General features: G+C 42.3%; 6 protein-coding genes and 1 long non-coding RNA gene across 15 annotated transcripts; 4 read left to right on the top strand and 3 right to left on the bottom strand.

Moving 5' to 3' along the window:
* The first annotated feature begins 2,442 nt into the window (after positions 1–2,442).
* Positions 2,443–5,511, top strand: LOC123764456 (uncharacterized). Its single transcript, XM_045752322.2, has 3 exons — positions 2,443–2,634; positions 2,764–3,002; positions 4,251–5,511. Exons 1-3 carry the CDS (start codon positions 2,548–2,550, stop codon positions 4,375–4,377), a joined length of 453 nt encoding a protein of 150 aa, XP_045608278.1. The 5' UTR covers positions 2,443–2,547; the 3' UTR covers positions 4,378–5,511.
* Positions 5,512–8,869: 3,358 nt separating this feature from the next.
* On the bottom strand, positions 8,870–10,711 carry LOC123764222 (uncharacterized transmembrane protein DDB_G0289901-like). Its single transcript, XM_045751760.2, has one exon. It carries the CDS (start codon positions 10,709–10,711, stop codon positions 8,870–8,872), a length of 1,842 nt encoding a protein of 613 aa, XP_045607716.2.
* A 3,212-nt stretch (positions 10,712–13,923) lies between these two features.
* gkt (tyrosyl-DNA phosphodiesterase glaikit) lies at positions 13,924–56,360 on the top strand. Of its 3 annotated transcripts, XR_011225280.1 has the most exons (17): positions 13,924–14,280; positions 15,507–15,750; positions 18,457–18,570; positions 18,912–19,064; positions 20,510–20,594; positions 23,230–23,389; positions 24,397–24,531; positions 26,634–26,793; positions 27,895–28,036; positions 28,810–28,955; positions 29,861–29,952; positions 32,371–32,495; positions 33,813–34,023; positions 35,171–35,363; positions 45,560–45,723; positions 46,971–47,069; positions 56,262–56,360. XR_011225280.1 is itself a non-coding variant. In XM_045752103.2 (14 exons), the coding sequence occupies exons 1-14, from the start codon at positions 14,239–14,241 to the stop codon at positions 35,327–35,329; spliced, it is 1,968 nt and encodes a 655-aa protein (XP_045608059.1). In that variant the 5' UTR covers positions 13,925–14,238; the 3' UTR covers positions 35,330–38,301. The 3 variants fall into 3 exon arrangements, 1 of the variants encoding a protein (XP_045608059.1); XR_006773550.2 differs by lacking the exons at positions 45,560–45,723; positions 46,971–47,069; positions 56,262–56,360 and adding an exon at positions 36,098–38,301 and having other exon boundaries at positions 13,925–14,280; positions 35,171–36,053; XM_045752103.2 differs by lacking the exons at positions 45,560–45,723; positions 46,971–47,069; positions 56,262–56,360 and having other exon boundaries at positions 13,925–14,280; positions 35,171–38,301.
* LOC138358245 (uncharacterized) lies at positions 56,186–60,645 on the bottom strand. Of its 2 annotated transcripts, XR_011225282.1 has the most exons (5): positions 60,487–60,645; positions 58,940–59,080; positions 57,307–57,370; positions 56,889–56,964; positions 56,186–56,329 (listed from the first exon to the last, which is right to left on the bottom strand). It is a non-coding gene; the product is annotated as an uncharacterized lncRNA (long non-coding RNA). The 2 variants fall into 2 exon arrangements; XR_011225281.1 differs by lacking the exon at positions 57,307–57,370 and having other exon boundaries at positions 60,487–60,633.
* Positions 60,646–64,092: 3,447 nt separating this feature from the next.
* On the top strand, positions 64,093–71,423 carry LOC123764386 (protein D2). The gene is made up of 6 exons (XM_045752110.2): positions 64,093–64,208; positions 65,751–65,817; positions 66,478–66,601; positions 67,748–67,885; positions 70,743–70,823; positions 70,978–71,423. Exons 2-6 carry the CDS (start codon positions 65,758–65,760, stop codon positions 71,106–71,108), a joined length of 534 nt encoding a protein of 177 aa, XP_045608066.1. The 5' UTR covers positions 64,093–64,208; positions 65,751–65,757; the 3' UTR covers positions 71,109–71,423.
* An 8,217-nt stretch (positions 71,424–79,640) lies between these two features.
* Positions 79,641–116,685, bottom strand: LOC123764383 (uncharacterized). Of its 6 annotated transcripts, XM_045752105.2 has the most exons (12): positions 116,410–116,685; positions 114,135–114,383; positions 113,901–113,973; positions 111,474–111,577; positions 108,761–108,950; positions 106,643–106,795; positions 103,649–103,753; positions 100,926–101,138; positions 97,490–97,858; positions 93,322–93,489; positions 85,608–85,733; positions 79,641–82,815 (listed from the first exon to the last, which is right to left on the bottom strand). In XM_045752105.2, the coding sequence occupies exons 3-12, from the start codon at positions 113,949–113,951 to the stop codon at positions 82,540–82,542; spliced, it is 1,755 nt and encodes a 584-aa protein (XP_045608061.2). In that variant the 5' UTR covers positions 113,952–113,973; positions 114,135–114,383; positions 116,410–116,685; the 3' UTR covers positions 79,641–82,539. The 6 variants fall into 6 exon arrangements, with proteins under 6 accessions (XP_045608061.2, XP_045608062.2, XP_045608060.2 ...); XM_045752106.2 differs by lacking the exon at positions 114,135–114,383; XM_045752104.2 differs by lacking the exons at positions 114,135–114,383; positions 116,410–116,685 and adding an exon at positions 115,535–115,816.
* On the top strand, positions 116,681–119,203 carry LOC123764385 (uncharacterized). Its single transcript, XM_045752109.2, has 2 exons — positions 116,681–117,509; positions 118,276–119,203. Exons 1-2 carry the CDS (start codon positions 116,716–116,718, stop codon positions 118,469–118,471), a joined length of 990 nt encoding a protein of 329 aa, XP_045608065.2. The 5' UTR covers positions 116,681–116,715; the 3' UTR covers positions 118,472–119,203.
* Positions 119,204–125,250: the final 6,047 nt, after the last annotated feature.

Raw genomic sequence — 125,250 nt, 5'->3', positions numbered from 1 at the left:
GTGCCGTTCGGGTCTTGTGGGGTTGCGTATTTGCTCATTTGGGTACAAGTTCAAGAGGAGACGTCGCGACTTTGGCCATCCAGTGTTTTCCTGTGTGGGGTTAAGGTTAAGGGCCGGTGCTTGCCTCCCTAGCCACTCCAGGGGCTTCCCAGCATGTGGCTACTTGTGTGTTTTTCACCGACAGACGACATGTACACCAACAGCAGCAGGGGACGTAACTCAGGTCCTAGAGCCGTGGCCTCTGGCAGCAGGGGACGTCAGCAATTGGGTCACACTGACGGAACTGGCTTGTAATAGCGGCGTGTCATTATGACGGTGTCTGGGAGCGACCCGCTGTTACACTAACCTCCGCCAACACCACACCTTCCAGCGCCGCCTCAAGCTTTCTACTTCACCGCGCGCTTCCGGTTCCTTCACACTGATGTAATCCATACGTCTCTACCCGCCTCCACGTCTTATAACATCTCAAGCTCCTACAGCCATTGTTTACTCGTTCCTTGGCCCCGAGCATCCCAAGGGCACACATCACTTCAACCCTTGACTTGAGATAGCTTGGTCTAAAAAGACTGTTGGTTAGAGCGACCCGCAGGACCACATACCCACAACAACCCGGTTATGGGCTGCACTTTTTGCAGGAATGTGTCTACTGTTATCTTGAACACGTCCTTTTGTGCTGTCAATATTTCTAATATTTGCTGGGAGGACACTGAATTGCCGTGGACCTCTGAAGTTCGTACAGTGAATGTGAATGTTCACAATCACATTCCTGCAACTGAATGTGAAATATAAATCAAAAGTTTAGAGAGGTCTTATCACAGATGGTCAAGAAGCGTCCATGCATTTGACCCCGGATGATATTACCCACACTCGCAGCCAGGTACTCCAAGTTTGCCTATTGTAGACTATAAGTTTGTACTGCCGTTAAGTGTCTTATACTTGCTTATCTCATGACCGTGTTCCGTAACCTTAGCTACAGTACTGTACTTAGCTCACTACCCTTATAGTGTATTACAAGACAGTGAGCCACAACAACGTGGGCTCAACATTACACACCCGACCCACACATCTGAAAATAAAGAATTGAAGACGTTTCGATTCCTCAAATAATTTTCCATTGCACTTTGTGCAATGAACGGACTGAAACGTCGTCACGATGATGGTCCAGGACGGACCTAAATGTCATTTCTTTTATTCCAGATTTGTGGTACAGTTTCTTTTGTTAATTAAAATGAACTATCTAAAAGTGGCAATAAATTAATAGCGTTAAGAAACTTTGTAATTAGTTCATCAATGCTGTAACTTGCTTAACTAAACGAATATTGGGGTTCAGTTCCTGAACTAATTATATACCTCTATAGCCATTTTCACTAACACTCACAGGCGGGGTATGAGGTCTACTACTTAGTCAAACATAAAACGAAGTTAGAAAAGGTTCAGAGGTATGCCACTAGGCTAGTCACCGAGCTGAAAAGAATGAGCTACGTGGAAAGATTATTGAACTGAACCTCACGACACTGGAAGTCAGAGGAGTTAGGGGGAGACATGATCACTACGTGATCAGTACGTAGTACGCGAACAAGGGGACATAGGTGGAAACTGAGTACCTAAATGAGCCACAGGGACGTTAGAAAGAACTTTTTCAGTGTCAGAATAGTTAACAGGTGGAATGCATTAGGCAGTGATGTGGTGGAGTCAGACTCCATACACAGTTTCAAATGTAGATATGATAGAGCCTATAAGACCTTCGTCATTAGGCTTAGGCTCAAGAATCTGTACACCAGTTGAGAGGCAGGACCACAGAACCAAAGCTCAACCCCCGCAAGCACAACTAGGTGAGTCCAGGAGGTGGGTATGGAGTCCACTACCACTCACAGCTCATACCCATCTTGAGGATGGTATAGTGGACCCCATACCCATCCTGTGGGTAGTAGTGGACTCATAATCATCCCTGTTGTTGGTTGTGGATCCCATACCCATCCTGTGAATCCCTTTACACATCCTGTGGATGTGTAAAGGAAGAAATGTATATGTTTATGACTCAGAATGTTCGGTAATATGTTTATTGTTTGATGTGTCTATATGTATGAACACGATGTACTGGACGGGGTGAGAATAGCTTGAGCTACCTCATTCCTTTGTATGTATTTTACCTCAATAAACTTATTTCAGTTTCCCTTTCAATCCTGTGGATAGAAGTGAACCCTATACCCACCCTTATGAAAAAAATGTTATAAAGGCACATAATAGTCTCAGGAACTGAACCCCAAAATAAATTTGGTTTTAATTGATGTGTATATTTTAATTGACGTGTTTTCTTTCTTCCCGCAGATGCCAAAGATGACGAGAATTGTGACGCTGGTGGGCGTAGCTCTGATGTGTGTGTCGGGGAGGGCGTGGGCGGGAGAAGATGTAGAGTTGGCGAGGGAGGGTGGAGAGTGGGCGGGAGAGCGCAGAGAGTGGGCGGGGGAAGGGAGAAAGTGGACCGGAGAGGGCGGAGAGTGGGCGGTGACATGGGCTGAAGAAGAGGTGTACTCCCCAGGAGCGGCCATGTTTGAGGGCCTGATGGAGCTGGGTAGACAGTCGACCGTGTACAGCTTCAGTCTCAGTAACCTCTTTATCATCCTCGGCCTCAAGGTGAGCACCTTCACCCTGGTCATCCTCGGCCTCAGTTATCATCTACATATTACAGTTATATGAGAAAATACAACTTTAACCAAAGAAAAATCATGTAAAGATTAATCCGGTTCTATGACCCCGCGACAGATGCTGGTGCTGCTGGTGCTGGGCGGCGGGTTGGGCGTGGGCGTGGGCCGGTCCATGGGCGGCGAGGAGGCGCCCTGGGTGGACGGCACCGACGCCCTCTTCCTCACTACCTACCTGGTCAGTGAGAACCAGGACCGCTACGACTGTCTCAACCGCCTGGCTTGTCTCGACCACTACAGAGCCCACGACCTCCTCACAGCTGCCAGGATGATGATCAAGGCCGCCAAGTATCTCAAGCCGTGAGTGACACGTGTTATTGAGTGGAGGGCGTGGGAGAGTAAGGGAAGGGAGTGGGAGAGTAAGGGAAGGGAGTGGGAGAGTAAGGGAAGGGAGTGGGAGAATAAGGGAAGGGAGTGGGAGAGTAAGGGAAGGGAGTGGGACAGTAAGTACAAGGCGTGGATGAGTGAAGGGGAGGGTGTGGTAGCGGGCATGAGAGAGTGATGTGAAGGGCGTGGACAATTGGGGGAGGACGTATATGAGTGAGAGAATGTCTGGGGACATAAGAACAAGAATATATTAAACTGCAAAAGACCTGTTGGGCTATGGGAGGCAACATCTATCAATATAAAACCAACCTGCATATGTCTAACTTACGCTTGAAACAATTCAGTGATCCCACTACTCTTGTTACCAGGTAATTTATTACAAAATCCTCACTCTTTCCAAACCAATATTTACCCGGGTCTTTCTGAATCTAAACTTATCTAATTCACGCTTTAATAAATATGGAATTGTGTTTTCATACTTCAGTACTTAGTTTAGTCAGATTTTAGTGTCCTTAATATTTTATTACCAAGACATTTAAGGTTTCTCCTGATTTTTGAAGGAATCGGTTCATATATCGGACTACATATTCAATTTCTTTCTAAACTTGAAATAGTGGTTGGGTAGTAAGCCTCGCATCGACCAATAGGTCTCCTACAGTTTCATTCATTATGTTCTTTTAGCTGTCCCGCGGTTGATAGGCCTAATGCCCAACACCACACCAAAACAAATAATTCCCATTAGAATGCATGGAATTAGAATTTAATCACCTAACCTACCCAAGGCCTGTACACAAAATTATAATTAATAATATTAATTTATATTTGACAAATTCTGTTTCTGATTATACCGTATGCAAAAACTTAAGATTCTCATCAGACTGGGATTACAACATGCGGAGGGATTTCAAGAAATTTATCTGATTTATCTCAAGAAATGATACTGAGGATTTGATGAGTCTTGAGTACTTACGATATTTCCTCAACGTTAATTGGTACCACATTATGCTCATGTCCTCCACCAGCTACTTGACACACTTCCAGGGTCAGTATAGATAAGTTGGAGATTCTACTAGACAACTGTCCTAGTTAAATGGATTCTGAAAGTGAAGGGCCCTGTGGAAGTATGCAGTGGTAGCAGACGCAACTCCACTGACTAAACAATCTCCCTCTACCTTCAGGTACCACGGTACTGTGACTTACCCCCTCCCCCTCTTCCTACAGGTACTTTGACTTCTCACTGGACAAATACGAGCGAGTATCGTGGAGCGTGGAGGACGCTATCTACTACAAGTATGGTGGAGGGTCTTGTCACACCCGCTATCCTTGCCACGCCATGCCTAGCCTCTAGTCACATCATGCATTGCATAGCCTCTAGCCTCACCATGCCTGGCATCTACCATCAGCTGCTACGCCTGCCACGCCATGCCTAGCCTCTAGCCACGTCTGATCAACACCACCTCGGCTAGTCACCACTACCACGGCTGATCACCACCACCACTGCTGGTCACCAATAATTTAGTCCACAAGTGGAAAATGTTGATGATGTTGAATGTTACCAGAAGCCAAAAGTACAAACCATTCACGAGATTATCGCTGCATCAGTGAGGTGTGTCAGAGCTGGCGCTGCCGGTAAACAATTATCAAAAGAAGGCGCCAAAGCCGGGAAGCCCAAGTAGCACCGTCAGTGTCGCTAGAAAATCAAAAGGCGCTGAATATTACCGAGGATGCCAATACCAGAACAAAACACATAAGGCAAGCGATATTAGACTCACCATTGATTCTGTCGAGGGACAGAATCCGGTCGGAATCAGAATCGGCCGATCGACACATGATCCTCCCGAAAATCTGAACATTCCACAAGGATGTGCACGACAGTAAGTTGGACAATAAAGATCAGGGCGGCGTTCCATTAAATGCGCGAGTTAAACATTATAACATACGTAGAGACGTCCCCCATTGCTTGTTAAGATGTTAAGGAGGAGGCCACTGGGATTGGCTACCTTTAAAAGTGCGCAGTTTATTAACTGTAATGCCTGACCATCGACCTTGCCAACGGGTACAGATTGCAGACTGGGTAGAAATCTTGATATAGAATCTCTTAGCGGGTAAAGGGATAGGCATGAATGGCCGCAAAGTTCCTGCCAGATAATATTTGTATGGCTGAGCACCCACCAGTATGCATACATGTGTGTTCGAGATACGCATATGTCTGTGTGTGTGTATGTATGCGTTTTATTAGGCTTAAACGTAGTATACACTGAAAGGCATTTTATTTAATATTTAGGTTATTTTTTGCAATATTTTGCACAAAACATTGTCTGGCTCTCTTTCGTTGCCATGATATCCAAATTTAATATAGCCTATACTTTTATAGTATTTAGACTATATATCGCTAGTGTATATACGCTGCATTCCTGGTGCATATGTAATATATATATCCCTGGTATATGTATATGTATATGTATATATAGGCTATATTCTATATATTTGCTCTAGGAGACTATATATATAGTCTCCTAGAGCAAATAGACTATATATATATATATATATATATATATATATATATATATATATATATATATATATATATATATATATATATATATATATATATATATCCCTATTGTATATAGTCTATATTCATAGAGTATAGCGGCTATACCTTTTCTATATAGAAAATGATGTACAAAACGTTTATAGTTCTTTACTGCAGGTCGACTATTGTGTCTGATAGTTTGTTTCGTTTGTAAATAATTATATATAAGTTATTGTTGTTATAGTTGGAAACGTGAATTACACCAATTCTGTTATTATTATTAGTGTCGTATTTTTATTATTTGTTTTTGTTTTGTTTTTAGATTACTGTATATATTTGTTCCTTTTTATGAGTATTAATTATTGAGATTGAATATTATTTTTTTTATTTTAAGCATTAAAGTAATTATCCTGAGCATTATAATAATTACCTTGAGCATTAGAATATCCCTAGCATTATAATAATATCACGAGCCTTATATTTATATTATGAGCATTATATTATATCCTTAGCATTATATTCATATTCTGAGCATTATAATAATACCAGCACTAAAGCAATCACCCTCATAATTAAAATAATCACCCTGCACAATCACTTGCCACATGAAACTTCAAAGGAAATATTATCTTTATGAACTTGTCCTGTTTCAACATCTGTCTGCCCCTGCATATATTTGCCTCTGACTTAGTATACATATATCTGCCTGTGACTACCTCTGTCTGTCAGTCTATCGCCAGATGTGTCTTGGATGACTTAGCTCTCTTCTGAGAGTCGTCATGAAAGCACATTTATTTTGTAAATAGAAATCTATTAATATTTTTCTTATATTAAATGATGACAATAAAATATGATGTGTTAATAACTTCCTCGGACACTTTGAAGACCGTTATCAGTTATTCTGCTAAATAAAATATAATAACTGGACAAATCTGAAAAATTCAAATGTATATAGATGTATATAAATATAAATGTATGTATTATGTCATAATATATATATGTTTATATATCATATAAATGTATTATTATGTCTTATGTGGCGGTCCTCAACGCTCAGAGAGAGGACACTTCATCACCTGACACAAGAAAGATCATCACACGTCTAAGTGATTCTTAGATTAATAGGTTAAGAACAACCAATTCCGATAAAGAATAATGCTGATTTTGTTAACAAACTTTGTAATTTACAAAATTCTACGTAAAGCATGTGATACATACTATATAGGAGAGAATATAAATGTGATACTATATAGGAGAGAAATTTTTAATTTCTGTCCTATAATATAGGACTCCTATAGGACAGAAATTTAACAGTTATCAGCATACATATTTTGGTAGAAATCGCTAATATTTTATTCAAGAATTTATTTGAAAATACTCGTCAAAATGATGAGAAGGTTCTTTGATAACCAATTATAAGAACATGAAACTCGAAATATTACTGAATCTGTTTACATTTTTTTAAATTATGTAATATGTATATTAGTAATGTACGTTCTTGATCATATTTAATTCACAAAAAAATTGAATAAGAAGATTACTAGGCAAACGTTTCCATTGAGAAGATTTATTGCATAATATTGAGGACTTGGCTTGATTCTATATAGTCTCCTAGACTGTCTTCACTCCTGACAAACGTATCTTTGTATGTGTGGTATCGTATCCCACCACTGCCACCATTGTCGCATGTTATGAATGTGTTCCTAACTGCGCGACTCACTTATTTAGAAAACAAACATCCCAATAGTGTGAACTCAACCTCTATGAATTATCATAAAGATCTTATTTCATTCAAATATTCATTAATATCCAACAGCATTAATATAAATCCTAACTCAATCATTCAACCAAAATCAATTTAATTGTATTGCTACACTCCGTAAATATACAAAAATATACAGATAAGTGATACACTACGTATCACTTATTTTGTCTTGATATTCGCCTAATACTTAACCCTTAATTCGTACAATACTTATTGTACACCAGTTATATCTGAATCTGAATCATGTAACATTCACTTTTTGTCGTAATTATCATTAGATACCTGGTTGATGGGGTTCTGGGAGTTCTTCTACTCCCCAAGCCCGGCCTGAGGCCAGGCTTGACTTGTGAGAGTTTGGTCCACCAGGCTGTTGCTTGGAGCGGCCCGCAGGCCCACATACCCACCACAGCCCGGTTGGTCCGGCACTCCTTGGAGGAATAAATCTAGTTTCCTAGATTTATTTCCTAGGCTTTAAGATTTATTTCCTAGGCTTTAAGGGTCACGTTGACCAGTGAGATGTCCATAAGATTCCTCCTTTCAGTTTGATTCATAGACAAATTAATTAGATTCATTGAATTAATTTTTTATATTAATGGAAGTGTTATTCGCTGCGATTTGTTTGACATACTGTTGAAAGCCTAAGATACTGAACTCATATACTTCAACTGAAGTTCCGGGAGGCAAGTAGGTGAGTGAGAGTGACGGCTGCTGTCTCTAACCTACTTGTTGTCACTCGGTCACAACTGGTAATTATTGTGGTAATAAAGCGTTTGGTTACGTTGCAAGTCATCCAAACATTCTTGAGACGAAGATATGACACACAAGTAGGTCACGGGTCGAGAAACATGCGTCCGGTCGACAGTGTTTTCATGCTGAATTACTGGGTGTGGTGCTGGAGTACCGCATGGGTGTACGGTGGTAGTTTACCTTACAATGTTGACCAGATCACACACTACACGGTGAAGGGACGACGACGTTTCGGTCCGTCCTGGACCATTCTCAAGTCGATTGTGTCGACTTACCTTACAATACATCGATCTCAATGAGTGACAGCGCGAGCAGAACCCATGGCGTGGGTCATCACTGAGTCATTAATCCTGCTGCCGAAAACACAGAGAAACTCCCAGATTCATTCACTAGGCACAATCGTCCATACAAGGCACCTCGCCTCATTAGGCTGTAAGTTGTCGCGGAACACAGTTGTTGAAGGGTCTTATCTCGGTGGTTGTTGAAACCATATGACAAAGTGAATTGTTAAGTTATTGGCACAATGAAACATTGGGAACATAGTAAGCAAGAAAACAAAAAGAACCTTATGATTGGAAATATTTATTTCTCAACAATATACAGATTATCATAAAAAAAAGCATGGGTCCATTCGTCTCCGAGAGCCCGGCCAGTTAACGTACCAAAATGTACAGAATACTACAATGTTTGTTTTAGTATAAATATCAATTACTGAATAAATATTAATGTGAACAAGTACTAATGTACATACGCTTATACAGCAGTAAGTGGAACCAGTTACGGTGCACAAAGTTAGTGTGGAGCCGAGGTGTGTGGAGCACGCAAGTAGGTCATGTCAGTGTGGTGCGGCAAGTAACACTCAAGACACAGCGGCACATTACAAGCTTTACACATCATCTTTGTCCTCTTCTTGCCCAGCTTTAGCAGAGTGTGTCTGCTGCAGCTTCTGTAGCTCAGGTGTCCCAGCCAGTCGATGGCGGGAAGAGGCATGTGCTTAAGGTAACATGTGGGCAAGCCACGGCTGGACCCGCCACTTCCGCCACGGCTGAAGTAGCCACTCTCGCCACGGCTGAAGTAGCCACTCTCGCCACGGCTGAAGTGGCCACTCTCGCCACGGCTGAAGTGGCCACTCTCGCCACGGCTGAAGTGGCCACTCTCGCCACGGCTGGACAAGCCACTCTCGCCACGGCTGAAGTGGCCACTCTCGCCACGGCTGGACAAGCCACTCTCGCTACGGCTGAAGTGGCCACTCTCGCCACGGCTGGACAAGCCACTCTCGCCACGGCTGGACAAGCCACTCTCGCCACGGCTGGACAAGCCACTCTCGCTACGGCTGAAGTTGCCACTCTCGCCACGGCTGAAGTTGCCACTCTCGCCACGGCTGAAGTTGCCACTCTCGCCACGGCTGGAGTGGCCACTCTCGCCACGGCTGGAGTGGCCACTCTCGCCACGGCTGGAGTGGCCACTCTCGCCACGACTAAAGTGGCCACTCTGGACACGGCTGGGCAAGTCACTCTTGGCACGCGGAGTCATGTGGCGAGAGTGGCCACTCTCGCCACGGCTGGACAAGCCACTCTCGCCACGGCTGGAGTGGCCACTCTCGCCACGGCTGGAGTGGCCACTCTCGCCACGGCTGGAGTGGCCACTCTCGCCACGGCTGGACAAGCCACTCTCGCCACGGCTGAAGTTGCCACTCTCGCCACGGCTGGACAAGCCACTCTCGCCACGGCTGGACAAGCCACTCTCGCCACGGCTGGAGTGGCCACTCTCGCCACGGCTGGAGTGGCCACTCTCGCCACGGCTGAAGTGGCCACTCTCGCCACGGCTGAAGTTGCCACTCTCGCCACGGCTGAAGTTGCCACTCTCGCCACGGCTGAAGTTGCCACTCTCGCCACGGCTGGAAAAGCCACTCTCGCCACGGCTGAAGTTGCCACTCTCGCCACGGCTGAAGTTGCCACTCTCGCCACGGCTGAAGTTGCCACTCTCGCCACGACTAAAGTGGCCACTCTCGCCACGACTAAAGTGGCCACTCTCGCCACGGCTGGAGTGGTCACTCTCGCCACGGCTGGAGTGGCCACTCTCGCCACGGCTGGAGTGTCCACTCTCGCCACGGCTGGAGTGGCCACTCTCGCCACGACTAAAGTGGCCACTCTGGACACGGCTGGGCAAGTCACTCTTGGCACGCGGAGTCATAATGGGTGACGAAGACTGATCTCGACTGGATGGTGAATAATAATAAGGTGCAAAGTTATAAGACCTCCTGGCTGGCTCCTGAATTTGAGAGCCATGCTGGTGAGACCTTCCAAGGTGTCGACGGTCAAAGGAGCGAGGGCTGGCGTAGTGGACCAAGGGATTTAACATCTCAGGATAAACTGGTGGCATCTCTTGCTGCGACTCTGGTAGACTCTCATCCCACTCGGATGAAAAGTATTCGTCCTCCCTCTGTAGCACGGAAAAATCATGAAGTTCGTCTGGGCTGTCGGGTAAGGGCGTCCATACTGGTGGGTGCTGATATAAGTAAGCACGAGGCTGCATGTGGTGAGACCTTGTGGCTGAGCGAGCATACGACGAGCTGCCCCAGCATGGAGCACTCAGGTCATTGAGTGCTCCAGGAGCATAAGCAGAATAAGACATCCTGCTTCAGATGAATGGCAAGCATATGGTGATATGGACCTTCACTAAGAACACTTTATTTCAAGTGACTTGCCGATTGATTGATTGATTGATAAAGCCACCTAAAAGGTGGCACGGGCATGAATAGCCCGTAAGTGGCGGCCCTTTTGAGCCATTACCAGTATCAAGAGCTGATACTGGAGATCTGTGGAGGTGCGACTGCACCCTGCGTGACGGGAGATGTCTCCCGTGGTGACTTGCCATCTACGCTCTCGACTTATATAAGGCCGTGCCAGCAACTGACCTGTTGGCACGGCCAACACGGCCATTTGGGGCGATAAATAAGCAGGGAAAAGGAGAAGTCCTCTCCTCCATTTTAAACTTAGACCCAAATATCACAGGAAAAAGGTTATCATGTATAACCAAACTCAATTACGGGCTCACCATACCCCGTGCTACATGGACACATCGTCCTGAGTAGCTAAATCTTTAACAACAACAACAACAACTGACCTGTGTGTCTCACACAAGTTACAGCCCCGCTCCTGGGCCAGGTAACTTCAGCTATATCTACTACGAGCTCACCATAGCCCGTGCTACGTGGAACTTTTCGTTGAGTGGTTAAATTTTAAACAACAACTGACCTGTCCTGTCAGTTTAGAATGACCAGCGGCACGCGTTACAGATGATATTGTCGATGACAGCTAGGCAGGTAGGTCAGCGGCACGGCTCAGAACTTAAGAATAAAGGTAACTGCACAAGGCCTATTGGCCCATACGAGGCTGTTCCTATTTATAACCACCCAATCCCACTCATATATATGTCCAACCCACGCTTGAAACAATTAAGGGACCCCACCTCCACCACGTTACGCGGTAATTGGTTCCACAAATTAACAACCCTGTTACCGAACCATTATTTACCTAGGTCTTTCCTAAATCTAAACTTATCCATTTTATACCCTCCTATCGTTTCGTGTTCTATTATATGTTGATGCTTTTAATACCCTATTAATATCCCTTTGTTATACCCATTCATCCACTTATTCACCTCTTATGTCACCCCATAATTCTTCGCCTTTCTAAGAACATAAAAATGAAGGTAACTGCAGAAGGCCTATTGGCCCATACGAGACAGCTATTTATATCCACCCAATCCTATCATATATATGTCTAACCTACGCTTGAAACAATCAAGGGATCCTACTTCTATTATGTTACGCGGTAATTGGTTCCTCAAATCAACCCTGTTACCGAACCAAAATTTACCCAGGACTTTCCTAAATAGCGTAGGTTGGATATGTATATGAGTGGGATTGGGTGGTCATAAATAGGAACTGCCTCGTATGGGCCAATAGGCCTTTTGCAGTTTTTTTTTTTTTTTTTTTGAGATATATACAAGAGTTGTTACATTCTTGTACAGCCACTAGTACGCGTAGCGTTTCGGGCAAGTCCTTAATCCTATGGTCCTTGGAATACGATCCCCTGCCGCGAAGAATCGTTTTTTCATCCAAGTACACATTTTACTGTTGCGTTAAACAGAGGCTACAGTTAAGGAATTGCGCCCAGTAAATCCTCCCCGGCCAGGATACGAACCCATGACATAGCGCTCGCGGAACGCCAGGCGAGTGTCTTACCACTACACCACGGAGACTGCAATCTCCTAGCAGTTACCTTTGTTCTTATGTTCTTAAATCTAAACTTATTCAAATTATACCCATTGTTTCGTGTTCTGTCTTGTATTGATACTTTTAATGCCCTATTAATTTTAAAACCAAAGGATCACTGCATGAATGTTCGTAATAAGGCAAATAGGACACTGGGATTTATTAATCGAAGCGTTAGTAACAAGACACCTGGTGTAGTTCTTCAGCTATATCTTGCTCTGGTTTGGCCCCATTTAGATTATGCACTTCAGTTTTGGTCGCCGTACTATAGAATGGATATAAATTCACTTGAACGTGTCCAGCGTAGGATGACTAAGTTTAATTCCCAAAATTAAAAATCTTTCATATGAAGATTAACAAAGCTTAAATTGCATTCACTGGAAAGGCGAAGAGTTAGGGGTGACATGATAGAGGTTTACAAGTGGATGAATGGGCATAACAAAGGGGATATTAATAGGGTATTAAAAGTATCAACACAAAACAATGGGTATAAATTGGATAAGTTTAGATTTAGAAAAGACTTGGGTAAATACTGGTTCAGTAACAGGGTTCTCATGTTCTTATTACCTAGCCTCAAAACCTTACATTTGTCAGCATTAAACTGCGTCTTCCAATCTTTTACCTGCTGGCAGTGTACAGTATAGTTTTTTTAATTTAGTTCATTTATTATGCACCCCATACCCATCTTGTGGGCGGTAGTGGAAAGGGTTACAGAGGCACATAATGGGCTCAGGGACTGAACCCCACAATTCATTTAGCTAAGCAAGTTACAATCTTGATGAGCTAGTTACAAAATTCAATATAAGTCGTCATATCATCAATGGGGTCGAGATCGTCCACAAGTACAGTTTCTAAATTAAGCAACTGACATATGTGGAGAGCTAGTGTCACAATTGATATGTTTGTCCTGCACACCGCCCCCCCATCCAGTGGGCAGCGGTGGATAGGTTAACAATCACTTAGTTACTACCTACAGTTAGCAAACTGGGGATATTCAGCTAAAATTTCTTGTAGCAGATAATTTTGAATAAAATATTTACACGTCTTTGGAACATTTGTTATAGAATTGTCTCTGAATTCACGTATCTTTTCGCATTCCATCCTTACATTTGTCAACATTAAACTGCGTCTTCCAATCTTTTACCTGCTGTAGGGCACAGCAGTTATTTTTTTCACCGTCTGGCAGTGTACAGTATAGTTTTTTTTTAGTTTAGTTCATTTATTATGCACCCCATACTCACTTCATGCAGGCCGGCGTTCAATCCTCGACCGTCCAAGTGGTTGGGCACCATTCCTTCCCCTGTCCCATCCCAAATTCTTATCCTGACCCCTTCCCAGTGTTATATGGGCATAATGGCTTGGCGCTTTCCCCTAATAATTCTCTCTCTCTCGCATTCCATCACATAGTGAAGGAGGGTGTGCGAATAATTTTGTTGACACAGTTTACATTTGGTCAGGTCTACATCAGCAGATAATGAGAATTCCCAGAGATATTTGTAACCGAGTCTAAGCCGAGAAGTAGTAACCTCTAGAAGTCTGCTAATTTTATTGGATGAACCATAGATGTACCTCCGGGCTTCAGTTTTTCCTCACGGCCCACGGGAACGTTGGGGAGCATACAGCCCTGTGCTGTAGCTACCCCTAACAATACAATAACAACAACTGGTCGACTTACAGGAAGAGGACATCAGTCTTTATCATCCTCAACATAAACGCCTCTCCCAACATCTGTACTGGTGCAGTCATCGGGAGGACAAACCCTTCATGCAAACTGCACCTACTATCAAGAAGAAGAAGAAGAAGGCATCAGTCTACTGAGCACAGTTATCTCAGTCCATTCACATTTTACAGTTATCTCAGCTTTGACTTCAGCATCACCATCATGAACTCTGACGAAGAACTTGCAAGACGGCTACAAGCTGAGGTATGACACTGGAATCATGGAATGACCTCCCTAGTCACATTTCAAAACTGTTCCTCTCTCAACCACTTTAAAAGAGAAACTATGTACTACCTTAACTCTTGCGTAACCAACCTTACTTCCTAAATATCAACCTGTGTTTTTTCTGTTATTGAACATGACTTACTGAACCTGTACTACTACTGATAGCTGCCGTGTAAAGTTTTATCAAATTGTATGCAATGTTCATTCTCTTCTTAAACTTTTAATTGCATACCGTAACAATTATTATTAACTTTTTCTCTGTTGCAATACTTGCAGTTCTAATTATATACAAATTTTCAATTTTATTCCTCTTCATTCATAATTGTTTTTTATTTCATTTAGTTTTAAAAGTTATCTAATTAAGCATATTATTGTTCACCAAATTTTTTTTCTGCATTATGCCCAAAATGCTCTTTGCATTAGTGGTTTTAGGCATTCTATTTATCTTTCCTAGGAATCCTCCACTGTTCTTGTATCTTTTGTATGTGAGGAGCAACGGTTTCAAGCTCAACAAAACATTGATGAGGGATGAAGATTAAGCCAGCAAAGAGGTGACACAGGCATGAATAGTCCATAAGTGGTAGATTTTTTGGAGTGAATGTGATCTTTGGTCATGAAAGAATATACTGTGTGCTGAGCTTGCATATAAATTGTCAGTCCTTACTATGTGGCTGCTATTGTGGGGAAGGATACTGCTTGACAGCATTTATGAGGGTGTCAAGCTGCTGGACACCTTTCTTGACCAGAAAGGTCAAGAAAGGTATATATATATATTTATATATATATATAAATAAAAGACTAGGGGGAAAAGACTGATCCTTTGACAAAGGAGTTAGATCAAGCGATTAATAATTGACCTGATTTTACCTGAGAACTATTATCTCTAGTGGCCTCAAAAGGGACACGAAGCTGGCAAGTTGTCACAAGATCAAGAAACATCAATACAGAAAGAATATTTAAAAATATTTTTTCAGTAATAGAATGCTGTAGTTGGGATGAAACAATTTAGGAAGAAGTTGTGTCAAAACTAGTGCTAGTTTTAAGACTGCAGTTGATCAATTTTATGAAGAATACTAGTTGAACTAATTCTGCAAATAATTTTTTTTCACACACACACACACACACATAGTAGGAGAGCTAGAATTTTCTGAATATTTAGCTGCAATTATCCATATATGTAATGCATCACCAACAATTACTTCTAGTTTGACGAAGAAGCTAGAGCTGCAGAAGAACAGGTGCGTCATGATGCATCATTTGCCCAAGATGTGGCCTCTCAGTCCCATGATGTGTCAGAGAGTGATGAAGAAATTGAAGAAATCAGCCAAGGAGCAAGGCACCATGTGATGCCACATGTTAGTACAAGGAAGTTACAGGTGCTGGATGTGGACACTGAAGATGGAAACAAAGCAGTTTTACCTAAGATTAACAACTCGCCACACAAGAAAGGTTAGCTCTGTTATTTGCTAAATATTTAATGACAGAGAAGTGTTATATTTGTTCCATCTGCGCTCTGTTTGATAAAGATAACTGTTAGAATATAGTGAAGTTGTATAAGATTTTGAATAATATTAAATATGATTCTGAAATTTAAAAGCAATATAGTAATTATAAACATCATTTGTTAATTTACAAGTACAGTACTATATTATACTGTACGGGTTTATCTGAATCTTTAAGAGAGAATGTCTGTCTTTCTGTTTGTATAAGATAGAAGAACAGACATTTGGGGCTAGCCACACCCAGCTTTGAGATGACTGGTGAGGGGGAGGTGACCAAAATAGGTGGATCAGGGTTGGTTCCATTGCTCCCACTACAAGGAGGTTGGCTTCCCAAGAAATTCCCTCTCTCCCCATGAAATTAGTGGACATGAAAGACAGTTAGCTGAGTCCCTAGAATTTCATAATTTAGAGCCACCTTAGAATATACTGTTTAAAAAAAACTTAAAAACTAGTGCAAAGGCTGTCAAATGTGGATTGTATTTGGCTCCCATGGCACAACCTTTTGAGGCACAGGTCCATCCAGGCCTTCAACACTTAAATGGCAGAACCTTTTGGGATGACTTGGGCTGTGTACTTATAAATAAAATTAGCTAATTTAGAGTTCTTGTTGATCCTTAACCATTAATGTGCAGTCTTCATCATTTGTTGATCTCCTAAGCTACCACAGTTATGATTATTTGATGATTATCTGAATTTTACTTGAGGGAAACCATCTCTCTAGTGGCCTCGAAAAGGACAGGAAGCAGGCAGCTTGTGTAGGTCTCCTTATTTATCCTGATGGTTTTATCCAGCTTTATTTTTAATTGTTTGGTATTTGGAGCTTTGGCAGACAGGAAGTTCCATGGATTTATAACCCTATGGGTTAAAAAGCATCTCCTGTTTTCCATCCAACACTGTGACTTGTTAAGATTGAAGCCGTTGCTCCTTGCATGTGTTACATCTGACATTTTAAAGAAGTGGCAGACTGTATTTCAATTACCCCCAAACTGTTCAGGATTTTTTTAGTTTTAATGAGATCAGCACTGTTATGTCTGGTGTTGTTAGTCCTGGAACTCTCAACTATTCCTAGTGTGAGTCAACTTAGTCGACTTAATTGACTTAGTTGCCAAGTTTGTATATCAGTGATGTTAAAATGGTTATAATACATTCTGTATGAATTTAATGTAGTTAACCAAGATAACAAAAAAAACTGGATCATTTTATGATGGCTTACAGTACAAATAAGATCATTGTATACTAGGGGCTGCAGCTAATGTTTGAATCCATGCCTGGAGTCCTGGATGATATTCCCAGACAGAATCACACCAAAGAAGTGAGTTGCAAGACGCTTCCTTTGAGCTGTGCCAGGAACAGTTTTACTTGCAGTAGATGTCTTGTTTTTATCAAGTATGTGTAAATTATTCAAGTATTCAACACAAACACAACATTAAGTGAAACAATGAAGATAAAAGTTGAAGGCAAACATGTGCATCTTCTCCCAGTACTGTACCACTGTGTCTGGCATTAAAATAGACAATGAAGCCGGCATCTAGCTTCCTTTTACAGCTGACTAAATTAGAAAAATATGGATTTTTTCCATTTTCCTTGCTTATGGCATTCAAATGTATCATTATATAAAAATAAATTATTTTTGATGGGATCTTCCCCTCTGTATCTTCCTGAGCTGTCCACCTGGAATCCTCCAAATCCAGTTATTGTACCATGCCAGGCTCTAATAACCCACATGTGCCTACCAGAAACCTGTACCAGAATCTGGCTCCCTCAATAGAGACGTTGTTGACTCCCTCACCATAGGGAAATGTGGAGAAATATCACCCTAGTACCAATGGATCACCCATGAGAAAGGTAGTGTGCACCAAAATAAGAAACTGCCTGGACAATATTTGCAACCCTGATTTGGATTATGTACACACTGGTTGTCTAGGTCAAACCGCAAGTTGGCACCACTTCGAGGGGTCTCGAGCAGCCACTAGTTCCTCTAGGCTCTTCACTGCTCTGTGGGCATTGGAAACTTAGCTAAGTATTTGCTATCCTTTGGACTATGTGCAGTACAAGAGCCTGTGCTTTTTTTTCTCCCCATAAAAAATGTGCTTTCATGCCAATCCAATTCATGCCAATGAGCAAGTGATCATGTGGCATGATCACTTGTTCTCCTTGGCTGCTTGTGGCTAGAGTTGCCTTTCTGGCTGCTGCTGGGATTGCCTCTGCAATCCCAAAGTTTCCTACGCAGTCAGGGTTCTCTTGCCTGAGGGGAGAGGGGGGGGGGGTTCAGGTGTGTTCCCCCCTGGGGTTGTGCCCTGGATGATGCATGTACGTATCCTCCTCAGTAGGACCCGGTGGTTGGTGTTGGTTGTATTGTGCTTCTTTTTCATGGGGATCTGCTGTATGCAAGTGTTTTCAGTTTTTATGCTCTGATGACATTTTGTGTGCCTCCAACCATATTTTCCTAGGTCAGGAGTTGGCTTGCATTTAACATTCTCTTCCTCCAGCTTCTCTGCCAGTCTGCTCTAGGTTGGTACCAGAGGTGTCCTAGTAAAGCTTGTTGTAGTGGAGGTTATGACACTTCCCTCCAAGTTTGCTGCTATGAAACCATAGTAGCAAACTCGAATATTAATACATAATTACTAATGAAAGCAAATTTATTTGTCACTAGTGTCAAGTCGGAATGTCAAGGAACACAACTTGTCTGATGAAGATGAGCCAAGTACTTCACAAACCAGTAAAGAACAAAATGTTTCTGTTGACTCCCAGAAACTTCCAAACAATGGTAATTTATTTTTTTGTAGTACTGTATTTGTATTTTGTTTATTTTAATAATGTACTTGGTTTAGAAAGTTAATTATAAATATATATTTTTAAATAAAATGCAATTTAATTGGATTATTCAGATACTTCCTTGTATAAAAGCTTTGCACATCTATAGCAGGGATGATCAAAGAACACAGCATAACATGTCATTAAAAATATATATATACTGTACTGACAATGGAATAAACTTAAGACTGCACTGTACAGAGCAATGTGTTCAACCTTGCAAAGAATACCATGAATAAACTTGCCCCTATAGTATTAATAATAGTGCATTTATTATATGAATCTCCAACTCAGATATTACCAAGTCACAAGAAGAGAAAGTGAAAAAAAGGCCACTTTGCAAGTTTGGTTCTGCCTGTTATCGAAAGAACCCCTGGCATCTGGAAGAATTCTACCATCCGCACTTGGATTATAAAGGTGGAGGAACTACAGGAAATAGTAATAGAGGTAATATTTAAATAATAACTGTGCAAAGGATACTCATCACAATCTTAGTGTTCTCAAACTCAGATTTTGCCAAGCATATGTTACACTCAGTTGTTTTAAGATAAGTGGCATTTATGTTGAATCCATGAGGGATCACTCATGAGAAAATAGACAACCATTTCTGGGATATAAAAAAAAAATCCATATATAAATACTTTCACTTAGTAGTGTATGTTGGTCCTGGCAAGAAGATGGTGTGGTTGTAGAAGTAGAAAGAAGTGTTACTGGTAAGCTGCAGAAGTGCTAGGTTCACTGGAACCTGAGGGTAAATATTCAGTGTGAGGTCTTGTTTCATTTCCATATTTCATCTCTGCCATGAGGATCCTTTGTTGTGCAATCTGTATTCCTGTGATTAAAATCTCCAAGTTCTAGAATCTTTGCCCTGACTTTCCTTGCCACCGTGGTCACCTTTTCTATTATCTTCAGGCATGTTTCGTTGCATTTATCATATTCCTTCCTTGACCTTCCTGAATTTAATGGAGGGTTGTAAAAACACCTGCCACTATTATCTTCATGCTCCCAGCTGTTATCATATCTAGTATGAAGCACAGATGTCATCATCACAGTGAAACCACATATCCAGCTCACATTTATTGCTGCCTGTTCTGTTCACATAGCCAAAAAGTTCTTCTCCTGTATCTCTCTCATCTCTACCTTTTTCAAACTCTGAAGTCATCAACATACCAACATCACTGACATTATCATTAGACCTACCAGTTATAATAGCAGTTGAGGAAATATTGCTGTGGGCCAAAGTGTTTTATAAGTATTCTTCACACTTGAACTTTATATGCCATACAGTTTCTATCCTCACTGTGAATGTGAGGGGGAGGGGCTATTATCAGAATTTGTGATTACATTACGCACTGTGCAATAAAGCCTATGGATACTAAATATATGTGGATATGACATCTGTAAAGTAGGTAAAATAACTATGAATATTGGTGTCACTTGGGAGGTATTCAATGAATGGGAAAAATGCCTAGCAAGAAAGAAGTGACAAGAGAAATTGATAGCTAGAAAAATCTAGGGTTTCTGTGAATACAAATTAAAGGGAAATTATGAAATTATCCCACGGCTTCTCCGAAGCACAAACTGGGGTTTCACACAATTCCCCCCATGCAACATACCAACAGAGAGACAGAGCATGTTGCAAACGGACAGAGCATCACAATTCCCCCATGTGCATGGGGGAATTGTGTGAAACCCTGGTTTGTGCTTCGGAGAAGCTGTGGGATCCTTGTGAGGGCAGTAGCACTCCAGATTGCAATTTTTTTTACCATGTGGCACAGTTAACTAAGGTGTGTCTGGGATCATCCCGGACGTAGGTTCGAACTCTCATCACGGCCCTTGTGGATTTGTTTATGCGTTTCATGTTTGATGACAATAATTTTGTTTGTTTATAGAAAACTCAAGAGATGAAGGATCTGAGCCACCAAAAAAGAAGCCCAAAGATTCTGCACCAGATGAGGCTACTAAAAAGAGCATAAGGTAAAGTAATTTTTTCCTTATTCTAGTTAAAATATGCATACATTTTGTTTTTAAGGTAATTTGCCATACTATGCAATTAGCTGTAATATACATTATCCTCTTTAAATTTTAAGAATTTGTTGATATTTTCCATTATTTGAAACTGAGATCTTACAAGGAAGAAGGAATGTCATTGAAACTCTTAGTTTCAATTGTTTTGTTAGCCAATTATGTTCAGAGTTAGGCAGTGGGTTGCTAAGAGGAACCAGTTAAACTATTCAGTTACATGTTGAGTTTATTTTCTAGAAGGGCTTCTTCAGTAGCTTCTCAGGCTAAGCACTGGTGTAGCTAAGCATTAGGGAAGATGCACCAAACCTTTGTGGATCCACTCTTGCATACCAGGTAACAAGACCAGTCCGGCTGCCTCTCCAGGGTGAGGGTGGGAGCCTGAGGATTGTAGATCAATCCAAAAACCTGGAAGAAAAAAACGCCACAAATTTCATGCAGCAAAACAAGCCACAGCTTGAAGAAAATTAGGTGGCCTCAGGTAACAAGACAAACAATCATTGCCATGGTGTAAACACCCTAACCATGATGTGCCTGACTGCCACAAGGTGGTAGTCTTATGTACTGGTACCCGAGGGTCAAACTCAACACTCACCAAGCATCTGTGACATTCTCATGACCTATTGAAAGCAGGTACCAGATTCCTGCCCCCTCAAGGAGGCTAGGGAACTGAGAGAGAGTCATAAGACTTCACACACACTAAAGAAAGTGGGAAAGTCAATGGGTGGTCCTTCCCTTTTCTCATGGTTAGCCCTCCTGTTTGTTCTCCTTGGGGGAGTTAGCCTGGGGATCCACCAAGTAGTGCTCCAGAACTCTAACATTGATTGTTGGATTTCTGCCCCCCCCCCCCCACCCCCCCCCCCCACCCCCCCCACCCCCCCACCCCCCCCACCCCCCCACCCCCCCACCCCCACCCCCCCCACCCCCCCCACCCTCCCACACTCCTCAGTAAAGGTACAGTACAGGGAAATCTGGGAATACAAGATCATGGAGCTGAAGGAGAGACCATCAGGAAAGTAGAGTGCACCAAAGCAAACAGGTACTTGAACAAAATTTACAATGCTGATACAAACGATGAGGTCATGGGTGTTTCGCTGGATGCTATGCCGCTTTGCCCCAGTCTGCTTCTTAGAAAAGCCAATCTTCTCTGCTTAGGCATCATTGGAAATTAGTACTGGGAAGCTACTGAAATCAAGAAATCGAATTATAAATGTAAAGAACTGCCCCTTTCTGGTAAGCCACCAAGCAGCCCACCATTCCTTGCCCTGCTCCCTACTTTCCTATGGAAATCAGGGTACTGTATTTCCTTTTGAGTGGTTCAGTGATGAGGTGGACGGCTGGTAGCAGGGCTGATCCTAGGGTTAGTGGTGCCATAGGGCAAGCTATGCTTTGGTGCCCATGTAACCTGTTTGCAACATATTATACTGTCTTGATTGTCAGTGCAAAATGAAGATAACTGAATAATGATTAATAATAATGTAAATGAAAATTACCATGACTGAATTTATTAATGTGTGTACAAAAATATTATGAAAGGTCAAACATTTAATAATTATTTAGTTGGAAATATAATCTATAAGACAACTTAGTGGGATATTTAACGAGTGCTCGCCAATATTCTATTATATTTTTTTATGAATTTTCACATTTTGTTTTGTATATGGAAGATTTTAGACGTGTTACGAGGTACCCCTCTAGCATTTGGCACCCCTGGACAATTGCCCGAATTTGCTGTACCTCAAGGAGTTTGTTTTTACCTGCTCACCTTGAAGAGCACCTCGTTCTGGTGCTGGCTCCTGACAGGCTTTAGTGAGTCTGAGGCCTGGTGTGTTCTCCTAAGGCTCAATAACTCCAGAGCTGTAGTATCAAGGAGCTATTAGGTTATCCAATGGAACCGGAATTTTCATTGCACTTGGTGCTAATATTTGTTTTATGAATATCATACACAGTATATGTTTTACTGAATAAGGTTAATTCCATATGACTTTTTTATTTGTATCCTTATAAACCTTTTCTGATAGTCTATAAGGATAAAAATTCATATATTATGTTGCAATAATTACTTATTAAGTAAATGGTGGTACAGGTATTAAATATGAAGGTTCCGGTAGTACAGTCGGGTTCATTCTTGATGCACAATCCAGAATTCTGGGTTCGAATCCTAGGCGGGACAGAAATGGTTGGGCATATTTCCTTTCACCTAATGCCGCTTTTCACCTAGCAGTAAATAGGTACTCAAGAGTCAGCTTGTTGTGGGGTTATATCTTGGACGGAGTCAGTAATTTAACCTTGGGGGGAACCTCAATATAAGCCAAACATGTATGAATACATTCTGTTTATTATTATATAAAAAAAAATTTGACAGTTCAAAGCATTCATGTGAAAAGCTTAGGAGGTAGTGAGAAGAGAGAGAGGAAGATAGATTATAATTATTGTTTGCAGCATTTTTAGGAATATTTTTAAATATAGTTTTATCTTGTGAGTTGTGATGACATTGGTGACTTGAGATGCCAGTCTTGATTACCCTCATGTAATTGAGTACAGTTTATGATGCAGTATGACACTGATAGATGGAAATTAATCATTGCAGCTCCAAGATGTCCTTCCCGTCTCGTCTTGCTGCCAGTAAACCTTTTAATCTGTTTCTCAACAAAAGCTTCAGCATAAAGGAAACTCATGAAGATCCATTGACTCTAGTTTTTCCAGATCTTCTCAATTCTCAATTGGGAGAGGTTGTGGAGTCTGTCCAGGTATGTTCTTTGGTTAGTGTTTATGGCTTGATTCCATCCATCCTAATATTTTAATGAATTTGCTTAGCTATTCCTGTCTACCTATACTATGTATGAATGTATAGTATGTACTCACCTATTTTTGCATGCTGGGGTTTAAGCTTTGGCTCTTTGACCCCACCTCTCAACCATCATTCAACTGGTGTACAGGTTTCTGAGCCTACTGGGTTCTATCATATCTACGTTTGAAACTCTATGGAGTCTGCCTCCACTATATGTATGTATGTTTAACATGTCACTGAAGGACACATTTTATTGAAGCTCTCTCAAACGTCTAAGGAGGCAATGAATACCTAGTGGCTGGGAGTACAGTAATATATAAACCATGTAGGATGAGGTGCACTGTAGTGAGGGTCTGTTTGTCCTAGGCAAGCTGACACCCATGGAAGGTTCAGATCTGACTCCTTTATAACATGTTTGAAATGCATATGGGTTTTACAGTTCATAACAAGAAAATAAAAAAATACCCTGTAAATTGTTAAGTGAGGTGATAATTAAATTTTAGGTACAGTAATTGTGTTTGGTGTTGAGTTTGGAGGTTTCCAGACATGTCAGGGTGCTCTCTAGCATTTAGTCACTGTGTATATGCCATTGTTGTTGTTGACTTGTGCTGGTCCTGGCTGGAATAGTGCTACCACCTGCTCCTCCTCAGGTGGCGAAGGGGGGAAGGGTTGCTTCTACATTCAGCCAGGTGGGTATGATTTTCATCCCAGGCTTGCACAGTGCTCCAGGATTGTTATCCAGGCAGAATCCTTATACCACAATCATGAAACTACAGAGGACCCAAATTTAAGAGGAGGCAGAGTTTAGGTTAGCCTTGCTTAAAAACTGTCTTTGTCTTTTGTTTACATTTGAAAATTAAAACCATAATACACGTAATACTGTTGTGATGTTATTACACGCAAGATATAATCTGCCAACATGTAAATTCATTATTGGGTTGTATTGATTCTTCCAATGATTTTCAGCTGAACTTCATGGTTGACCTTGACTTTCTCATGAGCAACTATAAGGCTGGTGGAGTAGACAGAAAGCCTCTGCTTGTAATGTACGGGGAAATGGAAGGTGACCCCAAAGATTATTCTTCCCTGACATGTGTTAAGGTTAGTTCTTCATACTAGACTCTCAATTGTATAATAATATCTGTATTAATTGTTATTGATTAATTCATGTCAACAATGAATGAAAAAAGTCCGCTCATGGATGTCAACCAACAAACTTACACTAAACATAGAAAAGATCTACTTTTTTTATTTGGTAGTAAATCATCAAATTAGATTCAACTTCAGATAGACAATGTTAACATTACCAGTAAAAATGAGGGAAAGTTCCTTGGCCTATACATAGACAAGAGACTAAACTTCAGCACCCACATAGCCAAAAAAATTTAAAAAAAAGTCGGTATACTTTCTAAAATCAGATATTATGTTCCCCACTCTGCTCTTGTCTCATTATTCTATGCACTAATCTATTCCTATCTTAAATATGGTATCTGTGCATGGGGGTTCAACCCCTGCAAATTTCCTCAAGCCTATCATCACTCGGCAAAAATCTTCAATCACAACTATATCAAACTCTGTCTTCAGACAACACACAGCCTCTCTGTTTAAGTCCCTTAACATGCTAAACATACACTCACTCCACACATTCTCATGTACTATCTACATGTACAAAACCTTGTTCCTAAATGCTAATCTTGAACTGAAATTTTTCCTTGATTGGTGTAATAGAACCCATGAGTACCACACCAGAAATAAATATCTTTGATATCCCCAGAGTCAGACTAAATCTGTGCAAACACTCAATGCAAATAAAAGAGCCCAGTCTTTGGAACTCACGCCCTGATGAATTAAAAGATTGTCCAACCTCTATGATCAAAAGTAAAAGCAAAAAGTACCTAATTTCATCCTCATAGTTTCCTACCTGGTACATCAAACACACACTGTATCTTGTACTACCCACTTCCCCCCAATATTAGTACAGTACATACGACATATATCCTTGCCAGTGTAATCACCTTTGTCAACTTATATTGTAGTTATTTGTTGATATATTAAACTTTACTGCAATGTACCTTTTCATCTTACCTGATAGATTAAGGACCTGCCCGAAATGCTATGCCTGTTAGTGGCTTTGCATGAATGTAAAAATACAAATCTTGTGTAATCTCACCAACTCATTGTACCTTCTTGCAAATAAATTATTATTATTATTCATATATTAATAAAAGACAAATGCAAATCAAATTAGCAATATTAGGAACTTTTATTTAAATGTCTCGTTGCTGTAATCAAGATATAAATAGTTAACAAATCAAAAATTAAGATTTTATCATAAGACCTGCATTATGATAATGGAAGCATGTTCTAAATCTTACCAGAAAATAAATTATATCATAATGTAATTACAACTTTCACATTAACTAGCCATCCATAACTATTCATCCTGTTCACAATTTTAATATACTAAGAGCTTCTCTTCTCCAGTTACCTAGTGTCTAATTATTCACTCATCATCTCTGTACTCTTTCTATTCAAACTGCTATAAATTCTCTTTCCTGGGTAGGGCTCCTCAGTAGTTTCCCTTAGCATATGGCACTGGCACCTTGGGGGCCATGTTAGACACATCAAGCTTCCAAGACAATCTCAGCCCACTGGGTAAACCTGCATGTTGGGGGACTCCAAGGTATCATTCTGATGGCATGCGGTCATATTACTGTGTGGGGGAATTTCCTTGCTGCAAAATTAGTTTTCTCTAGTTATCCTTAGGGTTACAAATAGCTTTCAAGCAGATCCTTGTTTTGATGCACATTTAATTTTTCATGTTTTTTCTAGGTTTTAGGTGATCTCTTGATTTTCAAGCTCCCTTGTCATGTAGAATGTGGGTCTCAGAGTGATTGTTTAAGGCTTGGTAACCCTAATGCATTGCCTCATGTAGTTACTGAGTGGCTTGTCAGAAAGAGCCATTTCATTACATTCAGTGTGTCATTTATTGCACCCCTTCATACTCATTACACTAGTAATAATTACTTTCTATATTCATTAAACAATCCTGTTTGTCTCGTGACTTATGCTGGCCCATAGATATCCTTCACAATTGCTCTCATGCAATTAAACCCATTTTTGTTTGAAATTGTCAGGATGCTGCAAAATATATTATTATCTTCCCTTGAAATATAGAATGGTTATGTTGGTATTACCCACAGGTCAATCTTCCATTTCTTTATGGGACTCACCACACTAAGATGATGATATTCCAGTATCAAGATGGCCTTCGGGTTGTTGTACACACTGCAAACCTTGTCCCAGATGACTGGTATGAAAAGACCCAGGGATTCTGGGTGTCTCCTGTGTTTCCAGTACTAGGTGAGGCTTATTCCTTCATCTGCTTTGTATAATCTGTCATTCATATTTCATGCATAATAATCTAATTAAAATTTGTTTAGTGCATATATTTAGATCTTCTTGATTGATGAAAATGATACACTATCATTTCACACCTCCACCAATCAACTGAGTAGTGTTTTCATAGGGCCATTGTTTTCAGTGATGACCTGGCCACAATTTCTGGTCACACTTTATTAGTACCTTGTGGCCCCTTATAACATAAACAACTTGAGTCTAAGGTATGATCTGCTGTATCCTTAAGACAGGTTCATTCACAGTAAGGCTGGATGACATACTGTACCGGTGTAATAGGGAACTTTTCAAAAGTGTTCTTGCAGGGGCATTAAGGTGCCAGAGTGACCAGCAGCAATTAATAACCGTCTAAGCTCTATTGATGTCTTTCTCCTAGACATAACAAATGACTGTCAGAGTGCTCTGATTAACTACTAGTTGACCTTGAATACCTATGATGATTTCCAGCAGGTGGCAACACCGTACACATCAGATTCACCCAGGTTATTCTCGGGAAGCTCTGTCTTGGCAGATCCAAGTAGTGGCCTACCTCGACAGTTGGTTGATTTGTGCTCCTAGGCATGGCACTTACCTGCTAGTCAGGGATTTTGTGCTATCTATGCTGGTACTTCAGCTTCTTTGTCAACTGGTGGAAGACCCAGCTGTGGCTGACCTAGTCTTTGGCTTAGTTATTGGTCTGGGACACAAAGATTGCCTTTCTCTCTATTAATGTCAGCTTTGCTGCATTTGTGAGATCATCTGCAGTTGATATTGGCCAGGTCTCAATTATTCCATTTGCAGCACTTCTTGTGACTGCAGTAAGTTTTGCCTCACCTTGTAGAGAGAGCCAGATTCTTGTCCTGACTCCCAGTAGAGTCAGGTTGGTCTGTCAGTTATTCTCTTAAGACTTGATAGTTCCAGTGCTTTAGCTTAGGACGCTACTGGTGGTTCACCAGAAAAGAACATTCGCTGTTTGAATTGTTAATTAAAAAGAGAAAGTAATTTCACTATTACCACTCATCATTTATATTTTTCTTGTTTATTTAGTTTTTCTTTTGCCTGTTTCAGAAAATGGGAAATCTGGCCTTCTAGATGGAGAGTCACCCACACGCTTCAAACGTGACCTAATAGAGTACTTATTGTCATACAAAGCTCCTGACCTCACACGCTGGTCAAATATCATTAAGAAATATGACTTTAGTAGCTGCAAGTGAGTCATACTTATATTTTATAGAAGAAAGATTTAACTAGAGTTTAGTACATTTTGTATTAGTGTATTGAGTAAACTTTTGCATATTCAGTATTGTGCCATTGATGAGTTTGCATTTTTGCTGACAAAATGTGTACGAGTGATGAAGTGAGTCAACCAATCACAAATTAGCCAAAAATGCCATCCATGCCTAACAGGATACTAAGTCCTTATTGTTTATTATAGTCACATTACTTTGACCTTGGATTACTCTTGGATTTAGGAACATTTTATTATTTTTGTGAACTCTACCACTTTGCTGGACAGTGTCATGCTCTCTCAATGACATGACCAAACAACACCCAGGCTAGACTAACACTACTTGATGCAGTGCGGATCTTTTCAGTATTCCTGTTGTTTTCAATATAATCAGTCCATTAATAAGGAAAGGGAGAAACTAGATTTCCCTGTATAGCCCAGAATGATATCTAGAAGATTTAAACACCGGTATATAAAATTTTGTATATTACTGTTCATGTATTTTGATATACAACACATGTATATCAAAAACTTTCAAGGCCTAGGCCTTGAAAGTTTTTTTACATACATGTGTTGTTGAATTGTGAAAATACTGCTGGAAAATTATAGGTTATGAAGAAAAGATTGGTGTTAAAATTAATGTTCATATTTCTTCTTATTCTTGTTATACTTTTGGCATGGATATTGGGGCCATAATAAATTAATTGAACCTGAAAGGGGATTGTTGTAAGCCTTTAAGTGTTTATTTCTTCCAGTGTGGTGTTTGTGGGCAGCACTCCTGGGTATCATATAGGAGAGTACAAAGACCGCTGGGGACACATGAAGGTTCGCAGGATAATACGACAACATGCAAGTACTTGGAAGTCATCTTCACCAATAATTGTTCAGTGCTCCTCCATAGGTGACTTTATTTTGATGTTGGTACTGTACTGTATTAAGTGAAAAAGTCAGGCTGTGCCATATTGGCACAGTATTATTAACATGACCTACTATGTCTTCATTGTTTAATAATATAATATCATACATTGCAGTTGCAGTGGAGGAAGTTGCAGTTACTAGTGCTAATTATATTTAAATCTAAAGTGTGCAGATAAATTGTAAAAAGCTAATGTCAAACATCTACTGAGGTTTGATTAAGCCCTTTTGTGCACTCTGTAATCCTTTTGTGCTTCATCTCGCAGAATGAGCACAATAAGGTAGCTGCTGCTGGTAGCAAGGAAGTATAATACACCTGCTTCTGGGCAGCACCTAGGTAGCATCTTGCTCTTTCCCCTATGTTTTCCACATTTATCATTATCACCATAGATAGCTTGGGCTTGAGAGTGACTGAAAAGTTTTAGCAGGCGATTCATCTTGGTAGTGGGTTGGTTTCTGATCTCCATGTTCTTCCCACCTTCTTGAGGGGACAAGATGGATTAAAAAGGCCCTTCTCCCTGGTGGTCTGAAATAGTCATCTGTCCAAATTGTGCTAGTGACATAAACAAAGGGGAGCTTCAGAAGTGCTGCTCAAAAAGGAGTATGTCATTACACTTGGCACTTCATTTTTAATACATTATTTTGTTATTTTTTATTAGAATAATTTGTAGTACCCTTTTGATGTCCAATTAGTATAGTTTTCCTGATGGAATTTATGCAATTTGTCCCGTTTGCTAAAGACATAAGCAGACAGCTTCAGGTCTTTCATTTAGAGACTAATGTTGGAAGGGGGGGTTCCTTTGAGTGGAGCCAGCCCTGTATATACATGGCACTGTTCTTATAAATTTTGTCAGATTCTCATTTTCTAAGAAATGACTTTAATGTTTACAGGTAGCTTAGGAAAGGATGCCAAATCTTGGTTAAGTGGAGAACTTGGCATTAGCTTCACTGGGGCAGCTGCACTGTGTCCCAGTCCTCCACTGGTAAGAAACATGTAATACTTAACAATTTACCCACATGTTGACCAGACCACACACTAGAAGGTGAAGGGACGACGACGTTTCGACGATGTTTTGGTCCATCCTGGACCATTCTCAAGTCCAGTTCTCAAGGACTTGAGAATAGTCCAGGACGGACCGAAACGTCGTCGTCCCTTCACCTTCTAGTGTGTGGTCTGGTCAACATACTTTAGCCACGTTATTGTGACTCATTGCCTGCATATGAATTTACCCACATCTCTTTTTCTTTCAAAGCTACATATACCTCTGATGTGTGGCATATGCAACCACACATCAGTGGCACACTATTCCTTCTACTTTTTTGTCTGTATTTAATAAAGTTTCCATATCCAAGGGTGTAGTCTGTTCATAAAGTATACCTTTAATATTTTGTTTGCTCTTTTCTTTCTATTGATATTTATTATTGTGACATCTTTGTGTTAATGGATATATCTGAACATTTATCAATTGTTAGTCATTGCAGATGTTGCATTTACACTAATTCTCAGAGTATGTTGTGGAGGTATAAAAGGTTAAGTATTGCCATATGTGTAAAACATTTTAATTTATTTTGAGTTACAGATGGTGTCGGACCCTATTTAGTTCAGAAGGGAGTTAGGTCCTATTTAGTTAAGAAGTGGGTAAGGCCCCTATTTAAATGATCAGCAGAATGGGAATTCACATGTGTTCAGTAAGCACTCTCTGGCACCGACTTCAGTAGCTCAAATCTCTGGGGAAATTCAGCCCAAATCAAGGCCTAGTTTATGCATCACTTGATTCAAACAAAAATTTGAATTACAGGGCTTTGCCTTCAGGTTACTGAACAACATGTAGTGGCCTTTATTCATAATACAGTATTCAGTTACATTTAAAATAATGTATTAATAAAAGAATAATTTAAATTAATATAAAATATTATATGAATAATTTATTTAATTGTTAGAACTGCATCTTTGGGCTCTATGATATACTTCCTTGCTAAAATGAGGTCATTTTGCAGGAGATGAGTCACAATAACGTGGCTTGAAGATATGGGAACTAAACCACACACCTGAAGATGAGGAGACGGCGACGTCTCAGTCCGTCCTGGACCATTATCAAGTCGATTGTCAACGTTGTCGTCGAAACGTCGTTGTCTCCTCATCTTCTGGTGTGTGGTTTAGTTATCATGAGGTAATTTTATATGTTTGGTGGCTTACGAATCATGCCAGCCCCACTTGTATCTGTCCCTACCTTATGAATCTCCTCACCCACATGTTTTTTTCCTTGTGTGATACAGCAGAGTGGCATTCTGTATTTGAAGATTTTCTTTCCTAACTTTTTTACTTTAATACAAACTTAAAAGATAATTTTTAGTGACCACAATGTATAAGAGCAGCAGCAATCGGTCTGAAAGTGCTAATGATCCAAGTTATGCTATAACAACTAAAGATGAGATTGTTCAGAATATTAATGGTTGCCAGTAGGAAGGCAAGGAGGAGGAAGCTACAGCACAAATGGAACAATACAATTTCCTTATTGCTAGCATTGAGCATTTGATTAATTATGTTCCCAACAGCGAATATTCAGGTTTTTGCAGTTTATGTCAACACCTTAGATGGGGGGCAAACAACTGATCCTCTAGGATGCCAATGAAAAAATTTGATGGGTCAAATTGGATATTAATTTGGTAAGATTTGAAAAACCAAACACCTTCATCCAGTGAAGCCTCAGCCAAAGCTGAGTCAGTCAAACACTTGTACAGTAATTTTACAGTAAGGTTATTGTACAGAATTAACCCTTAAAGTGTGGTTATCATCATAAATAAATTCATGGAGTAATGTAGTTATCGTCATACTTTGATTTAAACTATTATTGTATGGGTTTTACACCAATGATCTTAATATGGAAAGAATAGCTCTATATGGATGTAGTACAGTTTACCTTGACCCATAAAAAAGTCCTGCTAACAATTTAAATGCAGTTATTGTCACAAGTGTTCCTAATTCCTTTCCCCCATCTCATTCCAAATCCTTATCCTGACCCCTTCCAAATGCTATATAGGTGTAATGGGTTGGAACTTTCTCCTGATAGTCCCCTCCCTTCCCTCACAAGTGTTACTATGGCAATACAGTAATTGTCATGGTATAAAATTCTATTATAATTACATATGTTTACAGGTACTGTTTATCTTTATGTGATTTTCACAACTCTATATGGTTGTAATAAAGTGGACTTGCTCAATTAGTCATCATTTGAACTTAATAAAGAAACCACAGAAGACCTATTGGCCCATTTGAGATGGTTATGAGTAATATGAGACACCATATTATCTGCATTTGTGAGCCAAGACCATAATTATATGTTGTCAAAAAAAATAAAAAATTGCTCCTGTTATTTTCCAAGTGGATGATTTTCTCTAAGGTCAATGTTGTGTATCCGAGTGAAGATGATGTTCGTAACAGCAGCCAAGGATGGATGGGTGGCTCCTGCCTACCATATAATTCAGCTACACATGAGAAGCAGACTTGGTTACTACAGCATTTTCAGTTAGTATTTTACTGTACTTTGTTGCTCATTATTTATTCTGAAATAGCTTCAAAGCCTTTGACAATAAATTAAATTTGTTGTTTCTAGTAGAGCCCCTTCAGTAACTTCCTGAGCTACACACTGGTACTCCTGGCAGACCTTCTGCACCACACCAGGCCCTGATGATTCATCATCACCTACTGGAAACCAGTACAGTACCAAAATGTGGTCCATTCAGTAGAAAGGGAAGTCTGGGTATCTAGGACCCCCACAGTAAGCAAGAGAAAGACCACCAGAAAGGTAGAGCATATAAAAATAGCCATCTGCATGAATCACATTGGCAACCTTGACCCTAACTATGTAAACAGTCAATATCTGGATCGAGCCTCTGGTTCATTAAAAAAATGAGTGGTAGCTACTAATGAGTGTTCATTATACCCAATCACCAACAGATAGTAGCCCCAGCCACCAGAGGCCCCAAGTTACCTTCATTCATGCACCTGGTGTTGCCCTGTCCAATACTGCACCACTCTACTGGGTCTGTAGTTGTCTTTACGGATAAGTGTTCACTTTACTTTAGACTTTGTCCGGCATAGGGGCCCATGCTTTCTTGTTCCTTTTAGCTTCACATGCATGTTTCGTACTTCAGTGTGTGTATCCAAATTTAATGTTTGCCACGGTTCTCTTCCTTGGGGGATGTTAGCATTACTTCTGCATTTATCCAGAGTTATCACCTCAGAATGAACCACTGAGGACAAACTCCTGGGAAGTCATCAGCTGGGTTGTCTGCGAGTCCAGTCTGGTAAGGAAAGAACAGCTCACTTGCTGAATCCCTTGGAAATATCAATCAAAACAAGGCATCCCAGACTCAACCCAACCAAGTTTGAGGTTATCTTGAGAAGTTATCTTGAGATGGTTTCGGGGCTTTAGTGTCCCCGCGGCCCGGTCCTCGACCAGGCCTCCACCCCCAGGAAGCATCCTGTGACAGCTGACTAAGACCCAGGTACCTATTTTACTGCTAGGTAACAGGGGCATAGGGTGAAAGAAACTCTGCCCATTGTTTCTCGCCGGCGCCCGGGATCGAACCCGGGACCACAGGATCACAAGTCCAGTGTGCTGTCCGCTCGGCCGACCGGCTCCCAAACCTGAAGGAGCCTGAACCTGACGGAGCAACATGATACCTTTCTCCAGTTAGCAAGGGAACCTAAAATGTACCAACTGGGAAATGGTTCCAGTTTGTGGCAACAGGTAGTTACTAAGTGCCCTACCAGAAAATGTAGATACCAGTTATGTGCTGTTATTTAATTTAATGTACAAATAATTTTTTATGTTTACAGTGTCTGGCGAAGTGAAAAGAGAAAACGAACGCGGGTTATGCCACACATCAAGACCTATACCCGGCTAAACAAGAGTTGCTCATCAGCACAGTTTTTGCTTCTTACTTCAGCAAATCTGTCGAAGGCAGCATGGGGAATGCTGCAGAAGCAAAATACTCAGTTATTTATTCGATCATATGAAGCAGGAGTCCTGATTCTTCCCAAATTTCTTGTAAGATTTATGTTAGAATATTAGTAATGAGTATTATTGTTAAGTTACTAACAAATATCCCAATTCAAACATGAAATAAAATTAAACTGATGATCTTTAAGTTTTGTCTTGGCTTTGGGGAATGACTGACATTTGTTTTGAGGCATCTGGCTTCCTGCTTTTTTGTTTGATTCTGGCTCCTCAGTTTTTTCTGGTTTTCTAGCCCAGAAAATTTTTGCCCAGTGGTATTTTTTTTATGTCTATATTTTGTTCTACCTTAACGACTGGCTGGTTTAGGCCCCTAGCCAATTTGCATGTGACCTGGACATCTTCAGCAGAACACTATTCATTAATTATTCATTAATTTAATTTCCTTGGTTTCCTGTTCCAAGCCTTGTTAGTCTCATGGCATCCACAGTGTCGTTAAGTATAGTGAGCCTTCAATCCACCCTTGGGCTCATGTTTAAAAGTTTGCTGCTTTCTCCGATATTAGAAAAACATGTCTTAGACTGTTATCCAGGCTTGAGGGTTCTGGTTATCTTGAGTTGCCTGGTGGCTTATAGTCAAGTCAAGTGTCCCTGGTCACCTTTGGGCTTGAGTTGCCTTGGTTGGGGCTTCTCTTCCTGGACTTTTCCCTTCGGGGATTTGATCCCAGCTCTCCTTTCCTGGTGAGTCCCTTTTTTCTATTCCCTGTGGTTATTTAGGAACAGAGAACCACCATCCAGCCCCTCCAGAAAACCAGCATTGAACGTAATTAAGTGCCTCTTTTTGGAGGGGCCTCGGTAGCTTCCTGGACCCTCCCTCCCTATCAGGTTCATCCTATCCCTCCAATTGGTCTTAGGCTTTGGATTGATTGTTGTTGACATGGGGAGCCAGCAGCTCCTGCCATCTGCCAGCAGTAACTGAAGGAGCTATGACCTAACTTCTGGGTGGATCATATGTGAATTTTGTAATTATCTGTTTTGCATCACTTCATTTCTAAAGGGTTTCTTCATTCTGGGTGATCTAGAGTCCTCCTGCTTTCTGTGCCTCTGAAAAGGGGCACAGAAAAGTACTGAGGAAGGAAGGAAGGAGGGGGAAGTACTTAGGGATTGACCAGAAAAGTTCATTTCATTACATTCAATGCTCTATTTTAATTTCTAAAATGAGTTTCATCTTCAATTTTCAGAATGATGGCGAAGAATTTAATTTATCATTGCCAGGTACCCCAGACTGCCTCTCTCTGCCATATGACGTCCCACTGGCTCCATATCCAGATGGAACAATGCCTTGGTTAATGAACACAAGCAAAAAACAGCCTGATATTTTTGGCCGTACATACCCATAAAATGTTAAAATCTTATCATTATTAGTTATCTCAGGTAAATCTTTTATTTTGGGGGAGGCTAGTCCCCTTAGTGGTTCTCTTATCTTATGTCACTCACAGTTAGGACATTGTGAATACACCTGACTAGGTGATTATCTCAACCCATCAAGAACAAGTATCTTTGCTGATAATTTTGCCCCCCCCCCCCTTCCCCTATGGGACTGGTGAACACACATGGATCAAAAGATAGATCCATTACTGAGGTGAACTTTTCACAATAACACAGAGATATACAGAAATACACTCGATCTCCCACTCAGTTATGTTTGGAAACACTGAATTATCAAACAAAAATCTGGATTACCTAATCATCTCGGATATCACTAGATGATGTCCACAAGAGATGGCAGGAGCCCACTCAACTAGGGAATTGGAGAAGATAGCCACTTCTTTCTTGCTTGATGCATCACCATAATCTGAATACCTATGGATCTTGGCTGAGACACTTTAGATAAAGTATTAAGATAAATTTCCTGGCCATCTTTAGGGCTTAAAACAACTATGCATCGACAACCAAGTTTTAAAATAATTTTACAACATGCTTGCCAGATTTAATTGTATGTCTGTTTGCTACTGTTGTTCTTCAGCTTGGTTTCAAAAACCATATCTCTTGCATTGTTATAAGATCAGTAACCACCAGTGATATCTTCTCTATCACTGAGAATAACATAACTAAGGTGGTTATGTTATAACCACCTTAGTTATAACCACCCACCTAACATAACTAAGGTTACCCCTTTGGGAAGACTTCTTGAGTCAATGAGAAAATCCACTTGGGTTATGTGGTGGACGCGAACCTATGACCCCAGCAGTGGTTTACCTCAGTTGTTGGTTGATCTCTGGTCTTCACATGGCTCCCCTCCTTGTTAAAGGGGCAAGATAAACTGTTTCTTTTTTCCTAGTGAGCCGATATAGTTAATAGGAGACAAGCTTATTCACAATGTCCTAACTGGGCTAGTAACATAAGCAAGGAGAGCCACCAGTGTACTGATCAGAAGGGAGAATTTGGTACACTAGTGCCCTCTATTTTTGTTGGAGGGAGTGTAGGTGATTACAATATTTATTTTATTATATTTATATACCAACTTTTATGTGCCTCACATGTGTCAATTCACTGATGCAGTACACTTTATACACTTGTCTTAAAGATTTTCTGATGGGTCATAAAACAACCAGATTTCTGTGGGGTCCCCATTGGCTCCCTGAAGCTATCCAAATTGACATGTGCCATATTATTTTGGTGTCATCGGTCCCTGGAGTTTTGTGCCTACCGGAGACTACAAGCCAGACGCTAGTCCCCTCAGAGAGGCGCAGGGAGCAATGGCCATGTGAGCACCCTACATTTAGATTTTGTCATGTCTTTCATAGACTAGGGATACCGCCAAAAAGGTAGAAAAACCATACAAATCTCCAACTGGTTAAAATTGCAACCTATGTCTGAACAGAGCCAACACCCACCCCCCACCCCCAAATGAAAAAAGCAAATCGTCTTCCAACTAGCTTGCCTGCTCGTTAATGCTCTTCCCCCCCCCTCCCCCAACAGGGGAAGCTCGCTCAGGCGAGCTGGCTCGACCCCTCGGTTCATTGACTGCTGTGCCTGGTGTCAAGATGTCTCCTCTAGCCTAGCTTTCCTGTCTGGATGGAACAGCCCTTGTGGCTGTTCCAGCTGTGTGAGGGGTTTTGGCCAGGTGTTCTCATTATGCTAGGCTGCATGTGCCTAGGATTACCTTCCCTAGGTTCCCAGTAAGTACTTTCCTTGTGTTCTAGGGTTTTCTTCCCTGAGACGTTTGGGTCTCACTTCCATTTGAGGGCTTCGTCGCTTGTTGTTGTTCTCGCCCTTGGGATACATCGGGAGTCTTTGGCTTCCTGTCTTGCCCCAGGTAGGGAGTGGATTTTACTAGGTGGGATGCACTGAGGCCTGCGCAGCTTGCATACACGCGACTGGCTTGTGGCGGCCAAGCGTTCATAGCGACGGCGGATTCAGCTTCCTTCAGGCTCTCTGATCCAGCTTCATTCGAATTACACCCCTGTGGTTCATTGTCTCAAATGTGGGGGGAGGTGTGCTCGTTAGCACACGAGCATACCACCTTTCTGGTGGTATCCCCAGTCGATGGCAGACATGACAAACTCTGAATGTAGAGTGCTCATATGGCCATTGCTCCCTGTGCCTTTCTGAGGGGACCAGATTCTGGCTCATAGTCTCCAGTATGCACAGAACTCCAGGGACCGATGACACCAAACTAATATGGCACATGTCAGTTTGGATAGCTTCAGGGAGCCTCCAGGGCTCGCCCAGAAAATGGTGTTTCATTACATTCAACGACGGTTGTATTGGAATATTTTAAAGCTAATAGTTTGTTATTTTATGTAAATATGGCATGGACTAAAGCAGTGTTCTTCAAACTCAGGGTCACAACCTGTTACTGGGTTGTCGTAGATTATTACGTGGGTCTTCCATAAAGATTAAAACTCATATTGGTGCATAAAATTTGTCATTTAGCATAATAATAATAATAATGGTACAGTAATAGTAATAATAATGATATAGTATTCATAAAGATGATAATACTAATGATTTAATTTCATATTAAAAAACTATTTTTTATGCAGATAAATGAGTCACAAAACGTGGCTGTAGATATGATGACCAGATCCCTCATCAGATGGAGAAACGATGGACAGACTGAAATTTCGTTGTTATCCATCTTCTGTTGTGTGGTTTGGTCATCAAACTATGTTTTATAATGTTTTTTTCTGAAAACTTGAGCTATCATTTATTAACTTTGAATCATGATCAAAATTTTTTTTCTTATACTGGATTGTGTGAGAAAAAATTTGAAGAACACTGGCATAAAGGATATAAAGGGTTCCGATGTAATATACTGTATCAGTTTAAGTATTTATATATTTTGCAAATATTTAAACAAAAATTACCAGTCTTTTTACTTGCATTCCTGAGAAAACCCACTGTTGAATGTAATAGAACATCTTTGGATGAGCCCAAGTGGCTCCATGAAACTTTTTCACTGAGATGACTCCCAAGTACTACAAGTACTAGGTCACATTAGCAGCAGAGTTTTGTTTGGCCTACTGGAGACTAGAGTAAGAATCAAACGTAAAGCCAGAGACTCAGTTGTTTAAACCATACCGGAAGACACCCACACCACAATGACTCAAATAAAGTGTACTCTTGCCCCTGAAGGGGGGAGGTTCTTACCAACTGCATCGAAGACCTCAAACGACCTAAAAGCCCACAAATCATGATAACAGGAGTCGACATACCAGGTGAGCTGCCACTCCTTCTGCCCTGTCAATGGATGAACCACAAAAGGGCCTGCAAGAACCACGACAGCAGTGTCTTTCCTTTAGGCGTGAGACTGGTGCCAAGAGCAGAAGTGGAACCAACAGAAGAAGGCATAGACCCGACTCTGTCTCCAATGATGGGCCTACCCCAACCAGCAGTGGGCAAACCTCTAGCCCTACCAAACTGCTTCCGAAAGTGAGGACAAGAACTATGATGAGATGGACCGGGTAAATGCAGCAATTGCTTCCTGAAAAATGGGTGCATATAGCCAGGCAATTCCGCTGAGGCTGCCATGGCAGGCAACAAGGCACCCTCACTAGACCTACGGCCAATCGAATCAACATCATGGAGGCAGTCAGAATGAAGAACCATGAGGGCAAGAAAACGGACAACTTGAACAAAGTGCGAGCGAGCCCACGAGGCCTGCAGACAGGAAGGACAACAGGGCATGCAGTTGCACCAACCCAACTTACCAGGAAAGAGCGGGAGCAAACGGGCAGTCATTGAGTGACTCAAAAGATGAACCACCCAAAAACGCCTGAAATATATTCAAAACCTCACGACACTCGAGTATGTGGAACAACAGAAACCACACCAGGTGCCAAATGGAACAAAAGGATTGTCCCAGGAAGACTGGAACCTCATGAGCATGGCCAGTATGGGAAAGAACACCCCAAACTCGAAAGAGGCAGGGGTCCACCAAAGGGGTAAACTCTGGGACACAGGAGGTAATTAGAGATCTGCCCAATCCATTGAAGGGGAAATCCAAGAAAACGAAAACCTCCCCTCCAGAAGGACGAATCCGATGGACCATATGGTACGTGGAAATGATCCCTGGAGAGCTGCAGAAAGATCAAAATCATATGATGGGGGGGGTAAGAAAACCACCTTAAACAAAAGGGCCTCTCATTGGAAGAGACAAAGGATCAAGTAGGATCCAAGGGAACCTAAGGGCCCCTTTCCACTTCCCCAAGCCCTAGAAACAAAACTTTGGGACAGAGTTATAGTCCACACCCACCACCTGAGATAGAAAAGCAAGGAAATTTCGGAAGAAAGGTTAGCTGGATAAAAGAAAACTCTGAAACCTTGTCAGGACTAGCCAGCTCAACCGATCCATGCATGAAGTGGAAGAAGCCACCCCCGGAAAAGGCCGAGCCACATCACGAACTAAACCCTGCCCTGACCCTAAAACCCTCGGACGTTTCAGAGCTGGAAGAGTGGGGGGGGGGGGGGACAAGCCGTGCGCACCACACCAGAAGAAGGAAGAGGAGGTGCAGGTGGAACCAGCGTGGAAGCCACTGACACCTCCAATTGCTCTTTTGTCTAGACCCATGGTTGACGGCGAACATTTTGGCTGGTTGAGGCACACTTGTTTTACATGTGGTAGGCCTTCACAGCTGCATTGGCTAGGCTGTCTGTCTACATATATAATTCCCAGCGAGCGTTCCCAGTGCCTGGATGTCTTACTTGGTCGGTCCTTTGGGTGCTGGTAATCCCCTGCAGGTTCACTAAGGCCTATGGATGTATCCTCCAAATTCGCTCTTCCCTTTGGGTGAGTTTGAGCGGTCCGTCTAATTACCCAAAGCTTCCTAACATTACGTAAGTGATGAAGAAATGTGACATATTTACTCACTATAATGTTGGTGATAAATGTAGAACATGAAAAAAAAACATATTTTTCCTCTGAAATAATATAATTTTATAAGGAAATTGGGTCCATCTAATTACCCAAAGCCACAACATTGTCGCTTTGGGCGTAGACTTCCTAGTTTCGTCTAATTTCGTTATAAAATTATATAATTTCAGAGTAAAATATATTTTTTCGTGTTCTACATTCAGTACTTACATTATAGTGAGTAAATATATAATATGCCTTCATCACTTAGGTAATGCTAGGAATCTTTGGGCTTTGGGTAATTAGATGGACCGGTGAATGGGCCCGGTTGTTAAACGATATGGCGGGTCGTGTTCCGGGGAAAATTAGTATTAGTTATAAGAACTTGCCTGAAACATTGCACGTGCTTGTGGCTATACAAGAATGTAAGAACACTTGTATATATAAATAAATAAAAAGCATGTGGTAGCTTTTTCATATTAACAAGCTTAGGTAGACAGCAATGTGCTGGTACCCTATTCTAAATGAAAAATTATGCAGTGTAGGTAAAAAAAATAGCTATAAGTTCATCTAATATTCCCATCTCACAAGAGTCTTAATCATACATGGAATCAGGGGAGCAAACATTAGCCTCATTACAAAAACAAATCAACTCTGAACAAATCGTCAAGGGCCGTGACGTGGATTTGTTCATTTGATGCATCACGCCATTGTGATTTGTGTGTGTAAATCAACTCTGACTAAATATCACTGGAGATGTAAGGTTGACCTATAAGCCTCCACCAGCAAAATCTGGGTATAGCATAAGAATATCTTCCAATATTCCTAAGTGTATGAAGTAATTACAGAGTTCAAAGTACCTTATACCATTTGGTCTGAAGTCACTTATAACAGGGCAATCACAGATATAGTGTTGGTGAGTATGTCCCAGCTCTTGTTCACATAGTTTACAATTGGAATATTCACCATTGGGGGCTATTCATTACCTGCAGCCACCTGCGATACATATCAATATCCTAGCCTAATTCTGGCAATTACAATGTCACACTGTCATTGTGACACTAGTGGAAGTTTTATGCTGTCCGTTCATATAATTCTCGATTCTAAACATGTTTACTTAGTTTAGTTCATTAATTATGCACCCCATATATCATCTTGTGGGCGGTAGTGGAAAAAGTTACAGAGGCACGTAAACATGTCATAGCTCTTTATACTCTTGCTTTCTGGCTTTTGTGTGTCAGTGACTGCTCTTCTGTCTTCCCTAATTTCCTAAAATATTGTGGCTTTGACAGAAGAGATTGGAATGCCCATATCCCACTCAACTTCAGGCTTATCACATTCAGTTTTAGCTGCCTTGTTTGTGTCATCATGCTGGACAACACCTATATGAGAAGGTATCCATACAAATGAGACTTTGAAACTCCTACTGTTTGCAATAATAATGTTGTTTATAATGGAAGTTATAACTACAACCTTTTGAAGATCAATGCTAATTTTATCTAGATAATGTAATAAACGAAAGTTTTCTATGTCAACAGAAAGGCAGAAATATAAACTACACTTTAAATACTTGTCATAAATATAACTGAAGTGAAAGCGAAGATATATGCATTTGATACTGTACAGTTTCTTGATGGCTTGCTCTAAGAGTGTGAAGCCCTTCACACCAGCCTATAAATTGTGTAATTTATTTCCATATATGCTAATTCACCTTAAAATCTATATGTCAGAAGGAAGGAAGATGTAGACGTTAATGTGACAACATTTCAAGAAATATCTCTCTCTTTAAAGTTAAATAATACAATCCTATCTCCGGTGTCCGGACACATGAAAGCTACTTAGGTATCAGTGGCCAGCCAGGTGGAGATCACAGGCTGTACAATACTGATAAATTATGTAATTCACAGAGATACGTTGATAAATATTAATGTTTTATATTTTATTAAAAATACAGATATATACTTTGTTTCATACGTTAAATGTAACAATATTTCAGTATATATTATATAAGCATAGTATATATAATTCAGTATATACAATATATAATAAGAGTGTCAGACCACGGAGGAAGAATTGAAACAGGAATTTCCTTTAGTACTTTCTTATATTAATACATCTTCAGAGCGAACCATTCCTTCTGAAGATGTATTAATATACGAAAGTACTTAGAGCATTCTATTGTGGTTTTAATATTGAACAATTATACATATACGAAACAGACAAATCTGGTGTCCGAAATAGTAAAAATATTAGTGTGCGATGTGATCAATGTAAGGGGGATATTGGGTGTGCCTCGTATCCCCTACAACAACAAGAAGTTCGAGAACGATGAGGCCGCCACCTACTAGCTTCAGGATGTCGTCGAATCTAAATCAACAATATACTACCGCCGCTACTTTCTCGGAAACGTAAGTACCTGCCGCTTTACTTCTCTCACCCTGCCTAGCCTGGCCTGGCCTGACCTGGCCTAGCCAGACCTGACCAGACCCGACCTGGCCTAGCCTTACCTAGCCTAGTCTGACCTGGCCTAGTCTGACCTGACCTGGCCTAGCCTTACCCAACACTAATCACCACACGTGACAGCCCAAACGAATCGCAAATAAGTACACGTAACAAGTCATATGCCCGGACACTCTTTCACCTTGGGGACTGAGTGGTAACTATTGTATAGAAGAGCCGGCTCCCTGAGAGTGGTAAGAGGGCGTGATAAGAGGCTAACGTGTGGTCTTGAAGGAAGTCGATAAAGCAGACAATTTTCAAAAGGAAGGGCAGCATAACGAGCAGACAGGAATGGACAGACAGTCGGTTATCCCATAATGTGTAATACGCCCCGCACAGCATGGGTGGAGTGGGGGGGGGGGGTTGTAGCAGGGCACAGTATGGTGATGATGCGGGTGAAGTACACACCCACTGAATTCCTGCCATCAATAATTGTTTTCATAACCATTAGAACAATGGCATCCCTCCAGCCACCATCCTTCCACTGACCCCCTCCTCTGGTCCTCCACCTCAGACAATAACCCCCCACACCCCCTCTCCCTTCCAGACATCAGCATGTCAAAATCAGTACCATAATGTGTTTAAACTATTTAAACTAAGTCATTGTGTATCTCAAGGTATCTTAATTCATTTGAAAGTGTACATGTGCATTCGTTCATATACTCGCCTAATTGTGTTTGCTGGGGTTGAGCTCTGGCTCTTTAGTTCCACCTCTCAACCGTCAATCAACAGGTGTACAGGTTTCTGAGCCTATTGGGCTCTTATCATATCTACACTTGAACCTGTGTATGGAGTCAGCCTCCACCACATCACTTACTAATGCATTCCATTAGATATAATCATATATGATTACACATAATCATAATCATTCTATACACATAATCATATATGTGTACGTCAACGTATACATACATGCGTATATATACCTCATATTAAAATACTGATAAACGAATGACCATGAACAAATTAATTTATAATTGTAGCATTATATATAATTTTAATAGACTAATTACGTGTTTATACATTTGAATGGTCCAAACAGGTGGCCAGCCTTGGACATATACACTTCTGGTAGGCACAATGACCTCATGTTAGACCCTTGATAGATTATGTGAGAGAGAGAGAGAGCTGGGGCAGGGAGGTGCGTGCCCCAGGAAGATAATCCATGCCCATGCCCCGCCTCGAGGTCAGTTCTCGAGTCACACCAAGAATAACAATCGAGCAAGTTGTCCTGACCAGGATGTGGCATATTAGGGAGGGTTGAGGAATAGGAAGCCTGTCTGATAGGGCTCTTGGCAAGCAGCTCTCCCTCAGTCTACCTATCTATATGGAAGAAATGTATCTAGGCCCTCCTCCCCCACCTTTCTTCATTTCCTCCCTCCTTCCCTCCCCCTCACTGGTGAGAGAGTAGGAGTGTGAGAGTGGTTAGAGAACTCGTAGTTCTCACGCTCATGAAATTGTCTGGGACCCTGGAGGAGTAGAGCGGAGGGGGGGTGAAAGTAGGTGACGATGGTGGAGTAGAGGGGAGCATTATATGCAGTGAACGTAGGTGTCTATGGAAGAGTACATCATAGAGGAGGGTGAAAGGAAGGTGACGATGGAGGAGGTGAAGGGAGGGGGTGTGAAGGTAGGTGATGATGGAGGAGTAGAGGGGAGGAGGGGGGCAAAGGTAGGTGTCTATGGAAGAGTACATCATAGAGGGGGGTGAAGGTAGGTGGCGATGGAGTAGAGCAAAAGGGGTGGGGGTTGAAAGTAATCCTGAGTTTAATTTTTTAGTTATATATAGTGACACCTCGGCTTACGAATGAATATTTATGAACTTTTCGGGTTACGAGCCAAATTTCTTCGAAAAATTTGAATCGGGTTACAAACTTTGCCTCGGGAAAGGAGTTTGTTGATATACGTATGGGCTGACCTAGCGCGTGGTGGCATGGTGATCGCGCCTCAGTTTACCAGTGTCTCCTGCCTAGTAAGTATCACGCCTGAATTCTTTGTAAAGCATTACATTTGTTTTGGGATTTTTGGCTATTTGAACATAAAATTTGCTATGATATATCTTGCCATGAGTCCCAAGAAAGCCAGTGGTAAGGTTCAAGCCAAGAAAACACATGTGAGAATGACCATAGAGGAAAAACAAGAGAGCATTCATAAACATCAAAATGGTGCACAGGTTGTTGAACTAGCTAGGCAGTACAACAAATCTATGTCAACAATCTGCACTGTACTTGCTAAGAAAAAGGACATTATGAACATTAAAGTGGCAAAAGGCATATCAACAATCCCGAAACAAAGAACACAAACACTTGAGGATGTTAAAAAGTTTTTATTAATTTGGATACACAACAAGGAGTTAGCAGGTGATAGCATTTCAGAGGCCATCATTTGTGAGAAACCAAGGCATTTGCATGAAGACCTTTTAAAGAAAACCCCTGGAACGAGGGGGAAAAAGATGAATCAAGTTTGAAAATGTGAAAAGTTTGTGTGACAATAGAGCCTCGTGGAAAACTTTTGCTGTGGTCATTACCTGGTGGAATGCACCCAGGATGGAGTATCAGGGCTATACATCTTTTAAATCATAAAAGTAATAAACATTTCCCATCAACCTTACAAACCATAATAACCTATTTTCATGTATTTCCCCCATGTGCATTTAACAAAGTTACTAAATTGCCTTTATCATTCTGTAAAATTTAAATTACAGTATACTGTATATAATTTTGTTAGTATAAATGGACTGAATATTCTGAAATCACTATTAATTTTACAATTTCAGATTCAAAGGTGGTCTGGACACCCAATTTGGTCAGACAGGTGAAGAGAGCATTTAGGATAGTTCGAAGAGATGAAGATGGTCACAATTGTGTTTGAAGAGGCAAACGCCCCCCTTTACTCCTGACATTATGTTCAGCCTATTGACCCCTGCACACCTAACACAAGGTAGGTTGAAAACTCCTCCTTCATGTCATTGGTTCATTAGCCAGAAACTTAGGGCCCATGCAGGAATATCCCTAAAAAAAAAAAAGTGGCCCCAACAATGCATCCTCCAAGTCTGGAGGATGAGCAGGAGCATTGTCGAGAAGCAGGCCCTTTAGTGTCAAACTTTTCTCTTGCAGATATTTTTTGATGGCAGGGCAAACCACTGTACATCACAGTTTTTCTGCACGTTATATATTTTTTAAAACTCTTGGATTTTCGGAATGATACACGAGCAAGGGTTTAATTTAAAAATCGCCACACAGCACAAGAGTTAGCCTATCCTGACACAAGTTAGCCCAAGTTAGCTTGTGTCCGGGCAGTGACGTCTCCTCTTGGGTAATGTATGTCCTCTTCGGCAATTTTTTCCAGAATAGCCATGTCTCCTCACAATTAAACACTTGTTGTGGAATATATCCATCAATACAGTATCTACAAAATCTTTAAAATCACGAACAAATCTTTCAGCCCCTACTTCGTCTGAGCTGGCACCCTCACCATGCCTCACAACACTATGAATACCACGTCTTTTTTCAAAATTTCTCAAACCATCCCCTACTCACCTTAAACTCTTTCGTATCTGCAAAACTCGTTCTAGGGGTTTTCTTTATAAGATCGTGCATGAAGATTTCATTGTTGACCAAACCACACACTGGAAATTGAATAGACGACGACATTTCGATCCGTCCTGGACCATTATAAAGTCGATTGTGATGAGATGAGGGAAGCAAGAGCATTAAGTAGGCAAGAGAGAGAGGTGAGGAGATGGCAAGTATGTAGGTATGTACATGAATAAAACATGTACATACTTGTACATAACGTGTGTAAATAGTGTAATAAACACAATAACAGTATTTTGGGAGGAGGAATGTTGACGAGTAATGTGTTGGAGGAGGGAGGGAGGACTGGCAGGGTGTGGCTGCTCACTCATGTTTTTTGGGCTCACCATACCAACATAGTGGATCGTTATGGTGAATACATACGTAGATGGGTATATACAATGTGTGTATATAGTGTAATAACAGCAAAAACACTGTTTGATTGTAGAATATGTCGCATATATGAGGCCCATAATTTTGAGCATAGCGATGTTCTATACTTTGAATTATATAAATTCCACAAATTACACACTTTTAAATAATATTACAGCAAAAAAAAAAGAAGAAATGAATGAGAAACTTCAAAATAATTGCGCAACATTTTATTCGCAGCAACTGCCGTCGCTCGGGGTGGCGGGGCCGACAGACCCCCATCGCTCCAACGCTCAGCGCCCATAATTTGCTCAACTTCCCAGTTCCATCGCAGCTAAAGTAAGTCACATACAATATTTTTTGTTTAGTTTCCCCGTGATCAGACTCTGCATTTTAACAATATAAGAAGAGAAAAAATTTTTTTGGAAAGAATTTATTTCTTGTGCACCAGGGTGTTATTTGGAGACAGAGCAGTTCAGTGGTTAACTACTAAATTTTTTTTTTCTCCCACACACGCACCCCCCTAGGAAGCAGCCTGTAACAGCTAACTCCCAGATACCTATTTACTGTTAGGTAACAGGGGTCATCCCCTTTTGTACAAAGAATCTGCTAAAGCGTTTAGGGCTAATCTTTGACACTCGTTTGTCTTTGTCGCCCCATATTTTTTACGTCCCAGTTGAATGCTCTAAGGCCCTTAACTAACTTTAGGTCATGTCCCATACTTCTTGGGGAGCTAATCGACACTGCTCCTCTCTTTACATTCCTCTCGTTCTGTCTAAACTCGATTATGGCCCTGTTTACTCGTCTGCTTCTCCTTCTACCCTTCACCATCTGGACACACTGCATCATACTGGGTTACGGCTCAGCTCTGGTACCTTTCCTTCGACACCTACCCTAAGCCTGTACGTTGAAACTGGCGTCCTGTTTCTACAGGATCGCCATGATCGCTACTGTCTTCTCCACCTTGCACGGTCCTTACAGCACCCTCACTCTTGCTTATGTCATGCCTTGACCTTTACCCATCCTGTGGTTCCTGTTCCCCTTCACCACCTATCTCTTTCTGTACGGATGTCTCTCTTACAAAATGCTCTTTCAGTTTGTGTTACCAATACTGTATTTCCCCTCGTGTCATTCCGTCTTTGCCCCTATGGAGTTGTCCCCGTTCCTAAATTCTGTAAGCCTTGACCCACATGACTAAAACTTTTACCCCTCCTACAGTTCTAAATCACCTTTTCCTTGAACACTTTTCTTCACACTTCCACTCTATTTCCGTCTTCACCAATGGGTCTTAAGTCTGCAGACGGTGTAGGCTACTCTGTTGTTTTTCCTGACTGCACCTTTGCGTCTCCTGCCTCCGGAGACTAGCATCTTCATGGCAGAACTTTATGCTATTCTCTATGCTCTTCATCAACTCTTTTCTCGCTGTCAATCCTCCTCTGTGTTTGTAGTTGACACTTGCAGTGCCCTCATGGCTCTAGAATCCTTTAATCCAGTCCATCCTTTGGTAGTTGAAATTCAACATTGGCTGTTTCTTATCTCCAGTAGATTTAAGACAGTGGAATTTCGCTGGATTCCCACCCATATTGGTGTGTTCTTAAATGAGCGTGCGGACACTGCCGCTAAGGAAGCTATCCGCACCTGTCCCATCTCCCGTAAAGGTATTCCTTATTATGACTTTTACCCAGTTATTCATTTCCCCATTCTTGCCCGTTGTCAGGGTTGTTGGTCTTCTGTTACTGGTAACAAATTGCGTGCTCTTAAGAGTAGTGTGTTCCTGTGGCCTTCCTCCTACCACCGTAACCGGTGGTGGGAAACGGCTCTGGCGAGGTTGTATATTGGTCATACACGTTTAACTCACGGGCACTTAATGGAGCGCTGCCCTGCTTCTTATTGTCCAAACCGTTGTCTCTACATGTCCTGACTTCCAGGACTTACGTGTCTTGCTTCCCGACCATCCCTCACTGTCAATTGTCCCTCGATAAAATTCTTGGTAAATTCAATACCTTTGATATTGTTCGCCGTATGCGTTTTTGTTCTTGTATTGGCGACGTTAGTGATATTTAGCGCACTATGATTATCCCACACATTTGATGGTTTGATAATTACTGTACTGTACAGTACTTTGGTTTGGAATATATCAAATAAAGTTGTTTCATGTATTCAAATGTGTGAGAAAATCCACTGGGGCCGTGAGATGAAGCGAACCTGTAACAAAGGCATTGCCAGTTGCATACTCTACCACCACTGATGGTAAAAGTCTTACAACTGGATATCTTGTGTGACGGGTTATGGTATCACAGCTATACTGAACCAAGATGGTATGGCTCTCCCTCACATAAATGAAAGAAATGCTGCTATTGGCCTTGCAGTGTGTAAGTTGCAGGTGGAAACAAATGAAAATTATCAAATAAATAATTAAACAATTTACTGAAATAGTAATGAACAAAAATAACACATGACAATACTTGACTATCATGTAATGCAAAGGTGAACAAGTTAGTATGACCTTAAATGCAAAAAATAAACTATAAGCAATGAATAAAAGTATGAAGATATACTGGTGTTCTGAAGACAGCTACCATACCACCATGGCATCAGTCACACGACGTTGGCTGGAAGTGGACGACGGGTTAGAGACACCAAGGTGATCCTAGAGCACTAAGGGAGAGATTGCCTCTCCAGGGAGGCAGCACTCTTTATATAGTCCGGCGGTGATGACTCATCCAGTGTCAACACGAGGTGGACATCTGGTCAACTAGCAAACTGCTCGTTGTGGCTGGCGGTGCCTTTGTGTTGAGCTGTACCACTGTCAGTTGAAGGCGGCTAACTGCTTGTTTGTGGGGACAAACTGCCAGTTAGCAGTGGCGCCCGGCTTGCCTCTGAGTCGTACCAGGCCGTGCCAGGCCCTGGGGGGGTATGGAGAGGTGGCAGGACTGATGACTCTTCTGGGCTGGTGTAGATGTATACTTCCAGTGCAGAGGCATTGAAGGTGAAGGGAAAAGGCAGTTCCACTGCTATGCAGGGGATTCACGTGACACTTGTGAAGCCACAGAAAGTCTGGAGGCCCTACTGAAGCCAGTCCAAGTATTAAATAAAACCCCTGAAGTACGCCGGTGAAGGGTAAAGTGAAGGGTGAAGCAAGACCGTATGCCCCAACTTCAGGCACACACAGAAAATCACGTTTTGGTCCCGCCTCTCAACTGTGTATTTGAAGTTGGGGCGTATGGTGTTGAACTGCTTCAGCCTTCACCTGAGTGCTTGTAGGTCTTACGTAAGACGTTGACTCAAGGAGGGGCCTCAAAACTTGCTGTGATTTATGGGGAAATCTGGTTGTAAGACTTTTACAAAGTCAGTAATATACTGTGGTAGAGTATGCAGCTGCCAGTGCCTTGGGCAAGGGTTTATGTCGCCTCACAGCTGCAGTGGATTTTCTGCTTGGTGTATATCAGGTTGTGATTTTGTGTGTGTACCGTATTGTTATGATAGCCGTCTGATAAGTCCTTTCTGGCCTCAAGAGTCATTTTTACCCACCTAGAAAGATTGCAGATGGCCAAAGCAGTTATTTAAGTTAAGAAGGGACAAGTCTTAAACAGAATTTTGCATAATATTTGACTGTAAAGGGGTAAATTGAGGTAGATTGAAAAACAAAATGGTGAACCGGGCAGGCGGTACTCACAATTAGGCGAGTACACTCGGGAACTTTTAAAGTGCAACCAAACATGCTTTAGGCTCTCACAACAAGAGGTGAGTGGTGGTGGCTCAGGTGCTCAGCCAATCAGAGCACCTAAGGAGGGAGGGCAGGAGTGAGAGGGGGGTGGTATGTGGAAGTTTGGTGACAGTTGTGTAGTTTGTTCATCTTCATTGTAAGTTTCATGGCTTGGTGTGCATTTCCCTAGTAAATTTAATTAGGGAAAAATTCAGGTGTTTGATTTTTTAAATCAACTTTTTAAATGTTGAGTTGTTAAAGCCTCAAAGTGCATGGAGTTGGTTTGGGAGTATGGCATCCTCATGCTGTTGCGTGCTCGCGTGAGGTAGCAAAGGTGATGTAAAGTTGTGGGGTGTACATGCTTGGGACGTCCTCTCTCGGGATGGCTGGTGTTAGACCTGTGTGTTTGTCGGTTGTTGAAAAGCCGTCATCCTTTGCTGTTGTGGTATTGATTTTACATTGTTCATCTTGTAATTAATACTGTAGTGCGATATCTAGGGCTACCATTTGTAGGTTTAAAATGTCTAATACAAACAGTTGTCCAATGAGTTTTAATAGGAAATATCATCCACCAAGCACCATTGTACAATTATATTAATTGATAGTATATGGATTGTGCAGAACTGCTTAGAATGATCTTTAACACTTGGCTATATTGGTCATGTCAAATACCTGCACGGTGAATGCTCAAAGACCCTTTCTTTATTCACTGTTGTCACATACCTCATGGGGGTATGGATAGGCAAACACTCATTCGGTTAAACTTGCCTTGTAGTACTTTCAGAGCTCAGTAATTTGGAATCTGGTTAGCACTTTCCAAATAAATTGACCTTTAAAGTGAATTCCTATTTAGGTTTAAAACATTATACCGAATGAGAAACTCGGATTATATAGCCGAACACCAGAAATGTTGTTATTCAATTTGGTTGCCTAAAGCACATTCAAGGACTACACATTACATGGCATTCCAGGATTCCTCTATACCTTGCCTTATGCTGTAAACATTGCCACAACCCTGTGTTTTATTGATTTAAATGGCCACAGGGAGGCATACAACACTGCAGATTATGATGTCATTAGTTATCCACTGTGCTGACAAGTGGGCTGACTGATGTTCGTTGACACCTGTATCGTGCTTCAATTTAATCGCCAGGAGATCACCCTCTCACTAGACTCGTCTGTAGGAAGTACAGTATAGTATCTCAAATTACCTTGGATCATAAATAGCATAAGACTTGGGGGAAGGAGAAGGTTGCAGTGTTTGTCATGGCTCTCAGTTGTTCCTGGTATTAGGCAATTTAGTTCTGGAATCATTTTTGTTGGCCAATGTTAAACTTTTTCGAAAGTAGATGTTTTTCTGAAAGGGAGGGGGGGGGGGACCTCTATGCTTGGATACAGTAATCTAAGTGAATACTTAGACTTATACAGTAGAATAACTACCTTCTTTTCCTTAGTCAAAAAGGTTGCTTGTTTATTTCTAGGGACTTGTATGTTCTTTTATTTTTAACTGCAGCAACTTTCAGTGAATGATAGATTCTTACTGAAAGGACCTTTACTTCATTGTTGTTGCTCTATGGTCATCTCATTGTGTACAGGGATTCCGCGAAGCTTTTGGGGTTAGTCTTTGACACTCGTTTGTCTTGGTCAGCCCATATCTCTTGCCTCCGAGTTGAATGCTCTAAGGCCCTTAACCTCCTTAAGGTTTTGTCCCATACTTCTTGGGGAGCGGATAGGCGCACGCTCCTCTATTTGCACTCCTCTCTTGTCCTGTCTAAACTCAATTATAGTTGCCCTGCATACTCTTCTGCTTCTCCTTCTACTCTTCTGCTTCTCCTTCTACTCTTCGCCATCTTGATGCTTTGCACCATACTGGGTTGCGTCTCGGCTCTGGTGGCTTTCGTTCGACTCCCGCCCTTAGTTTGTATGTTGACACTGGCTTTCTCTCTCTTCAGGACTGCCGTGATCGCTACTGTCTTCGCTATCTTCTTGCGCGGTCCTTCCAACATCCTTCCTCTCGCCTCTGTCGTGCATTGACTTTTCCTCCTCCTGTGGTTCCTGTTCCTCTTCATTGTCTCCCACTTTCTGTCCAGTTATCTCGCTTACAGGATTCTCTTTCTGTTCATATTTCTAATGTTTCTCCTCGTATTGTTCCTTCATTACCTCCGTGGAGAGTCCCCGTTCCCAAGTTTTCTACGTCCTTGACTTGTATTACTAAAGCCTTTACCCCTCCTACAATTCTGAAAAGCCTCTTCCTTGAGCACTTTTCTTCACACTCCCACTCTATTTCCATCTTCCCTGATGGGTCTAAGTCTGCGGATGGTGTGGGCTACTCTGTTGTTTTTCCTGACCGTACTTACATGTGTCGCCTCCCTTCGGAGGCTAGCGTCTTTACGGCAGAACTTTATGCTATTCTCTATGCTCTTTGTCTCTTGCTTTCTCATTCTCATTCCTCCTTTGTGGTTGTACAGTATCCACTCAATTTAACGGCCTCTTTTATACCGATCTGCTGGTATTAACGACCGGTTTGGGAGCCCAGTAGCTAGAGCCTGCTATACCGGTCTGCGGTCGATATTACCGACAGTCGGTATTGGGTTTGTTGTGGCATCAGCATCCCCTCACATGGCGACCAGGCCGCCACCGACCTGGATCGTCCAGAGTCATATATTACATCTTAATTTTCTTTTAAAATGATTCACTTTAATGAAGAAAATTGTAAATTATTATTAATAAAATATTTTGAAACAGTTTTTATTAAGCAAAAGTCTTTGTTTTCTTAATAAATACCTTTTATAGTATGTATAGGCACTAGGTATTTTTTTTCCCACGGTCCTAGTATGTACTCCGCCGGGCCATGTGTTCCCATTGTTTACCGTGAACTCGCGCGGCTAGCTTCAATTGTGAAGGATATTACTGTACTGTAATTGTGATCTTTTTAATTTACAAAATGCCAAAAGTTACCCAAAGGAAGCGCCTGACGGTTGCACAGAAGCTGGAGTTAATTAAGAAACTTGATAAAGGATATTCTCATGCACGACCAGCAGCAGAGTTTAACATCGGGAAAAGTACAGTAAGTGACATCAAGAAACAGAAGGATACTCTATTAAAATATGCCTGAAAATAAGTGTACATACAGTATGTACCCTGTATACAACATAAACAATATAAAACAAGCGCTGCAGAGGATGACGTAATCTTCACAGCTTCGTAATCTTCAGCTTCATTAAAAGTAAGTCAATTTACCAATTTTATTATAGTATTACAAGATATTAATTGTTTTTTTTCAACAAAAGCTACATATTAGTCTCTGCAAATGTATATTCTATCGTCAGCAGAGAAAAGGTGAGCTCAAAATATTTCGTCTTGGCTAGCTCTCAGTGACAAGGCTCGATCGCCATTGTTATGGCATGGCCGCCACAGCGTGTGTTGTAACATTAAAAGTCAGTCAATTTACCAATTTTATTATAGTATTACAAGATATTAGTTGTTTTTTTTCAACAAAAGCTACATATTAGTCTCTGCAAATGTATATTCTATCGTCAGCAGAGAAAAGGTGAGCTCAAAATATTTCGTCTTGGCTAGCTCTCAGTGACAAGGCTCGATCGCCATTGTTATGGCATGGCCGCCACAGCCTGTGTCGTAACATTAAAAATACATTACCTGCACTGTTCAGGGTAAATCAAAACACATCTCTAAAATTTTATTAAGACAATATTAACTCGCTGATTGATACATGAAATATTTTTCAATACAAAGGAATGAATCAATTTTTTCCCACCCATCTGGACTTGATCAGAGCGTGTTTACACATCATCCATGCAGCAGCCAGCAACTGGCTTAATCGTCGGCCGTGCACTAAATTGGAATGCAATTACACAATGAACTTTATTTAATTTTAGTTATACAGTATAAAATATATCCTACCTGAATGTTACTTGAAAAATTACCCGACCCGACTTAACGTCGGAAATAACGGAGCTCCGTAAATAACGACTTGGGCTCAGCCCCATATAGGCTGTTAAATTGAGTGGATACTGTAGTTGATTCTCGTAGTGCCCTCATGGCTCTAGGGTCCTTTAATTCTGTCCATCCGGTGGTCATTGAGATTCAACATTGGCTGTTTCTTATTTCTAGTAAATTTAAATCAGTAGAGTTTTGCTGGGTTCCCAGCCATATTGGTGTTTCAATGAGCGTGCGGATGCTGCCGCTAAGGAAGCTATCCGTTCTTGTCCCATCTCCCGTAAAGGTATTCCTTATTCCGACTTTTATCCTGTTATTCATTCTTCCCCATTGGCAGGGTTGTTGGTAACAAGCTGCGTACTCTCAAACTTAGTGTGTCCCCGTGGCCTTCCTCCTACCACCGTAACCGGCGGTGGGACACTGCTTTGGCACGGCTGTGGGTTGGTTATACCCGCTTAACCCACGGTCACTTAATGGAGCGCCGCCCTGCTCCTTATTGTCCGAATTGCGTTGTCCCTCTTACAGTTGTGCACATCCTTGTTGAATGTCCTGACTTCCAGGACGAGTGTGTGTCTTGCTTTCCGACCGTCCCTCGCAGTCACTTGTCCCTCGATAGAATTCTAGGTGAATCGGATACTTTTGATATCGTTCGCCTTATGCGTTTTTGTTCTCGTATTGGCATTCTTGGTGATATTTAGCGCCCTCCGATTGTTTTGCACTTTGGTGCCTTCTTTTGGAAATTACCTTACCTTCATTGTTGTTTCATTTTAATGTGGTAGTTGTGATATGGATTGTTCTGGCTCACGTGCAAGGTCTTGGATTTTTTTTCTGTTTTATATTAAGAAATTGCCAGTCTTGTTACTATTTGTAGAGTTAGAGATCTGCATTAAGGCCTCAATATATTTTTTTTTTTTTTTATAACATGTTATCAGCAATTTTTGTGGTTGGTAATATTTAGATTAATGTCAGTGATGTATATGACAAGGGTTAAGACCCCTTGTGGTATGACAGCATTTTTCCCCAGTCATTTCTTTAACAAATGAAAGGGTCCTCGTAACCATTCTTTTGTCCTTTCTACCATGTACATGTTTGTTGCTTCTTGGTCTTTCATTTGGTACTTTAGCTATTAAAACAATGGCCTTTGGTAATGTTGCAATTACCATTTCTAAAAATGAGCAGGTTCATTAGGCAGGGTTTGTTTTTAGGAAAATGTTTTACAAAAAAAAATTCTATTCCTTCAGGACCTTGCAGATGTTAGGTCAAACTAATTGACAGTAATCAGTTTTGCCCTTTCAAACAATGATGGTTTTAATCTAGGTAAAATATTTCAGAATATCTGAAGTTTGGCAGACAAATCATTTAAGAGCTTTGATTAAATTTAAGTTACCAGAGACAAAACCATGTTGTATAGATGCTTCAGTGTCACTTTTCTAATGTTTTGTAAATTTAACAATGATCTTTAGTTAATTTAATCATAATTTTTACAAAGCTTAGGTGTTGCATAGCTTTAAATTTACTTTCAAATATGAAAACTAAAATATTGACTAAAGTTTCTTCCACTTAAATATTGCAAATTAGTCTGAAATATTAGTTAGTTTATGTAAATTGAATAGGTAGTGCACCTTTACATCTTTTCAATGCATTATGCATGCACCTATGTAACAAGTTACAAATAGGTGTAAATTTTACCAAGTATTTATTTTCAAAGTAAAAAAATTTCAGATGTTTAAACATTGCATCAATAGTAGTAAACAATTTCCAGCATAATTTCAGGATAAGGTATATAAAGTAGTTTCATTAAAATTGTTTTATTTAATAAGTTTTACATATAGTATTTATAATACATCTAATATTTATTACTGTTTCAGGTTGTGAGACAGATGCTCATAGATGAACAGAAGATCCAAAAGGCCAAGACAACTCCAGAGACAATCACCTGTAAAAGAAAAATAAACATTAAACAGGGACACTACTTTTATTATCACCAATGCCTAATAATTAGCCCAAAAAATCCTAACAGCCAATCTTTTAAGATTGGCTCAGCAAGGCCAATCCCTTCCTCTGATTGTAGTGCAGAGCTTGTTCCCTGAATGGGTGCATTACATCCACAACTTTAGTGCCATCAACACATTGTACATATGCTTTACTGAAAGCACTGTACAATGCATGCCAGGCACTAAAGTTTTAGATGCATCCACCCATTCAGCAAACAAGCCCTGTGAGAATTAACAATGTAACCATTGTTAAGGGTCCCTAAACCTATGCAAATCTAGTCCATCTATTAGATGGGTAGTAGAGCAAAGCTCTGAAAAAGCCAAGCCAGGGAAATCTGCAGGACTGCCTGGTCCCCTTTTATGAAATGGGGCAGGATCAGTACAAACTGCATCATCCCGTGGGTTGTAACAGTAGGACATGGTTACACACCTATAAATGGACTAGATAAGAGAATTAAGATTAGGTCATCAATATAGCTAAAACATCAAATTCAAACTCACCCACTCTTGTAGATTTCCTTTTGCAGAGTAAAGGAGACTCACTCCAAGCCAGTCCATGCATCATAATCACTTTCACCTGAAAAATATTTCAACAAATTAATTTCAGATTTAAAGCCAATTTTGCTTTACTTTTCAAATTACGATTCAGTACTTTACAAATTCAGATGGAAAAAATTTCTTTAAGGAATTTACATTTCCTACATATTCTAGTAGCAGTAGTAAAGATCTAATTTAGCAATATAAATATATATGGCATCAATTTGCCAAGTTTCAGTAAATGTCATTTGAGAAACTATCCACAACTGCACTTCAATGCCAATTTACATTTATCTTTAGCAGATGCTATATTGTTTAAGTTATTACTATTTTTTTTTACTTTTATGCAAATCTATTCAGATTAACCTTTATTACAACTCGCCTGATTCTGTTTAAACAATTAACTGTTCCAACTGACAGGGACTTCTGGACTTTCCAAACCAAACCTGGAAAACTATATAAATTTAAAACCAAGCTAAAGTAAACATTAAATATTTTTTACTTTCAAGGGAAAAATACCATCACTTAGAACAAAACTTCCTGCCATTAACTTTATGCAACTCATGATTACCCTTAACAGTGTTATACATTTATAGATTAAAGCTTATTTAACAAACATTTAATGTTAACTGAACAAGATTTATATTTCATTAAAATTATAAATAAAACACCCTCAACTATGCTGTTTAAGATCTAATGTCCCACATTACAATTTTCACAATTTCAACATACCATTCTATTCAATACATTCCTGAAAGGACTAAACTTGCAGATATGGTACCCACTAGCCTAAACCTAGACTTCCATACCCTAATATTTAATAGGTTTTTAGCAATTAACTTTACCCTCCTAATCCCAATGTACACAACACTAATTGTAGATCTGCAAGTATTTTCCTGCAGCTCTTTGTTGCCAGGACCTTCCACAACCTGTCATGTGAACAGTAAATATTACTAAAAAGTTATTTGCATAGCGATGTTATTTTGTTCATACCTGTACCACCAGTTTAACAGTTGCCGTTTTAAATGGCACACTAAGTATCTTTTTGTCCCATCTTTATTACAAAGCTATAGTCTTTTCAAGTCAACATCCTATACAAATTTTATTTTCCAACAACTTTAGTCATGAACATTTTTCTGGAACATTGCAAACTAACTATTTTAACAACCATGTATAACATTTGAATAAAAGCAATACAAAATTTATATACAAATTATTATTCTTTTGCAACCACTGCTTACTACTAGGGGGACAAATTTATTCTGTTGAATTATGTACCAAGCTTTTTAGTCTGAAAATTCATAATTAACCCAACTACACTACCAAGACAATGTGATTTTACTAAATTTAGTAATATTTTTACACTAGCAACTATACAAGGCCATATTCTCTAGTTATTACCACACTTCTGCAGGTGTAAGGTTCTATCTCCCCCATCTGCAGCACTTATGACCACACTTTGTCTATTATAAATTTCTTTATGAACCCGATACAGTACTGTTAATGGATTAAATAAGAACATAAGAACAAAGGTAACTGCAGAAGGCCTATTGACCCATACGAGGCAGCTCCTATTTATAATCACCCAATCCCACTCATACATGTCCAACCCATGCTTGAAACAATCTAGGGACCCCACCTCCACAATGTTACGCGGCAATTGGTTCCACAAAACAACCCTGTTACTGAACCAGTATTTACCCAAGTCTTTCCTAAATCTAAACTTATCTAATTTATACCCATTGTTTCGTGTTCTGTCTTGTGTTGATACTTTTAATACCCTATTAATATCCCCTTTGTTATGTCCATTCACCCACTTGTAAACCTATCATGTCACCCCCAACTCTTCGCCTTTCCAGTGAATGCAACTTAAGCTTTGTTAATCTTTCTTCATATGAAAGATTTCTAATTTGGGGAATTAACTTACTCATCCTACGCTGGACACGTTCAAGTGAATTTATATCCATTCTATAATATGGCGACCAAAACTGAACTGCATAATCTTATGTTCTTACCATGTGCCAATTCAGGAAGCTTTCCACGTTCCTCACTGCATGTCAGCTCAGGACCTCACTACCATGTTGGGAGGCACTTGAAGACTAACCAATAAACATCCCAGGCTGGAGAGCAGTGCCAGCTCGGGGACAATTTACCACCTACAAAAAAATTTAATACTCTTAACAATCTATACCATCTATCTCATCTTTACCTAGCCCCCAAACCTTACATTTGTCAGCATTAAACTGCATCTGGTAGTCTTAACCATTTCAAAACTATATAGGGCATCTATTTTTTATTTGCCAATTCTGCAACTATTGCAGTCTAAACCATAATCTTGCGAATAACCGAGGTCCAAGGAGAGCTTGTAGCGAGTAGATTATCCCAATAATATACTCGCTCCAAATATAGTGTTAATATTCCTGTCAACCTTTGGAGATGAATGAGGTGAGGCGTTGCCCGGGCAACACTGTGAGGTGTTGCCCGAGCAATATAAGCAGCGGTGTAGCGAACATTGGCTAGTCTACTTTCAAGTGTGGTCTAGAGCAGACACTTGCAAGATACTGTACCGACGCTCAGTGCGCTCAACTCACACCAAAGTATCACCTGTGTACTTCTGTATATTCGACCAAATATATATATAGTATCTTAGTGTCTGTGTTTATTTGTCACCATACTTTACGTAACAATAGAACCGTTACAAGCTTTTAGGCACTACTTACAACACTAATCCCAACTTAACCCCATTTATACTAATTTCCTTTGGTATAGCCATGACCTAATCAACTTCAGTCAGCATTCCCAATGATCCGAGCCCCTATCAATTTTGCGCCACTCAAAATCTCAACAGAAGTCAAGGTACACAAAATCACAAACCTTATCACCATTTCCTCAACTATGCAACCTAATCCATGAACATTTAGTAATAAAACTATGCGATTCATGTATCTAGTCATGTTTCTCAAAAAGAGTAGAGAAATGGCACTTGCAATGTTAGATTCTAGTAACTTTCCTCACAATAGACTAAGCTAATTGGTCACTTATTTAAGCGTTAAAGTTAACTCAAACTTTTCCTTTAAAACTTGCTATATTAGGAACTTTCCACGACCGGCCTTTACCCGACATAATTAAATAGGGTAAAAACGGTATATTAAATGCAGTAAAACTACGGTAAATTCAATATGATAAACTTGCATTCTTTAAGCATGGGCTGCATAGTAAGTGAACTAGACTAAATGTTAAGCACCCTGGCAAACCACTTCGTTCAATTCAATTTATTTAATCACCTTGTCCGGCTAGAATTTTTAGATTAGATTAAAGGAACACCCTCCCTGGTAACGGCTGAACTAGTTAACCAAATACAAATATTTAGGTAAAATACTTTCATAAAACCCGTCTACTTTCCCCACCAGTAGACTTGTTCAGCTAAAGGCATAATGTAATGTTCCACTTTAGTAAATAAAGACTTAAAAAAACACTACCCCATCTGTGTAGTTACCGGTTACCTGACATTCTACGCTTAAAATAACCCATCTATTCCCCATAATTGTTCCATATAACTTACCTCTCACCCGCTGGTCGAGTACACAGCAGTATATATCCTCCTCCATCACTCACCGCGTGGATACTATTTCACTCTGGCCGCAAATTGCCTCAAATCACCTACGTTGTCCATAAACATATATAGAAGAGCAACTGACCGTAACACCCGTATAGCAAACATCACATAACGTGGGAACATTAGTAGTACTGCTGTCAAAACATAGATGGCGTCAGGACAAACGGTAATTCCTATGGACTCGCCTAGTTATGCGTAGGGAATTGAGCTTCAGCTGTTTGGTCCCGCCCCTCAGCTGTATTCACCTTGTTGTACTCACTTAATTTGTGCTTGCAGGGGTTGAGCTTTGGTTCTTTGGTCCCGACTCTCAACCGTCAATCTTGTAATAGGTTAAGTAATAATTGTAATTACGAAGCAATAAGATGCTTATCTTAAGATACTAACAAGGTTAGGTAAGGTCGGTGTTTTCTATGAATCTTTTTAAGGGTATCTATTATGGTTAGTATATCACCTATGCACGTAGTTAATAAGTCAATATTGACTTTACGAATTTGCGAGAACGGGTTGCAATTAACCTATACCTATTATAGGTTAGGTAATAATTGTAATTACGAAGCTATAAGATGCTTATCTTAAGATACTAACAAGGTTAGGTAAGGTCGGCGTTTTCTATGAATCTTTTTAAGGGTATCTATTATGTTAAGTATGTCACCTATGCACATATTTAATCAGTCAATATTGACTTATTAAATTTGCGAGAACGGGTTGCATCAACAGGTGTACAGGTTCCTGAGCCTATTGGGCTCTATCACACCTACATTTGAAATTGTGTATGGAGTCAGCCTCCACCACATCACTGCTTAATACATTTCATTTGTTAACTACTCTGACACTGAAAAAATTCTTTCTAATATCTCTGTGGCTCATTTGGGTACTAAGTTCCCCTTGTTCGTGTTCCACCCGTGTTAAAGAGCTGTCTTTGTAACTATCAAAATGCATATATCTTTGCTTTCACTTCAGTTATATTTATGACAAGGGATTTAAAATTTGCCTACATTTCTGCTTCTCTGATGACATTAAAAACTTTCGTTTATTACAGTATCTACATAAAATTAACATTTATCTTCATTAGGTTGTAGTTCTCATCAATAAGGAGAGCGTCGGTAAAAAAAAAAAATTGTTTAAATATAAATATCTTTCCTCTCTCAATAATATGCCCGAAACGCTATGCGTACTAGTGGCTTTAGGTATTGTATGTACTAGCTCTATCTATAAATCCAATATTATGTTTGTAAATCGACTATTTATGTACTTTCCTGAATAAAATGAACTTTACTTTACTAATATCTAATCTCTGTGACTAAAACGGAAGAACGACTTTATCTATGCCTTTTTGATAACATATACAATTATAAGCTTTATTAGTGAATCTCTATTAATTAAACAATATATCAGAGCGTGTGTAAGGTTCGGTGTTCCATGTGCAAAGAGACATGGGAGATTTTACATCAGTACAGTAAATGTTTTAAGTAGCGAACGCATACTAACGAATAACGATTAGTATAGACCAACACTATTGTTCTATGAAGTCGATTTAACTTCCAGACATGTATTTTTCAATAAGTCTTAAATATTTTCTGGCTAGTTATGTTAGATATTATTAGAAATACGTATTCTACTTGTTAATATAATAAACTAAATTTGCTATCATTTAAGGAGAGAAGTGCGACGACTGGATCACTGTGTACAGAAGGTTGATATGCCAACAAACACTTTCCAGACAACAATATATCTTGGATAAGTCGCTCCACAACATTGGGACCGTTGACTTCCTATGAGGCCACATATTTACTTATTTCATAATGGAAGTATATTATTTTATAGTAAATATATGTTTTCTCGTGTTCTGCATTAAGCACCAACATTATAGTGAATAAATATACCATATTTCTTCATTATTTAAGTAATGCTAGGAGGCTTTGAGTAGCTTTGGGTCATTAGGTGAACAGAATCTCCAATAGATGGGGCGAGAGTCGCTCTATCTCTCGCCCGAGCGAGAGTCGAAACTTATTTTAGAATTGATATATCTTTGTCCTCCAACAAGATATATTTCCTTTGGTGCACTCACAATAACGAGCATATCTCTGTCTTTCTGAAGGCATATAATATTTTAGGCTTTATAAGCGTATCTTTGTTAATTACACACTATATTGGCAAGTGCGTAGGCTTCTGCATTCCATGACCGACAAGCTACTGAATGCCACTATAAAAACGTATGTATCTTCACTTGAGCTATATATATGTCTATGTTAAAGTATTTAAAATGAAGCTTATATTTCTATCTTTCTTGAGACATATAAAACATATGTGTTTATTAATGAATTTACGTGAAATAAGCATTGTTCTGAGAGAGAGTTGCTCTGTCGATCAGTCTGTGCGGGGTCGGAGCTCGGCGATTATTAAAACACATGTATCTTCATTAGAACTTTATATATATCTATGGTAAAGTATTTAAAATGAAGCTTATATTTCTATCTTTCACAACACATATAAAAACATTTGCGTTTATTAACGAATTTACGTGAAATAAGCATTGTTCTGAGAGAGAGTTACTCCTTTGCTCGATCTGTGCGGGATCGGAGCTCGCCGATTAGAAAAATACACGTATCTTCGCTTTAAATACAAATATGCCCATGGTAAGGCATTTAAAATGAAGATTATGTTTCTATCTTTCTTGAGACGTATAAAAATCTTGCGTTTATTAACGATTCTGCGTGAAATAAGCATTGTTCTGAGATGAACATTTTGATGAATGAACATATTTTTCTCTTGTAATGTATCTTTCATTTATCAATTCTGATTGAACTTACCTACTTAAAATTATCTGCTAGATTAAGGACCTGCCCGAAACGCTCGCGTACTAGTGGCTTTACAAGAATGTAATTACTGTCCCATCCAATGTATTCTCACAAACCCAATGTACCTTCTTGTATATATATAAATAAATAAATAAATAAATGAATATTGCGGATTTCCGGCTCTACGACTGATGAAAAATGCAACTTTTATACAACTACAAATATCTTTAGTTTTACTTTAAATTTTGTCCTGAAAGAGTTTTCATATATAGATCCAGTTTCTGCCGTTCTTCTGACATAAAAAGACCTTTGGTTTAATAAGTTATTAAGATGTTTTCAACAATATTACTAGGGCGTTCACCAATTCTAACATGGGCGACCCTTTTGGAAACGCAACACATGGGTTGACTTGATTGATATATGGGTCAGATTCCATTAAGGTTCGGAACAATTATATTATTGTTGTTACTATGTATGATTTCACAATCTCATACTGGGTGAGATGTAAGTATAATTAATATAATTAGTTCCCCCTTTCTTATTTTTATTTTTATTTGTTCTCAACACATTTTATACTTTAAACTCAATTAGTATTAAGTTTTAGTCTTTAATGTTTTCCTGCCCGAAACGCTTTGCGTAATAGTGGCTTTAGGCATTGTATGTACTAGCTCTATCTATAAATCCATCAACTTTGTATCTTACCTTGTATGTATGTACCTTACCTGAATCAAAAAATTTTTTTATTTAATTAATGCTTAGTCACGATGCAGACGTGCCAGCCAGTAACATTTCGTGTGCTATGTACGCAGCAATTTGGATCTGGCAACCGTGGGCGAGAGTGGCCTCAGTCACCCGTGTGGAGCAACACTGGTGAGTGGTGCAGGTCACACAAGGAGTACACATCCTCCAATGTATTTGTAGTTGGTCTCGAACCCACTGTTGATGTAACAATAATTAGTGTATAGTTACATTTATCAATCCCCGTGTCGCCTCACGCTTTGTAAGCGATTTGGTCTGGGTTCGTATCCTGGCCGGGGAGGATTGACTAGGCGACAGTCTTAAACTGTACCCCTTGTGTTCACCCAGCAGTGATTGGGTATCTGGTTGTTACAGCCCGCCATCATAAACCAAGGCCAAAGTACACACACCCGCCAAACCAGCTGTTTATGAATGATTTCAGTCTCCGTGGTGCAGTGGTAAGACACTCGCCTGACGGTCCGCGAGCGCTTTGTCATAGATTCGTATCCTGGCCGGGGAGGATTTACTGGGCGCAAATCCTTAACTGTAGCCTCTGCTTAACTCAACAGTAAAATGTGTACTTGGTTGTAACAACGATTCTTCGCGGCGGGGATCGTATTCCAGGAACCTGCCCGAAACGCTACGCGTACAAGTGGCTGTACAAGAATGTAACAACTCTTGTATATATCTTAAAAAAAAAAAAAAAAAAAAAGTTTACACACGACTCGACTGTTGACGTTCGAACACTTCCAGAACAAGTGTTTCACTGACAATTTTTGTTCGAACAACAACGCTGTAAAATATAAATAATCACCAACAGAACCTAAATTCCTAACCTAACCAATGTCTAAATATGCACTATATGGTAATACAGTATTGTATATAATACTAATTTATATGAGAAAATTCATGTTTTGAATGAACAGCATCTCTCATCACTATTCCTTCCCCCGTCCCATCCCAAATCCTCATCCTGACCCCCTCCCAGTGTTATATAGTTGTAATGGCTTGGCTCTTTCCCCCGATAGTTCCCTTCCCTTCTCATCTTCATCCGTCTTCACAAGTGTAATCCTCTCTTGTCAATTTGTAGTTATGTTGAACTCAAAATTGTCTACAATATAACTCTTCATCTTGCCTTAGTTGTTAGATTAAAGACCTGCCCAAAATGCCTGGAGTGTTAGTAAGTAAATTTTATTCAGGAGAGTACATACTTAGTTGATTTACAAACATACTGTTGGATTTATAGATAGAGCTAGTACATACAATACCTAAAGCCACTAGTTAGTGGCTCTGCTAGAATGAAAGAACACCAATGTTATGTATTCTCACAAACCTAATGCACATTCTTGTATAAAACTATATAAATAAATAAATTTCACTAAAGCTGCTGATGACTTGGCAGTCACATAATCACACAAGCCCACATTAAAGTACATAATTTAACATAAACTATATAATGAAATGGGAGAAAATTCAGTCAGGCAGTCATCCCTTTCCTTTGGCAACTGTTGGTGACCTTCCAGTAGTTTTCAAGCTTTAGTATTTTTTTTATAGATTGACTTTTTAATTATATTTTGATAGTAAACTATTGTCATAACCTGTGTAGTTTAAATAGCATGTCATGTTTGATAAGTTATTCCAGTAAAAGAATTTTAGGAGAAATTATGTTTTCAGGTAAATAATGGAGGAGCATCAGGTGGTTCCAGATGTCATTGATGCTGCACCTACAGCTTCAGTGTTGGTACTGTATAAATATATATAATATATGCAATAATGATCACAAAAACACTGATCCAAGTATGCAGAATAACCACATGTGAAAAATAGAAAAGGCTTAACGCGTTTTCGGCTAATTCGCCTTCATCAGAGCAAAGTAGAATGAAAAAAGTGTGTAATTTTTATATATATATATATATATTTATATATATATATATATATATATATATATATATATATATATATATATATATATATATATATATATATATATATATATATATATATATATATATATATATATATATAAATTTATTACGCACACACTCTGTAAAGTATGTTTTGGTAGCAGTCTTTCTTGCAAACATTTGTTGAATATGACCAAAAGGGTAAGATTAATGATTCTAACACGAATCTTCTCGATATTTTCTTCACTGTTGAGGGAAGTTGAAAAATTAACTACGAAGTTTATTATACGACTTGTTGCTAGGCAAGGAAGTAAATGAGATGTATGCTAAATTCTGTGAAATTACGATGAGGGCACAACTAAAATGTATACCTTGGAAAAAAAGAATAAAAAGGTATTTGTAGTTTTATTTTGATATTGTCAATGCTAGGCTTGTTAGTAGTAAGACTTATTAGATAAATCAACAGTGCATTATCTTAAAATGGTCTCATTTAACAGGTGAAATTTGGAGATTTGGAGATAAATAATGGGACGGTGTTGACACCAACTCAGACCAAGGCCCCACCCACGCACCTGGCATGGCCATGTGAAGACGACGCTTTATACACACTTTGCTTGACAGGTGAATTTTTGTTAGTAGCTTAAGAGACGATTTTAGTGGAGAGTCTCGTTGGAAAATGCTTAGTGCTTTAAGATTAAAAAACTTCAAAAGAATGCCAAGGCTCAGAGTACTGTATGTACAGGAGGCTGGTCCAAGCTTTATACAGATGGGGAAAAAAATTCTGCTTGCCAAATGGCTCACCACAGGCAGTTGAGGTTTGTTATAAAAATGATTTGTATAACTTATCAACTCGATTCAAGCATTCACTTGTGCCACCAAGCCATATGTGATCAAGTTGTATTTCCTAGCCACCCATGTGGTAACTGGTAAAGGCTTGTTTTTATTCGGTGGTTTTGCCCCGAGGACTGACACCATAAAACAAGTATTCAGGCTGTTTACCAGTGTCTGAACCAGCTTTAAACACAGGGTAGCACTGTCAAATATTCACGGGTCTGTCTTTACCACTAAATATATATGAATGTTTTCTGAATCTTGAGAGTTTTATATAATATACTGTACCTCACAAGTTCTAGGGAGGGGTTAGACTTTTTTTTAGCCAATCTAATGTACAGTAGTGTGTGTTTTGAACTTAAAGGATTGCACCTTGCAGATTAATAATTGAATTAGTTTTGTTGGGATTTTGCCTGTGTATGTACAGAGGACCACATGCTTTCCGAATGCCACTTACCCAGATATGCCCGTTTCCCATTTTGGGTTTGTCCGAATGAAAGTGATAAACTGATAAGGTGAGTGGTGCGAATAAAATGGTGTGAGAAAGTTATGAGGGGCGTGCATGCCGAGCCTCCCAGCACTGGGTGCAACGAGGCCAATACACACACATTATATATACAGTACTATACTTTTTATGGACCATTACAAGCATCTTAGTAGATCTGGTGGGTGTAGTAATCTCATAATCCAAGCACAGCATAGTGCCACACACTAGTCAGTTGTTAATGGCACCTGACAAGTCTCCCCCTACTATACTATGCACATTGCTAACTTTAGCCACGCCTCCTGTGAATATAGTATAATTGCCTGTGCATTAGCTAGTTTTATATAGGGATTGCATTTACTGTACTGTCTTATTTTATATATGTATTGTGGCCTTTTCAGTTTGAAAGTTATGAATTTCAGGTACAGTAATTATTATTTTTTTTCTTTCAGATCCGGATGCTCCAAGTCGTAAAGCACCAAAATTCCGTGAATGGCACCATTGGCTAGTTGTCAATATTCCTGGATGTGAAGTAAATGATGGAGAGACACTGAGTCAGTATGTGGGATCTGGTCCACCAAAAGGCACAGGTAGATTCTGCAGGACTAATTTTTGTTTTTAGTTCATAAAAGTTAATATTAAGTTTTCTTAATCTTTTAACTATGATAAGCAGGAATGCTTGCTCGTTAAAAATATTTTTCAATGCAATAGTAGTTTAATAAAATAAAAATTATTCTTTCAATGATTTGTAATGTTCAAGAAATCTTGCTTCCAAAGCAGGAGTCCAGAGCGTGGTAGCTGCAGTTTAGTGGCAATACTATAGAGAGAAATGTCACTGATGTGGTCACCATTATGAGTGCAATAATGAAAATGATAAAAATAAAAAGTGCATTATTTCTTTTTACAAATTTAGATAGCTTGCAAACTTAAACCAGTGCCTTGAGAAAATAAGCACAATAGCACTAGAATGTGCAAGTCACATGTAACTAAGGAGAAAGATATAAAGATGTAAACTGGAACAAGAACGGCATTCCCTCTACATATGTCACAAAAACAAATTAAAGAGGATTTTAATGCTCGGCTCTATCCGAAGAACGACAAAGGCGGCTATGTAGAGAAATAGAAATGATTGAGCTAAGGTTGCAACAGTCATATAAAATCCTGGGGAGAGAGAGCAAAAGGCCATAAGCAAAATTGAGAGGAATCTAAAATATTTTTGCAAGTCTTGATGAATATAGTATAGAATTCCAAGAACCTTGGCCTGGTGCAGAGTGCATGGGCATGCTGTCTATGGCTACTTCAAAGTAGAGTGGTTTAGGGTGTAATATACACAAATTTAGCAAAAGCCTTCGATAAATGTGACCATGGTGTTATTACACACAAAAGAAAATATACTGACAAAGTAGGGAGAGGGAGCTTTAACTTCCTAACAATCAGGACCCAGAGTGTAATAGTTAACAAAATAAAATCTGAATCCTCCACTGTAAAAAACTCTGTCCCCCAAGGTACCGTACAGCTCCGGTACTTTTCCTCATCCTCAGATCGGACATAGACAAGGGTACAAACTATAGTACTGTATCATCCTTTGCAGATGACATTAAAACTTTCGTCTGAGTAGACTACATAGAGGACACAGCAATCCTCCAATCTCATGTTTATAAAGTCTTTCAATAGCCCACAGAAAATACTGTGGCACATACAAGTGTGAAAATACTGTGCTTAATGAGGATAAGTTCCAGTTACTGTGCTATGGAAAAAATGATAACATGAAAGCAGAAACCACTTAAAGAACAGTCAAATCACACTATTGAAAGAAAAAGCAATGCAAACGATTTAGGAGTAATCATGTTGGAAGACCTTGCTTTCAAAGAACACAACAAAATTGCTGCCACATCTGCAAAAAAAAAATAAAAAATGACACGTTGGATAACAAGCACCTTCCAAATAAGAGATGCCATGCCAATGATACATTAATGCTCTCTAAAGTGGAAGATTGTTTGCACAGTAACAGCCCCATTCAAAGCTAGAGAAATTGCTGAGCTGGAGTGTGCAAGGTGAAGCAAGGTGCTTCTAGAATCCACTCAATAAAACATCAGAATTATTGAGAAAACCTAAAAATTTTAAATCTGTATTCCCTATAGCACAGGCAGGAGAGAGAAATGATAATCTACACTTGGAATATATTAGGACTAGTTTCACATCTGCACACAAAAATAAGACCACGTGAGACCAAAAGACATGGCAGGATGTGCAAAATAACCCCTTTGAAGAGCAGAGGTGCAACAGGCATACAGAGAAAGGAGAACTCACATCAACTGCCCCCAAGACTTTTCAACAATTTTTCCTTGTACATAAGAGACATAACTGGCAGACCTCTCGCAGTGTTCAAAAGAGAATGTGACAAGCACCTTCCAAAGATATCAACTAGGCTACGACTTACATTAGGCTGCGAGCAGCCGCATCAAACAGCCTGATGGATCAGACTAGCAACCAGGAGGCCAGGTTGACTGGGTCGCAGGTACATCGATCCCCGGAACCTTCAACAGGTAGGTTGCTCAAATCAACGAGAAAATAACAAACATTTTGCATCTGTTTATTTGTGACTCTGAGAAGGAGGATGCGTACCCTCGGGAATTTTAAATATTGCGCCACACAAAATTAACCCTGGGCGATATGTGCAGTTAAGCTTAAGTTAATATTTTTTAATGTATAGTATATGTATTTATAGGGTCCCAGTAGTACAATAAAGTTCATTCTCAACTCTGTTGGGAATTTTGGGTGGGACAGAAATGGTTAGGCATGTTTTCTATTACCTAATGTGTGTTCACCTAGCAGTAAATAGGTACTCGGGAGATAGTCAGCTTCTTGTTTGGTTACTTCCTAGGGAGTCAATAATTAGACCTTTATGGAACCTCGATATAAACGTCAGATATAGTATATATACTCTGGCTGCCTGTCCCCCGACAATGAATTATTATTATTTATATTTGGAAAGAACACACAATTTGCTTGTTGGAATTATAATCAAAATATAGAATAAAGCCTCAAATAAAAAAATTTCTCAGTATTCTTATTGGTAGTACAGTATATCTATTATGGTAAGCAATGTCTTGGAACACTTGTGACCTGGTTTAAGCTACTTGGGCCATACTTTATATTAGAAAATGGATACTATTTTAAAATAGGATTGTAGACTTACAACAGGTTGCCAGGCAACATGTGTGATTGGGTAGTTTTATATGCGTATAAGCCCATGCAATGTCCATTAGCTTTAGTGGATTAAATCAAATTAAGCATAGAGCAATATCACCTCACAGCCATCATGTTTCCATTGATCACATTTTTATTTTTTTAAGATATAGTGAAAACTAATATTTCTGTGTTTAGTTGTGAAATAGCATACGGTATTAGCATTTTTCAATACAACTTCAAAACTATGATTTTCAGGACTTCATCGGTATGTGTACTTGGTATACAAGCAGAATGGCAAGTTGACCTGTGATGAACCAAGACTGACTAACACCTCGGGTAAGAAATTATGACGGAAATTATTTTGTCTTGTATACAGTACATTCAATTGTTGAACATGCACTATCCAGTTACCATTTAAAATGTTTAATATTCGTTTACACTAATGGTTCTTGCAAATAACTTGTTTAAACGGTAAATTGTACATTTTCAGGAGCTAATCGCGGTTGTTTCAGTATCCGCAAGTTTGCTGGAAAATACAACCTAGAACTGATTGCAGGTAATTTTTACCGAGCGGAATATGACTCGTATTGTGAGGAGCTGTACAAGCAGCTAAAGGGTTGATGACTTTAAAAAAAATCTGCAGTGATAATACACTACTACTCCAGTGTATAACTACTTGAAGCTTGACTGTCATAAAATTCCTTTTGGTTATATTTACAATTTTGTTTGATTTTTGTAAATTAATCACAATGTGTCCACCATATGAACTTTGCTATATGGGTTTTCAATTGTGTAGTATTGAAAAAACTATTGCTTTATAACAACTGGATATTTATATAGCATCTTTAATTCATATTTCTGCTCTTAAGCTAAATGTTCCCTCTTATAAGGCAAATACTTATGAACAGGCAAAATAAAAACTGGTTTAATAGCAATTTTTGGATTTTTATTTTTGTTTATGATCTGTATATGTAAGCACAATTGCAAGTGAAAATAAGTATATGGAAATTAACTAACCTCCTGGAAACTCTGCTAGGTTATTAGGATAGAAGTAAACCAGTCAAAAGTAACCAATAGGTAAGTACTGTACTGTAATTATCAAAAGAAGGCACCAAACCAATAGGTAAATCAAATGCTCAAACAGTACAGAGTTTAAATACTTGTCTTGGTAGTTTACAAATTTTATAAAAGGCAAAATTTACTATAAAGTGCAATGATGATTACTACTGGCTCAGAAGAGGAACAGGTTAGAATGGTAGCTTTTAAAATTGTAGTAAAGTGGAGTTGGTGTACTAATATCTTTAATGAAAGCCAGACAGGGTAAAAAAAAAAAAAAGAGTAAATAAAAACTATATACAGTGTATAAGTTCAGTTGATTAGGGTGGTGAACACTGGCCAACATGGGGTGGAGTGCATCATTCACAGGGTCCCTCTGAACTGGAGATTACATTTTGCTTGCACCAATGCAGACTACTTTTCCCTCTGTCCCTTTAGCCTAGACACCCAACACTGGACAATCACAAAGATCATTTCATAATTACAATGAATAATGAGTGCTCCAGACAAATATGTAGTTAGTAGAGATCAATGGTTTAATGTTTTCAATATATCTGAACATGTCATAATGGTTCAGCAAAGAGAAATTCAAGTGATCAAAAATTTGTCAATTCATGAATTACAAAAATCCATTTCACAGTGGCAGCAATAAATTTCTCTAGCTATAAACTATTTCTAAAGCAACATCAATAAAGGATTAAGGATTTGTACATTAATGCTTGTCATTCTATAAGTAAGTAATTATCAAAAGAAGGCACCAAACTGGGAAAGCTATGTTTGTCATTCTATAAGCTAAATATTGTACATGTGTAGGAAAATTACAAAAAAAACTCAAACATATAGCTAAGAACAACTAGATGTGAAAGGTATTCCTGGTTTCCTATGCTGCCATCTCATATTAATACAAACTGTAATTATCATTTTCACTTTTGTGGGGGGAGGGGTTAGTGAAAAATAATTTTTCACCTTGTGGATACTGTAGAATAGAAAAAAAAAAAATTAATGCTACCACAAGATGTTTACAAGGCTGAAGTTTGATATTGGCACAGCTGTAAAACATTGTACTCTATATTATGTATACGGTATTATATACAATAAAATTTTAATACTGAAATGACAAACTTCAGTATTTATGAAAAATACAACAGAGCTCTTTAGAACATTAAAACATACTTGTAATGAGATTCTTCTCAGACCATTGAATTTTAATTCAGTTGCAAATTTCAGTACAAAATAACATTGAAAATTCTGGTCAAGTGAAGTTTTGTCAGAACCACAAAACTTTTTGTTTTGTGGTGGTGGTGGGGGGGGGTAGCTTCTATCTGTATGTGGTCCTAAAAAAGTAGGACCAGCCTACTCCTTACTACTTTCTTCCCTTTTGTGTGTCTGACAGCTGCTTGCATCTCCTTATCATTGCATTACCTCTCAGTTCCAGTTAATAGGAACTGTTCTCATCAGCACTTTTTTTTGTTAATATTCATAGGAAATAGATTTTATAACATTGGGATGAAATTTCCATGGCACTGTTGCCAAAAAGTTGGAAATTTGTATAACATTAAAGTAATTTTCATTACCTTAATTTTTTTTTTTAAACTCCCACCCCTTAACACTTTAGTGCGCGCGGCACTTGCTGAAAATAAAGCGGGTTGTGCGCGCGGCGTTCTGGGCGCTCAAGCGTAAACACAAAAAAACCAGCGTTGAATGTAATGAAACGCCATTTTCTGGGTGAGTCCCGGAGGCTCCCCGGAGCTATCCCAGGCTGATATGCTAATGTCAGACTTTGGCATCAGTCATGTGTATGGAGTTCTTAGGCCTACCGGGGACCACGGCCAGAACCGGGCCCCCTCAGAGAGGCAAGGGGAGCAATGGCCTATAGAAGCCCCCGTGTAGTTGGAAGCATTCTATGTCTGCCATCGACCGGAACAGGCACCCAGAAAGGTAAGCGCCCCAAAACAAACCCCTATTCTGGTTAAAATTGGTACCTAATACCGAACTAGTGGATAGAACTCCCCAACCGAAAACAAGCAAATTAGTGTGACGTCACACTGCCGCGCCGCTGTCTGCGCAGCTCCCCCCTCCCCGGGAGGGGGAAGGGGGAGCCCCAGACCCCCCGCGCCGGCTACCCACACCTCAGTTCTTGAGGCTGGATGTCAAAAACGCGAAAAACCGCCGACCGGAGGGAGGGAGGGATGCCGGGGAGCCTCCGGGACTCACCCAGAAAATGGCGTTTCATTACATTCAACGCTGGTTTTCTGGGGGGAGCCCCGTCGGCTCCCCGGAGCTAACTACCCACAGACAGAAAAAGAGGGACTTACCCGGGAGGCGGTCGTCGCTCACCCCTCAACACGAAGCCGAGACAACTGGCTGCAACCGCCGACCCAAAGCAACACAGGCCCGACGAGGGCCAGGGACATTCACAAGGTAACGAGCAGCCAGGACCCTGTTCGACCGCCAAAATCCCCGCGCCCGAATATCAGACCAAGACATATTCCCAAAGACGGCAGCAAGAGCCGCGAACTTACGAACGTCATGGGCACGGGGATAGACCGCAGGCTGGCTAGACCTAATAACCCTGCGGACGACCTGAGAGACCCGAACCCGCGAACAGGGAAGAAGGGAAACCGGATCAACCCACAGCGCGTCCCCGGACACAGAAGCTGTGGCGCGCAAATAACGGCGAAGCGCCGCAACCGGACACAAAACATGATGCACCCCTGGCCTGACCAACCAAGCATCAACCACCCATGGACCCCTCCGGAACGCAGCAGTCTCATTCTTCGCCAGAAAAGAAGGAGACGGCTGCAAACGAACAAAACTATCACCACGACCAAAAGAGCAGAAACCCCTGCGCCGGAGGAGAGCATGAAGCTCCCCTACCCGACCCCCAGAGGCCAAAGCTAACAAGAAAAGTGCCTTGGAAAAACAATCCTGGACCGAAGGGGCCACAACGAAACGAGGAGATGAAAGGAAAGAGAGCACTCTGTCCAAAGACCAGGACGGCTCAGGCGACGCATGAGCAGGCCGGAGGTGAAACAATGCACGAGACAGCTTGCGAAACGGCGCAGACGTAACATCGATACCGAAAGCAAGCTGAAGCGGCTCCGCCAGCGCCGCACGATACGAAGCGACAGTGTTAGGCATAAGATGACGGTCCTGAAACAACCACGAGAGGAAGGACAAGACCACCCGAACAGACAAGGAGCTAACACGACGAAGACGCAAAAAGAAACGGAAGGACCGCCAGGAAACTTCATACTGCCGCCGAGAAGAAGCCCTCAGGTGGGACACCAACAAGGAGGCCACCTGATCACCATAGAGATGATGATAGACTCGAGTCAAAAAAACCATACGCGAAGACTCGAGGAGAAGATCGAACCAGCTACGTGACGTACCGGCCCGATCTGCTGAAAGAGGCGGAGCCGCGGGAAAACCCTCGGGTTCGGACACCGAGCAACCAGCGCCTGAAACCAAGGCTGGGCCGGCCACCAAGGGGCCAGAAGGACAACTCTCCCCCGGTAAGTCTCTAAGCGAGTCAGGACCTGGAGCAACAGCCGAACTGGGGGAAAAGAGGTACAGGAACCCCCACCTCGACCAGTCGAGCCGAAAGGCATCGACCCCGACGGCCTCGCAATCGGGGAAGGGCGCCGCATAAACGGGAAGACGCCGCGACCACGCCGACGCGAAGAGGTCCACCTCGGGGCGCCCGAACGTCTGGCAAAGCCAACGGAAGGACTCGTCGTCGACCGTCCACTCCGTGGAGAGGGGAACGAAGCGAGACAGGGCGTCGGCCAAGACGTTGGACACGCCCCGTACGTGAACCGCCAGGAGAGCCAAACCCCGAGAACTCAGCAGACGAGTCACCCGAAGCGACCAACCCCAAAGAGACAAGGACCGCATCGAACCCCCGCGGTTCAGGCAATGAACCACCGGAGAGCAGTCCGAATGGAGCCGAATCGTCGATCCGCGGGCCACCCGAATCCTCCCCAGAGCAAACCACACTGCCGCGAACTCCCGCACCGTACTGTGAGCTCGACGGAAGGACGGATCCCAACGCCCCTGGCCGGCCTGGTGAGCACTGGTCACAAAACCCCAGCCGAGAGACGACGCATCCGTGTACACATCGAGCGAGGGCTCGGGTAGGCGCCAAGGCACTGAACCCCGAAAAACCCGAAGAGGAAGCCGGTGACGCAGCAACCGACGCAAGTCCCCCGGGGGTCGAACTCTGCGATCGCGAGAGAGGCGGAAGGGGGAACCCCGAAGGAACCAGAACAGCCGTCGAAGCCAAACCCGACCCGGCGGGTAGACCACCATCGCGAAGTTCAGGCTCCCGCACAGCCCCTCGAGCAACCGCCGGGTGACCCGAGGGCCCTCCAGAAACAGACGAAGGCGGGACCGCAGCCGCAGGAGAGACTCCGGAGGGAGAGACAAGGAGGCGGTCCGAGAGTCCCACACGAGACCCAGCCAAGTCCGAACCTGAGAGGGAACCAGATGGGACTTCCTCCAGTTCACCAAGAACCCGAACCCGGCGAGCTGGGAAAGAACCAAATCCCTGGCTAGCAAGCAAGCTGACTGGCTGGGAGCCCAAACCAGCCAGTCGTCGAGGTAGGCCAACACCCGAACACCTAGGAGACGCAAACGAGCCACCACAACCCGTGTAAGGCGTGTGAACACGCGAGGTGCCAGGTTCAACCCGAACGGGAGACAACGAATGCGGTAACTCAGACGCCCCACTACAAAACCGAGCCAGTCCCTGAACCGCGGATGAATCGGGACATGCCAATAAGCGTCCCGGAGGTCCAGGGACACCATCCAAGCACCCGGCTCCAAGAGGAGCCGAACCTGAGACAGCGTAGTCATCCGAAAGGAGGGGCAATGAACCCAGGGGTTCAGACGGGACAAGTCCAGAATGAACCGCAGGTCCGCGCAGTCCCGTTTCGGAACCGGAAACAGACGGGAAACCCATCTGAGGGACGACGTCGTTTCGACGACGCCCAAGCGTACCCACTCCAAGACGACTCGACAGAGCGCAGGGGAAGAAGCCTGCCCCGCCAGCCCCGACCCCCCAAAGGGGGGAGGGGCCACCCAACGCCACCGCAGGCCGCGAGACACGAAAGGCCCACGAATCGTGGGACCAGGCGCGGGCGAACAGCGCAAGCCGCCCCCCCATCGCCCCGTCAAAGGGGCAAACCGCGAAAGGGCCGGCGACCCTTACGAGACCCAGAACCCCGCACAGCGCGAACACCGCGCCGACCAGACGAGGGAGGGTCCGCAGGAGGAGCCAACCCCAAACCTGACACCAGAGGCCTACCACGACGAGAGGAACCCCGAGCCCTGGCACGACCTTTCCGGGAAGACCCACCCCGGGACCCCCGGAAAACCAACAAGTCCGACATCGGACGACAAGCCGCCGACGCAGCCTGAATAAACTGCGCCACGGCCGACTCCCCAAACAGGAGAGGACAAAAAGGTGAAGAACGCCTAAGAGCCAGAGCCCAAGCAGATTCCACGGAGGAACCCAGCACCGCCTGCCGACACGCGAGACGGGAAGCATAGAACAGGGAAACCGCATCCCGCAAAATCGGCGTGAACAGCTTCAACAAGGCAGCCGACGAACGCGCAGCCGAGGACAAGGTGCCGGACCCCGGGACGGACCCAAGCGTCCCCACATCCTCCACGAGCCAATCCGAAGACAGCTCCAGGAGGGAAAAGAACCGCAAGGCCGAACACAAAAGGCCCCGAGCGCGCAAGTCCTCCGCCACGAGCGCCGCCGAAAGGGAGGGAACCTGCACATGGAGCTGAATAACGCCCACATCGCGGGGAAGGGCAAGGGCAAACAAGCACTCATTCAGGTACTCAAGTTCACCCCCCAGGAAAACCTGAAGCACCGTGGAAGCTTCCCGCCACTCCAGCGTGCGGGAACGACAGAAGGAATGCCAGGAATCCAGACCAAACAAGGGGCAGTCTGCTAGCCAGGATGACTCCGGAACCTCGTAACGGAGCCAGAAAGGGAACGAAGTCCCAAACCTGAACGTGGACGGATCCATTTCCGAGGCATAATCCGGGTCACGCAGGAGGTAAGCTGCAAAGGCCGCTCGCACCACACCAGGTTGGATGCGATAAGCCGAAAACCTCCGGAAGGACGGAACCGACGTACCCGGGGGAACACGGAACCGTACCTGGGGAGGGGCCGACACCAAATCCAACTCGTACGCAGAGGGGGGGAAAGAAAACCCCACTCCTTGTAACAATAAGCCCCGCTCAGTGGGAAGAAAAACCCAGGCGGGGTCCAGCGGGGCCCAAGGCCCCCAAGTCAGCCCCTCCCCAGCCTCGAGGTCCGTCACCACAGGACCCGAGGCCGAGTCCTCTCCCCAAGCCCCGACCCCACAAGACAAGGACGGAGCAGCCGGAAAAGCTGGAGGAAGGGGGGCCCACTGGTCAGACCCTGAAGCTTCGGCCGGGAGACAAGACTTGAATGCCTCTGCCGCCCCCCCGGAAGGGGCAACCCCCGAAGCTGCCCGAGTCTCGAGATCAAGTAACCCCTGCTCCGACCCCGAAACCCTCAGACGCTTCGGGGCCGGAAGCAGGGGCGGGGGACCAGAACGAACAGAAGGGGAAGGACGAGGAGGTGCGGACTGAACCAGGATCGAAGCGACCCCCACCCCCAAGTCCGGGTCTCGAAAAGCAAAGCGGGGCAGCCCCGGGGCATCCGGGGAAGCAACCAACCGAGCGCGTTGCAACAGACGAAACCTAGACTGCAACGCACGCGCCGCCTGTACCCGAATAGAATCATCAGAGGATTGGGTAAATTGAGTCACAAGCAAGCAGCAACACTCACAGGACTCAGGGTCGAAAGTATCACCGACCCAACAGGCAGCGTGGCAGAGGCAAAAACAATGAGGGTCACCCTGAGACAAGGGGACCGAGCAACCCTCAAACTCGCACACAGCGAGTGGGGACTCCGGGGTCACATCCATCGGACCCACGCGCCCCCTAGGGGATTCCCAGGGTCCTGAGCGTTTACTTTAAGAGGACTCGCGCTCAGGTAGTCCCAGGCAGGGTGCTGCAAACCGGCGCCCAAAACTACCAAGCAAACTTCTAAAGCTGAACCCCAGGGACGTGTACACTCACGGGGACCTAGCAGGGGGCGCCACCGAGGAGAACAGTGGAAGGGCAAAAACAAACTGAATAAAATGACAGAACCCCCCACCAGGCAAAAACAAAAAGAAAAACAAAACCCCGCAAGAGGACAGCGAACCCCAAGGAACAGAGCCGGCCGCGATGTCGGGAATTACAAGCTGAGCAGCACCCTGCGCCCCTAGCAGTGCAAACTGCCTCTTACCTGCCGGTAACAAGGGAGAACAGAACACCCAAGAGCCCAACAGGCGGCCGAAAAACCGAAAGGTAAAACGGACCAGCAGAGGCAGACCCCGAGGAGCCTGTGGAAGGTGGCCCCAAGCCCCAAGGGCAGTACTTATAGGGCACCTAGGGAAGGCAGCCCTAGGCGCATGCAGCCCGAGTACTGAAGATAACTCCTGGCTCTCGCACCCACAAAACTAACACCACACTCAAAGCACAGTGCAGTAGCGACACCGGAGCCAGAGCACACGACCATCGCCTATAGCATCAGCCTCAAGAACTGAGGTGTGGGTAGCCGGCGCGGGGGGTCTGGGGCTCCCCCTTCCCCCTCCCGGGGAGGGGGGAGCTGCGCAGACAGCGGCGCGGCAGTGTGACGTCACACTAATTTGCTTGTTTTCGGTTGGGGAGTTCTATCCACTAGTTCGGTATTAGGTACCAATTTTAACCAGAATAGGGGTTTGTTTTGGGGCGCTTACCTTTCTGGGTGCCTGTTCCGGTCGATGGCAGACATAGAATGCTTCCAACTACACGGGGGCTTCTATAGGCCATTGCTCCCCTTGCCTCTCTGAGGGGGCCCGGTTCTGGCCGTGGTCCCCGGTAGGCCTAAGAACTCCATACACATGACTGATGCCAAAGTCTGACATTAGCATATCAGCCTGGGATAGCTCCGGGGAGCCGACGGGGCTCCCCCCAGAAAGTGTATAATCTTTTCACGCTCCTAACATCAATTCTCGAGCTACGTTTTTCATTTTGGTATCAATGCGTTGGCAATAAAATTCTCTACAAGATCATATGCATAAAATGTCACCCAAGCATTTGGTATCCCACCACGAAGTAAATAAACACGAAGATGACTCGCCGTGACACCCAAACAGGAAGTAAATGTTCATACTCTTTCGTTTGTTGCCAGCCTCACAGTCATCCTACAGCGCTCATTTTGATATCACTGAACTCGCAATAAAATTCCCCACCCAGACATATGTCTATCAATGTCTAATTATGGTATCGGGTGACCCGCACGAGTGTGGGAACTGGGCGAAGCATTAGCCGTGATTTCAGCAGCGACGACACTGGTGTGATGCAGCGCTTTGAATGTTTATACTTATTTCACTGTCCTGACATTATGTCTGGAGCTACGTATTTCATTTTTATAGCAATGTGTTCGCAATAGAAAGTTCTATAAGAACAAGGGTAGAGTTGGCCAACACAGCGTCAAATAAATTTGCGGCGAATAAAATCTTACGCGTGTTTGTACCCGTGAGCGTCAAAAGTTTTTACTTTGCTCATGTTTTTCAAGTTTATACTTGTTTCACACCGTTTTTTTCTTTTGTATAGTGTTCGGAATAAAATTCCCTACACAGACATATGCATATCAAATACAATTCCTTGGAATTCACAGCTGTAGAGATGACGGAAAACACACAACCGGAACCCGCTCTTGACACTCCAACTCACACCCGCAACACCCACAAAAAAAGTTTCTCTTGTTTCGTGTATACTTACTTTAGTTTTCGTGCTACAGTTCTCATTTAGGTATCAAAATATTCCTAAGAAAATAGACTACAATACTGAAACAATCTAAGACAATCATGTGTACTTACCAAAGCAAAGACGATTGTAGTAAAATAAGTTGAGCATTTTATCTCCACTCCACCTCCTTCAGGTACTGATTCCTGAAGTTGCTCAACAGATGTTCCTAGGTGGAGTGAAGCTGGTGCGGGTGGTTATTTCTTGTCCACCCAATACACCCTTTTCCTGTGATAAGTGGTGTAACAAGGTATGACGCAAAGTGGAACATCGCATGTCTTGCACGCTATACCAGTTTCCTTCCTGATACCAGACTTTGCACACACTTCACACCTGCGACGTTTGGGGATTTTTACCAGCTCATGTTTCAATTTATAGTTCAGGCGAGTCTGCTATAACAACACGTCGCTGTTGTCTCTGGGTTGGCAATAAACTACTGTCTGAATCGTCGCTCTCACTATTGTTTTCAAACACTAATGTGGAATATGAATTATCTTCATCAGATTCAGCTTCAGCACTAGATGTAGACGTGAAGAGAGGGCGCCTCACACCCGACGGGCCAGGTGTTGACGGGTCAGCAGCAGGATACACAGGACCAGTGTCATCATTTATGTCTGGAGCATGAACTAGATGTGGAGATGGTGTAGTTGTTGCAGGCCACTCTGCCTTGTCAAATTTCAATAAAGACCAAATAGCAACTTCATGGAACTGGAGCAGAGTTAGTTTCCTTCGATCATCTGTGTTGGCCTTGTACAATGCATAAGCATTTTGCAATGCCATTTGCAAGAAATAAAATGTTATTTTCTTGGTCCACTTGTGACATTTCCTGGCGAAATGGTAATACTTTACCATTTGATCAAAGTGGTCAACACCCTTCATGAACTTATTGTAGTCAACAATTGCCTGTGGTTTGTTCACCACAACCTGCTGTAGTCTTACTGTTCCATCTGCCCTGCGAACTCGTTTTCTTTTCTGAACTTTCTTTGTGTCTGCATTGTGTAGGTTGGTAATCATAGAGACAACTTGCTTGTCGCCCGCAACTCGCCCCCTCCTCCTCCTCCTCAGTTTGGCTTTCAGTCTCATCCTCTGTTGAGTCATCCCCAAGGGGTCTACGGCCCCCAATTTCAAATTCTTCTTCTACATCCTCACCTTCTGCATCACTTCGTTCATTTTCAGCTTGATCAAAGGCATCCAAGACATTGGGAATCTTGGTGGGAGTGAGCCTCATACCAGCAAACCTCCTATAGATGGCGGTAATCCTGTCTTTTCCACTTGATTCTGAGGCTCCTGTAGCCGAAACACCGCTTGGGCCTGGTGCTGGATCCATTATTGATGAATTTAGTGGGTTATAAACACACACAAACGGGTAATAATCCTTGAAAACGTGCGAGTTTGGCGGCCGAGGGGAGAGAGATCCGATCACGTGACGGATCACTGGGTCACGGCCTGTCACACGACCCAGTAGGCTGACGTGACTTGCGGCCTACCCGAGAGAACGCGAATTTCATGGCGCGGAGTTTGAAACAAACCCCAAGTAAATCGGATTTAAACTGGATTTTTTACAAATATTTTAAACCGCACCGTAAATTTACGTCGTGATCCGACAAGCGGTTAGGGAAAACGCCCGTAATTCCAAGTCGAAAATCCAGGAAAGTGTTAAATTAATAACAATGTGATGTCTCCCTATAAACAATTGTTAAAATGTAGACAAAATCAAGTGTCTTTAGAACCCATTTAAATTTGTGGGTATGGGGAGTGTAAAGTGATAATAGGAACCTTCTACTTATCTTCACTCATAACTATTGCAAATGTTTAAAACAATAAGCAATGGAGTATTCAAGATATTGCACACAACAGACTGAATTAACATTCGAACTGAATGCTTAGTACTGTATAATGTTTTTCTAAAAGTAACACCTAAATAACTTGGTTTTCTGAGCTAACCAAGAAGCTTCACATCACCACAAAGCACACAAATATTAATTTTACTCTCAGCATGCCAAGAACAGCAAATAGGTCTAAAAAACATATTAATTACTCTTTGATAACACAGCCTGCTAATCATTATATTTAGCATAAAAGTATGAATATATAATTCACATTCAGTAGTGTCTCAAGCAAAAGCCTGAGATGAACGCCCCTGCTCTTCATCAATACTAAGAGCTTGACAACTCTGTCCTTCATCAGTACTGAGAACCTGATGCATGCAGCTCTGTTCTTTATCACTATGAACCTGAGAGAGACTACCTTGTTCCTCATCACAGTGCGTGTATGTATTCCTAGGCTCGGCTTCTGTCATTAGGTTAGTATTCTCATCTCTTCCAGTCACTTGAGCAAGTGCTGCCAAGAATTCATTCTGTACACTGTAGTCCATCAGCATTCGAGCAGTCTGTGCAGTAGGGAAGACTCATTTAGAGAAAATTGTAGAAATGTAAAATTTAGGTACTTGTGCATTATTCCTTTTATTAAACTGGGATTCCAAAAAAATATACATACTAAGTTCCTGTGCATACTAAATTTTCATTAACAATCAGGTTATGAACAAAAACCAATGGTCCTGTCTTATGAAAGATGAAATGAAAGAGAACGAAATGATAATGGCTATTATAAGGTTGTTTAAAACCACTAAATCTCATTAAAGTTCTCCAAATCTCTCTTATCATCTGCACTTCACAATGACATTGCTTTGATGGCATTGGCAGTCCAAATATGTTAATTTCTAGTCAACACCACATGGCCTAGCTGTTACCCAATAAGAGTTAAATGCCTGGAGATTTAATATGCTTCAAATCCCTATGCAATAAAACCAAAATAAACCAGTTTATTGTGCCAGTCCATCCAAGATTTGTTGTCAATGTAGATTACAAATAATACCCGACTTATAATGACCAAATATAGCCATACTACTACTGAAATCATGACATGAGCTGGCATCAAGAAAGGTAGGGGCTCTCCCAAGAGGTGCCCTTTTTACCTTTACTGGAGCTGTCATTTGCAAACCCAGGATGCCTTCTGCGGCTTTGCCGTTGCCATTGGCCATACCATGTGAATGCTGCTTTTGGTATCTAGCATTCTCTATGGTTTGCGAGTTGGTGGCAGTTTTTGGTTACCCTTTTGGCACCTTTACTGTATATCCCTTGGGTATCTACGCTCTGGCTCATCTTTGCACTCTTGTAGTTACTTGTCTCCTCCAGTGTAGGTCGATTTGATTTTTTCTTGTATGGCTTTTCTGAGGGTAGCCCCATTGGCTCCCTGGAGCTATCAGGCTGGTGTGTGTTATATTAGTCTGGGGCATCAGTTAATTGGAGTTCAGCCTACTGGGAACCACAAGCCAGAACTTGGCACCCCCCTCAGAGAGGCAAAGGGAGTGATGGCCTATAGAAACCCCCATATAGTTGGAAGCATTCCATATCTGCCATCGACCGGGGTTGGCTCCCAGAAAGGTAGGCATAACAAAACAGACCTCACAAGGTAAGAAAAACCAAAGACCAAACAGAGAAGCAGAACTCCTCCCCCCCCTGCCCGCCACCTAAAGGAACAAGCAAATGTTACAATCCACCACCATGCCGCTTGTCCACGCAGCTCACTCAGGACCCCTTGCGCCTGCTACACAATCACTCCAGTTTGGAGGCTGAGCATCAAAACCCATGCGAAAATACCGCCGATCAGGAGGGAGGGAACCTCCTGGGGGCTCACCCAGAAAATGGCATTTCATTACATTCAACGCTGGATTTCTGAGGGAAGCCCCTTTGGTTTCCTGGCGTTACCTAACCAAAGATAAGGAAAAGAGGGGCTTACCTAGGAGGTGGTCGTCATTTGCGCCTCAACTCGAAGTTGAAACAGCTGGCTGTAACCTACGGCCCAAAGCTACACATGGATGACTAGGCCCAGGAATTTTGACGAGATAAAGTGTGGCTAGGACACCGTTTGACCTCCAAAATGACTGGGTAGTTCCAGTAGCTGGATGTGCTGTGACTGGTGGTGGGCAGTTGCTACTAGAAGATGAATCACCTAAGAATTGGGTGGATAGTTTTGGGGGTTTTATTTACCTTGCTGTTGTCTCTCTTGTCTTGCTCTACCTTTCTGGTGTTTATCAGAGTGATTTCATATTCTCACATTCACTGCGCCTCTATAGAGGGGGGCCACAAGGTGCTGGCCTCTGCTTTCTGGTGGTTTACAATGACTTGCAAGGGCTTGGTGTAATTTGAGTTGGGTGGAGCTATCCAGAGTGCTAACAACAGGGAGCCTCACTAGAAAACTTCCCCAAATTGAGGAGGGTTCCAAAATTATTTAACTCCAACACATGTGACTCCTGTGGTGCACACACAAAAAAACTAAATTAATTTTCTTTTGAATATAGTATTGTTAAAATGCATTCCCTGATCACAGGGGAAAAAAAAATGTTCCTAGTCACTTTAGCTATGGTGGAGTGAGGAAATATCACAATGACATCAATGATTCACAATCGCTGGTCACTAAATCCTGCACGAGTCATTTTTCACATTCTGCAAAAATCACGGCTGCGTTCTGTCTGACTTGCTTTGGGAACATTGTCATCAAGATCAGGTTTACTGATATCTAAACCTTGTACATGATCTTTTTGACTCAGGGTCTTCTATGTCAGTATCAAATATAAATAATTGTGGATACTTATTTATTTAGTAATTATGAAGTGATGCTGTATCACACAAGCTACATGATGGTGCTGTGAGCTGCAGGAACATGCACTACCCTTGGTTGCTGTGTTAGTACTGAGGCTCTCACACCCAGGATAGGTGCTCATGATTTTTTCAAAGAAGGCATCTGATTACTGGAGACTCGAAGGAGTTTTAAATCTTACACTAGACCTAATAACAACCCTGGGTGTTGTGCTCACCACCAATGAAACAATTCTTGTTCACAAAAGGTTAAAGTAGCCTGGATTTCTGACCATGTTGCATAAAACAAACATAAATCAAACGATTCTTCACGGCAGGGGATCGTATTCCAGGGACCATAGGATTAAGAACTTGCCCGAAACGCTACGCGTACTAGTGGCTGTACAAGAATGTAACAACTCTTGTATATATCTCAAAAAAAAAAAAAAAAAAAAAAAAAAAAAAAAAAAAAAAAAAAAAAAAAAAAAATTACATTTGTATTAGTACAATAAACACACATGCCATACCATACAAGATTACTAACCTGGAAAATTACAAACAAGATGTTTATAATGCCAGACGCAACATGCACTGCAGGATATAAATAGCAGAAAGCTCCAATGGAACCAGTTAACAAGATAATGTCTTCTGGGATGATTTGCAAAACTTTCTGAAACAAAGAAAAGAAACGGCACTTACATACCACATCATTGCTGAAAGTTTTTACGATTATGCTCAAAAACTGATTTCCCAACCAAATCCGACCAATCACATTAGCATAATTGATGAGTGTACCCTAATCCATCCCAGGGTCAGTACATATCATATGAAATACTTTTGAAAACTAAGTGTAGCCACAAAAACACACCTTTCTGATGGATTCCTCGGTAGCTTCCTGATCTACCTACCTCAATACCCATTAAACCTTCAATGCCACACTGGAATCTTATCAATTCACAATCACCTACTAGAAACTAGAAGCAGAATCTGGTTCACTCTGTACAGGAAAGAGGAGTATGGCAATCCAGGATCACCACAGTTACCAAGAAAAAACCAGCGTTGAATGTAATGAAACGCCATTTTCTGGGTGAGACCCGGAGGCTCCCCGGAGCTTTACCGGCTGATATGCTAATGTCAGACTTTGGCATCAGTCATGTGTATGGAGTTCTAGGGCCTACCGGGGACCACGAGCCAGAACCTGGCCCCCTCAGAGAGGCAAGGGGAGCAATGGCCTATAGAAACCCCCGTGTGGTTGGAAGCATTCTATGTCTGCCATCGACCGGGTCAAGCATCCAGAAAGGTAAGCATTCCAAAACAAACCCCTATTCTGGTGAAAATTGCTACCTAAGCCGAACTAGTGAATAGAACTCTTCAACAGAAAACACGGAAACTAGTATGACGTCATTCGTCACCGCGCCGCTGTCTGCGCAGCTCCCCCCTCCCCGGGAGGGGGAACGGGGAGCCCCAGACCTCCCACGCCGGCTATCCACCCATCAGTTCTGAGGCTGGATGTCAAAACACGCGAAAAACGCCGACCGGAGGGAGGGAGGGTTGCCGGGGAGCCTCCGGGTCTCACCCAGAAAATGGCGTTTCATTACATTCAACGCTGGTTTTCTGGGGGGAGCCCCGTCGGCTCCCCGGAGCTAACTACCCACAGAGGAAGGTCAAAGGGACAAAACCGGGAGGCGGACACCACGCACCCCCCAAGGAGGCGAGACAACCGGCAGCAAACGCCAACCCAAGGCGCCACAGCCCCGAAAATCCCGGGAACAACACGAGAACCACGAGCAGCAAGGCCCCTGCACGAACACCAAAAATCCATGCCCGAAAGACTGCAAGGCCACGTCGCCCAGACGGCAGCGAGAGCAGCGAAGCCACGAACGCCACAGGCATGAGGGAAGAACACAGGCAGCTTAGCCGCAAGAACACGGCTGACCACCCGGGACACCATCACCCGCGAACCGGGAAGAACAGAACCGGATCAACGCAAAAACGCGCTCCGGACCCAAACGCCGTGGCACGCAAACAACAGCAGAGGGCCGCCACTGAACACAAAAACGACACCCCCCCGGCCCGACCAACAAAGCACCAACAAACCCTGGACCCCTCCAGAATGCAGCAGCCCCACCCCGCGCCAGAAAAGATGGAGACTGCTGCCATCAAACAACCAAAACGCGAAAACCGAAGGAGCAAGAAAACACAGCGAACCGACCCCCAGAGGCAAAGGCCCAAAGGAAAGAGCCGACGAAAAAACACACCGGAACCGAAGGGGCACTACCAACCGAGGAGAAGACAGAGCACGCTGACCAGAGACCAGGATGGTGCAAGCGGCGCACGAACAGGCCGGAGGTGAAATGACGCACAAGACAGCTGACTAACGGTGCAGAAGCAACACCAAGACCGAAAGCAAGCTGAAGCGGCTCCGCCTGCGCCGCACGAAAAGAGGCGACAGTATGTGGCAAGACGACGGCCCCCAACCCCCACTAGAAAACCAAGCCGAGAGTAAACCAAGCCAACAAGAAGGACCCACCGAAGAAGGGACAGGAAAAGGAAGGACCGCCAAAATACCCCATACTGCCGCCAAGAAAGCACGCAGGTGGGACACCTACCACGAAGCCACCCGACCACCAACCGGAGGCGAGACCACGAGGCAGAACATAAGCAGCCCCGACAAGGCCCCCCCGAGCCCAGGAAAAAGGCGGAGCCGCGAGAAGATCTCGGGCGCGACCACCGAAACCCAGGCGGCACAAGGAGATGGAACGTCTGCCGAACAGAAAAACTCCGAAGCATGCAAGCCCGCCAGGAGTTCAGAAACGACGGGTCCGACGCGAAACATCGCAAGAACCCCCCCAAAAAAATAAAACAACAACAACCGGCAGGGCAAGCTAGGAAAACCAAAGAAGGCGGAAGGGTCGCTGCCAGAACAGGACCCGAACCAAGGGGCACGAACAACTGCAACAGACCGAGACAAAGAAGCACATCACAGGACACAGGCTGACCAACGCCTAAGAACACACGCAGAACATTCCTGCTGCAGAAGAGGCAGGAAGAAAGAGCAGAAGCACAAAAAAAAAAACAGGAGAACAACCAGGGGTGGACAATCAGGCAGGGACAAAAACCCCACGCAATCCCCAGGCACAAAACGGCAGCAAAGCGCCACTCCACAACCGGACACAGGAACAAGGACACGCCACCGTGAAACACTGTACCAATGCTCACGTGCAGCAGCAGCAGCAACAGGCACCACTGCAACATGCAACATGTAAATAACAACTCCCCTCTGCAAAGGCAGAGAACGGAGCAGGCAGACCCCAGACAGGGCCAACGGAGACACGACAAAACCCTGCAGGCCCAGAAAACTGCACCAGGCGACCGACGGCGGAGAAACCCCGCTCGATACCTGCTGGATGAGGTACTGGGAGCTCTTTTACACCTCAAGCCCGGCCCAAGGTCAGGCCAGACCGGCCAGAGGATGGCCCACCAGGCAGCTGCTAGGAGCAGTCCACCGGCCCACAGACCCCCACAACCAGGACGGGCCGGAACTGCCATACGAAAACAGGCCAGTGCGCCCAGGAAGTCCACGGACGAACCAGCAAGAAGGCTTATGCTCGCAAGTAGGTCGTGTAACAAGCACAGACCACTGATGGTAATACAGTGTTCCCCAAAAGTGCCAATAGCACCACTGCACTCCACTGGTACTATCCCGCAAGTTCTACCAGATAGGCGGGACCCAAGAGCCAGAGCTCAAATCCTGCAAGCACAGCCAGGAGCCTCACCAGGTGAGTACAGAACCAACCCTACAACCCCCACACCTCACAACATTAAAAAAGGAGGGTCCCCTGAACGACTCCAGCATGGGTTGGACATGCACATGAGGGGGACAGGAAGGGGTGATAAAGGGACAGTCACTGGTGTGCGAACGGTCTCAGTCGTACAAAATTATACCTAAATAAAGACAGGTATATGAACACCGCCGCATCCAGCGCCCGGCCAAAAGACGCCAGACCGCAGAAACTCACCTGGCGAATGGTGGCTCGAACTTGACACGACTCAACCGTGCCCAGAAGAACTTGGGAGCACCGCCAGGTGAAGACGCCAGAGCCGGACCCGCAGGAGAACAGGGAGAGGCGAAGGAGGCGGTCCACACCCATGACACAGAAAACCGCGGCGTCCTCCCCACAACTGGGAACCAGGACACCCCTGGCGCAAAGGGGCACATACCGCAGCCAGGGAGAAGAACGAGAGGCGAAGCACTGTAGCAAAAAAGGGCGCAAAACCCCAGCACTGAACCATCGCCCAGACCAAAACAAACTCCACGGCGCATGCGCATAACACGCTGGCCGAACCGCACACCCTCCCTGCGGGAAGGCGCCAGCCAGGACTATTGCACGAGAAAAAGGGCCAAAAGAGGAAGCAGAAACAATAAAACCGGCCAAAGAAGCAAAGAGCCCAAAAAAAGGGAACCCAAACGGGCGACAAGGAGCCCAAACGGGTGACAAGTAGCCCAAACGGGCGACAAGTAGCCCAAACGGCCGACAAGTAGCCCAACAGGGCGACAAGTAGCCCAACAGGGCGACAAGTACTAGGAGCCGACAGACGTTCCAATAATGCGGGAAGTAGCGAAAAACCTTCCCGTACCCTCGAGAACACAGAAGCCAACACTAGTCCCGAAGGCACACGAAGGCGCAGGCGCACCCGAGATCAAAAGTCACGCAGAACCCCATCGAACGGGGAAACATGACAAAAACACCGTCCCAAAAAGCGGGGGAGGAAACATCCACCCACAGGACGGAACCAACCGACTCAAAGGCCAAGGAACCGAGCCCGGGGAGGGGCCGACGTCCAACAGCACGTACGGCGAGTGGGGAGGAAAGACCCCACTCCGCGTAACCACAAGCCCCGCCGAGAGGGGGATAAAACCCCCCACGGGGTCTAACGGGGCCAAGGCCCCCCCCAAGTCAGCCCCTCCCCAGCCCCGGGAACCTACACGACAGGCCCCGGGGCCGAGCCGTTCCCCCAAAGCCCCGGCCGTACCAGAAAACCGGGGCAGCCGTGAAAACACTAAGGAAGGGAGCCCACTGGCAGACTCATACAACACGGCTGGAGGAACAGGCCCAAATGCCCCCGTCACTACCCCGGAAGGGGAATTCCCCGAGACTGCCCGAGTCTCAACACCACCAAACACCCCGCCCTGAACCTACAGACGGTAAGGAACCGGATACAGGCAGGAAGGGTGAACCAGGGGAAAGACAAGGGGGCGTGGATGGAACCGAAGCAACCAACACCCCCAAGTCCCAAAACGAAATACAACGGGGCAGCCCCGGGGCTCCCGGGGAGGAAACCACGAGAACGTTGCCACCACCAAGGCTCAAGTGCAACGCCCCTGCTGCCCGCACCCGCTTTGTTAGCACAACTGGGTAACCGAGCCACAACGAGCAACCAAACTCGCAGGACACCGGGTCGAAGGTGTCACCGACCCCACAGGCAGCAGACGGAGGCAAAACAGAGAGTCACCCAGAGACAAAAGGTGAGAGCAACCCTCAAACTCGCTGGAAGCGAGGGGGGGGCTCTGGGGTCACATCCATCGGACCCGCGCGCCCCCAGGGGTTTCCCAGGGTCCCGAGCGTTTACTTTAAGAGGACTCGCGCTCAGGTAATCCCAGGCAGGGTACTGCTAACCGGCACCCAAGCTACCAAACAACTTTCTAAGAGCTGAACCCCCGGGACGTGTACACTCACGGGGACCTAGCAGGGGGTACCACCAGAAATACTCAGAACACAAGGGACACAAGGGGCAAGAACGAAGGCAGACCCCCCCACCAGGTATATAAACAAAAGAAAAAGAAAACCCCGCAAGAGGACAGCGTACCCAAGCGGAACAGAGCCGGCCGCTATGATTGGTAAAGACAAGCTGCACAGTACCCCGCGCCCCACCAGTGCAAACACTGCCCCTTACTCTAAGGCGAACAAGGGAGACAGAACACCCGAGCACACAAAGAGCGGCCGAAAACCAAGCGGTAAACGGCCAAGCAGGGGCAGGACCCAAAGAACTTGTGGAAGGTGGCCCCAAGCCCCAAGGGCAGTACTTACAGGGCACCTAGGGAAGGGAACCCTAGGCGCATGCAGCCCGAGTACTGAAGAAACACACCCGGCTCACGCACCACCTAGAAAACAGACACCACACTCTAGGTACAGTGCTGAAACAACCACTGGAGCCGGAGCACATAACCATTGCCTATAGCATCAGCCGAAGAACTGATGGGTGGATAGCCGGCGTGGGAGGTCTGGGGCTCCCCGTTCCCCCTCCCGGGGAGGGGGGAGCTGCGCAGACAGCGGCGCGGTGACGAATGACGTCATACTAGTTTCCGTGTTTTCTGTTGAAGAGTTCTATTCACTAGTTCGGCTTAGGTAGCAATTTTCACCAGAATAGGGGTTTGTTTTGGAATGCTTACCTTTCTGGATGCTTGACCCGGTCGATGGCAGACATAGAATGCTTCCAACCACACGGGGGTTTCTATAGGCCATTGCTCCCCTTGCCTCTCTGAGGGGGCCAGGTTCTGGCTCGTGGTCCCCGGTAGGCCCTAGAACTCCATACACATGACTGATGCCAAAGTCTGACATTAGCATATCAGCCGGTAAAGCTCCGGGGAGCCGACGGGGCTCCCCCCAGAAAAGCCACCAGAAAGGTTGAAAACACCAAAACTAACAACTGCATATGTATCACATTTGCAATGCAGGCTCTATGTAAACAATCATTATCCAAGCTAGGCCACTGGTTTGTAACTCCTGATCACCAAATGGCATCCCCAATCACCAGGGAATCATTGACACCACTCCTATTATTCACACACCACCCCAACACATTACCTTTGAACTCTCAGGAAAGGGGGGCAAGGACAGGATGGGGAGCTACCAAGGTACCCACATGAAACAGATGTTTAATTACATTTAATGCTGGTTTTTTGTGAGGGCCCCTTCAGGAGCTCCCAAGAGTTATCTCAGCATGGAAAACGTTGAAAGAAATCAGGAAGACTGATTGTGAAGGGGTGAAGGAGTTTAATTCACACAGGTGGATTCATGTGTGGGTCAGCTGACTTAACACCTCACAAGTGCAACATTATCTAGGAACACTGACCAAGCACCCTATTTGAGCATCAAAAACCCCAAGTCCAAATGCAAGATAGTGACATTTTACCAAAAAAAAAAAAAAAAAAAAGCACACAGAGCCTCAACATGCAAACATCATAAGCCTAGGGGAACACACCCAGTTAGCTCATCAACTGAACCACATCCTAGACCACTTGAGACAACTGAACCCTGGAATGAGACCATGGACACAAGGCTAACAGTGTATCTACCAGATACACCGTGAACCAGATACAAATGAACAGATACAGATGAACAGTGGCCACAGGATAAAGTGTGATTGGCCAGGAGAAATCAAGCATCAATTACCAAAAGACCTCCTCCAGAAAGCTGAAATCTCATTCTTCACCAGAAAAACCAGAGGAAGTTGAATGGACTGAAAAGAACAGGAAAACCTATTTACAAAGAAGAGTACAAAGTTCTCTAACCTGACAATCAAACAAGAATTACTAAAAATTCTGCCTTGCAGAACACATTAAGAAAAGACTGAGAAACTAAAAAAAAAATAGCAATAGCAATCTTTCTTTGTTTCAAATGTGTCCCATTTGTTTTGTATTTTTCATTTATTTCTCAATGATGGAGCAGCCTACCCGACAAACACTGAACGAACCTTTATGGCATTTGTCCGTTTTTCAAATTGTTTCAACTTTTTTTATTTAAGAAACATGGAACAGCCTACCTGCCGACCATCGAACGAACCTTTTTGAAATTTGTTGTTTTTCAAAATTCTTCATTTTTTTTTATAAGAAACATGGAGCAGCCTACCTGACAAACACCAAACGAACCTTTTTGACATTTGTTCTTTCTTTAAAAAAGTTCATTTCATTTTTCTACAAAAAGTCAATGATTTGCAACATCCCAGCATCAATAGCATCTTTATACAAAGAAAAATAATTTATTTGCATCGTCAGAGGTGTCCGAGAATGTGCGAGAAGCAGCCCCCGACCCCACCATTTGGGGTTAACGTTATTCAAACAAGCGGTCGCCTAACGAGACGAATTGTCGGCGATCGGGGTGTTTGTTACCCAAAATGGTTGCCATTTGAGGCAGTCATCACTCGAGGTTCTACTGTATATATTTTATAAAACATAATAGTCTCCCTTGCATACTTACCCACAAAACTGGAACATTATCTAACTGATGATAAGCCAGTTCTGTCACTGCTGCTGGCATGGAGCGAAAGAAGACTACAGCATCCCCACACAACATCAAAATGCTTGGCCAGTAATAATTTCCAACAAATCCACTGCTGATAAGTATTATTGCCAGAAGAGACACAACCTGAGGACAAAGTAAATTACAAGTACATCAGTATAAATACACCTTAGGGGAGACATGATAACCACCTACAAAATTCTCAGGGGAATTGACAGGGTGGACAAAGACAAACTCTTCAGCACGGGTGGGACACGAACAAGGGGACACAGGTGGAAACTTAGTACCCAGATGAGCCACAGAGACGTTAGAAAGAATTTTTTCAGTGTCAGAGTAGTTAATAAATGGAATGCATTAGGAAGTGATGTGGTGGAGGCTGACTCCATACACAGTTTCAAATGTAGATATGATAGAGCCCAGTAGGCTCAGGAATCTGTACACCAGTTGATTGACAGTTGAGAGGCGGGACCAAAGAGCCAAAGCTCAACCCCCGCAAGCACAATTAGGTGAGTACAATTAAGTGAGTACCTTATTGTAGATTATTAATATAATAAATGCTCAATATTAAAAGGGGAAGTATTCCTGAATTCCTGAACACTCCACTTCTTATCAGACTGAGCTATATATTACTAATCACCTTATGGAAAAATGAGTGTGTTCTATAACCAAGGATTTGTTACATAAGACTCAACATAAATGAGTTCACTTGAAATAATGAACTAGAGATGTTGTTCTAGGAATAGTGCACTCCAATATGTAAACATTTCAGGATCTGTGACTATGATTGGCTTCCGGTTTTGCATAAAACTGCATGTACTCAAAATTATAATTAAATATTAGAAATTGTTAGGTCATAACAATGCATCTCACAGCCTCAGGGCTTAGAATGATAACATTAGAGTAGTAACACTTAATAATCATTATATTGAACAAATCACAAGTTCTGTTTTGTCCACAAAATAAATCTGTGTTAATCAGTTGCTCCAGAAGTGATTACTGATTAGTAACACTTAAATAAAGAAATCCAAGGCTAATTTGCAATGATGGAAAATCACTTGTTGACAATGGTTCACTAAAATCAATGCAACATGGGTTTGTTGAAAATAGATCCTGCCTTACTAACCTGCTCACATTTATGGAAATGGTAACCGGCTATTTAGACAAAGGACTTCAAGTAGATATAGTTTACATGGACTTTGCTAAAGCTTTTGACAAGGTACCACATGAAAGACTGGCAAGGAGATTACAGGCACATGGAATAAATGGGAGAATACTGTAATGGATAAAAGACCCTGAAACATCCTAATACTAAGTTATTATAATAGAGGTTAATAGCTTAACTTCTATTATAATAGGTTACGATTAGGATATTTTAGGGTCTTTTATGTTAATGGTGCATGGATAGTTCATGATTCTCAGGTAAGTTGATAAAAGTATAGGCACAAGGAGCTCTCAATACAGTTCACATGAGACAAATGATCGGTTAATGTCTCACACACTTAATTCAGCTACCGACTTCCCATCAAATGGTTTAAATATAAGGAATTTTTTTGTATAGTTCATACACCTGAACCATATTAGGTTTGATAGCATTCCACTTCCTACCTTTATGGCAGGGATCCTTAAGCCACTATACCATAAAACTAGGCAAACAATTTAAAATCCATTCCCAACAAGGAGTGTTAAACTGGGGGAAAATACCCTCAAGTCCAGCAGAATTACAGGACTAGTTGCTAAAGGATCTTCTAGGAGGGGAAAAGATTCTTAAACCTGTTCACCCACTGCAAAACCTTGGGAAGAAAGCTTCCATAGAGAACTGGATTAACCTCCTCTTCCCTACATCTCCAATAACCATGTGAGCCCAACTAGGGAGATTGGGTTTATTTGGACATGTGTAGCCCCCCAAAAAAAGTTTCCTGCAAGGAGTGCCAGACCAACCAGGCTGTGGTGAGTATGTGGGCCTGCGGGCCGCTCCAAGCAACAGCCTAGTGGACCAAACTATCACAAGTCAAGCCTGGCCTCGGGTCGGGCTTGGGGAGTAGAAGAACTCCCAGAACCCCATCAAGCAGGTAGGAACCTTTAGGTACACTTCTAAATAAAAGTACTGTATGCAGGGACTATACAAGTCACCATGCAGAATAAACATGTGGGTGGCATAAACCATAATTAACAGTTTGAGTTGAGGAGTGATTGTAACACTGGTTACAATCACCCCATTGCTTAAAACAATTTTGTCACTTTTGTTACTCATTGTTGCAGACTCATACGATTCCTAAACTTACCTGTGTTCTGCTGCTCCTTTTTTGGGTTCACAATTTTTTCTACTCCCTGGTTCCCCTCCTGTGCACTACATTCCTTGGTTCCCCCTCCTGTGCACCACACTCCCTGGTTCCCCTCCTGTGCACTACACTCCCTGGTTCCTCCTGTGCACCACACTCCCTGGTTCCCCCTCCTGTGCACTACACTCCTTGGTTCCCCCTCCTGTGCACCACACTCCCTGGTTCCCCCTCCTGTGCACTACACTCCCTGGTTCCCCCTCCTGTGCACTACACTCCCTGGTTCCCCCTCCTGTGCACTACACTCCCTGGTTCCCCTCCTGTGCACTACACTCCTTGGTTCCCCTCCTGTGCACCACACTCCCTGGTTCCCCCTCCTGTGCACTACACTCCCTGGTTCCCCTCCTGTGCACTACACTCCCTGGTTCCCCCTCCTGTGCACTACACTCCCTGGTTCCCCTCCTGTGCACTACACTCCCTGGTTCCCCTCCTGTGCACTACACTCCCTGGTTCCCCTCCTGTGCACTACACTCCCTGGTTCCCCTCCTGTGCACTACACTCCCTGGTTCCCCCTCCTGTGCACTACACTCCCTGGTTCCCCCTCCTGTGCACCACACTCCCTGGTTCCCCCTCCTGTGCACTACACTCCTTGGTTCCCCTCCTGTGCACCACACTCCCTGGTTCCCCCTCCTGTGCACTACACTCCCTGGTTCCCCTCCTGTGCACTACACTCCCTGGTTCCCCCTCCTGTGCACTACACTCCCTGGTTCCCCTCCTGTGCACTACACTCCCTGGTTCCCCTCCTGTGCACTACACTCCCTGGTTCCCCTCCTGTGCACTACACTCCCTGGTTCCCCCTCCTGTGCACTACACTCCCTGGTTCCCCCTCCTGTGCACCACACTCCTTGGTTCCCCCTCCTGTGCACTACACTCCTTGGTTCCCCTCCTGTGCACTACACTCCCTGGTTCCCCCTCCTGTGCACTACACTCCTTGGTTCCCCTCCTGTGCACTACACTCCCTGGTTCCCCCTCCTGTGCACTACACTCCCTGGTTCCCCCTCCTGTGCACTACACTCCTTGGTTCCCCTCCTGTGCACTACACTTCCTGGTTCCTCCTCCTGTGCACTACACTCCCTGGTTCCCCCTCCTGTGCACTACACTCCCTGGTTCCCCCTCCTGTGCACTACACTCCTTGGTTCCCCTCCTGTGCACTACACTTCCTGGTTCCTCCTCCTGTGCACCACACTCCCTGGTTCCCCCTCCTGTGCACTACACTCCCTGGTTCCCCCTCCTGTGCACCACACTCCCTGGTTCCCTCTCCTGTGCACCACACTCCCTGGTTCCCCCTCCTGTGCACTACACTCCCTGGTTCCCCCTCCTGTGCACCACACTCCCTGGTTCCCTCTCCTGTGCACCACACTCCCTGGTTCCCCCCTCCTGTGCACTACACTCCCTGGCTCCCCTCCTGTGCACCACACTCCCTGGTTCCCCTCCTGTGCACTGCATTAGTCATTCCTGGTGTAAGCCTTTTCTTAACTATCTTTCATTGTGTATGAAAACAAAGAGTTTTCTTGGCTTAATTTTTATTTTTGTATTCATTTCACTTATCTCTTTCACTTCACTTTAATACATTTCCTGAGTACTTTATTCCCATCCGCAACTAAAATTGATTGACTGCTTCATCTGTGTTATATACAATTGCAATGTTTTGTTGACAATGAGCTGTGTATGGTAGAATATTAATCCTCTACAGTACAACTTACTATATACTTCAAGGTCTCGAGTGTCTGCTTACATGCAACTATTGTGAAAACTAACAATAAGAAATTAATGTTCTACTCCATACTTACTAAAGAGATGATATTCCAACATAATGTATTACTTTCTTGAAATTCGTTTCTTAGGGTTACGGCAGCACTTGACACTGCAGCTGATGATGATGATAAGGCTTCCCTAATGTTGAATCCCTCTACAGAGAACTCAATTGATGAGAGACGGTCAGCAAATGTCTTGATAAAGCGTGGAGGTGATCTCACACCACTGGGAAAAGCCAAGCAGGCAATGGCATGTAAGAAGCTCAGAATGCTTGATGCGCAGGAAAAGATCATCACTAATTGAGTAATTCTGACAGGACCAATGACAGCTCTCACAAATACAGGAGATGTAACAATGGCAAGTGCTGCATAACAAATGGCTGATATTAAGGCAGTACAGGCCATCTGAAAGAAGAATACAAAAGTATATAACATATTATTTAAATGACGAACAAATCAGATACTTTAAAAACCAGCATTGAATGTAATGAAATGCCAATTTTTAGGCGAGCTGCTGTGACTCCAAGAATTACTATACTGATATAGTGCCAGATTACACGATGCCATTAATTGTTGAATTCTTATTTGGCCTACGGGAACCATGTGTCAGAGCCTGGCCCCCTCGGAGAGGCACAGGGAGCAGTGGCATGGTGTGAAAAACTTCATGTAAATTTATTCATGTCTGCCACCACTGAGGCAAGGCACCCAGAAAGGCAGCAAAACAAAACAGGCCATTGCTTGGTTAGAAACAAGACCACAGCCTCAAAACAGCCAAAACAACTCCCCAGTAATGTAAACAAAGGATAAACAATTTGTGAAACTTGTGCGAGCTAGTTTGTCCCATCTCCACCCTCATTTTGGGGGAGGAGGGAGAAAAATCGTGTCAGCTGGCTGCTTCATCGCCAGTTCTTATTTTGATGAAAACCAACCCCGACACCCTGGGAAAGGGAGGGTGTTAGGGAGCCACTGGGGCTTGCCCAGAAAGTGTTGTTTCATTACATTCAATGCTGGTTTTCTGGGAAAAGACCCTTGTGGCTCCCTGAGGCTAAGTATTCATGGAGAAAGAAGAAAACCAGCACATACCAAGGAGGAACCACAGCAGATATTAGACAAAGAAGCAATTTACAGCCACGAAACATGATCCCAAGGCCACACAAGGCCACTGAGAACCAGGAATGTTCACAAGATATCTGGCTGCCAAGACCCTGTTTGATCAGCAAAATCCTTGTACCCAAATCTCAGCCCAAGACACATTAGCAAAGATTACTGAACATCATACTTACAAACATCATGGGCACAAGGGTAGACTGCAGGCTGGCTCGAGTTATGTTACTGCAGATGACCTGAGAAACACAAGCCCTGGAACAGGGAACCAGGAAAATCAGATAAATCCACAAGGAGGCCACCGAAGCAGAATTGGTGATACGAAGGTAGCAGTGTAATGACGCCACTGCACACAGCACATGATACATTCCCTGCTGAACCAACCAAGCAACCACCACCAAAGGGCCCCTCCGGAAGCAAACCGATTCATTCTTCACTAGAAAAGAAGGAGCTGGTTGCAAATGAACAAAGCTCCCACCAGAGTCAAAAGAACAAACGCATCAGCGCTGAAGGTGAGCATGAAGCCCTCACCCAACAACTGGAAGCCAGATAAAGCAAACAAAATCTTTCTGAAAACAATCCTGGACCAGACGGGCCACCTTAAACCAAACGGACAAAAGAAAATAAAGAACCCAGTCCAGAGACCAGGCAGACTCAGGCAGTGCATGAGCAGGCAGGAGTGAGACAGAAACGGGGCCGAAGAGACACCGACCTCGAAAGCAAGCTGGAGCAGCTCTGCCAACACTGCAAGATAAGAGGCAACAGTATTTGGCACAAGATGCCAATCTAGGAAAAGCCAAAAAAGAAAGGACAGAATAGCCCAATCAGAAACTGAGGAACAACAACAAAGAGAGAAAGTAACAGAAGGCCTGCAAAGAGACATTATACTGTCACCATGAAACGCAGGTGGGACACCATTAAACCAGCCGCCTGATCACCATAGAGATGGTGATACACATGCGTCAAAAACTCTAGATGTTAAGAGTGGGGGAGAAGGTTGAACCAGCAAAGTATGTCATCAGTCCTACCCTCTGAAAGAGGAGGAGCCACACAAAAATGCCCGGGTTCAGACACCAAGGAAGCAACGCTTGAAACCATGACTGGGTTGGCCACCAAGGAGCTAGAAGGATTACCCTCCCCCTGTAGGATTCTGATCATGCCAGAACCCGGAGTACCAGCCAGACCGCGAGAAAGAGTCATATACACCCCCATCTCGACCAGTCCAGCTGAAAGGTTTCTATCACTAGGGCCTCGAAGTTGGGAAATGACACCTGGTGAACAGGAAGACACAGAGACCATGCTGAAATGAAGAGATTGATGTCTGGGCACTCGAATGTCCAGCAAGGTCACATGAAAGAGGTGGCAGTAATGGTCTATTCTGTAGAGATGTGAACAAACCAGAACAGACCATTGGCCCGACCCTGATTCTGAACCACACAGAGAATCAAACCCCAAGAACCCAGCAGACAAGCTACTCGAAGAGACCATCTTCAAAAAGACGCACCAAAGGGAACCCCTTCTAGTTGAGACAATGAACCACGTAGGAACAGCCTGAATGGAGCCAGATCACAGAGCACATCAGCATAAGATCTGGTGGTTGACCAGCCAGCTGACCTGTTCTGCCACCTTCCTTCCTCCTTGCTCTAAATGAGTGAGGGGATGTGGGGCAAACTCACTCTTGCTAGTTTCACAAATTTTGTATAGTTTTTACTGTTGGAGTTCTTTTGGATGTTTTGCTGCTGCGGATTCACGTCTAACAAAGCAGTGGTCCGTTTTGTTCCACTGACTTTTTTTGGGTGCCTTTCCTTGGTGGAGGCAGCCATGAATACATAAAATTTTTCATATGTGCCACTGCTCCCTTTGCCTCTCTGAGGGGGCCAGATTCTGGCTCGTCTCCAGTAGGCCAAATAAAAACTTCGCAACTGATGACTCCTTGTAGTTTGGCACTATATTGGTATAGTAGCTTCAGGGAGCCACAAGGGGCTCCCCCCCACCCAGAAAATTATTTAAGATAACAAAATAACTGATCATTGTTGAATTGTCTGTAAATTTGTGTATACCCAGCATAATGCTCATGTAATTTATTATTATTTAATCTATATTTAGGAATATTTATCTGCAAATATTTTAATACAGATATCAAAATTCTACTTTAAATAGTTTTGCAAATGCAAAATGAATGTAAAATTTTAATGAATTACTTGAAAGGGGTGGGTGAGTTATGATAACTTAATGGTCAAGACTTCTAGAATGTGAGTATTAATAATAAAGTGGCAAATGAAACTGCTGTACCTTGATAACTCAATACCCAATCAATTATCTGAAAATTGAACACATGACAGAATAAATATCAAAATTTTAAACTTACCAGTTGGTTGTGTACTTTACCAAATAACAGGGAAAGAATGCCTTCACTACTGACTATTACACCATACAAAGATACAACAATGCATGGTAGTACATAGTATTCTGGATAGCACAAATGTTGGAAATTCTCATAGTTGGAGAAAGGAATGCTGGCACGTAATTCACGCCTAATTAGAGAAGACTCCATGAAGATGATGGCAAATATTCCAAGTGTCTGAAAAATAAAAGCCACTGTAATGGTGAAATTTATGCCCATAATTAAAAGTTTTTCTTCATTAATCTGTTGTTTATTTATGCCTAGTAAAGGTCATTAATACTTTTATATACATATCAATATATTGTATACTGTATTAAAGAAATGATCTTACTAACATAATAAAATATAGAGCATAAAATTAAATTAAAAGATCCTTTCTGGGTGGTCCTACGACTGCTTCTTAGGTCGGGTCCATACATGACACTACTTTACCAAATTTACCTGAATCTACCCGAATTTACCAAAGATCCACCATCAATTTAGTGGCCATGACAGGGAGAAGCTGGCAGCTTGTCAAAAGGTCCCTCCACTTTTTGTCACACTACGACAACAAACTTTTAAATTGCTTTGCCACATAGTTCGGGTAAGGAGATAGTAATAAATCTATCTCGATTCCCCGCATGAGTGAAATTTCATTACATTTAATGCTTCATTTATGGGAAGAACCACCTCAGTAGCTTAACAAGCTAACTTTCAACAGTGCCTCTTCAGAGTAGAATGGCTTTTCAGAACAGGAAATACATGTTAGTATAACAAAAAAGGTGTGAATGATAGCTGTGAAATGACTGCAGGAGAGCAGAGTTAAAGGAAAAGGAGCGACAGTAGCATGCAAAATACAGTCGTAGCAGAGGATCGGCTAGCTACAATATATAAAAAAAAGCAAAGACATGGACCAAAAAACAAATAACGCAGCCAAGGCAGCAAAGGGCACCAGCCAAACAAAATAAGAGTGAACACTAGAACAAATCCTGTATCAGACATTCCAGCAAAAACCGAGCAGAAGAGTGGAGTAGACACTAGAGTCTGATTGTGATACTAGAGGGAAGGGGATGAACCACCCAACTTCAAGCCAACTGGTAGGCCCAGGCTCAGAAAACTGGGCTAGCCATCCCCACATCACACCATCAAACGCTAGTGCCACAAATGAGCCAGTGGACGGAACCATGTCGAGCATCCCCGCATGAGGCATGAGACCACTGCTACCGAGAAACCACAGATAGAACTAGCAAACTTCTGAACCTGAGAAAATTCTTCTGACAAAGAGCCTCATAAAAGTCTGCCACCACATCACTGAGGAGCATAGCGAGCAACTTAGGAAGGACCCAAAGCAGCAACATCAGAGACAGATGCTAGTGTGTCCAAGCCTATTTGTAGCTGACCAGCATAGAGCTTTTCTACAGCCCAGTGGCAAAAGACAAATGTCAAGTGAAGGCTCGCTCTGAGGAATAGAAAGCTGTAGTAAACTGATATACAGTTACCACGTCCTAACATTACATGGCAAACAAAGTGACAATCCAAGCCTTAAATACCTCGCCCCCCCAAGTAACTTAAAAAAACAACCAAACCCCATGCCAGTACACTGACTGTGTATAGCAGAAAATGTGCCAAGCCATCAAAGAAGAGGAAGGACTGTCCACCAGTCAGGAAGAATCCGAGACCTCAAATTGTAGCATTGACCGAGATGATCCATCTCCAAAGTGTGGTCCCTCTCTGAGGGGGCCAGGTTCTGGCCGTGGTCCCTGGTAGGCCTAAGAACTCCATACACATGACTGATGCCAAAGTCTGACATTGGCATATCAGCCTGGGATAGCTCCGGGAAGCCGACGGGGCTCCCCCAGAAAAGCCTGAGAAGCTTTCAAAATTGTAAAGAAGCATAGACACCTAAAACCAATGAGACTTCCCCAAGGATGAATGAAAAGAGATGATGGGATGAGGCAGCAAACAATGAGCCAGAAAAAGCCAAGAATGGACAGGACAAAAAGGACTGACTCTGATGATAGACAGCAGAGAAACAGGAAAAGGTAAAATGCATGCCAATCACACTGTTGGTGAGAAGAGGAGGAAGAGGGAGCTACCAAGGGAGCCCTTTCAAAAAACTTTTGAAACCCACCCACACCATAAGTGATTCTTCGGGCTGAGGGATGGAGCCTACATCTTTCCTCCTCGGTTTGGCGGCCAGGAGAGAGGAGAAAGGGGAAAGGGTGGAGTGAAGGCACAGAGGCTTCCAGCCCCCCTGAAGTCATGCCCCCATATACATACCACAAAACCTGGGGGCTGAAAGCCTTAGGGCAGGTTCTGAGGCTACTTAAATGGACAAGCTAATGTCAAAGAATACAGCAGGATTTTACTTGAGGGAGCAGCCAAAGAGCATACATAACTCCAATGCATAACTTCCTAGAGAATCAACTGTAAAGCCACTGTGATTATTCCCTAGCATCAAGGTATCTATTTAAATATTTTGGTGAAGCTACACTTGTAATCATCATTCAAGATCTTAACTTGTCACACATGATGATATGTGTTAATGGTTCTAAAACCAGCCACCAGGGCGGTCACTTGTTCCAATAACAATAGTAACCTTCCTTGCATCATCACACCTAAGTGTCTAGGTTTCAAGCAAATAATGTATGGTGTTCCTACCACAAATATCTAAAAAAAATATACATAATATCTAGGAATATACTCACCACTCTTGATGCAAGTACAGGTATTTCAGCAGTGAAGAAATGAGTGAAGTATACATTTGGCCAGCCTGCCCTCTGCCTGTACAACTCCCACATGGCAAGAATAATCTGTAAGAAATGTTAACTCACTAATGTGGAAATAAACATTCTGACACATTTAAAAACTATTTTTATTTACAATTAATATTCGAGGAACTATGTAATTATTGTTTTATTCCAAAATATTATAAAAGTTAATTATTTACTAATTAGATACTGATTTAATTGTCAAAGGGTAACAGAGATATTCTCTGTATCATGAGACACAATCATATTTAATAATTTGTAAGCATATTGTAATCAGGACACTTTTACTCCAAGTTTGAGCCTAGTCTCAGAGATTCTCAATAAGAATTCATAAGGAAAATATCAAATTCTTTTAAATACCCAAATTCCATTTCAGGCATTTAGATCACAAGAAATGTGTACACAAAAGTTGGAAATGAAGAAAATCAATTTGACAATAACATATTGGGGTGATAGAGTAGCAACAAAAGCAAAGGAAAAATTTAAGCTGATGCACACTCACATCAGGAGGAAAACATTGGAGAGCATATGCATAAGTTAAAAAGATGGGGAGGGGGGGGGGAGTAATAACAGATAATAACAAAGAGAATACAGTATTGAGAACAATAGGTTCTAAATGGTATATAAAACAAAGCCAGAGCAGACTCATCTCTGTCATCTGCATCACTGAGATGCTTGTGATCAGAGTATGCTTGTGTAACGTGTCATCTCCCACAACCAATTGTGAGAGATGACATACACAAGCAACATTAGACTGGACAACATAGCACTTGCATGAATATAAGCTGCCTCGATTCAGGGCAGGTTTTGGTCATATTTCTGCAATAATGCATGATTTCTAGATCAATGACAACCTGAAATTGAATCACCACATGAAATCCCAACTTTTATATTATATTCAAATTTAAATATACTGAAAAAAAATACATTTGTGGCTGACTATTAATAAACTCACCCTCGACATTGAAAAAACACATTACATATTCCTTGGAAACAAGACAACCAATCAAATTAAACTAAGAATTAATACTATCCAAATTGAGTGCAGAGTAAATGGGTCCTTGGTGCTTACATTGACAATAAACTGAATTTTAATTGAAATAAACTATAAAAAGAGTTTCTAAAACTGTAAGCATTGTATCTAAAATCCAATACAGTACTGAATACTTAGCTCTGAGATGATAACACAATATTATTCATTCAATCTATCCACATATGTATAGTAGCGTCTTGACTGGGCTTGAAATCGGTCTCTGGCGAGTCTTTCTGGGTTGTGTTGCACTGCAAACTTTCCAGGATTGCATTAGCAGGTTATATTTTAGGGCTGGTGGCCTCTGGTTGTTTTTCTTCTGTCCTTGGCAAGTCTCTTCTGTGTAATCAGATTTTATGTTTTCTAGTTTGTTTCTTTTTCAAAATAGCTGGCCTCCTCTACTAAGGAGTCATTGTTAAATAGCTTCAGGGAGCTGTTCAAGAGACCATGCAAGAAATCAAACTGTGTATGTATTAAAAGGCCTACTTCTGGTGAGGCACAATGAATCTCCTCATTCTGTTCTCTTGACCCTCATGGGAGTCAAGGGATTTTTTTCTTTGAGGAACTCATAAATGAGGTGGCTTGCTAACCACCTCACCTGGGTTGCCATCTGGTGGGGATTTCCCTGTGGTAATAATTATTTGCATTGCTTTCATCAGGGTTACAATTTCTTTCAAGCATTTATTTATTCTGTGGTACTTTTACTCCATTATTTGTTTGTCTTAATACAGTATGCTGAAACATGCATTATATCCCTTGCTACAAGAAAAATAAAGGCATTTCTATAATAAATGATAAAAAGCCAGTGTTGAATGTAATGAAACGCCATTTTCTGGGTGAGCCCCGGAAGCTTCCTGGAGCTATCAGGCTAATGTGCGATATATTAGACTGGGGTTATTAGTTTATGGAGTTCAGCCTACCGGGGACCAAGCACCAGAACCTAGCCCCCCCACCCCCTCAGGGAGGTTGCAGGGAGCAGTGGCCCTGGAAAACCCCACCTTGGTTCAGGGTTTTCCTTATCTGCCATCGACCGAAGTTAGGTACCCAGCAAGGTACGAATAACAAAACAAACCAAACCTACCCTTCTTTGTACAAGGGAGGGGTATATGCTGAGCAGCGAAAACCCCTACGGAAATGGTTTTCCGAATGCACCAGAGAAGGAAACCATAACACGCAAGGGCAGTACTCAAAGGGCGCCTAGGGAAGGATGCCCCTAAGTGCATGCAGCCATGGCACTGATGAGGACACCTGGCCACCACACACAACAACACTGTAAAGGTAACCATGAAGGCAAAACCCCGCCTGTGCAAATCGAGGCCAGAGAAGACGTCTCCCCCGGACCACATTAATTAACGAACTGGAGTGCTGGGTAGCCAGCATGGGGAGGGGGAGGGCTGTGCAGACGAGTGGTGCATCAGTGGAGTGTGACGTTTGCTTGTTTCCTTGGGATTGGAAGGAGTTGTACCTCTCTGTTCGGTTTTCTTTGTACTTTTCTTACCATGTGGGGTTTGTTTTGTTATGCCTACCTTTCTAGGTGCCTAACCCCAGTCAATGGCAGATATGGAAAAACCTCCAACCACAGGGAAGTTTTCCAGGGTCATTGCTTCCTGCAACTTCTCCAGAGCGGGCCAGGTTCTGGCTCGTGGTCCCCGGTAGGTCGAACTCCATAGACTAATGCCCCGGTGTAATATATCACACATTAGCCCGATAACTCCAGGAAGCCAAAGGGGCTTCCCCACAGCAACCCTATTGGTCTGAATGATATGATCTGGATTTTTGAGGGAGTACAGTACTCTAATTCATGATTTTTTACATTTATTACATTACATAAGAATTAAAAACTTTAAATTCTAACCTAAAAATAAATTACCAAACAAATAATTACAAAACAATAACAATACCTGTATGGTAACCATAAGGAGCATCCCACCTTGAATGCCAATCACCCACCCAAAAGTTGAATAGAAAATGTCATCTGGTTTCCAGTCAATGGTCTGATACATTATTGCAGTCAATAGGATCAAAATCCACAGTCCCAGAGAGCTATGAAGACCCTGAAAGAATAAAATTTGTATTTATATAAATCAGATACAATTTCTTTGTACAGTATCACAAATTATAAAACATTTGGCAAAAAAACAGCACTGAATGTAATGAAATGCCATTTTCTGGGTTGAACCCCGGAGGCTCCCTGAAGCTATTGGACTGATATCCACCATATTAGATATCTAAATATTCCCCAAAACCAAAATGGGGCATCCGAGCAGACAACAAACTGGGCACGTTGCAACAACAAAAACCTACCATGCAACGCAGCCGCTGCCTGGCCCCTAAGGTCTTCCGAAAAATAATGGGTTAGGTGGATGACGAGCGGTTTAATAAGTCCTGCACAACTCCGGGTTGTAGGTGTCACCGACCCAACAAGCAGCATGACAGAGGCAGAACTCGCACAAAGTGAGTGGGGACTCGGAAGACATAGCCATAGCCGCACCAAGCCCCAAGGGGTTTACCAGGCCCCGCAGGAGGAGAAATCCTGATGTGGAACCCAGGCACTAGTATAGCTAAAGCCGGTTGAACCCCATCTAATACTGAGCAAACTGATCCCAGGAAACCGTGCATGCAACCGCGAGGGGCTACCAAACACAACCTAGGCGAACCTGGTTACCTGGTTGATACCTGGTTGATGGGGTTCTGGGAGTTTTTCTACACTCCAAGCCCGGCCCGGGGCCAGGCTTGACTTGTGAGAGTTTGGTCCACCAGGCTGTTGTTTGGAGCGGCCCACATACCCACCAGATCCCGGTTGGTCCGGCACTCCAAATCAGAGTGAACCTAATCAGAAGTTAGGAAGACCTCCTCTAGGATATGAAAGAAAAACCCGAAACCCTCGAAAATACACCACAAGCAACCAGAAGCCAGAGAGAGACATGGCCGCCATGATTATGCAAGCTGCACAAAATACCGTGCACCCCAGTCAACAAAAACATCTCCCTACCCATGGCCAGAGGGAGAGCCCCACGACCCCCGCTGAACCCCAAGGGCGAGGTTAATGACAAGTGACACCAACCTCAATGAGAGTGGAATCCCAAACGTCCCAGAGAAGAAAACCCTGAACACGCAAGGGCAGTACCTACCAGGTGCCTAGGGAAGGGAACCCTAGATGCATGTAGCCCCAGTACTTATTAGAACACCTGGCCACTGCACAAAAATTACACAGCCAGCACAACCACACAGGGTAACATCCAGCAGGAAAAGTAAGGCCAGAGATAATGTCTACTCTATGCTGCATCAGCTTACGAACTGCCGGCGTCAGGACTTGGGCGGGGCCCCCCTCCCTGGGGAGAGGGGATCGCTAACAAGCGGACGTGCTGGTTGAGTGGACATTTCCTTTTTTATTGTTTTCTCTTGGGGATGGAGTTATTAGCCCCTGTTCAATCTTGGGTTGCAATGTTTGGGCTGCCAGGCAGTCCCCCAGTTAGTTTCTGAGCTCAGGTCTTCGAACTGTGCAGGCTGGGATGGCTTTCTTTTCAGCATTCCAAGGTTCCTGACTGTGGCATTTATGTCTTGCAGGCTTCTGGGCTTTGTTTCAGTGTTGTGAGGAACTTACTTCATCTATTGTTAGGCCTGTGTTTCTATCCTGGATCTCTGAGTCAGGTTGGACAGCCTCTTCTTCTGGGGCTCAGTGATGATGTAGCATCAGGAAGCTAATGCAGCCTCCCAGAAATATAGTATTGAATGTAACGAAACACTTTCTGGTGGGCACTCAGTAGCTCACTGTTCTCATCCTGTTCCCTTCCTTTCCATGAATTTGGCATTTTCCTCAAAGCTTGCATATAAAGTACACCTGAAACTACCTTAAACCAAATTAGAAAGTCTCTTTGGTGAAAATCGGAATACAGGATATTTAAATCACTAATTTGGTATAACTAGCAATGATATGATTGCCAGTTACTTATATACTGTAGCAGTTAGTCATTAAAGAGTATAATTATCCAACTAAAATTAATTAAAGGTACACTTACAACTGTTGTTGCAAAGATTTTCCTCGAGCATATTCCACCCAGAAACAAAACTGCAGAAATCAAAACAGCAACACCACATGGCATTATTAAATATAGCCTTGGATCCTCATAATAATTTGCATAACAACTGCTGTTAGCTTTAACATAATGTTGATCATCTTGAGGTGGTTGATTCAGACGGTTGAAGTTCCTGGAAATATTTTGTATATTTGAATTACAGTACATACTAAAGTGAAAAATATACTTTAATAGTATAACAATAACAAAAATTAAGCATTGAATGTAATGAAATGTCCATATTTGATGGGCCACTCAGTAGCTTTACAAGCTACGGTTACTGTGATCCTGGATACCCAGATTACAGCACTGTTCTTTAGTAGGTGCTTGTAAATAAATAGAGCCTTGTGTGGTACTGAAGGTTTGACAGGCAATAATGTGGGAAGCTCAGGGAGCTACCAATGGGGACCCTACCCAGAGGAGACAAATTAATTTAGTGGAGGAACTACTCGGTGGCTCCCTGTAGCTAGCCACTCTGGCTAGCTCAACACCCCGAGTCACACCAGGAACTGACGAGTCAAAAACAAAGGCCTTCCGAGGACCAGATGCCAAAATCAAGTACCCCTATTGCAGTGAAGAGAGAATGATCAAGGAACAACCACCATAAAGGTAGAGCAAAGTAAAACAAAAAGGGAAATGGAAACAACTCAGAAATGATACACCCAGTAGTTAAGTTGTTTACCCTAGAGTAGCAGCTCCCTGTCACCAGTTGGCAGCACCAGGGAGCTACCAGATTAAAAAAAAAGTCAAGATCCAATCAACAGCAAACCAATTCAAAGAGGGGAAAAGGAAGGGTCCAGGGAGTTACCAAGGTCTCCCAAAAAAGGTGCATTTCATTACATTGTGCTGGTTTTCTGGAGGGATCCCACTCAGTGGCTCCCTGTAGCTACATCACCACAGAGAAGAAAAGAAAAGGGGAAGGGAAAAGTAGAGCAGAAACCCACACCCCCCAAAGAGAAAGAGTCAAGTATGAGGAACCCGACCCAAAGCCACACAAGATCGACGGGGCCCTGGAGCATTAACCAGGTAATGAGCCGCCAAAACTGTTAGATCACCAAAACCTCCAAGATCAAATGTCAACCAGTCCTATGTGCAAACACAGAGGACAAAGCCACAAACTCATGCACAACATGGACCACAAGCTGGTCAGACTTGGACAAGACTGCAGACAACCTAAGACAACCAAGCCTTGGAGCATTTAATGAAGGACACTGAGGCAACCAACAGCATGTCACCTGGAGCAGCCCATGTGATGTACAAATAATGATGGACAGCTGCAACCGGACATAGTAAATGAAGCACCTGCAACTGACTGAACTAAGAATCAATAACCAATGGACCCCCTTAAGAAGCCAGCTATCGCATACTAAACCAGAAAAGAAGGAAGTGGCAGATGAAGAAACTATCCTCCCAGGACCAAATGAACAGAGCCCATGCTAAGTACAGCAGGAAACTCCCAAACCCAACAACTAGAACTGAGGAACAACAAAAAACAGGGCTATAAAAATATTACAGACCAAAGGGGGTAATTACCTAAGTGTAGTTACAGGATGAGAGCAATCCTTTTATTTCATTTATTTTTTCTCATTAATTTTTCTACATTAATAAAAATTTAAAATATGAAATGTTCACACATGATCGGTCTACATAACTGTAAAAAGAAATTAAACTTAACTTTGATACTTTTCCATCTGGTAATTTCCAAAGCCAAGAGATAACATGCACAAGCAAAGCAATTGTCGTTTCAAGTGATTGGTTGGATGACTGAAGTTATCTCTGGTTGCTGGCCTGATACTTTTGTTGGTCCCTCTAATAATCTTTGCCCAAAGTTGCTCATGTATTATAAGTTTCATCATAAAATTCAAATTTAATAGTTAAACTACCAATTTGTAAAAAGCCGAGTTTGGATGAACATTTATTGTCAAATTGTGGATGACACATTTTAGCATCACCGGAACAGTAATGTTAAGGGGGCCTGATTCTGGAAATGGTCTCCAGTAGGCACTTGCTGACTTGTTAAGAGCCCAGTGTTGTACCTAGGTATGGAGCATTTCAGGTGGATAGTGCAAGAAGATACAGAAGGGCTCCTCCTAGAAAACTAGATTTTGTCTACATTTACTGATTCTTACTGGTGTGTCTTCCTTTCACCCTGACTAAGTATATATGCTGCTCAACCAACCAATACCATATTTTGTAATTACTGTACCTAAGTGTAATTACAAAATATTGTATTGGTTGGTTAAGCAGCATATACCCTTAGTCAGGATGGAAGGAAGACACAATTACCAATAAGAATCAGTTATATGTGTAATTATTAAATTAGTTATAAATTATATTATAATTTATAACTAATTTGTAATTATATAATATAATAAAATTATATTATATATTATATAATTATAATAATAATATAATTATAATCTAATAATTTGTAATTATAAATCAATTATAACAATTACCAATAAGATTACCAATAAGAATTGCGACAATATTCTCACAAAAACTTAATACAATGGCATATATTTATTTATTTCAACCTAATTTACTCAAATTTCACTGGAAGATAAACAAATGACCATGGAAATTTAAATGACCCTTTCCTGCTACAGAACCATATATATACAGTATTATATATATATTCCCCATGTTACAATACCATTGTTTCAGAACTGCTGTGGTTGTATTTGGTGGATTTGGAGGATTCTGCATGTTCTTCCATGTGCTTTCAATTGATTTCCATATTCCAAAGCCACCAATAATCTGAAAATAAATTTGAATGATTAACAAAAATTTTAATTTACCATTGTTGAAATGATTCATCTTAGCTATTATATTTGTGTGCAATTGCATGGAACCAAGCATTTCACTGTTGTAAGAGGTACACCTGCATGAGAAATATATCATAACTGTGTTTGCAGAGAGCAAATTACAGCTCCCAAGGCCCACCTCAGAACCACATATCAACCTGTATGACACTTCTCTATCCATGAACTTTTGCAGTATTTTGGCCTCATATAAGGCATTATAATTACAAAACTCAGTACAGTATACTGTATATGGTGAAAAAAGGTGTTTGATACAGCTAATAGTAAACATATAAATTCCATTTTCTCCAAATTCACTGATAATTTCTCTACAAATCAGTACTTCTAATTCAGGGTCAGGAGCTTTTAACACTGATGATGCCACAATTGGAACAAGGGCTGCCGGACTGTATATTCAACCCATCCTCTCAACTAATAGGTAGCATTTTTGATGTTATCATAACCAACATTACAAATGCAACGTACTAAGTAACGGTTCACAAACATTCATGTTTTCTATGCATCGGACTTGATAGGTTAGGTGGGTTGATTGAGTTCGGATGTTTCTGGTTAGGCTAAAAAGTTGAATTTTTTTTATGGAGTGGCAAATCAAGAGAATGAGCTTGGTGCATCAACATAACTGGCAATGAAGTTCTCTAGAACTAAGGCATAAGAAGATAGGGAAGCTAGTAATCACATGATCTGAGAGAAAACTTGACATGAGTATGAACACCACTTAGCAGTCCAAAATGTAATAGAGGAAAATTAGGAGAAGAACTATAGAAGAGAAGAGAATGTTTAAGAATAACCGCAAGTTAACGGCAGTAGAAGAGGAAGATAAAGAAAAATCAATTGACTGATAAAAAGAGTTATGTAGTGACTTTGGAAATCACTTGGAAACAGAACCAGAAAAAACCATCAGAAATGCAGTTAAAAGTTTGGAGGTAAAGGTAATAAAATTACCAGTGTTGGCGATCATTAGAACCAAGCAGAAGGTGAAACACAAAATGGCAGGGGTTGGAGGAGGAGAAATAATAATATGATGTAATAATAATAATAATAATAATAATAATAATAATAATAAAATCCACCAGGGCTGTCAGGAGGTGTGAACCTTCTACCCCGGCATTGCCAGCCACGTACTCAACCACTGCGACTGGCAATGCTGGGGTCGTAGGTTCGCGCCACCTCACAGCCCTGGTGGATTTTCTCATTGGTATATACAGTATAACGTTAGTGTAATTTCTTTGTTAATAATAATAATAATAATAATAATAATAATAATAATAATAATAATAATAATAATAATAATAATAATAATAATAATATAGGATAAAAACTGACACTTGTGCATTTGTGAAATTTATGTAAGGAATTTACACCAAGTCTTTCGCACTCTCCCGAGTGCTTTGTCAAGATCTGAGTGTGTGATTAGGATGAGACTTACATTTCAATGTCTGATGAGGCTATCCTGGGTCCAGGATAGCAGCCTATCCTAGATTTTCAAGATAGCAGATTCAGATAGCAAACTTTCCTGGTAAAGCTATCAATTTAGCTTTACTATGAAATGATTGAGTGAATTAAAATTAGATAATAAATTCATAAATGGATGAATGATAGCAGTCCCATTAGCTGCATTCCTTGGGGTATGGAGAGGGTTATGAGGGATAGCATCCAGATGAACACCTCTATAATAACAATTCCAGTTCCCAAAATAGCAGGATTACAGAAAGAACACATGACCATAATTCCGTAGAAGACATTATGGCCGATACATAAGCAATCGGGAATAGGGTGACATGGTCAGGAGGTCAAGAAGGATAAGAGGACTGGACCCCAGGATAGCAGCCTCATTAGACGTTGAGATGTAAGTCTCGTCCTAATCACACACTCAGACCATGACAAAGCAATCAGGAGAGTGTAAAAGGCGGTATAAATTCCTTATACAGTACAGTATACATTTCATAAATACACAAGTGTGGGTTTTTGTCCTATGTTATTTTGTCTGTGAGAAGACATTACCATTACTTAATGTCTCATTACTTATGATGCTCATTCAAATAAATTTGCCCAAAACACTATGCATGCTAGCAGCTTTACAAGAATGTCAAAATTCAACTCTCTGTACTCTCATAAACCCAATGTACCTTCTTGTATATAAATAAATAAATAAATTAAACTGATCCTTGTAAAGGAAACCCCAGTTGGGATACATCCTTGCCCAAGCAATGTACATATAATTCACTGTCACTATAAGTTACTGAAAAAGTAATACTCACAAGCAGGACACCATAAGTAAGCAATAATACCCATGCAACACGGGTATTCATGATGGCTAGTATTCTCAGTCACCTGCAACACAAAAAATATTCACTGAGTTCTAAGATAAATAAGGCAAACTTTATATTACTGTAATTTGTTTCAGAAATTGGTTAACATTTAATGGCTCAGGGCGAGAAGCCTGGGTTAATAGTATTTTAATGATGGCCCTCATTAATTCCCCGGACACTTACAGTGAGCTGGCTGGTGGCTGGCTCCACTTGATGAGACAGCTGGGTTGAGGCAGGTCATACTTAAGGCAGCCTGGCTGGTGGCAGAGTCTGTCTGGTAAGATTGATGGGCCAAGGTGGAACAGAGGAATTCCTGGCTGCTCTGTGGTGATACTGCTGATGATTACTTGGCGACATTCGTGGGATCTAATGTACCCATCCGCCAGTGTGGCATTGACCAATGCTGCTAGCTGATCAGTAGAGATGCAATGACTGGTCCCAGGCAATGTGGTGATGCAGGCATGAGTATTGCTTACACTTATCAAGATCCCCCTAGGCTATCCACAAACTTTCCCCCAGGATCTATCCCACAAAAGTTGTTTGACTCCCAGCTACCCATTTACTGCTAGGTAAAAAGAGGGTTCAGATGAAAGGAAATGTTCCCAAATGCTTCTGTCTGGCATGAGAACCTGTGTTGATCACTGAGCCACAGGACCCTATAGATTTTGTATGAGAATTTATCAAATACAACTATGGATATTATGTTATACCTCTTTTCATTGCAATACTATTAGGCAATACTCCTAGAATAGCATAACTAGTTTCCAAGTGTTCAACCCAGTGAGTGTCTGGACACTGGCACTGCAGGTACTGGATATCAGCACCACGCCCCCCAGTGTTCAGCGTCATTTCTTAAGTACCACTGCACGTTAAGATATGGTATTACTAGTCATGCCTGCAGGATTTGTCAGTGCTCGTTAGTGGCGCTTTAACAATGTCTCTGACATTTTTTTCAGCCCCTTACCATGCAATTACCTAAGTGTAATTACAGGATGAGAGCTATGCTCTTGTTGAACCCAGTACTCTATCATTGTACAAGAGTACAATCCCAGTACTCTATCATAACACTTTGAAACTACAGTACTGATGTTTTTTTGTCAATTTTGTCACTTCTTGTTAGTATTATTTTACATAGTAATCATATCTCTTTTTCTTCTATCTTTCAGCTTTGGTATATTTAACACCTGCCTTCTCTGTAGCTCTTGTTTTTGTTTAGTTCTCTAAGCCATTTAGTTGCATGTTTTAGCATTTTCTCCAATGTACTGACATGCTTCTTGAGATATGGGCACCATACAACCTCCGCATATTCAAATTTGGTCTCACAAAGGTCGTAAACAATTTCTTTGGCACAATCTATGTATTTAAAGGCTATTCTGAAGTTGGAAAAAGTAGCACATGCTCCTCGCACAATATTTGATGTGGTCCTCGGGTACGTAATGGGGCTTGAGCCCAATACGTGCCTTAGTAACCTTTTTTCATTATCACCCATAAGATAGGTATGGGGTGCATAATAAATGAACACGCTATGGAACATTATAACATTAGGCTTCTATACCTGTGATTTCTGTAATCAGTGAACTTACCGTGGGAGAGAGCAGGAGACGGGAAACGTGTATGCTTACAATATTATTATTAGATCAGCTGCATCCCACCCGTCCAGATCCTGTCCCACACCGATGGAGCGCAGCCAACTACGTTATTTTGATTTGATTTATTTTCAAAATAGTACAATAGCTTTGTAAATAGTACATTTTGCAAAGCCAAGCGTTTCGGGCAAGTCGTAAGGTTAACAAATTGAGAATTTGCAGTAATTTGTAATGACGTTAACAAACTTGCAATCTGGAGCAACAGGTATGGGGCATAATACTGTTTATTATTAGGGCGCTGCAGACCTTGAGCCGCGGAGGGGGGGGGGGGGGGGATGAACCCCCCCACAGTATTTGATTTGTCGACCTATCATGTAAGCAATTGGTGTGTATATATGTATGTATATATATACTATTTGTGTCTGCAGAATCGAACTCTTAGCTCTTGGACTCCGCCTTTCTAATCAATTTATTTTTTCCTCTATTATGTCTAATATTTATTTCTCTTACACACACACATCCCCAGCACATAGCCCGTACTGTCTAACCCTTCATGCAAACTGCACCTACTATCAAGAAGAAGGAGAAGTACTGTCTAACTCCCCGGTACCTATTTACTGCTAGGTGAACAGGGGCACTAGGGTGAAAGAAACTCTGCCCATTATGTGCCTTTGTAACTCTTTCCACTACCGCCCACAAGATGGGTATGGGGTGCATAATAAATGAACTAAACTAACGTCTACTCCTACACCCACTTGTGAAAGAAATTAACATATGGGAAGAGGTGGAGCTGGTCCTCCGTTTGAACTACACCAATATTAACAATACACTAATATTACTTTTCCCTACTGTACTTGTGAAAGCCTACTCACTCTGACCACAGTTGTAACATCCTGCCCTTATCACCCAGACGCTGGAATAAGTCTTCGACTATATCACCGTCAACCAACATCCTGTTCCTTTTCACTAGTTACTCTAGGACGGGGCCGTGGATCTCATTCAAACTTATTCTCTTCCGTAAGCAAAAAAAAAAAAAATCATCCTATCAGACATATTAATATTACACCAGTACACCCAGATTAGATAAGATAGCACTGTAGATATGAATGCTGTTTTCTCTCTCGTGGCCCAGGCACCAGACTATGAAGCCTAGTTAACAGACCAGTCACGATACTAAGATGCTGCTCACTGTAGCGTTTCCACTGAGTTTGGTGACACTGGGTATCCATCTGGCGTGGATCGACGCCGCGTGCCTCAATTATATTTCTTGTTACAATGACTTGTATCTTAATCAAGAGAACTTCGTGACCCTGCATTCCAGTTTAGAGGAGAGGTCGGCTGTGAGTTGCGCCACCCTCTGCCTCCAGAGGTGGCCTGAAACTCAGCTGGTGATGGCCAAGTTGGTGGACGTGAACGAGCGTCTCTCATGCGGGTGTGGCGATAAACAGGCTGTTAGTGATCCCTCGGGAACAGTCAATGACTTCTACGATTGTTACGTGTGTCCCGACGGTGATAACCAGAAATGTGGAAGTGAGAAGACGACCAGCGTCTACGAGGTGGAAAACACCAACCACTCTTGCCCTCGGGTCCACCTAACAATACCAGAGAAACTGAACCTCACCTCTACATCTACCATTATCCCCACAACTGCCTCTCCTGGCCAAAAATCGTGGTTTACAACCCCGTCCATTGGCCCGTGGCAGAGTTCATCCATCGTTGCCAATAAAACTGCAACAAACGTAAATACAACAGCACAGCAAGCTGCTAGCGCCTTACCGGGATCGCCACCGCTTGTTTTCTTGGGCTGCTATGAGGAGGAGAGGATCAACGAATCGTTGGTGGTAACCATGATGCTCAATCAACGAGATGTTAACATCACTCACTGTGCCACCAGCTGCCTCTTCGCCCACCCAGCAACTGACGTCTTCCTTGTCAAGCTCCTTAACGTCGATCGTCTTTACTGTGGCTGTGGGTATGTAGCAAGTGTTGTGACTGGGTATGTAGCAAGTGTTGTGACTGGGTATGTAGCAAATGTTGTGACTGGGTATGTAGCAGGTGTTGTGACTGTAGATATGTAGCAGGTGTTGTGACTGTAGATATGTAGCAGGTGTTGTGACTGTAGGTATGTAGCAGGTGTTGTGACTGTTAGCATGCAGTAATGTGGCTGTGGATACGTAGATGTGATTGTAGAGTATGTAGCACGTGTTATGAACTCAACGCTGGAGCTGGATATTCCAAGATTGGTCTCACACGAGATATGGAAGGTTCTTAATTATTTGTTTCACAGATTTCAAAAGGCAGTTCTTATGTTAGCCAACCTCACATAGGTCACTGTTAACATCTGTTTGATGTAGGCTTCAGGAAATAGGTTCGATGTGAAATCAACCCCCCAGGTCTTCCTATCTACCCGATTTTTTAAGGATTTCATCTCCCATCTAGTGACTTGTGTCTATTCTTCTCCATACACCTAGTTTCCTTACTTTGCATTTACTTCAGTTAAATTCTAGTAGCCACTTGTTGGACCATTCTTTCAGGGTGCCTGTTCGTGATAGAATTAACTTCTGAATGAAACATATAAGTGCAGATGTTTGATTATTCCCGCGCATTCTAACACTTAAATAATTGAGAAAACATTACACCAATACTTATCATTTAACTCAAACACGAGTTGCATTTCTCTCAGCATATCCTTCCAGACACCTAACGTATCCCTTGTATCTTCCTGGCCCCTCCTGTAGGATGGGTGTGGCGGTAGACCCGAAGGCCGGGGTGGGCTACTGCGACCTCTACTGCCAGGATGATCCCCACCAGTCTTGTGGAGGGTGGGTCTCCGTCAGCGCCTACATCAGGGGCGCCGGTGGCGCGGAGTGTACCCTCCTATCTTCCCATAGCCTCCTGGTGGCCTTGATCTTCCTGATGATGATGTCCGCATGACCCTCCTGCTGAGTTACCTAAAGATCCTGCAACTAGCATGATAAGGAGCCGGATTAAAAACGGTATACAGAGGAAGTCGGTTCAAATCTGCTCTCCTCTCACTATACTGCACGCTAAACTATCCCTATCTTACATATGGTATCTGTGCATGGGGTTCAACCACTGCAAACTATCCCCAAGCCCATCATCAACCAGCAATAATCTGCTATCAGACCAATAACAAACTCTGCTTTCAGACAACACTCAGCCGCCCCCCCCCCCCTCCTGTTTAAATCCCTAACCATGCTAAACATAAACTCACTCCACACATTCTCTTGTGCCATTTACATTTAAAAAACCCTGTTCTTAATTTTAAATGCAAACCCTGTTCTGAATTACTTTTCCTGGACAGATGTAATAGAACTCATAATCACCACACCAGAAATAAATATCTCATTGATATCCCTAGAGTCAAACTTAATCTATGTAAACACTATGCAAATAAAGGGACCTAGTCTATGGAACTCACTCCCTAACGAATTGAAAAGCTGTCCAATTTGGCCTTATTCAAAAATAAAACCAAAAAGTACCTAATTTCATCCTCATAGTTTCCTACATAGTACTTTAAACTCGCACTATATCTAGTGCTACCTAATTCCCCAATATATGTACCTAAGCCATACAACTTTACCATTGTAATCATTGCTATCATCTTACATCGTGGTTGTTATATTGAACACATATTTTACTGCATTATGCCTTTAAATAATCCTCAAATTATGCTACAATGTACCTGTTGATAATCTTAAATTTTACTTTAATGTACCAACTAATCTTTATAAAATTTTCTTACAATGGACCTGTAAATTAGTTTTTAAATTTTGATAGAAATTACCTACTTAAAATTATCTGTTAGATTAAGAACCTGCTTGAAACGCTATGCGTGTTAGTGGCTTTACAAGACTGTAAAAACATCAATGCTATGTACTCTCAAACCCAATGTACCTTCGTGTATATATGTAAATAAATAAATACATACTGTACATTGCAACACATCGGATCCAAACGAGGCTGTTTGCCAATGGAAGGTTATTAGTCCAGGCAAATTAAGCATATTCTAGCAAAACACATTAACTACTTTATAAGATACTGAAAATGTATATGCATGCTCTTTAACCCTCTCGGTACAAGGTATTAAATGTACTCAGCAAATCCTTCAGTCGCCATTTTTCAAAATGGCGGCCAACTTTAATATTTTTTCCAATTTGCGTTACAAGAGTTTGTCTAACAGTAAAATAATCGAGCATAGAAATCTTTACAAAACAGGGCTTTTGCATTTTGTTTCTATTTAAGAGACCGTTCATAAATTATAATGTATTTTAAATATTCAGAAATATGGTTAATCCTCCTTTTACAGTTCACATGATTTCATTTTGTGTTTCAATCTAAGTTTTTACTCACTCTTACTACTTGTTGATGAATATTATTTAACAATGATACAGTCAATGCGCAGGGAAGCTTACCAACATTTACAGAGTCAAGTAAGGAAATAGAAGATTCGAACTAATTAAAAATCCCTACAAGAGCATGTCCCAACCCGAAAATCCAAGCAGAAAATTCCTACAAGGGCATGTCCCAAGCAGAAAATTCCTACAAGGGCATGTCCCAAGCAGAAAATTCCTACATGGGCATGTCCAAAGCAGAAAATTCCTACAAGGGCATGTCCCAAGCAGAAAATTCCTACAAGGGCATGTCCCAAGCAGAAAATTCCTACAAGGGCATGTCCCAAGCAGAAAATTCCTACAAGGGCATGTCCTAAGAAGAAAATTCCTACAAGGGCATGTCCCAAGCAGAAAATTCCTACATGGGCATGTCCAAAGCAGAAAATTCCTACAAGGGCATGTCCCAAGCAGAAAATTCCTACAAGGGCATGTCCCAAGCAGAAAATTCCTACAAGGGCATGTCCCAAGCAGAAAATTCCTACAAGGGCATGTCCCAAGCAGAAAATTCCTACAAGGGCATGTCCCAAGCAGAAAATTCCTACAAGGGCATGTCCTAAGAAGAAAATTCCTACAAGGGCATGTCCCAAGCAGAAAATTCCTACAAGGGCATGTCCCAAGCAGAAAATTCCTACAAGGGCATGTCCCAAGCAGAAAATTCCTACAAGGGCATGTCCCAAGCAGAAAATTCCTACAAGGGCATGTCCCAAGCAGAAAATTCCTACAAGGGCATGTCCTAAGAAGAAAATTCCTACAAGGGCATGTCCTAAGAAGAAAATTCCTACAAGGGCATGTCCTAAGAAGAAAATTCCTACATGTCCCAAGCAGAAAATCTCTACAAGTGCAGGCGATGAGTCACAATAACGTGGCTGAAGTATGTTGACCAGACCACACACTAGAAATTGAAGGGACGACGACGTTTCGGTCCGTCCTGGACCATTCTCAAGTCGATTGTCACAATCTCACAATCGACTTGAGAATGGTCCAGGACGGACCGAAACGTCGTCGTCCCTTCAATTTCTAGTGTGTGGTCTGGTCAACAATCTCTACAAGTGTTCCTCTGACAATAAAATTAGATTTAATCCATCACGAAAACGTGGCTGACCAGAAATTGTAGATTGAACAACTGTAAATGAAAAAGGTTTACCTGCAGAGGATAGTGAGGATACAGTTTACATGGATCGCTTGAATTGATCGATAAATATAAGGTAGGTGCAAGATATCTGAAGAAGAATTATAAGAAACACATGGAGGGGTGAGCTGACTGAGAATCACAAACAACACACACCCACTGAATGCTACTACAGTATATGACACAAAGTACCAAGAGGTACTCCTCTCAGTAACCTGACACGTCCCTAGTCTTTCAATCACCTGTCAGGGCGCCTGACAGCTGGGTGGACAGCGCTTGGGATTCGTAGTCCTGAGGTTCCAGATTCGATCCCCGGTGGAGGCGGAGATAAATTGGCAAAATGTTTCTTTCATCCTGATGCCCCTTGTTACCTAGCAGTAAATAGGTACCTGGGAGTTAGACAGCTGCTACGGGCTGCTTCCTGAGGGTGTGTAACAAAAAGGAGGCCTGGTCGAGGACCGGGCCGCGGGGACAATATGCCCCGAAATCACCTCAAAATAATCACCTGTCCCTAGTCTCTCAATCAGCTATGTACACATCGTTCTTATATTAATGACATTTTCCATTATTTATTCGAAAGAAAAATAAATAGTTGCAGTAGTGGTGAAATAGCGAATGGTCAACATTCCCCATCCAAGATCATATAAATGTAGGGATGAGGGGGAAGACCCATGACCTCCACTCCCCCCCCCCTTCACCTATTCACCCATCGTGCATACTTGGTTGTACTCTTACAATAACTACCCATACTTTTATAGCCTGCAAACTTAAGTCCTTTAATTATCTACCATTTACTCTTAGTTTACCTTGGATCATTTATTGACTTTACAAATTATATGTTATTCCTACTATTACTTTAGTTTATAATTGTTCATTCGTCGTCTTAATTTACTCTATAACTTTAATTTATTAAATATTAATTTTCTATTCTGTGTTTCTCTCAAGCCTTAGAACTTATTGTGTTCTACGCAGTTTCCCAGTGCAGGCTAATACAAGACTCGCATTTCATGTTCTCTCTTGATTCCATGTATGATCAATCATCCTGTGAGATGGGGGATATTAGATGAATTCATAGCTAGCTCATAACGTATACTCTGTGATTCTTCAGATATATAATAGGGCAGCGTAATTGCTATGTGTACCTTAGTTTGTTAATAAAAGAACTTACTTGTCTCCCTACACTTTATGGCAAAACTTAATCCCCATGCAAGCCGAACTAACATACTTTTAGCCAAGCTGTATTCGACCTTTGATCTGTCAGATGGCTATGCGTAAATTCCATACATGGGAGACACATAAGGCACTTCAAATATGTGATATAGGCAAATTTAAATTGATTTGATGTATTTAAATTATAAGATATGGCTAAATTCAGGTAAATATGCGAGACATAGCGCTAGACGGCAACGATCCTTCAGTTTCATGAACACGACTCGAGGCTTCAGAACCCGCCGTCCTGCGATGTTGTTAGGTGGTGCAATCTCACTCCATAGGTTTCCTACTATTTTTTTTTTTTTTGTGCATGAAGTGAGATATATTAAATCTTGTTTTCAAGCTAAGAACTCTCCTTAACACATTACATTTCCTTACAGTCGAAGACTGCTCACCAAAAAGTAATTAAATAGGTGCTCTTGAATTGTATAAAGTTTATATTTTTAGTTTGTGTTCATCACGTTATGCTGTACTTAGATTCACTTTTTACGGTATGTTCAGTTATTACTGTTAATTTAGTTTTTATCCTTCATTTAGGTCTTATTTGATAAATTTCCTTAAATTTATTAAACAAACAAAAAATTCCCCATATTGTTTGGCTTGAGCCTGGGAAATAGTTGCCTGTGCTGGTTGCATGAGAGCCGTGCAACACTCGTTGACCACCTCAATAAGATTATCATGCTTATTATTGTTCCCAGCAATGGAAAACCCTTATTAAAGTATCTCAGGACTATAACTAGCTTAGCTAAATAAATTATGGGGTGCAGCTCCTTTATGAGCCCATTAAAATTTGCCTATATATAACTTTAAATTTCCACTACCACTCAATACAGGATGGGAATAGAACGCATAATAAATTAGCTAGTCTTAAGACAATAAAAAGAAAAACAAAATCTGTGCCCGGGGGGGGGGGGGTAAACTACCGATTAGTTATTTACTACCACAGACTTCACCATTCAACAAAAGTGGTAACTTACAGGCTCAAGTGTACATGTTCGTTTGTTCTACATGATTAATTTACCTGGATGATATGAGATGTGAGGTGACGCCATCGGCGTGTTCTAATCCCTTGATGAAGATTACACCACCCAACAGGTGGCACGAGCATGAAAAGCCCGTAATTCTAATCCTTCGACGATTTCTGCCGAGCAGCAGGTATTATAGCCCCTCCCGCATCCAGCTTCCACGCTCTTGTCTCGCATTTCTTTACTTATTTATTTATATACAAGAAGGTACATTGGGTTTATGAGAATACATAGCATTGATGTTTTTACATTCGTGTAAAGCCACTAACACGCATAGCCTATGAAACTGCTAAATTGTCAACTCGTCATCCAGTGATCCACAAAAGAATCCAACCCAGCCTAGAGTACATAAGAAACACCGTCACAAAAAAACTTGCACCCCTCAACAAAGCCCATCTACAACAGAGAGTAGCAAAAGGTTTACTCTCTGCAATATGGTATCTTCAGGCCACCAAGTTAGACAGGTTAAATATCCCAAAAGGAATCCACAGCGAAATAAGGGAGCCCAGAGAGTGGGAATGCAACTTCTGCCAATCACAGAAAAAACATTACTTCACTATCTCCTTGAATGTGAAGCAACCAACGACCTTAGAAGAACTTAGAAGAGTCCGTGAATTTTGCATTAACCAGTTTGAAACCATCAACATTGCCACTCTTCTGATCAAGAGAGGTGTCCAGCAGTTATGAGGACACCCTCATAAATACTGTCAAGTAGCATCCTTCCCCGCGACAACAGTCACATAATAAGGACCGGCGATTTAAATGCGAACTCAGAACACAGTATATCCTTTCACGACCAAAGATCATATTCACTTGGGCTGGAGGGTAGAGCGACGGTCTCGCTTCATGCAGGTCGGCGTTTAATCCTCAACTGTCCAAGTGGTTGGACACCATTTCTTTCCCCCTTCGCATCCCAAATACTTATCCTGATGATGATGATGATGAAGATTAAGCCACCCAAAAGGTGGCACGGGCATGAATAGCCCGTAAGTGGTGGCCCTTTTAAGCCATTACCAGTATCAAGAGCTGATACTGGAGATCTGTGGAGGTGCGAATGCACCCTGCATGACGGGAGATGTCTCCCTTATGAATGTGTTAAGATGAAGATGAAGCAACCCAAAAGGTGGCCCGGGCATGAATAGCCCGTAAGTGGTGGCCCTTTTAAGCCATTACCAGTATCAAGAGCTGATACTGGAGATCTGTGGAGGTGCGAATGCACCCTGCATGACGGGAGATGTCTCCCTTGTGAATGGGTTAAGATGAAGATGAAGCCACCCAAAAGGTGGCACGGGCATAAATAGCCCGTAAGTGGTGGCCATTTTAAGCCATTACCAGTATCATGAGCTGATACTGGAGATCTGTGGAGGTGCGAATGCACCCTGCATGACGGGAGATGTCTCCCTTGTGAATGTGTTAAGATGAAGCCACCCAAAAGGTGGCACAGGCATGAATAGCTCGTAAGTGGTGGCCCTTTTGAGCCATCACCAGTATCAATAGATGATACTGGAGATCTGTGGAGGCGCGACTGCACCCTGCGTGACGGGAGATGTCTCCCTTGTGAATGGGTTAAGATGAAGATGAAGCCACCCAAAAGGTGGCACGGGCATAAATAGCCCGTAAGTGGTGGCCATTTTAAGCCATTACCAGTATCAAGAGCTGATACTGGAGATCTGTGGAGGCGCGACTGCACCCTGCGTGACGGGAGATGTCTCCCGGACCAAATGGTGACCAGATGGTGACTTATCCTGACAACTTCCAAGTTATATATAGTCATAACAGCTTGGCGCTTTCCCCTGACTGCTCCCTCCCCTTCCCCTCCAAAAAATCTACCACTTACAGCCTATTATTCATGCCCGAGGCACCTCGCTATGTGGCTTAATCTTCATCATCAATCAAGCACGTTGACCCGGGCACTGCCGGATACCTCATCTA

The sequence above is a fragment of the Procambarus clarkii genome, chromosome 82 (genome assembly GCF_040958095.1).
Source record: "Procambarus clarkii isolate CNS0578487 chromosome 82, FALCON_Pclarkii_2.0, whole genome shotgun sequence".
Taxonomy (NCBI): domain Eukaryota; kingdom Metazoa; phylum Arthropoda; class Malacostraca; order Decapoda; family Cambaridae; genus Procambarus; species Procambarus clarkii.
This window is presented reverse-complemented; position numbering and strand designations above follow the sequence as displayed.

Coding starts and splice junctions, on each gene's coding strand:
- LOC123764456 (XM_045752322.2), top strand. CDS start 2,548: ATGTTTGAGGGCCTGATGGAGCTGGGTAGACAGTCGACCGTGTACAGC. Junction 2,635..2,763: donor TTATCATCCTCGGCCTCAAG/GTGAGCACCTTC, acceptor ACCCCGCGACAG/ATGCTGGTGCTGCTGGTGCT. Junction 3,003..4,250: donor GCCGCCAAGTATCTCAAGCC/GTGAGTGACACG, acceptor CTCTTCCTACAG/GTACTTTGACTTCTCACTGG.
- LOC123764222 (XM_045751760.2), bottom strand. CDS start 10,711: ATGTCTTATTCTGCTTATGCTCCTGGAGCACTCAATGACCTGAGTGCT.
- gkt (XM_045752103.2), top strand. CDS start 14,239: ATGAACTCTGACGAAGAACTTGCAAGACGGCTACAAGCTGAG. Junction 24,532..26,633: donor CTTCCCTGACATGTGTTAAG/GTTAGTTCTTCA, acceptor TATTACCCACAG/GTCAATCTTCCATTTCTTTA. Junction 32,496..33,812: donor TGGTTACTACAGCATTTTCA/GTTAGTATTTTA, acceptor TTATGTTTACAG/TGTCTGGCGAAGTGAAAAGA.
- LOC123764386 (XM_045752110.2), top strand. CDS start 65,758: ATGGAGGAGCATCAGGTGGTTCCAGATGTCATTGATGCTGCACCTACA. Junction 66,602..67,747: donor ATACACACTTTGCTTGACAG/GTGAATTTTTGT, acceptor TTTTTCTTTCAG/ATCCGGATGCTCCAAGTCGT. Junction 70,824..70,977: donor AAGACTGACTAACACCTCGG/GTAAGAAATTAT, acceptor GTACATTTTCAG/GAGCTAATCGCGGTTGTTTC.
- LOC123764383 (XM_045752105.2), bottom strand. CDS start 113,951: ATGAATACCCGTGTTGCATGGGTATTATTGCTTACTTATGGTGTCCTG. Junction 111,578..113,900: donor TTACTTATGGTGTCCTGCTT/GTGAGTATTACT, acceptor ATTTATTTTCAG/ATTATTGGTGGCTTTGGAAT. Junction 103,754..106,642: donor TCCTTATGGTTACCATACAG/GTATTGTTATTG, acceptor CATTTCTTACAG/ATTATTCTTGCCATGTGGGA.
- LOC123764385 (XM_045752109.2), top strand. CDS start 116,716: ATGCTGCTCACTGTAGCGTTTCCACTGAGTTTGGTGACACTGGGTATC. Junction 117,510..118,275: donor CGTCTTTACTGTGGCTGTGG/GTATGTAGCAAG, acceptor CCCCTCCTGTAG/GATGGGTGTGGCGGTAGACC.